This window comes from Phyllobates terribilis, unplaced genomic scaffold, assembly GCF_046119375.1.
Source record: "Phyllobates terribilis strain yellow unplaced genomic scaffold, ASM4611937v1 Scaffold_1__5_contigs__length_1240528914, whole genome shotgun sequence".
In the NCBI taxonomy this organism is placed as follows: domain Eukaryota; kingdom Metazoa; phylum Chordata; class Amphibia; order Anura; family Dendrobatidae; genus Phyllobates; species Phyllobates terribilis.
Window position 1 is genome coordinate 304452158 of NW_027362761.1, and position 144179 is coordinate 304596336.

Here is a 144179-nt window from a genome sequence, read left to right on the forward strand (position 1 = left end):
CAGGAGCCCATACATTCTGCTGCCTCCAATAATATATACCTGACAGGAGCCCATACACTTTGCTGCCTACAATAATATATACCTGACAGGAGCTAATAGATTCTGCTGCCTCCAATAATATATATCTGACAGGAGCCCATACATTCTGCTGCCTCCAATAATATATACCTGACAGGAGCCCATACATTCTCCTGCCTCCAATAATATATATCTGACAGGAGCCCATACATTCTGCTGCTTCCAATAATATATACCTGACAGGAGCCCATACATTCTGCTGCCTCCAATAATATATAGCTGACAGGAGCCTATAGATTCTCCTGCCTCCAATAATATATACCTGACAGGAGCCCATGGATTCTGCTGCCTCCAATAATATATACCTGACAGGAGCCCATAGATTCTGCTGCCACCAATAATATATAAATGACAGGAGCCCATAGATTCTGCTGTCTCCAATAATATATACCTGACAGGAGCCCATAGATTCTGCTGCCTCCAATAATATATACCTGACAGGAGCCCATAGATTCTGCTGCCTCCAATAATATATACCTGGAAGGAACCCATACATTCTGCTGCCTCCAATAATATATACCTGACAGGAGCCCATAGATTCTGCTGCCTCCAATAATATATACCTGACAGGAACCCATACATTCTCCTGCCTCCAATAATATATACCTGACAGGAGCCCATACATTCTGCTGCCTCCAATAATATATACCTGACAGGAGCCCATAGATTCTGCTGCCTCCAATAATATATACCTGACAGGAGCCCATACATTCTGCTGCCTCCAATAATATATACCTGACAGGAACCCATAGATTCTGCTGCCTCCAATAATATATACCTGACAGGAGCCCATACATTCTGCTGCCTCCAATAATATATACCTGACAGGAGCCCATAGATTCTGCTGCCTCCAATAATATATACCTGACAGGAGCCCATACATTCTGCTGCCTCCAATAATATATACCTGACAGGAGCCCATACATTCTCCTGCCTCCAATAATATATACCTGGAAGGAACCCATACATTCTGCTGCCACCAATAATATATACCTGACAGGAACCATAGATTCTGCTGCCTCCAATAATATATACCTGGAAGGAGCCCATAGATTCTGCTGCCACCAATAATATATACCTGACAGGAACCATAGATTCTGCTGCCTCCAATAATATATACCTGACAGGAGCTCATAGATTCTGCTGCCTCCAATAATATATACCTGACAGGAGCCCATACATTCTGCTGCCTCCAATAATATATACCTGACAGGAACCCATACATTCTGCTGCCACCAATAATATATACCTGACAGGAACCATAGATTCTGCTGCCTCCAATAATATATACCTGGAAGGAGCCCATAGATTCTGCTGCCACCAATAATATATACCTGACAGGAACCATAGATTCTGCTGCCTCCAATAATATATACCTGACAGGAACCCATACATTCTGCTGCCACCAATAATATATACCTGACAGGAACCATAGATTCTGCTGCCTCCAATAATATATACCTGGAAGGAGCCCATAGATTCTGCTGCCACCAATAATATATACCTGACAGGAGCCCATACATTCTGCTGCCTCCAATAATATATACCTGGAAGGAGCCCATAGATTCTGCTGCCACCAATAATATATACCTGACAGGAACCATAGATTCTGCTGCCTCCAATAATATATACCTGACAGGAGCCCATACATTCTGCTGCCTCCAATAATATATACCTGACAGGAGCCCATACATTCTGCTGCCTCCAATAATATATACCTGACAGGAGCCCATACATTCTGCTGCCTCCTATAATATATACCTGACAGGAGCCCATACATTCTCCTGCCTCCAATAATATATACCTGACAGGAACCCATACATTCTGCTGCCACCAATAATATATACCTGACAGGAACCATAGATTCTGCTGCCTCCAATAATATATACCTGGAAGGAGCCCATAGATTCTGCTGCCACCAATAATATATACCTGACAGGAGCCCATACATTCTGCTGCCTCCAATAATATATACCTGGAAGGAGCCCATAGATTCTGCTGCCACCAATAATATATACCTGACAGGAACCATAGATTCTGCTGCCTCCAATAATATATACCTGACAGGAGCTCATAGATTCTCCTGCCTCCAATAATATATACCTGACAGGAGTCCATACATTCTGCTGCCTCCAATAATATATACCTGACAGGAGCTCAGACATTCTCCTGCCTCCAATAATATATACCTGGAAGGAGCCCATAGATTCTGCTGCCACCAATAATATATACCTGACAGGAACCATAGATTCTGCTGCCTCCAATAATATATACCTGACAGGAGCCCATAGATTCTGCTGCCTCCAATAATATATACCTGGAAGGAGCCCATAGATTCTGCTGCCACCAATAATATATACCTGACAGGAACCATAGATTCTGCTGCCTCCAATAATATATACCTGACAGGAGCCCATAGATTCTGCTGCCTCCAATAATATATACCTGACAGGAGCCCATACATTCTGCTGCCTCCAATAATATATACCTGACAGGAACCCATACATTCTGCTGCCACCAATAATATATACCTGACAGGAACTATAGATTCTGCTGCCTCCAATAATATATACCTGTAAGGAGCCCATAGATTCTGCTGCCACCAATAATATATACCTGACAGGAGCCCATAGATTCTGCTGCCTCCAATAATATATACCTGACAGGAACCCATACATTCTCCTACCTCCAATAATATATACCTGACAGGAACCATAGATTCTGCTGCCTCCAATAATATATACCTGACAGGAACCCATACATTCTGCTGCCACCAATAATATATACCTGACAGGAACCATAGATTCTGCTGCCTCCAATAATATATACCTGGAAGGAGCCCATAGATTCTGCTGCCACCAATAATATATACCTGACAGGAGCCCATACATTCTGCTGCCTCCAATAATATATACCTGGAAGGAGCCCATAGATTCTGCTGCCACCAATAATATATACCTGACAGGAACCATAGATTCTGCTGCCTCCAATAATATATACCTGACCGAAGCCCATACATTCTGCTGCTTCCGATAATATATACCTGACAGGAGCCCATACATTCTGCTGCCTCCAATAATATATACCTGACAGGAACCCATACATTCTGCTGCCACCAATAATATATACCTGACAGGAACCATAGATTCTGCTGCCTCCAATAATATATACCTGGAAGGAGCCCATAGATTCTGCTGCCACCAATAATATATACCTGACAGGAGCCCATACATTCTGCTGCCTCCAATAATATATACCTGGAAGGAGCCCATAGATTCTGCTGCCACCAATAATATATACCTGACAGGAGCCCATACATTCTGCTGCCTCCAATAATATATACCTGGAAGGAGCCCATAGATTCTGCTGCCACCAATAATATATAACTGACAGGAGCCCATACATTCTGCTGCCTCCAATAATATATATCTGACAGGAGCCCATACATTCTCCTGCCTCCAATAATATATACCTGACAGGAGCCCATAGATTCTGCTGCCACCAATAATATATACCTGACAGGAACCATAGATTCTGCTGCCACCAATAATATATACCTGACAGGAACCATAGATTCTGCTGCCACCAATAATATATACCTGACAGGAACTATAGATTCTCCTGCCTCCAATAATATATACCTGACAGGAGCCCATAGATTCTGCTGCCACCAATAATATATACCTGGAAGGAGCCCATAGATTCTGCTGCCTCCAATAATATATACCTGACAGGAGCCCATAGATTCTCCTGCCTCCAATAATATATACCTGACAGGCGCCCATACATTCTCCTGCCTCCAATAATATATACCTGACAGGAGCCCATACATTCTCCTGCCTCCAATAATATATACCTGACAGGAGCCCATACATTCTCCTGCCTCCAATAATATACACCTGACAGGAGCCCATACATTCTCCTGCCTCCAATAATATACACCTTACAGGAGCCCATATATTCTGCTGCCTCCAATAATATATACCTGACAGGAGCCCATACATTCTGCTGCCTCCAATAATATATACCTGACAGGAGCCCATACATTCTGCTGCCTCCAATAATATATACCTGACAGGAGCCCATAGATTCTCCTGCCTCCAATAATATACACCTGACAGGAGCCCATACATTCTCCTGCCTCCAATAATATACACCTTACAGGAGCCCATATATTCTGCTGCCTCCAATAATATATACCTGACAGGAGCCCATACATTCTGCTGCCTCCAATAATATATACCTGACAGGAGCCCATAGATTCTGCTGAATCCAATAATATATACCTGACAGAAGCCCATACATTCTGCTGCCTCCAATAATATATACCTGACAGGAGCTCAGACATTCTCCTGCCTCCAATAATATATACCTGACAGGAGCCCATAGATTCTGCTGCCACCAATAATATATAAATGACAGGAGCCCATAGATTCTGCTGCCTCCAATAATATATACCTGACAGGAGCCCATAGATTCTGCTGCCTCCAATAATATATACCTGACAGGAGCCCATAGATTCTGCTGCCTCCAATAATATATACCTGGAAGGAACCCATACATTCTGCTGCCTCCAATAATATATACCTGACAGGAGCCCATAGATTCTGCTGCCTCCAATAATATATACCTGACAGGAACCCATACATTCTCCTGCCTCCAATAATATATACCTGACAGGAGCCCATACATTCTGCTGCCTCCAATAATATATACCTGACAGGAGCCCATAGATTCTGCTGCCTCCAATAATATATACCTGACAGGAGCCCATACATTCTGCTGCCTCCAATAATATATACCTGACAGGAACCCATAGATTCTGCTGCCTCCAATAATATATACCTGACAGGAGCCCATACATTCTGGTGCCTCCAATAATATATACCTGACAGGAGCCCATAGATTCTGCTGCCTCCAATAATATATACCTGACAGGAGCCCATACATTCTGCTGCCTCCAATAATATATACCTGACAGGAGCCCATACATTCTCCTGCCTCCAATAATATATACCTGGAAGGAACCCATACATTCTGCTGCCTCCAATAATATATACCTGACAGGATCCCATACATTCTGCTGCCACCAATAATATATACCTGACAGGAACCATAGATTCTGCTGCCTCCAATAATATATACCTGACAGGAGCCCATACATTCTGCTGCCTCCAATAATATATACCTGACAGGAACCCATACATTCTGCTGCCACCAATAATATATACCTGAAAGGAACCATAGATTCTGCTGCCTCCAATAATATATACCTGGAAGGAGCCCATAGATTCTGCTGCCACCAATAATATATACCTGACAGGAACCATAGATTCTGCTGCCTCCAATAATATATACCTGACAGGAACCCATACATTCTGCTGCCACCAATAATATATACCTGACAGGAACCATAGATTCTGCTGCCTCCAATAATATATACCTGGAAGGAGCCCATAGATTCTGCTGCCACCAATAATATATACCTGACAGGAGCCCATACATTCTGCTGCCTCCAATAATATATACCTGGAAGGAGCCCATAGATTCTGCTGCCACCAATAATATATACCTGACAGGAACCATAGATTCTGCTGCCTCCAATAATATATACCTGACAGGAGCTCATAGATTCTCCTGCCTCCAATAATATATACCTGACAGGAGTCCATACATTCTGCTGCCTCCAATAATATATACCTGACAGGAGCTCAGACATTCTCCTGCCTCCAATAATATATACCTGGAAGGAGCCCATAGATTCTGCTGCCACCAATAATATATACCTGACAGGAACCATAGATTCTGCTGCCTCCAATAATATATACCTGACAGGAGCCCATAGATTCTGCTGCCTCCAATAATATATACCTGGAAGGAGCCCATAGATTCTGCTGCCACCAATAATATATACCTGACAGGAACCATAGATTCTGCTGCCTCCAATAATATATACCTGACAGGAGCCCATAGATTCTGCTTCCTCCAATAATATATACCTGACAGGAGCCCATACATTCTGCTGCCTCCAATAATATATACCTGACAGGAACCCATACATTCTGCTGCCACCAATAATATATACCTGACAGGAACTATAGATTCTGCTGCCTCCAATAATATATACCTGGAAGGAGCCCATAGATTCTGCTGCCACCAATAATATATACCTGACAGGAACCATAGATTCTGCTGCCTCCAATAATATATACCTGACAGGAACCCATACATTCTGCTGCCACCAATAATATATACCTGACAGGAACCATAGATTCTGCTGCCTCCAATAATATATACCTGGAAGGAGCCCATAGATTCTGCTGCCACCAATAATATATACCTGACAGGAGCCCATAGATTCTGCTGCCACCGATAATATATACCTGACAGGAGCCCATACATTCTGCTGCCTCCAATAATATATACCTGACAGGAGCCCATACATTCTCCTACCTCCAATAATATATACCTGACAGGAGCCCATACATTCTCCTACCTCCAATAATATATACCTGGAAGGAGCCCATAGATTCTGCTGCCACCAATAATATATACCTGACAGGAACCATAGATTCTGCTGCCACCAATAATATATACCTGACAGGAACCATAGATTCTGCTGCATCCAATAATATATACCTGACAGGAGCCCATAGATTCTGCTGCCTCCAATAATATATACCTGACAGGAGCCCATACATTCTGCTGCCTCCAATAATATATACCTGACAGGAACCCATACATTCTGCTGCCACCAATAATATATACCTGACAGGAACCATAGATTCTGCTGCCTCCAATAATATATACCTGGAAGGAGCCCATAGATTCTGCTGCCACCAATAATATATACCTGACAGGAACCATAGATTCTGCTGCCTCCAATAATATATACCTGACAGGAACCCATACATTCTGCTGCCACCAATAATATATACGTGACAGGAACCCATACATTCTGCTGCCACCAATAATATATACCTGACAGGAACCATAGATTCTGCTGCCTCCAATAATATATACCTGACAGGAGCCCATAGATTCTGCTTCCTCCAATAATATATACCTGACAGGAGCCCATACATTCTGCTGCCTCCAATAATATATACCTGACAGGAACCCATACATTCTGCTGCCACCAATAATATATACCTGACAGGAACTATAGATTCTGCTGCCTCCAATAATATATACCTGGAAGGAGCCCATAGATTCTGCTGCCACCAATAATATATACCTGACAGGAACCATAGATTCTGCTGCCTCCAATAATATATACCTGACAGGAACCCATACATTCTGCTGCCACCAATAATATATACCTGACAGGAACCATAGATTCTGCTGCCTCCAATAATATATACCTGGAAGGAGCCCATAGATTCTGCTGCCACCAATAATATATACCTGACAGGAGCCCATAGATTCTGCTGCCACCGATAATATATACCTGACAGGAGCCCATACATTCTGCTGCCTCCAATAATATATACCTGACAGGAGCCCATACATTCTCCTACCTCCAATAATATATACCTGACAGGAGCCCATACATTCTCCTACCTCCAATAATATATACCTGGAAGGAGCCCATAGATTCTGCTGCCACCAATAATATATACCTGACAGGAACCATAGATTCTGCTGCCACCAATAATATATACCTGACAGGAACCATAGATTCTGCTGCATCCAATAATATATACCTGACAGGAGCCCATAGATTCTGCTGCCTCCAATAATATATACCTGACAGGAGCCCATACATTCTGCTGCCTCCAATAATATATACCTGACAGGAACCCATACATTCTGCTGCCACCAATAATATATACCTGACAGGAACCATAGATTCTGCTGCCTCCAATAATATATACCTGGAAGGAGCCCATAGATTCTGCTGCCACCAATAATATATACCTGACAGGAACCATAGATTCTGCTGCCTCCAATAATATATACCTGACAGGAACCCATACATTCTGCTGCCACCAATAATATATACGTGACAGGAACCCATACATTCTGCTGCCTCCAATAATATATACCTGACAGGAGCCCATACATTCTGCTGCCTCCAATAATATATACCTGACAGGAGCCCATACACTCTGCTGCCTACAATAATATATACCTGACAGGAGCCCATAGATTCTGCTGCCTCCAATAATATATATCTGACAGGAGCCCATACATTCTGCTGCCTCCAATAATATATACCTGACAGGAGCCCATACATTCTCCTGCCTCCAATAATATATACCTGACAGGAGCCCATACATTCTACTGCCTCCAATAATATATACCTGACAGGAGCCCATACATTCTCCTGCCTCCAATAATATATACCTGACAGGAGCCCATACATTCTGCTGCCTCCAATAATATATACCTGACAGGAGCCCATACATTCTGCTGCCTCCAATAATATATACCTGACAGGAGCCCATACATTCTGCTGCCTCCTATAATATATACCTGACAGGAGCCCATACATTCTCCTGCCTCCAATAATATATACCCGACAGGAGCCCATAGATTCTGCTGCCTCCAATAATATATACCTGACAGGAGCCCATACATTCTGCTGCCTCCAATAATATATACCTGACAGGAGCCCATACATTCTGCTGCCTCCAATAATATATACCTGACAGGAGCCCATACATTCTGCTGCCTCCAATAATATATACCTGACAGGAGCCCATACATTCTGCTGCCTCCTATAATATATACCTGACAGGAGCCCATACATTCTGCTGCCTCCTATAATATATACCTGACAGGAGCCCATACATTCTCCTGCCTCCAATAATATATACCTGACAGGAGCCCATACATTCTCCTGCCTCCAATAATATATACCTGACAGGAGCCCATAGATTCTCCTGCCTCCAATAATATATACCTGACAGGAGCCCATACATTCTCCTGCCTCCAATAATATATACCTGACAGGAGCCCATACATTCTCCTGCCTCCAATAATAAATACCTGACAGGAGCCCATACATTCTCCTGCCTCCAATAATATATACCTGACAGGAGCCCATACATTCTCCTGCCTCCAATAATATATACCTGACAGGAGCCCATACATTCTCCTGCCTCCAATAATATATACCTGACAGGAGCCCATACATTCTGCTGCCTCCAGTAATATATACCTGGTAGGAGCCCATACATTCTCCTGCCTCCAATAATATATACCTGACAGGAGCCCATACATTCTGCTGCCTCCAATAATATATACCTGACAGGAGCCCATACACTTTGCTGCCTACAATAATATATACCTGACAGGAGCCCATAGATTCTGCTGCCTCCAATAATATATATCTGACAGGAGCCCATACATTCTGCTGCCTCCAATAATATATACCTGACAGGAGCCCATACATTCTCCTGCCTCCAATAATATATATCTGACAGGAGCCCATACATTCTGCTGCCTCCAATAATATATACCTGACAGGAGCCCATACATTCTGCTGCCTCCAATAATATATACCTGACAGGAGCCCATAGATTCTCCTGCCTCCAATAATATATACCTGACAGGAGCCCATGGATTCTGCTGCCTCCAATAATATATACCTGACAGGAGCCCATAGATTCTGCTGCCACCAATAATATATACCTGACAGGAGCCCATAGATTCTGCTGCCTCCAATAATATATACCTGACAGGAGCCCATAGATTCTGCTGCCTCCAATAATATATACCTGACAGGAGCCCATAGATTCTGCTGCCACCAATAATATATACCTGACAGGAGCCCATACATTCTGCTGCCTCCAATAATATATACCTGACAGGAGCCCATACATTCTGCTGCCTCCAATAATATATACCTGACAGGAGCCCATAGATTCTGCTGCCTTTAATAATATATACCTGACAGGAGCCCATACATTCTGCTGCATCCAATAATATATACCTGACAGGAGCCCATACATTCTGCTGCCTCCAGTAATATATACCTGACAGGAGCCCATAGATTCTGCTGCCTCCAATAATATATACCTGACAGGAGCCCATAGATTCTGCTGCCTCCAATAATATATACCTGACAGGAGCCCATAGATTCTGCTGCCACCAATAATATATACCTGACAGGAGCCCATACATTCTGCTGCCTCCAATAATATATACCTGACAGGTGCCCATACATTCTGCTGCCTCCAATAATATATACCTGACAGGAACCCATACATTCTCCTGCCTCCAATAATATATACCTGGAAGGAACCCATACATTCTGCTGCCTCCAATAATATATACCTGACAGGAGCCCATAGATTCTGCTGCCTCCAATAATATATACCTGACAGGAACCCATACATTCTCCTGCCTCCAATAATATATACCTGACAGGAGCCCATACATTCTGCTGCCTCCAATAATATATACCTGACAGGAGCCCATAGATTCTGCTGCCTCCAATAATATATACCTGACAGGAGCCCATACATTCTGCTGCCTCCAATAATATATACCTGACAGGAACCCATAGATTCTGCTGCCTCCAATAATATATACCCTACAGGAGCCCATAGATTCTCCTGCCTCCAATAATATATACCTGACAGGAGGCCATAGATTCTCCTGCCTCCAATAATATATACCTGGAAGGAGCCCATAGATTCTGCTGCCTCCAATAATATATACCTGACAGGAGCCCATACATTCTCCTGCCTCCAATAATATATACCTGACAGGAGCCCATACATTCTGCTGCCTCCAATAATATATACCTGACAGGAGCCCATACATTCTCCTGCCTCCAATAATATATATCTGACAGGAGCCCATACATTCTACTGCCTCCAATAATATATACCTGACAGGAGCCCATACATTCTCCTGCCTCCAATAATATATACCTGACAGGAGCCCATACATTCTGCTGCCTCCAATAATATGTACCTGACAGGAGCCCATACATTCTGCTGCCTCCAATAATATATACCTGACAGGAGCCCATACATTCTGCTGCCTCCTATAATATATACCTGACAGGAGCCCATACATTCTCCTGCCTCCAATAATATATACCCGACAGGAGCCCATAGATTCTGCTGCCTCCAATAATATATACCTGACAGGAGCCCATACATTCTGCTGCCTCCAATAATATATACCTGACAGGAGCCCATACATTCTCCTGCCTCCAATAATATATACCTGACAGGAGCCCATACATTCTGCTGCCTCCAATAATATATACCTGACAGGAGCCCATACATTCTGCTGCCTCCTATAATATATACCTGACAGGAGCCCATACATTCTCCTGCCTCCAATAATATATACCTGACAGGAGCCCATACATTCTCCTGCCTCCAATAATATATACCTGACAGGAGCCCATAGATTCTCCTGCCTCCAATAATATATACCTGACAGGAGCCCATACATTCTCCTGCCTCCAATAATATATACCTGACAGGAGCCCATACATTCTCCTGCCTCCAATAATAAATACCTGACAGGAGCCCATACATTCTCCTGCCTCCAATAATATATACCTGACAGGAGCCCATACATTCTCCTGCCTCCAATAATATATACCTGACAGGAGCCCATACATTCTCCTGCCTCCAATAATATATACCTGACAGGAGCCCATACATTCTGCTGCCTCCAGTAATATATACCTGGTAGGAGCCCATACATTCTCCTGCCTCCAATAATATATACCTGACAGGAGCCCATACATTCTGCTGCCTCCAATAATATATACCTGACAGGAGCCCATACACTTTGCTGCCTACAATAATATATACCTGACAGGAGCTAATAGATTCTGCTGCCTCCAATAATATATATCTGACAGGAGCCCATACATTCTGCTGCCTCCAATAATATATACCTGACAGGAGCCCATACATTCTCCTGCCTCCAATAATATATATCTGACAGGAGCCCATACATTCTGCTGCCTCCAATAATATATACCTGACAGGAGCCCATACATTCTGCTGCCTCCAATAATATATACCTGACAGGAGCCCATAGATTCTCCTGCCTCCAATAATATATACCTGACAGGAGCCCATGGATTCTGCTGCCTCCAATAATATATACCTGACAGGAGCCCATAGATCCTGCTGCCACCAATAATATATAAATGACAGGAGCCCATAGATTCTGCTGTCTCCAATAATATATACCTGACAGGAGCCCATAGATTCTGCTGCCTCCAATAATATATACCTGACAGGAGCCCATAGATTCTGCTGCCTCCAATAATATATACCTGGAAGGAACCAATACATTCTGCTGCCTCCAATAATATATACCTGACAGGAGCCCATAGATTCTGCTGCCTCCAATAATATATACCTGACAGGAACCCATACATTCTCCTGCCTCCAATAATATATACCTGACAGGAGCCCATACATTCTGCTGCCTCCAATAATATATACCTGACAGGAGCCCATAGATTCTGCTGCCTCCAATAATATATACCTGACAGGAGCCCATACATTCTGCTGCCTCCAATAATATATACCTGACAGGAACCCATAGATTCTGCTGCCTCCAATAATATATACCTGACAGGAGCCCATACATTCTGCTGCCTCCAATAATATATACCTGACAGGAGCCCATAGATTCTGCTGCCTCCAATAATATATACCTGACAGGAGCCCATACATTCTGCTGCCTCCAATAATATATACCTGACAGGAGCCCATACATTCTCCTGCCTCCAATAATATATACCTGGAAGGAACCCATACATTCTGCTGCCACCAATAATATATACCTGACAGGAACCATAGATTCTGCTGCCTCCAATAATATATACCTGGAAGGAGCCCATAGATTCTGCTGCCACCAATAATATATACCTGACAGGAACCATAGATTCTGCTGCCTCCAATAATATATACCTGACAGGAGCCCATAGATTCTGCTGCCTCCAATAATATATACCTGACAGGAGCCCATACATTCTGCTGCCTCCAATAATATATACATGACAGGAACCATAGATTCTGCTGCCTCCAATAATATATACCTGACAGGAACCATAGATTCTGCTGCCTCCAATAATATATACCTGACAGGAACCCATACATTCTGCTGCCACCAATAATATATACCTGACAGGAACCATAGATTCTGCTGCCTCCAATAATATATACCTGGAAGGAGCCCATAGATTCTGCTGCCACCAATAATATATACCTGACAGGAGCCCATACATTCTGCTGCCTCCAATAATATATACCTGGAAGGAGCCCATAGATTCTGCTGCCACCAATAATATATACCTGACAGGAACCATAGATTCTGCTGCCTCCAATAATATATACCTGACAGGAGCTCATAGATTCTCCTGCCTCCAATAATATATACCTGACAGGAGTCCATACATTCTGCTGCCTCCAATAATATATACCTGACAGGAGCTCAGACATTCTCCTGCCTCCAATAATATATACCTGGAAGGAGCCCATAGATTCTGCTGCCACCAATAATATATACCTGACAGGAACCATAGATTCTGCTGCCTCCAATAATATATACCTGACAGGAGCCCATAGATTCTGCTGCCTCCAATAATATATACCTGGAAGGAGCCCATAGATTCTGCTGCCACCAATAATATATACCTGACAGGAACCATAGATTCTGCTGCCTCCAATAATATATACCTGACAGGAGCCCATAGATTCTGCTGCCTCCAATAATATATACCTGCCAGGAACCCATACATTCTGCTGCCACCAATAATATATACCTGACAGGAACTATAGATTCTGCTGCCTCCAATAATATATACCTGGAAGGAGCCCATAGATTCTGCTGCCACCAATAATATATACCTGACAGGAACCATAGATTCTGCTGCCTCCAATAATATATACCTGACAGGAACCCATACATTCTGCTGCCACCAATAATATATACCTGACAGGAACCATAGATTCTGCTGCCTCCAATAATATATACCTGGAAGGAGCCCATAGATTCTGCTGCCACCAATAATATATACCTGACAGGAGCCCATAGATTCTGCTGCCACCAATAATATATACCTGACAGGAGCCCATACATTCTGCTGCCTCCAATAATATATACCTGGAAGGAGCCCATAGATTCTGCTGCCACCAATAATATATACCTGACAGGAACCATAGATTCTGCTGCCTCCAATAATATATACCTGACCGAAGCCCATACATTCTGCTGCTTCCGATAATATATACCTGACAGGAGCCCATACATTCTGCTGCCTCCAATAATATATACCTGACAGGAACCCATACATTCTGCTGCCACCAATAATATATACCTGACAGGAACCATAGATTCTGCTGCCTCCAATAATATATACCTGGAAGGAGCCCATAGATTCTGCTGCCACCAATAATATATACCTGACAGGAGCCCATACATTCTGCTGCCTCCAATAATATATACCTGGAAGGAGCCCATAGATTCTGCTGCCACCAATAATATATACCTGACAGGAGCCCATACATTCTGCTGCCTCCAATAATATATACCTGACAGGAGCCCATAGATTCTGCTGCCACCAATAATATATACCTGACAGGAGCCCATACATTCTGCTGCCTCCAATAATATATACCTGGAAGGAGCCCATAGATTCTGCTGCCACCAATAATATATACCTGACAGGAACCATAGATTCTGCTGCCACCAATAATATATACCTGACAGGAACCATAGATTCTCCTGCCTCCAATAATATATACCTGACAGGAGCCCATACAGTCTGCTGCCTCCAATAATATATACCTGACAGGAGCCCATACATTCTCCTGCCTCCAATAATATATACCTGACAGGAGCCCATAGATTCTGCTGAATCCAATAATATATACCTGACAGAAGCCCATACATTCTCCTGCCTCCAATAATATATACCTGACAGGAGTCCATACATTCTGCTGCCTCCAATAATATATACCTGACAGGAGCCCATAGATTCTGCTGCCTCCAATAATATATACCTGACAGGAGCCCATAGATTCTGCTGCCTCCAATAATATATACCTGACAGGAGCCCATAGATTCTGCTGCCACCAATAATATATACCTGACAGGAGCCCATACATTCTGCTGCCTCCAATAATATATACCTGACAGGAGCCCATACATTCTGCTGCCTCCAATAATATATACCTGACAGGAGCCCATAGATTCTGCTGCCTTTAATAATATATACCTGACAGGAGCCCATACATTCTGCTGCATCCAATAATATATACCTGACAGGAGCCCATACATTCTGCTGCCTCCAATAATATATACCTGACAGGAGCCCATAGATTCTGCTGCCTCCAATAATATATACCTGACAGGAGCCCATAGATTCTGCTGCCTCCAATAATATATACCTGACAGGAGCCCATAGATTCTGCTGCCACCAATAATATATACCTGACAGGAGCCCATACATTCTGCTGCCTCCAATAATATATACCTGACAGGAGCCCATACATTCTGCTGCCTCCAATAATATATACCTGACAGGAACCCATACATTCTCCTGCCTCCAATAATATATACCTGGAAGGAACCCATACATTCTGCTGCCTCCAATAATATATACCTGACAGGAGCCCATAGATTCTGCTGCCTCCAATAATATATACCTGACAGGAACCCATACATTCTCCTGCCTCCAATAATATATACCTGACAGGAGCCCATACATTCTGCTGCCTCCAATAATATATACCTGACAGGAGCCCATAGATTCTGCTGCCTCCAATAATATATACCTGACAGGAGCCCATACATTCTGCTGCCTCCAATAATATATACCTGACAGGAACCCATAGATTCTGCTGCCTCCAATAATATATACCCTACAGGAGCCCATAGATTCTCCTGCCTCCAATAATATATACCTGACAGGAGGCCATAGATTCTCCTGCCTCCAATAATATATACCTGGAAGGAGCCCATAGATTCTGCTGCCTCCAATAATATATACCTGACAGGAGCCCAAACATTCTCCTGCCTCCAATAATATATACCTGACAGGAGCCCATACATTCTGCTGCCTCCAATAATATATACCTGACAGGAGCCCATACATTCTCCTGCCTCCAATAATATATATCTGACAGGAGCCCATACATTCTACTGCCTCCAATAATATATACCTGACAGGAGCCCATACATTCTCCTGCCTCCAATAATATATACCTGACAGGAGCCCATACATTCTGCTGCCTCCAATAATATATACCTGACAGGAGCCCATACATTCTGCTGCCTCCAATAATATATACCTGACAGGAGCCCATACATTCTGCTGCCTCCTATAATATATACCTGACAGGAGCCCATACATTCTCCTGCCTCCAATAATATATACCCGACAGGAGCCCATAGATTCTGCTGCCTCCAATAATATATACCTGACAGGAGCCCATACATTCTGCTGCCTCCAATAATATATACCTGACAGGAGCCCATACATTCTCCTGCCTCCAATAATATATACCTGACAGGAGCCCATACATTCTCCTGCCTCCAATAATATATACCTGACAGGAGCCCATACATTCTCCTGCCTCCAATAATATATACCTGACAGGAGCCCATACATTCTGCTGCCTCCAGTAATATATACCTGGTAGGAGCCCATACATTCTCCTGCCTCCAATAATATATACCTGACAGGAGCCCATACATTCTGCTGCCTCCAATAATATATACCTGACAGGAGCCCATACACTTTGCTGCCTACAATAATATATACCTGACAGGAGCTAATAGATTCTGCTGCCTCCAATAATATATATCTGACAGGAGCCCATACATTCTGCTGCCTCCAATAATATATACCTGACAGGAGCCCATACATTCTCCTGCCTCCAATAATATATATCTGACAGGAGCCCATACATTCTGCTGCTTCCAATAATATATACCTGACAGGAGCCCATACATTCTGCTGCCTCCAATAATATATAGCTGACAGGAGCCTATAGATTCTCCTGCCTCCAATAATATATACCTGACAGGAGCCCATGGATTCTGCTGCCTCCAATAATATATACCTGACAGGAGCCCATAGATTCTGCTGCCACCAATAATATATAAATGACAGGAGCCCATAGATTCTGCTGTCTCCAATAATATATACCTGACAGGAGCCCATAGATTCTGCTGCCTCCAATAATATATACCTGACAGGAGCCCATAGATTCTGCTGCCTCCAATAATATATACCTGGAAGGAACCCATACATTCTGCTGCCTCCAATAATATATACCTGACAGGAGCCCATAGATTCTGCTGCCTCCAATAATATATACCTGACAGGAACCCATACATTCTCCTGCCTCCAATAATATATACCTGACAGGAGCCCATACATTCTGCTGCCTCCAATAATATATACCTGACAGGAGCCCATAGATTCTGCTGCCTCCAATAATATATACCTGACAGGAGCCCATACATTCTGCTGCCTCCAATAATATATACCTGACAGGAACCCATAGATTCTGCTGCCTCCAATAATATATACCTGACAGGAGCCCATACATTCTGCTGCCTCCAATAATATATACCTGACAGGAGCCCATAGATTCTGCTGCCTCCAATAATACATACCTGACAGGAGCCCATACATTCTGCTGCCTCCAATAATATATACCTGACAGGAGCCCATACATTCTCCTGCCTCCAATAATATATACCTGGAAGGAACCCATACATTCTGCTGCCACCAATAATATATACCTGACAGGAACCATAGATTCTGCTGCCTCCAATAATATATACCTGGAAGGAGCCCATAGATTCTGCTGCCACCAATAATATATACCTGACAGGAACCATAGATTCTGCTGCCTCCAATAATATATACCTGACAGGAGCTCATAGATTCTGCTGCCTCCAATAATATATACCTGACAGGAGCCCATACATTCTGCTGCCTCCAATAATATATACCTGACAGGAACCCATACATTCTGCTGCCACCAATAATATATACCTGACAGGAACCATAGATTCTGCTGCCTCCAATAATATATACCTGGAAGGAGCCCATAGATTCTGCTGCCACCAATAATATATACCTGACAGGAACCATAGATTCTGCTGCCTCCAATAATATATACCTGACAGGAACCCATACATTCTGCTGCCACCAATAATATATACCTGACAGGAACCATAGATTCTGCTGCCTCCAATAATATATACCTGGAAGGAGCCCATAGATTCTGCTGCCACCAATAATATATACCTGACAGGAGCCCATACATTCTGCTGCCTCCAATAATATATACCTGGAAGGAGCCCATAGATTCTGCTGCCACCAATAATATATACCTGACAGGAACCATAGATTCTGCTGCCTCCAATAATATATACCTGACAGGAGCCCATACATTCTGCTGCCTCCAATAATATATACCTGACAGGAGCCCATACATTCTGCTGCCTCCAATAATATATACCTGACAGGAGCCCATACATTCTGCTGCCTCCTATAATATATACCTGACAGGAGCCCATACATTCTCCTGCCTCCAATAATATATACCTGACAGGAACCCATACATTCTGCTGCCACCAATAATATATACCTGACAGGAACCATAGATTCTGCTGCCTCCAATAATATATACCTGGAAGGAGCCCATAGATTCTGCTGCCACCAATAATATATACCTGACAGGAGCCCATACATTCTGCTGCCTCCAATAATATATACCTGGAAGGAGCCCATAGATTCTGCTGCCACCAATAATATATACCTGACAGGAACCATAGATTCTGCTGCCTCCAATAATATATACCTGACAGGAGCTCATAGATTCTCCTGCCTCCAATAATATATACCTGACAGGAGTCCATACATTCTGCTGCCTCCAATAATATATACCTGACAGGAGCTCAGACATTCTCCTGCCTCCAATAATATATACCTGGAAGGAGCCCATAGATTCTGCTGCCACCAATAATATATACCTGACAGGAACCATAGATTCTGCTGCCTCCAATAATATATACCTGACAGGAGCCCATAGATTCTGCTGCCTCCAATAATATATACCTGGAAGGAGCCCATAGATTCTGCTGCCACCAATAATATATACCTGACAGGAACCATAGATTCTGCTGCCTCCAATAATATATACCTGACAGGAGCCCATAGATTCTGCTGCCTCCAATAATATATACCTGACAGGAGCCCATACATTCTGCTGCCTCCAATAATATATACCTGACAGGAACCCATACATTCTGCTGCCACCAATAATATATACCTGACAGGAACTATAGATTCTGCTGCCTCCAATAATATATACCTGGAAGGAGCCCATAGATTCTGCTGCCACCAATAATATATACCTGACAGGAGCCCATAGATTCTGCTGCCTCCAATAATATATACCTGACAGGAACCATAGATTCTGCTGCCTCCAATAATATATACCTGACAGGAACCCATACATTCTGCTGCCACCAATAATATATACCTGACAGGAACCATAGATTCTGCTGCCTCCAATAATATATACCTGGAAGGAGCCCATAGATTCTGCTGCCACCAATAATATATACCTGACAGGAGCCCATACATTCTGCTGCCTCCAATAATATATACCTGGAAGGAGCCCATAGATTCTGCTGCCACCAATAATATATACCTGACAGGAACCATAGATTCTGCTGCCTCCAATAATATATACCTGACCGAAGCCCATACATTCTGCTGCTTCCGATAATATATACCTGACAGGAGCCCATACATTCTGCTGCCTCCAATAATATATACCTGACAGGAACCCATACATTCTGCTGCCACCAATAATATATACCTGACAGGAACCATAGATTCTGCTGCCTCCAATAATATATACCTGGAAGGAGCCCATAGATTCTGCTGCCACCAATAATATATACCTGACAGGAGCCCATACATTCTGCTGCCTCCAATAATATATACCTGGAAGGAGCCCATAGATTCTGCTGCCACCAATAATATATACCTGACAGGAGCCCATACATTCTGCTGCCTCCAATAATATATACCTGGAAGGAGCCCATAGATTCTGCTGCCACCAATAATATATAACTGACAGGAGCCCATACATTCTGCTGCCTCCAATAATATATATCTGACAGGAGCCCATACATTCTCCTGCCTCCAATAATATATACCTGACAGGAGCCCATAGATTCTGCTGCCACCAATAATATATACCTGACAGGAACCATAGATTCTGCTGCCACCAATAATATATACCTGACAGGAACCATAGATTCTGCTGCCACCAATAATATATACCTGACAGGAACTATAGATTCTCCTGCCTCCAATAATATATACCTGACAGGAGCCCATAGATTCTGCTGCCACCAATAATATATACCTGGAAGGAGCCCATAGATTCTGCTGCCTCCAATAATATATACCTGACAGGAGCCCATAGATTCTCCTGCCTCCAATAATATATACCTGACAGGCGCCCATACATTCTCCTGCCTCCAATAATATATACCTGACAGGAGCCCATACATTCTCCTGCCTCCAATAATATATACCTGACAGGAGCCCATACATTCTCCTGCCTCCAATAATATACACCTGACAGGAGCCCATACATTCTCCTGCCTCCAATAATATACACCTTACAGGAGCCCATATATTCTGCTGCCTCCAATAATATATACCTGACAGGAGCCCATACATTCTGCTGCCTCCAATAATATATACCTGACAGGAGCCCATACATTCTGCTGCCTCCAATAATATATACCTGACAGGAGCCCATAGATTCTCCTGCCTCCAATAATATACACCTGACAGGAGCCCATACATTCTCCTGCCTCCAATAATATACACCTTACAGGAGCCCATATATTCTGCTGCCTCCAATAATATATACCTGACAGGAGCCCATACATTCTGCTGCCTCCAATAATATATACCTGACAGGAGCCCATAGATTCTGCTGAATCCAATAATATATACCTGACAGAAGCCCATACATTCTGCTGCCTCCAATAATATATACCTGACAGGAGCTCAGACATTCTCCTGCCTCCAATAATATATACCTGACAGGAGCCCATAGATTCTAGTATCTTCACTAGTGAGCCAGCTAGAATGTATGGGCTGCAGTCAGGACCTGGAAGGAGCCTATACATTCTAGGCGCAACTCTGCTCCGATCTCCGGGAACAAGATTACGGCCTCCATCCCCTCACAGCCAATCACAGCGCTCCGGGGGCGGGCTCTACGGTGGGTCACGTGACTCCCGGAGTGTGGGCGGGGCTAATGGCCCTGCGATTATAACTACCTTGTAGTGTGTAGAAATGGAGCCAGAGGGGACGGCTGCCTACTGAAGAAATCTGACTGTGACTGCTGTCATGGCTGAAGCATCAGCTCCAAAGTATCAGCCAAACGGAAAATGGCGCCCCCATAACAGGAAGTCACCTCAGCGTCTCATGCAGTAACATAGTTTCCACAAAATACATAGATTTATCAAAGCTGCCCGAAAGAAAGTGTTTGATTCCCAGGGCAACCAATCACCACACTGCTTTCATTTTCTACATCACTCTGTTAAAATAAAAGCTGTGTTGTGATTGGCTACTATGGGAAACAGTCTTTTTAGACGGATTTGATAACTCTACCCCATTATAGCAACAAACGTGAGTGAAGAAAGCCGCCCGGATCCCGTTCATTGCTCGGCTCTTATTCCACATACAGTTAGGAGGCCCATTCGTTATTGCTTTTGCATCTTTTTTTCGTCAAGTTTTTCCTAATTTTGGGCTGTTATTTTATTTTGTGTGAAAGTCTTTGCACCTATTTTCTACTAGTTCGTCATTCTCCATTTTGTATATGTTGTTTTTTATACAGATGTTTTCAACAATTTATCAATTATGACTTTTTAAAAAGTTGCTAAGTTGCAATTGTGAAGTTCTTCCATCTGGATTAGCAGGTGAGGAGGCATTTACACTGCGAGCTAATTGTGAACCAGCATTGCTAAAAACCCTTGTTTCACGATTATCTCACCAATGCCAACAGGCTGCCTATTACCCGATGAAAGAGCAAAATGCTACATGTGAACATGGCCTCAGAGTTAGGGTATGTGCACACTGTCAGGAATGGTAGCGCTTTGAACACAGTATACTTGATGCTGCATTCAAAGCGCTGCACGCAGGTGAAGCCGCATGTGTTCATTGAAGGTGGGCTTCACCGCATCCTATACATTGCACTGGTAGAACTTCTCTTGCGGAGACCAGTGTCTGTGAAGACGCGCTGCATGTCCATCTCCGCGGGTGATCCTCAGGAGCACAGGAACGCATAGTGGGCATGGGATTTGTACAAATCCCATCCACTATGCTGTAACATCTGGTCGCTGCGGACTGCACGCAGCGCAAGTGTGCTGCGTCCAATCCGCAGCATTTACTGATCGTCTGCACATACCCTTAGGGTATGTGCACACGTTCAGGATTTGAAGCAGAAATTTCCTGAGCGTTTTTGCCTCTCCCTGGCAGAAAAAAAAACGCATGCGGATTTACATGCATTTTTGACACATTTTTACATGCTTTTTTGTACATCAATGAATTCTTTTTGGAGCTAAATAAAGTTGGTGGGACATTGCTTAAGCCCTTGGATTACCATAAGAACTGGGGTGAGTATATTGGTTCATTTAAATGATTAAATAATGGGTCTGTTGTATTTCAAATAAAGTATTTACAGAAGTTTCTTCAGGGGAAGCTGCGCGGAGACGCGGCAATACGTGTGGGGCATGGGGTTATAGTCCTTCATCCTTTCCACATGACTGGTATACTTTAGCACTAGCCACACTGACGGGGCACACCCGTCTACATCTCTTTCTGCTGGGTATTATATCCTGTATATGCGGATGTGTTTTATCTAGATATATGCAGATGGGTCGGATCAAGTGATATACTTACCTTACGCTGAATATAGGCTATAGATAATATTTATTTCAGACATTTATCCCTGTATATTGATAATAAGAGACCTTTTGCATTATTGGGATTTTATATAAGAATACCTTGTAAGACTATTGTGCCATTTTGCAGGAGCATTAAGGATTTGATATTACCCGTTTATTTATGTTAGACATTGGGCTCTTATATTGCACAAACCTTGATGATTAGGTGGCCAAAAAAATCACGTTGTGGCTATTGCTTTTTTGGTTCATCCTTCACAGTGTTATGGACTCTCTTCTGTAAATTCTATCTGTGTATTTTGATATGTTATATACGCATGTATTTATTGCATTATATACAGAGCATTGTCTATTTATTGCACTACCTGTTTTGGTGACCATCTATTCACTTGAGCAGTCATGAGGGCCAGACCCCTTTGTGTCTATATACTTTTTAAATGTTTTTAAATGTTTTGTCTATGAGGTTTCTGGAATAAAATTATACCTTTTATATAAAGAAGTGTGCTGCTCCGTGCATGTGGTTCTTTTCTCTTTGAGGCTGAGTTCACGTGATGCGTTTTTAATGCGTTTCCGCGGCGTTTTTGCACGTGCGGAAACGCATTAAAAACGCATGGTAGAAGGGCAGCAATGTTCCCCAATTGAAATCCGCATGTGCTGTGCCCATGATGCAGATTTTTCCGCAGCGCAAACCTGCGCTCAAAAATCCGCAGCATGTCAATTAATTTTGCGTAAACGCGGCGTTTTCGCCGCCATTGACTTGCATTAGAACGCACCAATTCCGCAAGACTGCATTTGTACTTGCGTTATTGGCGCGTTATAATATGCGGATGGTACCCGAGTGTGGAGAAGATGAGACTCTCCTCCACACCCAGGTACCATAAAAAAGCTGTAAAAAAAGAATAAAATAAAAAATAAATATATACTTACCTTCTGTTGGCCCGCGCACCGCTCCTGCTTGGTTCCCGGCGCTTTGCAGTGAGTTGAAGGACCTGCGCTGACGTCAGAGTCATGTGACGGGTCACGTGACGCTGACATCGGCAGGTCTTTCAATTCAATGTTGCCGGCAAGGGAGAACGGAGTGTAAAGCCGGACACAGGGGGCCATCAGAGGGTAAAGTATACATTTATTTTTTATTTTTACCATTCTCTCGGGTCACACTATATAAATCCATGCTGTTTGCATGGATTTATATAGTGTGACCCAGTTGTCACAAGCATTTTCCAAGTGATGCTAAAATCGCCTGGAAAGCGCTTGTCAATCCGCATTCGGAAACGCATGTGAATCCGCATGTATTCCGCAGGAAAAACGCATGTACAATCCGCATTCGTTTTTTCTGCCAGGGAGATGCAGAAATTTTCTGCTTCATTTCTGCATTGTGTGCACATACCCTTACTTGCATTCTTGGTTATACCACATGGGTTAGCACCTTCTTTAATATTATTGGACTCCATATTTGCTGTGCACTTCTGTATCCATATATATATTGAACAATACCTGTGGCCCAGGGAGGTGTGAAATTTAACAATGGCTGTGCTATTGAATGGCAGACCCCATAGTGTGAAAGTAAATAGTGTCATACAAATTCAATGAATTGCCAGTGTCTAAACTATTTCTGAACAATTCACCTCCCCCACTATGCCAAAACCAGAATGATTTTTTTTTCACAGAACTTTATGTACATGTGTAGCACCCCGAGGACTCGGCTGCTACAGGGGTATTGCACCTCGAACCAGAGGTGTGGTATTCCACTCCCGGGTAAGGATGGAGTGTGGGACTGAGCTCAGTAGCTGCATGCACTACACTCATCCCATTTCCGGGGGACAGAACAACGGTACTCCCACTAGGTAGATGTGCAGGTACGACAGCGTCTGTCCCTGGCTGGAGTGGGAGGGGGGGGAGGAACATCCCAGTAGTGTAGGGGCAGATAGGGTAGGGACTCTGGGCATAGAAGTAGGAGCCCATTGGGTGCTAGTCACCTGGGCTCGCACATAGAGGGAGTATATAAGGTGGGCACCATCTTAGGACAGGGGGGAGTCCAGGTCTGTTCAGAGAGAGAGCTGACAGGGAGCTGTGGCTCCGGCTGGGCCCAGCTCCAGGGCCAGGCCTGTAGTGGAGAGGAGGAGGAAGAAAGGCCCAGAGACGCAGGACAAGAGGGAACCCTGAGATCCCACAAGTGGACGGGTGAAGGGTTGGCAGAAAAGGGTACCGGATCCCAAGCTGGCAGAGGCAAGATATCCTTAACCAGGAACCGGAGGTCGTGGTCAAGCTTTGGCACGACCCTCACCACACTCACCAGGAAGGCATACCACGAATAGGGTCAGGAAAGCCAGAGAAGGTTTTACCACCAAGAGGCCCGAGGGAGCCGGACAAAGGTGGGTCCCTGGTGGGAACGGCCAGTAGGAAGGAAGAGAGGGGAGCTCAGGACCACGCTCTGGAACTGCCTGGGGGTTGGCCGAGTCCCACACCTGGTGGACGCAGCACGACTCGGGTGGTCACTCAAGGCCGGAGTGACCGGGGCGACACCTGTGAGTAAAAACTCTGAAACTGCATCACATGTCTCTGAGCTTTCTTGCTGCACCATCGCTACCACCATCATCTACACTTGCTGCCCTGAGGCCGTACCCCTCCCGTTGGGGGTTATACCATCTACGCTGCACAACCATATCACCGGCCTCAGCGGACTGTCCTGCAGCAGCGGCCCTAAAGCTGCATTCAACGGGTGGCGTAGTCGTACAACACCCTACTATTCAAGACACTGCCGCTCAGCTTGACTCCCTGGGCACGGACCGGGTCACCGCCACGAGACTACTACCCCCATCTGATCCGGATCCGGGTAAGCTCCCCCGTGCGCGCGATGCCGCGCGACGCAGTAGGCCCAGGGGCGCGTCACATGCATAAATAGAAAAAAAGGACAGTGAAAAACGCACAAAAAACGCAGCAAAAACTGCTGCCAGAGTTGGGTTTTGCTGCAGATTTGGACGCTGAAAAAAACCAACATGTGTCAACATAGCCTTACTGTATAGTTCCCCTTTAGAATACAGGTGTACAGAAATGCACTGGTATGTACAGATGTATCAGTACTATCTGCCTGTAATGTAGGAGAATACACTGCACATTCAAGTGGAGAAAATTCTCCTACATCTATCAGTGCAGGCTGTGCGTCATAGCTTTTGCTGCTGCTTCTAATTACGCAGGTTGCAGGTTCAATTCTCGGTGAGCTCAGATCTCAAGAAATGAGAGGGATTGTTTATTTAATTGAATGTAACTATATAAAGAGCAGAGATGCCAACACTGCCCCACAATGAGGAGCAATGAAGACATTGCACAGAATGAGTGGAAGTATTTGTATGATTGTCAGTCTCTGCAGCAAGCAGTTCTATAGTTGTATGTGATACCATTTTCGATACAGCCGTATTTTCTGTCCTGATTTACAATAGTAAGGCTGCGTGCCCACGTTGCGTATTACAAGCGTATATGCTGCGGAATTTCCGCAACGTAAACGCTTGTAAAACGCATGTATATCCGCACCCCATGGTCCCCAATGGCATTCCGCAATGTCAATGCCCATGCCGCTGATTTTTCCGCAGCGTATATGCTGCGGTCAAAAATCCGCAGCATGTTCATTAATTTTGCGGAAGCGCAGCGGAATCAATGTGCGGATGGTACCCAAGTCTGGATGAGAAAAAATAAAGTTTATTATACTTATCTTCTGATGTCTTCCCGCCGTCGCGCTGTTGTGTGAAGGACCCATCACATGACTCAATGACGTCACCGCAGGTCCTGCACACAACAGCGTGAGCCGCTCAAGACTCCGGACGGAGCAGAGAATGCATCGGAAAGTGAGTATAAACTTTATTTTTTTTATTTTTTACCATTCTGAGTCTTTGTTTTTAACTATTACTTGGTCACACTATATAAATCCATGCCGGTTGCATGGATTTATATAGTGTGAACAAGTTGTCAAGCACTTTTCCAAGTGATGCTTAAATCACTTGGAGAAGTGCTTGATAACCCGCATGCGGAGATGCATGCAAAGACGCCTCACAAACGCTTCTACCTGGCGGGAAAACCGCATGTAAAATCCGCATGCGATTTTCCCGCCAGGGAGAAGCGTAAAAAATATGCTTCAGTTCCGCAACGTGGGCACTTAGCCTTAAGTGGCATTATCAATATATTTACATTTCGTCTTAGTGTACAATTGCTATATTAGTATATATAACATCTGCACATAATACTAACTTATTTTCTATTGAACAGCCTTTAGGGGGGTAGACTGGTGACATGCCTTCTATCTGACTGCTAGGGGAACTTGGGTCATTAGAGAAAGACAACGATGAGCGGGGGTGCCATATTTTGTGTATCTTATGTAGGATGCTAACCTCCGTGGTTAGGTAGGGAATTTACTTAGAGATTTCTAGGGTTATCCTAGCATACATACAACCAACCCAGCCAACTCTCTTTAAACTGAGAGAAGAAGGAAATATCCCAAAATGTACATCAATTAATAATCTGTGCCTATTTGAAGCACACATTAAAACTGCTTAAGCTAATTAAAGTCAAATACATGTGTATACTTGAATCAGCACCAAATTTATTATTTTTATTTTTTCATTGAAGACACCAAAAATTACAAAACATGACGAAATACTTCCTCAGGGAGTGGAAGCAACGTGTGAAACGCGCGTTGGCGTGTGAGGTGGCAGGAGCAGCACTCAGCATGAACGCTGGTTGGTAATTTGACTTTACCTTTTTGGTCTTCAGATTCATTCTTTGTGCAACTTATTAATGGGTTACATTGGAACATGGTGGTCTATTGTGTGCTCATTGCGGATTTTTCATACTCTTTATTTGTATCCAGATACCTTATTGCATACTTGTGCACTGAACTATTTACCGGACACTAAGTATGTGGTTTCTTACATGCAGGTGTCCTTTACTATAAAAATGTTTACACCTTGCATTTATTTCTGCAATAGAACATAGACGCCTATGTTCTTTGTGTTCCTTATATAATGATATTAATATAAAACCTTTGCGCTTTTTTACAAATTATTGTTTATGAATTGAGAATCATATGCACTTGCACCTTATTTAAATCCAATTTTCTTGTTGGCTCCTTTTTAGTGATATGTGTTATTTTATTCTTGTCTTGTTAAATTTATGTATTTTATCATGTTTTGTCATTTTTAGTGTCTTCAATAAAAATATGGTGCTGATCCCATTATACACATGTATTTGACTTTAATTAGCTTAAGCAGTTTTTGTTAGGTGCAGCCCACTCTCTTCCCTATTGTGGTTTTATTTATACTCTATATAGATAAAAGTACTCCAGTGCTGCAAGGCAACAGTGCTAACCACTGAGCCGTGTCACCCAATATGCTTGTGTTACAGTTTAATTTCACCCCAGTGCTGCAAGGCTAGGGTGCTAACCACTGAGCCACTGTAATGCACACGTCCGGGCTGAGCGGCGTGTGCGTGTGATTGTAGTGATTCCACTGGACCGTGCCGGAGAGTGAATGCCTGGAGGGGCGTAACTAGGTATTCACCCGATCCGACCAGGGTCGCACGACGGCATACGACGCCAGTGCACCAAGGAGGAACCGAGCAGAGGGACCAGGTGCTACTCCAGGACAGACCCCGGACACGGCTGTTGACCCACACAGGGGAATACAGGAACAGACTGGTAGGCTGGCACACAGACTGGTGGGTATAGGCAGGCACGACTGGTATGCAGGCAGGCGGGTAAGCAGGCAGGGGGGTACAGGCAAGCACAGCTAGAGTGCAGACAGGGAAGCACTAGCAGGTAGGAACACTGGCGGGATAGGACCCAGTACACACTGGGACTCAGGAACAGAACCACAGATATGGCGGACAAACACAGCAGAGTGAGGCCGCCCAGAGAGGTGAGCGAGAACAGGGCAGGACAAGGCCGCCTGGAGCGGTGAGCAAGAGTAGAGCAGGAGAAGGCCGCCAGGAGCGGTGAACAAAGGGTCAGAGCTGAGCGAGACTGCCGGAGCAGTGAGCAAGAGTAAAGCAGGACGAGGCCGCCTGGAGCGGTGAGCAAGAGTGGAGCAAGACTGCCGGAGCAGTGAGCAAAAGGATAAGAGCGGAGCGAGACTGCCGGAGCAGCGAGCAAAAGGATAAGAGCGGAGCAAGGCTGCCGGAGCAGCGAGCAAAGGAGTCAGAGCAGGCTAGAACTGCCAGAGCGGTGAACAAAGGAGAAGGAGCAGGCTAGAACCGCCGGAGCGGTGAGCAAAGGAGAAGGAGCAGACTAGAACCGCCGGAGCGGTGAGCAAAGGAGTCAGAGCAGGGGGGACAGGGCTCTGTTCACACGGAACAGACAGGAAGAGAAAGGCAGAGCCAGATACCCACAGGATACTTGCAGTGAAGTAGCGAGTGGACCACAAACTCACAAACGGGAGTACAGAGACAACAAGCAGGAGTTAGGTACGAGTTCAGACTCTGCAGAAAAAGGAAGGGAACGGACAGAGGCAAAACAGGTAAAGGATAGGAAAGAGTTCAGACTGGAACTGAGTGTACGGAGGAGACCGACACTGCAGCGGGAGACAGGAGCGGGTCTGGGAATACGGCCCCCAGAGAGGCGGGACGAACAGGCAAGGAGCGTGTTCAGACAGGACAGACAAGATACAGGAACAGGTCTAGGTAATCGGCCCCTAGAAGGCGGGAGGAACAGGCTAGGAGCGTGTTCAGACAGGCCTGGAAATACAGCCTCCAGGATAGGCAGACAAGAGAACACAGACAGGACTCAGTTCAGACACGGGAACTGATACCGTAAGGCAGGAGATATAGACAGGACTCAGTTCAGACACGGGAACTGATACCGCAAGGCAGGAGACATAGACAGGACTCAGCTCAGACACGGGAACTGATACCGCAAGGCAGGAGACATAGACAGGACTCAGTTCAGACACGGGAACTGATACCGCAAGGCAGGAGACAAAGACAGGACTCAGTTCAGACACGGGAACTGATACCGCAAGGCAGGAGACATAGACAGGACTCAGTTCAGACGCGGGAACTGATACCGCAAGGCAGGAGACAAAGAACGGGACCTGGCACCTTCAGAGTGCAAGCACACACTGAATGAAACACTATGCTCAGGCAGGGATTGATTGCCGCAGCTGGGCTATATACCAGGTGACAGACAGCAATAGGCTGAGGACGCACAAGGGGTGTGACCCACAGCAGGTACAAAAAGCAGGAAGTGATCGGGCGCCGCCCTAAAGCAGCAGAAACAGACACAAACAGACAGCATGTAGGGAAGCCAGAGAGACATTCTGGACAGGAGATCAAGTGCGCGCTCTTGCACAGTGGGAGATGGACCACTATGCAAGGACGCCGCCAGGTATGTTACAGTACCCCCCCCCTTACGCCCCCTCTTCTTCAGGCCTGCCAGAATCTTCCGCAGGGAATTCAAGGGCCAATTCTTCACTTCGAATAGATCACTTCCACTGTCCACAGGAAAAACTGATCTCATCTGGTTAGCTAGGATGCTACCTCCTATCCAGCCATCCTCAGCAACAGACGAAACGGGTGGAGTACCAGGAACAGCACACAAGGAAGTCTCTCTCCACATATTTTCAGGTGGCACCCCAGAGGGTACAGGAGACAACTGGAAGTCCTCCACCGGGTTGGAGGGGAGCAGAGACTTGGGGGTAATCTCTGCTTCGAGGTACATCTTGTCAAACTCACAGGAAGAAATAGACGGGTTATCAGGTACAGGATGAGGAAAAGTCACTGTCTCTTTGTTATCAGGTGGTACCCCGGAGGATTCAGGAAACAACTGGAGGTCCTCCGCCGGGTCAGAAGAGTGCAGAGGCTCGGAGAAAACATCTGCTTCAGAGTACACTAGGTCGGACTCACTGGACGAAGCAGGCGAGGTATCGGGTACCGAGTATAGGAAAGTCTCTGTCCATTCACCACCAGGTGGCACCCCGAAGGGTTCTGGAGACAACTGGCGGTCCTCCGCCTGGTCAGAGGGGTGTAGAGACTCACGGGTAACCTCTGCTTCAGAGTACACTAGGTCGGACTCACTGGACGAAGCAAGCGAGGTATCAGGTACAGAGTATAGGAGAGTCTCTGTCCTTTCGCTACCAGGTAGCACCCCGAAGGGTTCTGGAGACAACTGGAGGTCCTCCGCCTGGTCGGAGGGGTGTAGAGACTCGGGAGTAACCTCTGCTTCGGAGTACACTAGGTTGGACTCACTGGACGAAGCGAGCGAGGTATCAGGTACAGAGTAGAGGAGAGTCTCTGTCCTTTCGCTACCAGGTAGCACCCCGAAGGGTTCAGGAGACAACTGGAGGTCCTCCGCCTGGTCGGAGGGGTGTAGAGACTGGGGGTAACTACCACTTTGGGGTACCCATTGTCAGGCTCACAGGACGAAGCGGACAAAGTATCGAGTACCGGGTGTAGAGAAGTCTCTCTCCATTTGTCATCGAGTGGTATCCCGGAGGATTCAGGAGGCAACAGGGGGTCCTCCACCAGGTAGTAGAGGTGCACAGACTCTGAGATAACAACAGCTTTGGAGCATCCTTGGACATGCACACCGGTTAAAGTGGGTGAAGCATCTGATGCCGGGTGCAGGAAGTTCTCCTGTGTGGAGTCTGGATGGGCAGAAGTCTCTTCGGGCAGGAGAACTGGTGCACTACCCACGCACATTACCCGTTGGGGCTTCTCCGGGATACAGGGAGATGAAGCTTCAGTAGGGACTTCAAGGTTGGGGTCAGGAGGTCTCAGGGAGGACAGACCCTGGCGTGACGGCTTGCCTCTACGTCTAGCACGTCTGGACTGCCTCTTGAGGTTGGGAGAAGTATTCCGGAAAGCGTAGTCACCCTGTGAGGATTCTGGGTGGGCAGTAGTCTCATTGGGCTGGAGGACTATTGCGCTACCCACACACATTACCCGTCAGGGCTGCTCCGGGATATTGGGAAGTGAAGCTTCAGCAGGGGCTTCAGGGTTAGGGTCCTCGAAGACCATACGAAAGGCCACCAGGAAGGCCTGCAGGTCAAGGACGACAGGATCCCATGCTTCCCATAGGGGGGTGACCCATTTCAAGGCATCACCCGCTAGGTAGTCAATCATAAAGGCCACTTTAGCCCAATCGGAAGGAAAATAGAGAGGGTAGGCCTTAAAGTGTAGCATGCATTGCTCCACAAATGCACGACACTGTCTTGGATCCCCATAGTAACGTGGCGGATCCGCAGGAACGAGAGCTGATAGATCCATCTGGACGGGTGCGTAATTCGCCTGGAACTCAGCTAAAGGGAAAAAAAATTTATTTATTTATTTTAATGCATGTATTCGCTGGAAAACTTCTCAGAGAGCGAAGGCCGTGGGGCTCAACGGGAACCATGGCCTGAGCATGCTGTAATGCACACGCCCGGGCTGAGCGGCGTGTGCGTGTGATTGTAGTGATTCCACTGGACCGTGCCGGAGAGTGAATGCCTGGAGGGGCGTAACTAGGTATTCACCCGATCCGACCAGGGTCGCACGACGGCATACGACGCCAGTGCACCAAGGAGGAACCGAGCAGAGGGACCAGGTGCTACTCCAGGACAGACCCCGGACACGGCTGTTGACCCACACAGGGGAATACAGGAACAGACTGGTAGGCTGGCACACAGACTGGTGGGTATAGGCAGGCACGACTGGTATGCAGGCAGGCGGGTAAGCAGGCAGGCGGGTACAGGCAAGCACAGCTAGAGTGCAGACAGGGAAGCACTAGCAGGTAGGAACACTGGCGGGATAGGACCCAGTACACACTGGGACTCAGGAACAGAACCACAGATATGGCGGACAAACACAGCAGAGTGAGGCCGCCCAGAGAGGTGAGCGAGAACAGGGCAGGACAAGGCCGCCTGGAGCGGTGAGCAAGAGTAGAGCAGGACAAGGCCGCCAGGAGCGGTGAACAAAGGGTCAGAGCTGAGCGAGACTGCCGGAGCAGTGAGCAAGAGTAAAGCAGGACGAGGCCGCCTGGAGCGGTGAGCAAGAGTGGAGCAAGACTGCCGGAGCAGTGAGCAAAAGGATAAGAGCGGAGCGAGACTGCCGGAGCAGCGAGCAAAAGGATAAGAGCGTAGCAAGGCTGCCGGAGCAGCGAGCAAAGGAGTCAGAGCAGGCTAGAACCGCCAGAGCGGTGAACAAAGGAGAAGGAGCAGGCTAGAACCGCCGGAGCGGTGAGCAAAGGAGAAGGAGCAGGCTAGAACCGCCGGAGCGGTGAGCAAAGGAGTCAGAGCAGGGGGGACAGGGCTCTGTTCACACGGAACAGACAGGAAGAGAAAGGCAGAGCCAGATACCCACAGGATACTTGCAGTGAAATAGCGAGTGGACCACAAACTCACAAACGGGAGTACAGAGACAACAAGCAGGAGTTAGGTACGAGTTCAGACTCTGCAGAAAAAGGAAGGGAACGGACATAGAGGCAAAACAGGTAAAGGATAGGAAAGAGTTCAGACTGGAACTGAGTGTACGGAGGAGACCGACACTGCAGCGGGAGACAGGAGCGGGTCTGGGAATACGGCCCCCAGAGAGGCGGGACAAACAGGCAAGGAGCGTGTTCAGACAGGACAGACAAGATACAGGAACAGGTCTAGGTAATCGGCCCCTAGAAGGCGGGAGGAACAGGCTAGGAGCGTGTTCAGACAGGCCTGGAAATACAGCCTCCAGGATAGGCAGACAAGAGAACACAGACAGGACTCAGTTCAGACACGGGAACTGATACCGTAAGGCAGGAGATATAGACAGGACTCAGTTCAGACACGGGAACTGATACCGCAAGGCAGGAGACATAGACAGGACTCAGCTCAGACACGGGAACTGATACCGCAAGGCAGGAGACATAGACAGGACTCAGTTCAGACACGGGAACTGATACCGCAAGGCAGGAGACAAAGACAGGACTCAGTTCAGACACGGGAACTGATACCGCAAGGCAGGAGACATAGACAGGACTCAGTTCAGACGCGGGAACTGATACCGCAAGGCAGGAGACAAAGAACGGGACCTGGCACCTTCAGAGTGCAAGCACACACTGAATGAAACACTATGCTCAGGCAGGGATTGATTGCCGCAGCTGGGCTATATACCAGGTGACAGACAGCAATAGGCTGAGGACGCACAAGGGGTGTGACCCACAGCAGGTACAAAAAGCAGGAAGTGATCGGGCGCCGCCCTAAAGCAGCAGAAACAGACACAAACAGACAGCATGTAGGGAAGCCAGAGAGACATTCTGGACAGGAGATCAAGTGCGCGCTCTTGCACAGTGGGAGATGGACCACTATGCAAGGACGCCGCCAGGTATGTTACAGCCACCATGTCACCCAATATGTTTGTGTTACAGTTTACTTTTTGCCAGCATTGTGAAATCATCCAAGTACAGAGAATTGTGACATCACTATACTGTAGAACACATACAAGTGTAGCACCCTGAGGATTCGGCTGCTACAGGGGTATTGCACCTCAACCCAGAGGTGTGATATTCCACTCCCGGGTAAGGATGGAGTGTGGAACTGAGCTCGGTAGGCTGCATGCACTACACACATCCCATTTCCGAGGAGCAGACCGACGGTACTCCCACTTAGAAATGTGCAGGTACGACCGAGTCTGTTCCTGGCTGGAGTGGGAGGGGGGTGGTACATCCCAAGTAGTGTAGGGGCAGATAGGGGGAGCAGCCTGGGTAAAGTTAGGAGCTCATTGGGTGCTGGTCACCTGAGCTCACACATAGAGGGTGTATATAAGGTGGGCACCAACTAAGAACAGGGTCAGATGCAGAGAGAAAGTCAGGAGCAGAGGAGAAGAAAGACCCAGAGTGAGAGAGGAGAAGAGAGAGACCCAGAGAGGGAAACAGCAGAAAAGGACTCCAAGATCCCAACTTAAATCCCCGGGTGAAGAGTCGGCATCAGGGTACCGGAACCCAAGCTGGTGGGGGTAAAAACATTCCCCAGCCAGAGACCGGAGACCGTGGGCAGCGTTTGCCACGGTCACCCACCACATCCACCCCGAAGGCACACCACATGAAGGGTCAGGGAACCCAAGGCCAAGGGTGTCCCAACAGAAGGCCCGAGGGAGCTGGACCTAGGTGGATCACTGGTGGGGACGGCCAGAGAACGGGACAGAAGGAGAGCTCAGGGCCACGCTCCGGACTTGTTTGGGGGTTGGCTGGATCCAGAACCTGGTGGACGCAGCACGGCTCGGGTGGTCACTCGAAGCTGGAGTGACCAGTACAACATCTGCAGTAAGTAAACACCCTTAACTGCACAACCCGACTCTGTCTTCACTGCCGTCTGCACTGCACCACCACAACCCCCATCCTCTGCACCTGTCCCCCCTGAGGCTATACCCCTCCCGTTGGGGGTTATCCCACCAAGCTGCGCACCCACCATCAGCCTCAGCGGACCCTGCTGCAGCGGCGGCCACAGTGACCGCATCACAACGGGTGGCGTAGTCGACACAAAAGAACTCTTAATAACATCTGTAGGACTGCCACATAACTCTGAGTTTGACGCCCTGGGCACGGGCCGGGTCGCAGCCGCTCGGAGACTACAACCCCCCATCTGATCCGGTGCCGGGTATTCCCCTCAAAAAGGAATATGTCCCAGGGGGCGCGTCAACTTTGGCGTAGTCGGCAGGATTACGTGCCCGCAACACCCGGGTACTGCGTGCCTGAAGAAAAGTGCAAGTTTACCTCAGAAAGAAGTCTCCCGCCGGTTCCGGAGGGTCCACGCCATCGGACCCCATCACAGGTCGTTTCCCGCCGATTGTCCGCCATTTCCAGCTTGTTCCCGCCATCTGCAGAGTTTCCCGCCACTGGGCGACGCTTCCCGCCAAATCCGAAGATTTCCCGCCTTGGAAGAGCAGCGGACGCCATTATGGGCGTGCCAAAGGAGGGCAAGAGGCCGCCTCCCATCGTGGGCCGGGACAGAAAATGGCGCCAAAAGTGGAAACCGCCCCCACCAACAGAGACTGTGATGCTGGAGGTGTCTGTCAGCGTGAAAGAACTACCCCTGGAGCTGACAGTCACCGAGTGGCCCCGGGACCGCCCTCGAAGTGGGAGGAGACGAAAGAAAAGAACGAAGATGGGTGCCGCCTGGAGCAGTCTGGAGCGAGCGCACCCGGAGGCAAGAAGCCTGGAGAAGAGTAGCAGAGAATCTCACCCGGAGATGGCGAGAGAGCAGAGCAGCACCGGCCCGCTGGCCAGGAGCCTGCTGGAAGAAGAGCAGAGCAGCACCGACCCGTTGGTCAGGAGCCTGCTAGACACCACGACCCCACTAGGCCTAGTGGAGGTCCTTGCACAGCTCCCCCAAGACCGGGAGTGTGCACAGACTGCCCTGGAGGGCCTCGCACGGAGGATGGCCCGGGTACAGCGCGAGATATTGGCGGAATGGAGCCGGGAGATGGCCCAGCAAGCTGAGACCAGTCAACGGAGCACGCTACCCTGGAAGAGGAAACAGACCGCCTCTGAGGATGGCGCGGGAGGACCAAAGGCCGGAGACGGCGCCGAGAAGGGAGCCGGACGCAAGGAGGCAGGTAAAGGGGACGCCTATACCCCAAGCCGGGAAACCGCCCACCTGCCCCAGCTCCCCGTCGCAGAGCCCGAAAGTCCCCCTGCTGTGCCCGTAGCCGCCATGTCACCGCTATGGACTAGGCCCCGACCGGAAGCCGCCGCAGCGACCCCTGTGACGTCACGCGCCTCGACCCGGAGCGTGACAAAGCAGGAAATACCACCAGCCTGGTCGCAAGGCCTAGTACCCCCGGGCACCGCATCACCAACAGCGCCCCCTACCTCCGCGGAGCCTCCGGCCTGGTCGCAAGGCCAGGTAGCCCAGGGTGCCGCCGTATTAACGGTGCCCTTCACCTTCCAGGTGCCCCAGGCCTGGCCGCAAGGCCTGGGCAATCCGGGCGCCACCACCACCGCGCCCGCGCCCGTAAAACCAAGGGTGCCACACCTGGGGGAGGACTTGTTCAGCCAGCTCACATGGCCGGACGGGCGGCCCTTCATCTGGCCCGAAGAATTCCATGAGCTGGAACGGCAGCAGAGACTAGGGCCCTTGTGTGAGCCCCTGATTCCGGCTCCGAAGGCCGTGGCACGGGTCTCGCCTCCTCTGGAAGAAGCCCAATTTGAGTGGGACCCCACCGGAGAAGACCTAATGGGGTTCACTCAGGAAACCAGGGCAGCTGCAGCGGAGCGTGCTGAGTGTTGCCGACAGCAGCTCGAAGAGTTTGCGAGGGAGCGGAGAGAGAGGCGGGTCCGGGAGCAACAGGCCCAAGTACGGAGCGCCGAGCAGAAGAGCCGGACCAGGAGGGACCCCCGTGCAGCGCATTGTCCCCGCACCATCGGGACAGTGGTCAAGTTCAACCAGCAGCATGGGTGGGGCTTCATCAGAGACAACAACACCCCCGGCGACGTCTTTGTCACGCGCAGAGATGTGGAGTCCCATCTGCCGGAGGGGCACAGAGGTCGTGACCTCTACATCGGAGACGAGGTCACCTTTACCCGGCACAAGTGTGCCAAAGGACCTTACGCCCTCCATGTGCATCGCCTGACGGAGGAGGAGTTGCGGTGCGAGGAAGAGGAGCAAGAGGACCCGGACGGGTCTGAAGCTGAGATCCCCAAAGAAAGAGCAGGAGGAAGACGCCGTTGAGTGCGGAAGAGCAGTAGATGTAAATAGTTACCCGACCGGGTACCAAAGAAACTGTTGCTACATATATATAGTCCCCGTTGGGACCAGCATGAGTGGACTGTTTACCCGTGTACCCTTAATCCCACAGGCTGAGGACTGTGAGCAGCCATTCCCTTCCCTTTACCTGGCCGAGGACTGAGAGCGGCCACTACCCTTGTATATAGTTGCGCGTCCTAAAGCGCCCCCTACCGGTTTTATAGAAAACCAGTTTTTCTAAGAGACTGTCGCACTTTTCCCGGACACACGTTGCACAGTGACCGGAGGAGGAGCCAGAGACGACGAGAATGTTATATGAAAAGTTTTATATATATATAATGTTTTATATGTTTTATATGTTTATGAAAAATTTTGTATGTTTTGGTGTTTTGTCTTACAGCCCGAGGACGTGCTGTGATTTACCAGGGGGGAATGTAGCACCCTGAGGATTCGGCTGCTACAGGGGTATTGCACCTCAACCCAGAGGTGTGATATTCCACTCCCGGGTAAGGATGGAGTGTGGAACTGAGCTCGGTAGGCTGCATGCACTACACACATCCCATTTCCGAGGAGCAGACCGACGGTACTCCCACTTAGAAATGTGCAGGTACGACCGAGTCTGTTCCTGGCTGGAGTGGGAGGGGGGTGGTACATCCCAAGTAGTGTAGGGGCAGATAGGGGGAGCAGCCTGGGTAAAGTTAGGAGCTCATTGGGTGCTGGTCACCTGAGCTCACACATAGAGGGTGTATATAAGGTGGGCACCAACTAAGAACAGGGTCAGATGCAGAGAGAAAGTCAGGAGCAGAGGAGAAGAAAGACCCAGAGTGAGAGAGGAGAAGAGAGAGACCCAGAGAGGGAAACAGCAGAAAAGGACTCCAAGATCCCAACTTAAATCCCCGGGTGAAGAGTCGGCATCAGGGTACCGGAACCCAAGCTGGTGGGGGTAAAAACATTCCCCAGCCAGAGACCGGAGACCGTGGGCAGCGTTTGCCACGGTCACCCACCACATCCACCCCGAAGGCACACCACATGAAGGGTCAGGGAACCCAAGGCCAAGGGTGTCCCAACAGAAGGCCCGAGGGAGCTGGACCTAGGTGGATCACTGGTGGGGACGGCCAGAGAACGGGACAGAAGGAGAGCTCAGGGCCACGCTCCGGACTTGTTTGGGGGTTGGCTGGATCCAGAACCTGGTGGACGCAGCACGGCTCGGGTGGTCACTCGAAGCTGGAGTGACCAGTACAACATCTGCAGTAAGTAAACACCCTTAACTGCACAACCCGACTCTGTCTTCACTGCCGTCTGCACTGCACCACCACAACCCCCATCCTCTGCACCTGTCCCCCCTGAGGCTATACCCCTCCCGTTGGGGGTTATCCCACCAAGCTGCGCACCCACCATCAGCCTCAGCGGACCCTGCTGCAGCGGCGGTCACAGTGACCGCATCACAACGGGTGGCGTAGTCGACACAAAAGAACTCTTAATAACATCTGTAGGACTGCCACATAACTCTGAGTTTGACGCCCTGGGCACGGGCCGGGTCGCAGCCGCTCGGAGACTACAACCCCCCATCTGATCCGGTGCCGGGTATTCCCCTCAAAAAGGAATATGTCCCAGGGGGCGCGTCACAAGCAGTAGGAAAATCAGCAATTACAATGCAGTGTGATAACATCTCAGCCCGGCCTCATCATGGATGACGCTGCTATACTGAAAAAGAAAGGATATACAGTTGGCTTGCGTTTAGGGGAAGGCCCATATGCCAAAGTTAGGGTAGCATTCTCTGAACACATGAAATGCTGTGTTGCTGTGAAGATTATTGATCGCACAAAGGCTCCACCAGATTTTTTGCGGAAGTTCCTTCCTCGTGAAATAGAGATCCTATCCGTCATGAACCATCATTATATCCTAAAGACATATGAAATCTTTGAGACTTCCACAGGTAAAGTCTACATTGTAATGGAGTTGGGTGCCAAAGGTGATTTGTTGGACTTCATTAAGAACAGAGGACCATTGCCAGAAGATGTGGCACGCAAACTGTTTCATCAACTTGCCACAGCTGTAAAGTATTGCCATGATTTAGATATTGTCCACAGGAATCTTAAGTGTGAGAATATTCTATTGGATGAAGAGTTCAACATTAAACTTTCAGACTTTGGCTTTGCTAGACGTATAGACGAGAACCATAAGTCGATCCTCAGTCAAAGATATTGTGGCTTAGCAGCTTATGCTGCTCCAGAGGTCTTGCAAGGAATACCATATGAGCCCAAGGTCAGTGATACCTGGAGCCTTGGTGTGATACTGTTTATAATGGTCTCGGGTTCAATGCCTTATGATGATTCCAACATAAAGAAGATGTTACGTGTACAGAAGGAACAGAACATAGATTTCCCAAGCTCTAAACGCTTTTCAAGTGAATGTAAAGACATCATTTACCGAATGCTTCAGCCAAATATAAGGCTACGTCTTACCATTGATGAAATATTGAACCATAAATGGCTCCAACCCATCTCAAAAGCTAAAGCATCAAGCAGCACCCCAGTATGTAAAAAGGATGTGAAGCCTGCGGACCAGACTGCTGTCTTCAAACAAGATTCCAAAAACCCAGATAAAGCTTCTGATGACTCTCTAACAATGCCAAACTTTTCTGTGGTGGCAAATGTCCAAGAAAGTCTTGTGCAAGAAGATGAAGATATGACAGCATCAGACACAAGCACATCAAATGCAGCAATGTAGGAACACTTCAGTTTGAATCCTATAGTGTTATCTGGTCAATGCCATGTAGCTTAATAAAAATTCAAACAAAAAATGTGTTTTCCTGAATGCTTAGTTTATTTGTTGTCGTTTTCCAAAGGGGAACAAACCAGATAGCAAGATATCACCTGTTCTTAGGATCAGATGATAAATTGCTGGGACCACCCTCGATCCAGAGATGGGCTCTATAGTGCCCACTCTGAATGCAGCGGTCACTCAGTTCAATGTCTATGGAACTGTATTTGGCTATCTCCCATAGACAATGAATACAAAAGGTGGTGCACATTCTCAACCACCGCTCCATTTAGGTGGGCACTACAGAGCCTCCTTTTCTGAAATGGTGACATCCATTCAGTGTAACAACAGCGATCAGAAGGTCATCACCAATCCGATCTTGGTACAAATCCTTTAATGGAAAGTTTAATTTGCCAATACAGCTTCCTAAAGCCACAATATCCATAATACCTGACCCTGGTTAGGAGAATTATATTTTAGTATGGGTAAAATGGAAACTGAAAAGAACAAAGGCAAACCCTAAAGTGTAGCGATGTCACATGATCAACCAAACAAAAAATCTCATTATTTACCAAAGCAGGACCACCTGGCTTAAAGATCCTATCCCAATATGTAATGGGTGTAATAATATTAGCAAACACTTCCAATTAGAAATTAAGTATAGAGTAGTTCTTCAGATTTGCTATATAGCTTAACCCATGTGCAGGCCATTGCAGTAGCTTAGGTAGCAATGATTCCGGCCACTCATATAGTGACAGTTTGCTATTAGTAGTCATAACCATGGATACCTAAGCTACTGCAATGCCCTGCACATGAGGTAAGTGAAATAGCTAATCAGATTAACTATACTACATTTCTAATTGGAGGTATTTCCTAATATTATTATTATTACACCAACTACATATTTGAACCCTTGAGATTGGAATACCCCTTTAAGGGTAAGTCCAAACAAGATGCTGCTACTGGTCTACGCACTATACAATTTACCACCATGACCGCATCGCTCCCTCAGCTATACAGACATGTTAGTGCAGCGTAGTTATGACGCGCCCCCTGGGACATATTCCTTTTTGAGGGGAATACCCGGCACCGGATCAGATGGGGGGGGGGTTTGTAGTCTCCGAGCGGCTGTGACCCGGTCCCGTGCCCAGGGCGTCAAGCTCAGTGTGATGTGGCAGTTCTACAGATGTTACTAAAGTTCTTTTGTGTCGACTACGCCACCCGTTGTGATGCGGTCACTGTGGCCGCCGCTGCAGCAGGGTCCGCTGAGGCTGATGGTGGGTGCGCAGCTTGGTGGGATAACCCCCAACGGGAGGGGTATAGCCTCAGAGGGGACAGGCGCAGAGGATGGGGGTTGTGGTGGTGTAGTGCAGACGGCAGTGAAGACAGAGTCGGGTTGTGCAGTTAAGGGTGTTTACTTACTGCAGATGTTGTACTGGTCACTCCAGCTGCTAGTGACCACCCGAGCCGTGCTGCGTCCACCAGGTCCTGAATCCAGCCAACCCCCAAACAAGTCCGGAGCGTGGCCCTGAGCTCTCCCTCTGTCCTTTCTTCAGCCGTCCCCACCAGTGATCCACCTAGGTCCAGCTCCCTCGGGCCTTCTGTTGGGACACCCTTGGCCCTGGGTTCCCTGACCCTTCATGTGGTGTGCCTTCGGGGTGGATTTGATGGGTGGCCGTGGCAGATGCTGCCCACGGCCTCCGGTCTCTGGCTGGGGATTGTTTTTACCCCCACCAGTTTGGGTTCCGGTACCCTTTTGCTGACTCCTCACCCGGTGCTCTAATTTGGGTTCTTGGGTCCCTTCAGTCTTCCCCCTCTGGGTCTTTCTCTGCTCCACTCTCTCTCTCTCCAGGGCTGCTGTTTCCTTCTCTCTGCCGATTTGTTCTCTGCATCAGACAGACTCCTCTCCAACTGACTTGTTCTCTACAGCTGACTTGTTCTCTGCATCTGACTTGTTCTCTGCATCTGACCCTGATTCTAGTTGGTGCCCACCTTATATATCCCTCTATGTGTGAGCTCAGGTGACCAGCACCCAATGAGCTCCTATCACTACCCAGACTGCTCCCCCTATCTGCCCCTACACTACATGGGATGTTCCACCCCCCTCCCACTCCAGCCAGGAACAGACTCGGTCGTACCTGCACATTTCTAAGTGGGAGTACCGTTGGTCTGTTCCTCGGAAATGGGATGTATGTAGTGCATGCAGCCTACCGAGCTCAGTCCCACACTCCATCCTTACCCGGGAGTGGAATATCACACCTCTGGGTTGAGGTGCAATACCCCTGTAGCAGCCGAATCCTCAGGGTGCTACATTCCCCCCTGGTAAATCACAGCACGTCCTCGGGCTGTAAGACAAAAACACCAAAACATACAAAATTTTCATATAAACATAATAAAACATATAAAACATTATATATATATAAAACTTTTCATATAACATTCTCGTCGTCTCTTGTTTCAGGTTCCTCCTCCGGACACTGTGCAACGTGTGTCCGGGAAAAGTGCGACAGTCTCTTAGAAAAACTGGTTTTCCTATAAAACCGGTAGGGGGCGCTTTAGGACGCGCAACTATATACAGGGGATATGGCCGCTCTCAGTCCTCGGCCAGGTAGAGGGAAGGGAATGGCTGCTCACAGTCCTCAGCCTGTAGGATGAAGGGGTTAACGGGTAAACAGTTCACTGGTCCCAACGGGGACTATTTTAGCAGCAACGGTTCACTGTGCCCCGACGGGCAACTATATACAGTCTCTACTCCCGTCCTCAACGACGGCTCCCTCCTGCTTTTTCTTGGTGATATGGTGTTGCTTCAGACCCGTCCGGGTCCTCTGGCTCCTCCTCCCCGTACCGCAACTCCTCCTCCGTCAAGCGGTGTACGTGGAGGGCGTAAGGTCCTTTGGCACACTTGTGCCGGGTGAAAGTGACCTCGTCTCCGACGTAGAGGTCACGGCCTTTGTGCCCCTCCGGCAGATGGGACTCCACGTCTCTGCGCGTGACAAAGACGTCGCCGGGGGTGTTGTTGTCTCGAATGAAGCCCCACCCGTGCTGCTGGTTAAACTTGATTACAGTCCCGGTGGTACGGGGACTGTGCGCTGCACGGGGGTCCCTCCTGGTCCGGCTCTTTTGCTCGGCGCTCCTTATTTGGGCCTGTTGTTCCCGGACCCGCCTCTCTCTCCGCTCCCTCGCGAACTCTTCGAGCTGCTGTCGGCAACACTCAGCGCGCTCTGCTGCAGCTGCCCTAGTTTTCTGAGTGAACCCCATTAGATCTTCTCCGGTGGGGTCCCACTCAAACTGTGCTTCCGCTAGCGGGGGCGAGATCCGTGCCACGGGCTTCGGAGCCGGAATCAGGGGTTCATCCAGGGGTCTTAGTTTCTGCTGCCGTTCCAGCTCATGGTATCCTTTGGGCCAGATGAAGGGCCGCCCGTCCGGCCATGTGAGCTGGCTGAACAAGTCCTTCCCCAGGTGTGGCACCCTTGGTTTTACGGGCGCGGGCGCGGTGGTGGTGGCGCCCGGGTTGCCCAGGCCTTGCGGCCAGGCCTGGGGCACCTGGAAGGTGAAGGGCACCGTTAGGACGGCGGCACCCTGGGCTACCTGGCCTTGCGGCCAGGCCGGAGGCTCCGCGGAGGTAGGGGGCGCTGTTGGTGATGCGGCGCCCGGGGGTACTAGGCCTTGCGACCAGGCTGGTGGTATTTCCTGCTTTGTCACGCTCCGGGTCGAGGCGCGTGACGTCACAGGGGTCGCTGCGGCGGCTTCCGGTCGGGGCCTAGTCCATAGCGGTGACATGGCGGCCACGGGCACAGCAGGGGGACTTTCGGGCTCTGCGACGGGGAACCGGGGCAGGTGGGCGGTCTCTCGGTATGGGGTATAAGCGTCCCCTTTACCTGCCTCCATGCGTTCGGCTCCCTTCTCTGCGCCGTCTCCGGCCTTGGGTCCTCCCGCGCCATCCTCAGAGGCGGTCTGCTTCCTCTTCCAGGGTAGCGTGCTCCGTTGACTGGTCTCAGCTTGCTGGGTCATCTCCCGGCTCCACTCCGCCAATATCTCGCGCTGTACCCGGGCCATCCTCCGTCCGAGGCCCTCCAGGGCAGTTTGTGCACACTCCCGGTCTCGGGGGAGCTGCGCTAAGATCTCCGCTAGACCTAGCGGGGTTGTGGACTCTAAGCAGGCTCCTGACCATCGGGTCGGTGCTGCTCTGCTCTTCTTCCGGCAGGCTCCTGGCCAGCGGGCCGGTGCTGCTCTGCCCTCCTTCCTCGGTCTCTAGCAGACTCCTGGCCAGCGGGCCGGTGCTGTTCTGCTTTCTCTCCATATCCGGGTAAGCTTCTCCGCTACTCCTCGTTAGACTTCTTGCCTCCGGGTGCGCTCGCTCCAGACTGCTCCAAGCGGCACCCATCTTTGTTCTTTTCTTTCGTCTCCTCCCACCTCGAGGGCGGTCCCGGGGCAACTCGGTGACTGTCAGCTCCAGGGGTAGTTCTTTCACGCTGACAGACACCTCCAGCATCACAGTCTCTGTTGGTGGGGGCGGTTTCCACTTTTGGCGCCATTTTCTGTCCCGACCCACGATGGGAGGTGGCCTCTTGCCCTCCTTTGGCACGCCCATAATGGCGTCCGCTGCTCTTCCAAGGCGGGAAATCTGCGGTTTTGGCGGGAAGCGTCGCCCAGTGGCGGGAAACTCTGCAGATGGCGGGAACAAGTTGGAAATGGCGGACAATCGGCGGGAAACGACTGGTGATGGAGTCCGATGGCGTGGACCCTCCGGAACCGGCGGGAGACTTCTTTCTGAGGTAAACTTGCACTTTTCTTCAGGCACGCAGTACCCGGGTGTTGCGGGCACGTAATCCTGCCGACTACGCCAAAGTTGACGCGCCCCCTGGGACATATTCCTTTTTGAGGGGAATACCCGGCACCGGATCAGATGGGGGGGGGTTTGTAGTCTCCGAGCGGCTGTGACCCGGTCCCGTGCCCAGGGCGTCAAGCTCAGTGTGATGTGGCAGTTCTACAGATGTTACTAAAGTTCTTTTGTGTCGACTACGCCACCCGTTGTGATGCGGTCACTGTGGCCGCCGCTGCAGCAGGGTCCGCTGAGGCTGATGGTGGGTGCGCAGCTTGGTGGGATAACCCCCAACGGGAGGGGTATAGCCTCAGAGGGGACAGGCGCAGAGGATGGGGGTTGTGGTGGTGTAGTGCAGACGGCAGTGAAGACAGAGTCGGGTTGTGCAGTTAAGGGTGTTTACTTACTGCAGATGTTGTACTGGTCACTCCAGCTGCTAGTGACCACCCGAGCCGTGCTGCGTCCACCAGGTCCTGGATCCAGCCAACCCCCAAACAAGTCCGGAGCGTGGCCCTGAGCTCTCCCTCTGTCCTTTCTTCAGCCGTCCCCACCAGTGATCCACCTAGGTCCAGCTCCCTCGGGCCTTCTGTTGGGACACCCTTGGCCCTGGGTTCCCTGACCCTTCATGTGGTGTGCCTTCGGGGTGGATTTGATGGGTGGCCGTGGCAGATGCTGCCCACGGCCTCCGGTCTCTGGCTGGGGATTGTTTTTACCCCCACCAGTTTGGGTTCCGGTACCCTTTTGCTGACTCCTCACCCGGTGCTCTAATTTGGGTTCTTGGGTCCCTTCAGTCTTCCCCCTCTGGGTCTTTCTCTGCTCCACTCTCTCTCTCTCCAGGGCTGCTGTTTCCTTCTCTCTGCCGATTTGTTCTCTGCATCAGACAGACTCCTCTCCAACTGACTTGTTCTCTACAGCTGACTTGTTCTCTGCATCTGACTTGTTCTCTGCATCTGACCCTGATTCTAGTTGGTGCCCACCTTATATATCCCTCTATGTGTGAGCTCAGGTGACCAGCACCCAATGAGCTCCTATCACTACCCAGACTGCTCCCCCTATCTGCCCCTACACTACATGGGATGTTCCACCCCCCTCCCACTCCAGCCAGGAACAGACTCGGTCGTACCTGCACATTTCTAAGTGGGAGTACCGTTGGTCTGTTCCTCGGAAATGGGATGTATGTAGTGCATGCAGCCTACCGAGCTCAGTCCCACACTCCATCCTTACCCGGGAGTGGAATATCACACCTCTGGGTTGAGGTGCAATACCCCTGTAGCAGCCGAATCCTCAGGGTGCTACAGTTATACATCATAGGGTGTCCACAACCCAAAATTACCATAGAAGCCTTTTCTGTGAGTTATGTAAAATTGCAAGGGATTAGGTTAAGTCAATGATTCTCTGTCAAGCTGGGAGTTTAAAGGGGTACAGTATTCCGCTTCAGATAACTTATCACCTCACCTGTGCTCTGAGAATGGGAAACCCACACTGATTTTACAATTATCAACTTTTCAGTGCACAGGAGCAAATGTATTTATTTTACTCATCTCTATAGCGCTATTAATTTCCACAGCGCTTCTCCCGAGTACTTTGTCCCAGATGAATACAAATTAGTATAAAAACCTATGTAGAGTCTGTAAAATGTCAAGAGTTTGGGTGTTAATCCTTCCCTGTCTATCTTTTAACCTGTGTATAATAGCATTCTCTCTCTGGGTTTGGCCATTTTGGCTAGGAAGCATCCAGTAGTTTCTCCCTCCTCATAAAACTGCTGTTTTAGTCTATGGCCCCACTGTCAGTATTCGGTCAATGTTATTTCTCAGGAGTGGGAGCCAAAACCTGGTGAGGAACAATCAGAGAAAAGGTATAATAGAAACAAATGAACCAATTCTGCATTTATCACCCACTCGTGGCCGATTACTGACCAAACACTGATAGTGGGGCCGTGGCCTTAAAAACATCCTTTTGTTGTCAGATTGCTCCATTTGAAATAATTTCAGTTGTTTTTGTGACTCTTTACAAACCATTCTATTCTCCAGATTATTTTCCTGGGTGAACAATGTTTCGGCTTCTCGGGCCTTACTTTCCAATTCAACACCTCTTTTCTGCAAATTATTTTTCACCAGTTTACTCTCTCTGATCAGTACCCAACTTAGAAAGGCCTTCACATCGTCCCAAACCACATTTTTGGGGACCAAACCAGAATTGACATCAAATAATTCCCCAAGTTTCTCCCTTAATAACTACTTACAGCTGTTTGATTAGCGTTTACTGGCTAGTTTACAGGGGGACCCCAGAAAAAAATTGACGTAGGGTCCCCCTATAAAATCTAACCAGCAAAGGCTAACCAGACATCTGTGGGCTGTTATTAATTGCCAGAAAGGGACCATGGATACTAGGCCCCTCCGAGGCTAATAACATCACCCCTCAGCTGCCCCTGAAATGGTACATCAATAAGATGCGCCAAATCTGGCGCTTAGCCTTTCTCTTCCCACTTGCCCTGGTGTGGTGGCAGTGGGGAATAGGGTTGGGGTTCATGTCAGCCTTGTATTGGCAGCTGACATGAAGCGACGTCTATTAGATGCCCCCATTACTAACCCCATAGTAAACGTTTAAAAATAAACACACGACATGTAAAAAATGCTTTATTTGAAATAAAAGTCCACACGGTTTAACTCATTTATTTAATCATAAAAAAACAGTTATACTCACATAACGCCTATTCCCTGAAGCCATTGTCCGCTGTAACAAAAAAAAAAATAAACAACAACCATATCCCTCACACCGGCAGTGTGTAGTGCTGAGCTGCCATTAAAGAGTTCACAGGAGTTCATCAATTGATGAACCTAGTGAACTCACGGCACAGGCGCTGCGTGAAAACTTTCTCACGCGGTAGAGCAGTAAGTGGGATCAATTGAGCCTGAGGGAGTTCATGTTCGGGGTCCGTGCCTAAACACTAGGTGTTCGGTACGGACCCTGAAAACCCAGAACTTTACTGTTCGGGTTTGCCTATCTCTATAGATTACAACAATGATACATTCAAAGTGCTGGATTTTACATCTAGCCACAACAAATCTACCGTCAGGGTCTTTAAATGAGTCAATATGCGTAAATGGGATACTTTTACATACAATTAGGCTAGCCCCCCTGGAGCAGTTAGAATGAAATGAATATAAGGTATACCCCCATCCAGGATCTGTGTATCTGATTGATAGTGTCGTTTGTTAGATGGGTCTCCTGACCCTATTATTGCGGGGTTGAATCTTTTAATATAATCAAGGAATGCAAATCTTTTGGAATTGTTGCTTAACCCATGAATATTCCAAGAAATAAAGTTAATCATAGTACTCATCTTTAAGAACACCGATCAAAGAAGATGATCATTGTGAGTTTACTGTTCTCCCGGCTCTGATAATTGAAATTTTTATGCAGGGGCATTCCAAACCCACCCTCCCATCTTCCAATTGTAAACCTATAACTCCCCCCCCCCCCCCTCTTTATGTTGTAAACCTGCCCTTACCAGTAAGGGATGGGGCTCAAGCCAAGCTTTAACCATTAGGTGCATGCACCTGGGAATGAAGAAACACCATATACCATTCTATTAGTGTCTTGGCGGGAAGACACGCCACACTAATGTAGAAGTTGAAGTAAGTGACACAGAGATTTGGACCATAAATTCCAGTCACAATAGTATAAATTTTGCATGGTAGAATTAAAGCGCATCGGTCAGCAGGATTGTGCTTACTAAACTACATACACTGTCAGGTGGGCGACATTACACTGAGTAAAATGATACCTTGGGTGATGAAATCTGTCCAGTGATTCTTTTACAGTCTTTACTTTCATTTCTGACATAATGATATGCATGTGCTCTGGTGCTCTCATTATGTATTCATGTATGCCTATCTGTGCCTTCTGACAGGTCACTGTGCTTTCAATGACCTGCCTACTATTTTAAATACTGACTGTTTAATTTGTGTGTCATATTGACATTTACATTCCCCCAAAATGGCCGCGGCGGCCAGTGCATGCCCAGTAGCATCTCTCGGCAACCGAGAAATGCTAATGTGCAAGCGCGAGCAGCGGGAGCCATATTGTTGCAGGCAAATTTCTTTTTCCTCTACCAAATTGGCGCCCGCTCGTGCGCAGTAGCATCTCTCGGCAAACTCAGTACTCAGTATAACGGCGCCCACCTGACAGTGTATGTGGTTTACTAAGCACAATCCTGCTGACAGGTGCGCTTTAAGTGAGGCCCCAGTCCTGCAACGCCTAGACCGGCTGTAGATAACTGGTAGTGAGAAGGATATTTCAGCGTCAGAGAGCATTAGAGCTGTCTCAAGCCCGTCTGGCTCCTCTCACCAGATTTGTTGTTCATGACTGTCCAGCCATCTAAGTGCATTAGAAGTGAAAGAATGTGGTAATGCTAAGGGCAACCACCCTGAGCTTGGCTAGGTAAATCGTCAAGCATTGCAGGCCCAGCATCCTCTTACTCCTCTTTCTGTTTAGAAACTGAGACCATTTGCACTGGCTCTCCACTGAAAAGTCTGGAAAAAAGACTTTCTGTCCCCCGAACATAATGTCCTGCTCTTGCTTTCTTTAATATGATGTCTCAGTTCTTGTAGTGCAGGATTTTGATCAAAATAGGCCTGGGGGGTCCTCCACCCACAGGGCCCGGTCTTGTGGTGACCTAGTGAGCTCTCTCCTCTGCCTTTTCAGGGACCCCCACCAGTCTAATATAATTGTGTCTCTGATGGTTTTCCAAGTCATCAGCCTTGGCAATCAACAGTGCGACTGCATGTGTGTGAATCAGTATATCTCTGCGGACTGGCGGGAGAGCATCTTCCAGCTGAATTAAGAGTAAATTTGCATTTATTAGCTGCATTGAGGACATATTATTACAATATGTCCAAAAAAGGAAATGCTAGACACTTCAATTAATCATAGAAAACAATATATTGGCGACAGTGAAATGAAAAAATGACTGTACTAATAAGAAGAGATTCCAGCTCAGCTCATTAAAATTGTATAATCTTTATTGATAATATAAAAACAGAAATATAAAAAACAGGGCAAAGACCCCTACAGATCATCACTAGTACTATACTTTCCTTACTTATGGAATTTATTGATTCATTTTGGTTCTTACTAGTTCATATTTGATCTGTTCTGTGGTGACCCATGCTTTATGTGTTCAGTTCAGCATAGTTTGTCCCATATATCAGCCCAGCAAGATTATACTATTACCTGCCATTATGTGACTTTAGGGATACACTGGTTTTCTACATATTGATTTATTTTTTGGTGCAGACTGTTTACATTTCTCTAGTCTGTTCTAGTCTTAGCATTTTTTAATTGACCATATTGTGGGATCTATATTGGAAACAATCATGTTTATTCTATTTTTTATCATGTAGGTATTGTAGTCTTTTTTTTCTTCCCTTCTTTCTTGAGGTCTTTGGCCTGTTTTTTTACATTTCTGTTTTCATATTATCAATAAAGATTATACAATTTTAATGAACTGAGCTGGAATCTCTTCTTATTGGTAGTCATTTTTTCATTTCACGGTCACCAATATATTATGTTCTATTGAGGACATCTTGCAGGGAAGGCGGGGTCCTCTGGGAAATCTCTTCAAGGATACAACTTTTCCCTTTAGATGCTGCCGTAGATTCATTATGCCCATTATTGCTCCTAGTTCAGTGGACTCAGACTCCTCATCCTCCTAATGCCATAAATCGGTACTCCCCTCACCAGGTGTTCCCCGCATCCCCTGTGTAGCAGACACTGACCTCTTGAGCAGGGGACTGGAGAATGCAAGCCTATGGGCAAACTGCTCCAGCCGCACAGCCACATCTCCAGTCACATCTCTCTGCCTCTGCCCGCCGGCAGCTGGTGAGTCTATCGCTGGCCCACTCCTCTGCCTCAAAATTGTCCTTTCAGGATAAGTGCCACGGGAGCACAGGGAAGGCACTTCTCACCACATACATCCCTTGACCACGCCCCCTTTAGTCCTTTATTTTAATGAGTCAAAAGTAGAGCAATTTGAACTTTTAGGTTGAAAAAAAACAAAACTTTTCACTATATGTTAGTCCTTTTAGAGGACTTGAACCTACAATCATTTGTACTATGTACAGTAATGACACAGTACTGCTGTATATAGGAAACATTACAGTCTCCTATGAACACTATCATCATGGGCGACTTCAACATCCCCATTGACACTTACCACTCATCTGTCTCTAAGCTTCTATCCCTCACTTCCTCAGTGGTCTTCCACGGCCACACACTGGACCTCATCTTTACCTGCCTCTGTTCCCTATCTAACCTCTCTAACTCACCTGTCCCTCTTTCTGACCACAACCTACTTACATTCTTTTCCCTCTCCTCTCCAAATCCACAAACCCCACTCCACAAACTTGCACACGCTCGCAGAAATCTCAAACACCTTGACCTACACTCATTCTCTGAACCTCTCCTCTCTCTTGCAGACATAAGTTCCTTACATGATGCAGACGTTGCTGCTGCTTTATATAACACCACAACAGCTGCAGCTCTCGATTCGGTCACCCCTCTCATACATACCAAAGCTTGCACAACCAATAGGCAACCCTGGCATACCAATCTGACTAAAGAACCTATCGCCCCATATCACTCCTCCCCTAGGCCTCAAAACTACTGAAACAACATGTCCACCTTGAACTGTTCTCCCACATCTCCTCCTGCTCCCTCTTTGACCGCTTACAATCAGGCTTCCGACAGCACCACTCCACCGAAACTGCCCAGACTAAAGTCACCAACGACCTACTAACCGCCAAATCCAAGCGCCACTACTCTGTCCTCCTTCTCCTGGACCTGTCATTTGCCTTCGACACAGTGGACCATTCCCTTCTACTACAGACTCTCTCTTCTCTTGGCATCACAGACTTGGCCTTATCTTGGATCGCTTCATACCTAACAGACCGAACATTCAGCGTCTCCAACTCGCCCACCACCTCCTCTCATCTTGCTCCCTATCTGTCGGTGTCCCCCAAGGTTCAGTTCTAGGGCCCTTGCTCTTCTCCATCTACATCTTCGGCTTGAGACAGCTCATAGAGTCTCACGGTTTTCAGTATCACCTCTATGCTGATGACACACAGATCTACCTCTCTGGACCGGATACCCACTCCTTACTAACCAGAATCCCACAACGTCTGTCCGTTATTTCATCCTTCTCTCTGCTAGATTTCTAAAACTTAACATTGCTAAAACTGAATTAATCAACTTTTCGCTGTCTCACTCAGCACCCCCCCGAATCTGACCTATCCATCAAAGTTAATGATTGCCCACTTTCCCCAGTAACACAAGCTCGCTGCCTCAGTGTAACCGGGTACTCTGATCTCTCCTCCAAACCACATATCCAAGCCCTTTCCACTTCCTGCCGACGCCAACTCAGAAATATCTCCCGAATCCGCACATTCATCAGCAAAAACTCTGTAAAACACTAGTGAATGCCCTCATCTCTCGCCTCAACTACTGCAACCTCCTGCTCTGTGGCCTTTATTCTAACACTCTCGCACCCCTCCAATCCATCCTAAACTCTGCTGCCCGACTAATCCACCTGTCCCCCCGCTACTCCCCGGCCTCCCCCCTGTCAATCCCTTCTCTGGCTCCACATTACCCAGAGACTCAAGCTCAGGACCCTAACCTTGGCACAGAAAGCCGTCCACAACCCGTCTCCTCCATAGATCTATGACCTAATCTCCCGGTACTTACCTGCGCGCAACCTCCGATCCTCACAAGATCTCCTTCTCTACTCCCCTTATCTCCTCTTCCTACAATAGTGTACAAGATTTCTCCCGTGCATCCCCCCTACTCTGGAACTCTCTACCCCTGAAACCTTCAAAAGGAACCTGAAGACCCACCCACCAACCTTCCGACAAGCCTAAAACCTGCAGTAACCACCGCTGCACGACCAGCTGTACCCTAACCTACTGTATCCTCACCGATCCCTTGTAGATTGTGAGCCCTCGCAGGCAGGGTCCTCTCTCCTCCTATACCAGTCGCTGACTCATTTTGTTCAAGATTATTGTAAATGTTTTTGCTACGTATACCCCTTTTTCACATGTAAAGTGCCATGGAATAAATGACGCTACAATAATAATAAATAATAACCCCAACCAGAAGATGTTCACAGTTGCACCGTCATGACAGGTACAGGGGTCTTCTGCAGATCACTGGCTATCATGGAGACTCATGGCTGTCATGGGCACATAGAATGACACTCCTCCTGCCAGTGTACTCTAAATGCCGCTGTCAGGCATTTAACTGGTTAACAGCCGCAGATTTAGCTCTGCTCCACTCGCAGCCGTTAGAGGCAAATGATGCACTAGTATCACAGCCATCATCTGCCAGGAAGGATGCAGGCTCAGGCCTCGAGCCCGCATCATAGTCAGGAAGCTGGCCTATGGCATAACTATATATCCTCAGTTGGTAATAAGTGGTTAAACCACGGAAAACTCAACTTTTTGGAGCTGTAACAGAGTTTATGATGTACTTTAGTGGGTTTGTCTTAAAAGGTACAGTGACATATTGCTACAATATGGCTGTGGCATCAAGCAGAATAAAACTAATAAAGTGTTCTCGAATTGAAGAAATAAAGTATTATATAATTTGCCAACAAATAATATGATGGAAAAAAATGAATTCTTAGTTAGACTCTGGTCACATTGTGCTTAAAGGAAGGCTGTCACTGGATTTATGCTTCCCAGTATGAGTAGCATTATGTACGGACAAAGTCCCTTAGTACAGCAGTGTGATACTTACTGGGCTTCTTGCTGTAGCTTTGCTATAAATCACTATTTTATCTGCTGCAGTTCTGCTAGTGCTCTCAGCAATGAGCTCTGTTTTGCCCTCTACCAGCTGTTGATTGACAGCTTTCTGCCTACACTTTGCAAAGGTAGAAAACTGCCAATCAATTGTGGGAGGTAGAGATAGCCAGAACTCATTAACATCAAGGCCTATACAGTGTTGCTCATTGTCATTGGCACCCATGAAGTTTAAGTACATAATGTGGAATATCTCCTGAAAAAAATGCATCAAGTGAAAACGTTTTTTTCTATAGGGCACTCGTGTTAAATACAAAAGAGCAAATGAGAAACAATAATTTAAAACAAAAAACAATGGGAGGGAAAAATAGAAATACCTAAAGCTTGCTGTGTCACTGGTATTGGCACCCTTTACATTAATTTAGTATGGAAACACATTTTGACTCTCCTGTGGTAAATCACAAAAGAGATTCACTTGTGATTGTCAGTGTCCATGTGACATGAATTAGCCAATGAATGATGACTTCCGTGTTTTAAAAAGCCACATGGAAGGCCCTGTTCCTTTGTCACAATGGTAAACACAAAGGAGCTGTCTGAGGACATCAGAAATGCTATTATTAGCAAACACAAGACTTCCAAAGGGTATAAGGTAATCTCCAAAGACCTTGGTATCCCAGTTTCAATAGTGCGCAATGTTAAGAAGTTTGACAAGCATGGAACCGTCAACAACTTCCCTGGACGTGGGGGAAAGAGGAAAATTAACAAGAGATTTCTTTGAAGGTTGGTGCAAATGGTGGAAAAAAAAACACCACATTAAACATCCAAAGATCTGAAGGCCAACCTAAGACAGTCTGAGGTCATGGTTTCAACAAGTACCATATGACACACACGAAACCAAGCAGAGCTTTATGGGCAAAGGCCAAGGAGGAAACCATTGCTGAAGAAAAGACATAAAAAAGGAACAACTGATCTTTGCCAAAGAGTACCTTGACAAACCACAATCCTTCTGGGAAAATGTTCTATGGACAGATGAAACAAAAAGACGTAGTTACTTACCGGTAACGGGATTTCTCAGAGCCCATGACGGCACCACGGAGAGAGGGGATCCGCCCTTCAAGGACAGGAAACCTACAGATAAAAAGGGCGGTACCTCTCTCCCGCATCAGTTGTTTACAGAGCACAGAGAGGACCCCCAGGTTAGTAACACAAATTTTAACATTCTTAAGACGTTTACCAGACACACCTTGTGACTAAATATAGGTAATAATTAAATGTGCACCCCCTTGTGTGAAGGGAGGGAATGTATGGGTGCCGTCATGGGCTCTGAGAAATCCCGTTACCGGTAAGTAACTACGTCTTTCTCCTTCCCCCATCACGGCACCACGGAGAGAGTTGCAGAGAAGTGTCGTTTAGGGAGGGACCACTGCTTCCAGAACCCTTCTACCAAAGGTAAGGTCCGAAGAAGAGGTTAGATCCAGCCGGTAGTGCTTAAAGAATGTAGAAGGGGAAGACCAGGTTGCAGCTCTACATATCTGTTCAATTGAAGCACCGGCTTTCTCCGCCCAGGAGCTTGCCACTGCACTAGTCGAGTGAGCCTTTAAATCCTCCGGGGCGTTCTCCCCGCTAGATGAGTATGCCAGGGAGATCGCGTCCCTTATCCACCTTGACAGTGTGCTCTTTTGTGGCCTCTAAGTACTGGATAATGCACCTTCTGACATCTAAGGTGTGAAGGTTTTCTTCCCCCCTGTTTTTGGGATTCGAGCCAAAGGAAGGGAGGGTGACCTCCTGTGATCTATGGAAGTGTGATCCCACCTTAGGAAGGTATGCTGGGTCAGTCCTAAGTGTCACCCTGTCCTCTAGAATTAGCGTAAAGGGGGGCCCTGCTGATAAGGCTTGTATGTCGCTAACTCTACGTGCCGATGTGAGGGCTACTAAGAGAGACGTCTTAAGAGATAGAACTTTTAGAGATGCATCCGCTAAAGGTTCAAAGGGATGTTTGGTTAGGGCTGAAAGAACTAAATTTAGGTCCCAAGGAGGAGTATTAAGGGAGGGGATGGGCCTAGACCTGTGTGATGCCTTGATGAGCCTAGAAATCCATCTATTTCTGACCAGGTCGCAGTTGTATAGGGCTCCTAGTGCTGCCACCTGAACCTTTAGAGTGCTTGTGGCCAGACCCCTCTCCAACCCCTTTTGCAGGAACTCTAAGATGGAAGCAATAGGGGCCTCCCCTAGTACCTTCGACCCCACAAATGAGAGACATTTTTTCCAGGTTTTAGTGTTAAGTCTGGTGGTTACGGGTTTCCTACTCTGTAGTAGAGTGGAGATTAAATTCGGGGAAAACGCTCTATCCCTTAATAGCTCCCTCTCAAAATCCAGTGTAGATTTGCTACCTGAGGGTGGAGGACCGGTCCCTGGAAAAGGAGATCCGGAAACTTCCGAAGAACCCAGGGTCCGGAGGTGGACATTATCCTCAGCGAGGAAAACCAGAGCCTCTTCGGCCAGAAGGGGGCTATCAGAATTATGTTTGCCTTGTCTTCCCTGACTTTCCTCAGAACCGCCGGAATCAGAGCGATCGGAGGAAAGGCATAGACTAGCTGGTGGTTCCATGGGATTGAGAAGGCATCTAATGCCGCTGGGTTCCCCTTGGGGTTGATGGAGCAGAATATGTCCACTTGTTTGTTCTGACAGTTGGCAAATAGGTCTATGGAAGGGTTCCCCCAAAATTCCGTGAGTTGGTTGAACATCAACTGATTCAGCTCCCATTCGCCCTGTCTCAGCTGAGTCCTGCTCAGGAAGTCTGCTGTGATATTTTCTGTTCCTTTTATGTGAAGTGCAGACAGGGACTCCAAATCGTTCTCTGCTACCTGGAGGATGGATTTTGACACCTGTAGCAGAGAATGGGACCGGGTCCCCCCCTGGTGGTTTAAATATGCCACTACTACCCTGTTGTCTGAAAAAAACCCTTACATGGTGTCCCCATAGGGTGTTTAGGAATTTTGAGACAGCGAATTTTACTGCCAGAAGTTCTTTCATGTTGGAAGATACCCCTTACAAATCCTCTGACCAGACCCCCTGAGCTATTTGGTCGTTTAGGTGAGCCCCCCACCCCCTGGGGCTTGCATCTGTAGTTAGGACCTGCGACGCTGAGATTGTCCATGGAACGCCTCTGGTTAAATTGTCCACCTCCGTCCACCATGTTAGGGAAAGCAAGGTTTTTGATGACAAAATTAGCCGACCTTCTAAGCGCCCTTTTAGTGACTTTTCTGTCCCCAAGATTTCCCATTGCAAGTCTCTGGTGTGCAACTGAGCCCAACGGACCCCCGGGATACAAGCAGTCATAGAACCTAGAAGGGACATTGCTCCCCGCAGAATCAGAGGGATGGTCTTTCACATGAGATATCCGGGCTATCATGTTCTGGATTTTCCCTGCCGGGAGACGGCATTCCTGATTCCTTGAATCTAATCAGATACCTAGATATTCTTGCACTTGATCCGGCTCCAACCTGGACTTTTTTAGGTTCAGAAGCCATCCTAAATTCGTTAAGGAACCCATGACCCTTGCTAGATGGTCTTTGCAATGGTTGAACGAGTTGCCCATTATTAGCAGATTGTCCAGGTATGGGGTGATGAGGATGTTTTGCTCCCTCAGATGGGCCATTATCTCTTTTGTGAAAACTATTTTTGTGAAAACCTTTGGGGCTATCGCTAGACCGAAGGGGAGGGCCGTATACTGGTAGTGTTTTGACTACTCCTTTTAGCGATATTGCTACTCTCAGGAATTTCTGGTAGTCTCGGTGTATGGGGACGTGATAATAGGCATCCTTGAGATCCAGGACAGCCATAAAACAGTCTGGGAACAATAATTTCACTAACAATTTTATTGACTCCATCTTGAAGGTTTGCACTTTTAGAAATTTGTTCAATTTTTTCAGGTTTACAATTGTCCTTAATGTCCCATCTGTTTTTTTCCTGAGGAACAGAGGGGAGTAGAATCCTTCGCCTTCCTCCTGTGCAGGGACTTCCTGAAGGACTGCTTTCTCTATTAGGCCTAGAATTTCCTGTTCTAGTGCTAGTTGTTCTACCCCTGATGACCTCATGGGGGTTATGACGAAGTTCAGACGGGGAATGGAGTGGAACTGGAATTTTAGTCCTGTTTTAATCAGGTCTAAAATCCAAGGGCTGTTCGATATTTTTTCCCAGGCTGGGAGGAAAGGAAGAAGTCTCGCCCCCACCTGGGGCTGACTCTCATTGGGCGGGCTTCCTGTTATCGGTGGGGGCCTGTTAAACATAAACCCTTTGGCCTTTTTCTTTCTATCCTCCCACCTATCCTGATCTTTGGGGGGTTTCCTGCGCATAAATTTCCTGCTCCGAAAGGACTTCCTGTACGAAGTATCGGAGAGGACCGGGAAGCGTTTGTTATCCCCAGCTTTGTCAAGGATATCATCCAAAGTAGATCTGAATAGGAATTCCACCTCGCAAGGAATGGAACACAGTCTAGATTTGGTTTGGAGGTCACCTGGCCAGCATTTAAGCCAGAGGGCCCGTCTGGCTGCGTTAGAGAAGTTCGCAGCCCTGGCTACCAGTCTGACGGAATCGGCTGATGCGTCAGCCAAAAAAGCTGCTGCGCCCTTCATTACTGGGATGGAGCCTAGTATGTTATCCCTTGACGTTTTGTTTCTAAGTTGCACCTCTAGCTGATCTAGCCAGACCATTAAAGATCTGGCCATACATGTGGCTGCCACTGCGGGTTTTAACCCTCCTCCTGCTGCCTCCCAAGCTCCTTTCAGGAAGGAGTCCGCTTTTTTGTCCATTGGGTCTTTTAGCACCCCCATTTCTTCAAATGACAGGGAAAATTTTTTTGAGGCTTAAGCTATTGCAACGTCCAACTTTGGCGCCTTCCCCCAGAAGGAGCACACTGAGTCCTCAAAGGGGTATTTTCTCTTAGGGGACAACAAACCCTTCCTTTCCGTTTTTTTCCATTCTCTCTTAATCAGGGAGTGGACTTTATGATTGAGAGGAAAAGATCTTCTTTTCTTCTGTTCCAGGCCACTAAACATCATATCCTGGACTGATTTCTTAGGGCGAGGATCTACCAACCCCATAGTGGACCTGACTGCCTTAATCAAATTATCCGTACCCTCTATAGGGAAACAGCTACGACTCCCACCCTCAGAAGATGACGAGGACGAAGATAAGCCGGATGAATCTGAGTCTACCACCTCCCCGTCCGAACTGCTAGATCCTGATACAGGGGATAGATTCCTGTTTTTTTCTCGTTTCTTTCCCCCCTTCTGCAGGGACTTGAAGGTATCCTCGACCTGGGATTTAATCAGGGATCTGAGCTCTGAGGCGAACTTAGGGGTCTCCTCACAAATTATTTGTTCAATGCACGAGTTGCATAGTCTTTTTTGCCATGTGGTGGGCAGATCCTCTGCGCAAAGTGCACAGGTCCTGAGTTTGGACTTTCCCGTACTCTTCCTTCCCTGAAGAGAGAAGAAAGGAGAGGGGGTGTCCCGAGTTACACGTGAGCTTTCACGAAGATCACTTACCGACCCGCTGTAAGAGGGAATACCGGATTTGAAGAGGAACCCGTTCCAGTAGCTGGGTCTTTCCTTGAGGTTGACGCCATGCTGGAGTCCTTGCCGCATTGCGAAGACCTGCCAGACCACCCACTTCCACCGCTGTGTTGGTGTGAAGGGTCACTGGGGGGTACTTTCGTGCGCTTCCAATGTTGCTTATGTGATAGTGAGTGGGGGTGCAGGGACTGCACCTCCTGTAGCTCCTGCTCACTCATAGCTGAAGGGTGCCAGAGTGTGCCAGGAAGCACTTCCCTGGTGCATTCCCGGCAATTTAACCCCTGTAGGGCTCCGCTCCCCCACCTGGCCGGCTGTGCACCTCCAGCATGGGGAAGGCCCCCCCCCCTTCCAGGGGAGTCCATAATGCCCACCCCCCCCAAAGCTTCTTTCTGCTGGGCAAACCGTCCTTCGGTTCCAGCGCGCGCATTCAAGCGCGCCGCTCCCAGAGAGCATCACGGCGTGCATCACTTCCGGTGTGGGCGCGCACCCAGACCGCCGACACCCAGTGGTGCATTGTGGCTCGCGTCAGAGGGGAGGCGTCCAGAGTGCCTTGACACGCCGACTCCTCAGACATCAGGGAGGCATTCGGCGCGCGCGCTCCGCAATGGTCCCTGGAAGCCCAGGCATGCACCCGACCTGGGCCCCGGAAGCCCAGGCATACTCACCGACCTTGGCCCCGACACCACTGGAGAACGCGGCGGCTCAAATCTTCTCCTGCACTGCATCTCCCTGCCACCCTAGAGGCCCACTGACCCCAGCGGTGGCGCTACAGGACACCGCACCAGCCGAGGCAGGGAACCCCCACTGCCTGAACCCGTCTGGCCGGGCCTGTTAAGTCCTTATTGTTCTTCTTTTCTTTTTCCTTTTTCTTTTCTTCCTTCTTCTCCTGTAGGTTCCCGTCAAGGACAGGAAACCAACTGATGCGGGAGAGAGGTACCGCCCATTTTATCTGTAGGTTTCCTGTCCTTGAAGGGCAGATCCCCTCTCTCCATGGTGCCGTCATGGGGGAAGGAGAAATATAGCTTTTTTGGCAATGCAAAGCAACAGTTTGTTTATAGACGGAGTAATGAAGCTTATAAGGAAAAGAACACCTTACAAACAATTAAGCATGGTGGAGGATCCATAATGCTGTGCGGTTGCTTTGCTGCATCTGGTACTGGAGGCTTTGACAGAATCACAGGAACCATGAAATCAGAGAATTATCAAGAGATTAGAGCAAAATGTTCTATCCAGAGTAAGAAAACTTTGTTTAGAGTCGAAGATCATGGGTCCACCAGCAAGACAATGACCCAAACCACACATCCAAAAGTACACAGGAGTGGTTGAAAGAGAAAAAAATGGACTGTTTTAAAATGGCCAGCAATGAGTCCTGACCTCAATCCCATTGAAAATCTTTTGGATGAGCTGAAATCTGCCATTGAGAAAAAAAAATCCTGCAAACATTCAAGAGCTTGAAAATTCCAGCTGAGAAGTGCAAGAAGCTTATTTATGGCTATGAGAAACGTTAAGGGGCTCTCAGAAATGCCAAACAGGGTTCAACCAAGTATTATTAGGGGTGCCTTTATTGCTGCACATGCTGTTTATTCTGTATCTTCTTTGAAATTGCAACATGGAAGCTGAAAAACAGTGTTTTATTGTTGTATTACTTTGGACCACTAATTAAAAAATCCTGAAGATATAATTTTGGTACATTTCCATTTATTTCTGAAGATATTGTATAGTCTATGAAAAAAAATGAAGGGGTGCCAATAATGGTGAGCAGCACTGTATAACAGGAGCACATCACCAACAGGACTAGGAAAGCAGCAGGAGGTAAAACTACAGAAAGAAACCCAATAAATGACCCAGTGTTCAAATCAGGCTTTCTGCCCCTACTCATTACTTTTAAAAGGGGCGTCCAGCATTATATTTTTCTTAGGAATGGGCTATTATAAAATATCAAATGGAGGCATACTCGCCTGCTGTTACCCCAATGACCGCAGCTGCCTGCACTAGATACAAGTGTTGAAATAGTGTGTCATCAGAGAAACATCTGATCACATACTGTTCCAGTGACCTGACTGCTACAGCCAAACACACACTTCAGTGGTCTTGTTACATCTGGAAGTCGCAGTGTTCGGTTCCTGAGCCCACGTTGGGTCCATGGGTGTGACAGGACGCGAGTACACCTCTTTGTCGGCTTATGCCTAAGGCCACGTTCCCACTATGAGCTTTTGATGTTGCCAAATTTATGCTACAATTATCTAAATTAGGAGACTTGTGTTTTTTGAGTCCGTTTTTTTCTACATGCATTTTTAACGTGTTTTTGATGCTGCGCTTATTATAGACCTTATATCTCTTTTGGCTGCTTCGTTTTTGATACTTCCTGGTATTTGGCTTTGACAAAACGTTATTGATATAGTCATCTGCGGATCACATGCATCTTTGATGCGTTTCCTTAGCGGAAACACCCTAAAAAGGCACGTCCATCTTTTTTCCTGTGTATTTTCCGCATATAAATCAAGTTTATGGGCAAAATCTGCACATAAAACTCAGCGTACCAACAAGAGAAATTGCCATGTTACGGATTTGAAACATACTCAGCGTAAACGGACCTGCGGTGCAAGAAAAAAAAGCACAAAGGACATGAGATTTCTATAAATCTCATCCACCTTGCTGGAACTATAAGACGCTGAGTTTTTTGACACAGCAAAAATATGCAGCATCAAAAACTCATCATGGGCACACATAGCAAGAAAAAAAAGAAGTAAGCCAGACAACTTCTTTAAGCCCTACCTTTGGTCCATACATCACCAAAGCCCCCAGCAGATAAATACTTTTCTTGTATGTGGTTCTATTCATGTGAAAGGCTAATTAAGTGCCCGTTTGGCATATACTCAGATGGTGTATGTCAGTATACTTTTAGTTTTACTGTACATAAAAGCACAGCCTACTACACTTTTCTATGCAGAAGCACATCACACATGTGACAGCTTTAACATATCTTTCTGGTCAATAAGAATGAATAAGTGGTGAGGGGAAAACATTTATGTTCACAGAATATAAAATTTCCATAATGCAAGAATGTATACTGCACAAACATTAAGTCTTTGAGCAATTAAGTAATTCAAAAATAGTTCATTTACACAACCAGTTGCTATTAAATTAGCAATTCCATCATCTCTCTCTATAAAGAGAGTAATTTTTATAGTCTGTTGGCACAATGTTCCAGATCCACTGTTTGGCCCAGACAGGTAAGACGGCACCCAACTGTGTGCAAATTTCCCTCCCAACACTCAAAAAAAGTCTGATGCTTTTCTTTGTTTGGGTAAGTGTAGTAAGTTATCGGTAATGGAGGTGGGATCAGGTACAGTCGGAGTTTGTGAAGCAGCCCCCGGAGTGGGGGTAACAGTAGGTATTAAGCGCGAGCCTCCTGGGGTCTTACAGACAAGGGAGCTGCTGTGAGCAGGAGATGGGGTATAGCTGGCCCTTAGAGCTTTATCGGTGTATTTGCTTGACGTTCTATTCACCAAACGCTGAAGAGCGGGGGACATGGATGGACTGAGGCCCTTAAGTGTCAAGCTGTGGACAAACAAACATTAGAAATTAATGACAGAAAAAGGACAATCAAAATCTGAACTTAATTTGTAAGCACAAAAATCAGTCACCTTAAACAAATTCTAATAGCAGGCTGTACTTACCTGGCCAGGTTCTCAGTCACCCTTCTTAAAGCTTCTTTGCCCTATTTTTGGCAGCAGCTTCTTTTGCCATTTTCATACCTAGTTGTTCTCTTCGACCAGGCTCCAGGATCTGTAACACAATGTCAACACCATCAACTCTATACACTTATCGGGTTACTCCTAATAGAAGAAGTAATCACTTGTTGATCAGTGGCGGCTAGTGGTGAGCGATACCTTCAGATATCGGGAAATATCGGATCGGATTGGATCGGACCGATACCCAAAAAGTATCGGATATCGCCGATTCCGATACCGGAAACCAATGCAAGTCAATGGGACAGAAATATCGGAATAAAAATAAACCCTTTCTTTCCTTGTAGGTTAATTCTACATGAAGGAAAACAACTAAGAATAATGTAGAATGTATTGGGGGAGGTGGGCATAGAGTTTTAGCCCAATCAAATGGAATAGCAGGAATTAATATTTTTTTTAAGACGTTCGGAGTTACGGAAATATTGACTATGTTAAGCTTTTTTATATTTCGTCAGATATTTATGTTTCACTACTTCCATGCTCTTCACCTTCTTTTTTACTTCTCCCACACTTTCTCCTTCATCATCAGCATCTTCTTCATCAACTTCTTCTTCACCTTCTACATCTTCTTCTTCACCTTCTTCCTATTCTTCTTCTTCATCATACTCTTATTTGTGACAGGCATTCCTGTAGTTGTTATCTATAAAAGTTTGAACATTACACCTTTCGTTCTGCCCGTCACAAAAGATTTACAACAGGATTTGTCCGCGTTCAGTTTGGCCTGCAGCAGCAGGTCTTTTCCAGGGGCACCACGAGGAGGAACGGACTCACCCCCATACACTGCTTAGTCATCTTCTGCTTATAATTTAGATAATATCTTTTGCTCTGATTTTTAGTCTTATGCTTAATGTTCTTCTGCTTTTTGTTCTGTCTTGTTCTTCTGCATCTTGGTGGTTGTCTTCTTGTTCTTTGTCCTCTTGGTCAACTTCTTCAGGGTGGTCTTCAGGGTCCTCGTCTTCTTCAGGGTCCTCGTCAGGGAGATCCAGAGTGATTACCAAGAACCGTTTCAAAAAGCTTGAACTTGGAAATGTAGCAGAAGGTACAAGAAGGCTGAGGAACTGCCGAGAACCAGCTGATGGTACTGGAACCCGGATGGGTAGCAGAAGGTACAAGAGCCAATGGAACTACCGAGGACCAGCTGACGGTACTGGAACTCTGTTACTAAGCAGGAGGTACCTGTGCCAGAAAGCACTACCAAGGACCATCAGACGTTGGTGGAACTTGGATACCGCGGAGGCACCTAAGCCAAAGGCACTGCCGAGTACCAGCTGACGGTACTGGAACCCGGATGGGTAGCAGAAGGTACAAGAGCCAATGGAACTACCGAGAACCAGCTGACGGTACTGGAACCCGGATGGGTAGCAGAAGGTACCCATGAAAAAAAAAGTTGCAAGGCCGCGAGCCGGCCTGAGTTACCGAAACCCACAGTCCTACAGGGGGTGCTTGTCCTATTGGCACTATGGAACCAGCCTTCATTGCCAGATCCCGCAGCCCACATAGGAGTCACCTAAACTGCAGGCACCATAGAGTCGGCTAACCCGACCGCAACACGACAGGACAACGCATTGGAGGCAAAGGGACGTTGACACTACCCGGAAACAGCTGGCGTGCTGGAACCAGGCTGGGCAGGAGGGAGTACCCGTGCCAAAGACACTGCCGGGAACCAGCTGACGGTACTGGAACTCGGATGGGTAGTAGAAGGTACAAGAGCAAATGGAACTACCGAGGACCAGCTGACTGTACTGGAACCCGGATGGGTAACAGAAAGTACAAGAGCCAATGGAACTACCGAGGACCAGCTGACGGTACTGGAACTCGGTTACTAAGCAGGAGGTACCTGTGCCAGAAAGCACTACCAAGGACCAGCAGACGTTGGTGGAACTTGGATACCGCGAAGGAGGCACCTAAGCCAAAGGCACTGCCGAGAACCAGCTGACGGTACTGGAACCCGGATGGGTAGCAGAAGGTACCCATGAAAAAAAAAGTTGCAAGGCCGCGAGCCGGCCTGAGTTACCGAAACCCACAGTCCTACAGGGGGTGCTTGTCCTATTGGCACTATGGAACCAGCCTTCATTGCCAGATCCCGCAGCCCACATAGGAGTCACCTAAACTGCAGGCACCATAGAGTCGGCTAACCCGACCGCAACACGACAGGACAACGCATTGGAGGCAAAGTGACGTTGACACAGCTGACGTGCTGGAACCAGGCTGGGCAGGAGGGAGTACCCGTGCCAAAGACACTGTTGGGAAACAGCTGGCGGTGCTGGAACCCAGGGTAAATACTAAAAACAGAGTGGCGCCAGAGGCGTAATTGGAGCAACTTTAAAATCAGTCGTAGTGTGAATGTGGACAGAGCAGGAGAATTTGCCGGACACACAGCAGGGGAACAGCTGACGTTACTGAACCCCAATAACACTGGAGCAAGCGTTGACTGTGCAGACGGCACTTCTGAGCAGCAACTAGCGGTATTGGAGCCCAGGGTAAATACTAAAAACAGAGGAACCAGAGGTGTAATTGGAGCAAGTTTTAAATCATTAGTACAGTGGATGTGGACAAAGCAGGAGAATTTGCCGGACACACAGCAGGGGAACAGCTGACGTTAGTGAACCCCAATAACACTGGAGCAAGCGTTGACTGTGCAGACGGCACTTCTGAGCAGCAACTAGCGGTATTGGAGCCCAGGGTAAATACTAAAAACAGAGGAACCAGAGGTGTAATTGGAGCAAGTTTTAAATCAGTAGTACAGTGGATGTGGACAAAGCAGGAGAATTTGCCGGACACACTGCTGGGGATCAGCTGACGTTACTGAACCCCAATAACACTGGAGCAAGCATCGACTGTGCAGACGGCACTTCTGAGCAGCAACTGGCAGTGTTGGAGCTCGGGGATTACAGTTCAGGTGGTAGAAACATGAACACAACAGGAGACCTGGATACTGTTGCCAACCAATTATTTATTCTGGAAGAGGACTGGCAAATTCATGCGAGATCCAGGCCTTGTTCATTTTGAGAAAAGTAAGCCGGTCAACGTTATCAGAGGATAGTCGCATGCGACGGTCTGTTAGTACACCACCTGCGGCACTAAAGACGCGTTCCGATAATACACTAGCAGCAGGGCAAGCTAGCACCTCCAATGCATACTGGCTAAGCTCTGGCCATGTATCCAGCTTACAGACCAAAAACTTGAAGGGAGAAGAGCCGTCTGGGAGTACCCTGAGAGGGCAAGACATGTAGTCTGTCACCATCTGACAGAAACGTTGCCTCCTGCTGACTGGAGCCGTCTGTGATGGTGTAGATATTTGTGGCGACGGGGACAAAAAACTTTGCCACATTTGGGCCATACTGGTCTTGCCTTGTGCTGAGGCGCTGCTTCTGCTCCCTCTTTGTGCAGAGCTTCCTCCACTGCCTCGACGCACTGAGCTGCTTTGTAAAGCACTAGCAGCACTGCTCTCGGTTGGAATGGAGAACATGATGGAATGCACCAGTGCGTCTTGGTACTCCTGCATTTTACGCTCCCGGCTCAACGGTGTTATGAGGCTTTGTAAGTTGTCCCGGTAGCGAGGATCTAGGAGGGTGGACACCCAATAATCAGCCGTGTTGAGAATGTGGGCGATGCGGCGGTCGTTTCTCAGGCACTGCTGCATGAAATCAACCATGTGCTGCAGACTGCCAACTGGCCAAGAAACGCTGTCCCCTGCTTGAGGCGTGATCTCTGTCTGCTCTGCATCACCCCACCCTCGCTCTAGATACTGACTACTAGAGCATTGTGTACCTCCTTCCTCTGGACAGATGTCTTCCCCCTCCATTGACTCCTCCTCATCCTCCTCACAAAGTGTCCCCTGCCTAGGCCTTTGTGAGGAACCAAGATGCGCAGACTGTAGAGAAGCAGATGGCATTTGTGACTCCTCATCCTCCACCTCTTCCAAAACCTCCTCCCTTAGTGCTTGCAGTGTTTTTTCAAGCAGGCAGATAAGGGGGATAGTCATGCTGACTAGTGCATCACCTGCACTCGCCATCCGCGTGGAATAATCGAAGGCACGCAAAACGTGGCAAATGTCCTTCAAAGAGGCCCACTCAGTGGTGGTGAAGTGTGAACGGCGCACTGCGACTTGTTTGCGCCTGCTGCAGCTGGTACTCCATTACAGCTGCCTGCTGCTCACACAACCTCTCCAACATATGTAACGTTGAATTCCACCTGGTGGGTAGGTCACATATGATGAGATGTTCCAGAAGACCTAATCGGCGCTGCAGAGCTGCAATGCGCGATCTTGCGTTGCTGGAACGCCGCAAGTGAGCGCACTCTATGCGGACCTTGTGAAGCAGTGCATCAAGATCCGGATAGTCCCTTAAAAAACTCTGCACGACCAAGTTGAGCACATGTGCCAGACATGGGATGTGAGTGAGGTTGCCTAGGCCCAGAGCAGCCACCAGATTTTGGCCATTGTCACACACTACCATGCCTGGCTGGAGATTCGCTGGCACAAACCACACGTCGCTCTGCTGCTTGATGGCATTCCAGAGCTCCTGCGCTGTGTGGCTTCGATTCCCCAAAGAAATTAGTTTTAATACGACCTGTTGACTTTTGGCCACGGCTGTGCTCATATCGGTCATCATAACAGGTAACCGTTCACGGGTCGATGTGGAGGTAGACCGTGACGGCTCCTGCAGCGCTGATTCAGAGGAACTGGAGTATGAGGAGGAGTCAATGTGTACAGACTGGATTCCTGCAATCCCTGGAGTTGGCAGAACATGTACAGCGCCACTCTCAAGATCTGTACCCGGCTCCACAACATTTACCCAATGGGCAGTGAGGGAAAGGTATCGTCCCTGTCCATGCTTACTGGTCCACTCATCGGTGGTCAGGTGGACCTTGCTACTGACGGCGTTTTGTAGCGCATGTTTAATTTTTCCCTCCACATGCTGTTGCAGGGCAGGGACAGCTTGCCTGCTGAAATAAAAGCGGCTGGGCACGTTGTATTGTGGGACTGCCAATGCCATAAAGTTACGGAAGGTGTCAGTCTCCACCAGCCTGAATGATAGCATTTCAAGGGCCAGTAGTTTAGCAATGCCAGCATTCAGAGCCTGTGCTCGGGGGTGGTTTGCCGAGTATGGGCACCTTTTCTCCCATGCCTGTGCTAACGATGGCTGTAGACTGGCCTGGGAGTGTCAGGATGACAGGGAAAGTGGTGCTGTGGGTGGAACTACACTGTGTCTCTGTACAACAGTGCCAGAGATTCTTCCATGGCGATCCTGTGAGGAAGCCGAACCAGCTGTGTGTGAGCTGGAGGAAGAGGCTACAACAAGAGCTGAAGAGGTGGTAGGTGGCGCTGTAGGTTGGCCTAGGTCTTCAGTGTGTTTTTGTAACTCCACCACGTGCTTGGTCCGCACATGTTTCCACATATTTGTGGTATTGAGGTTGCTGACACTTTTCCCTCTTTTCACCTTCTGATTACACAGCTTGCATTTGACAAAGCAAATGTCATCTGCAACTGTGTCAAAAAAGGACCAGGCACTGCAAGTCTTGGGAGCGCCCGCTTTGGATTTTGGAAGAGCCATGCTCCTAATGGGTGCCGAAGTGGAGGCTACAGGCAACCAAGTCTGCCCCCTCCCCCTCCCTCCTTTTTGGGCCGTTCGGGGAATCTCTTCCTCAGAGCTGCTCCCACCACCTTCCTGTCCCTCACGTCATGATGGGTCAAGGACCTCATCATCTACACCACCCTCTTCAAACAACTGCTTCTCCTGGGTAGTCTCGACAGCACAGTACGCACCAGAAAGTGGCACCTGAGTCTCATCATCAGATGCGTACTGAGGTGTGCTGCGGACCATAGGCACTGGCCCACCCGCCTCTTCAGATTCAGAGAGACAAAACGGTTGCGCATCACTGCATACTACCTCTTCTTCAAATTCTCGAATTCTGCTTGGCTGGCCCCCTCTTTCCAAGCCAAGAGATTCAGAGAACAGAAGTAGAGATGGCTCCTGTCCAGGGCTCTGACTGCCTGGGCAATTTGGCAGGTGGTGAAGAGACAGATGGGTGCGCTTCAGTGCTCAGGACCTGATAGGATCTGGAACTAATTGAAGTCGATGCGTTAGCTGCCATCCATCCGACAACGGCTTCAATTTGGTCCTCCCGCAGCAGTGGGGTACGGCTAGCTCCTACAAAGCTGCGGATAAAGGACTGTTCCCTGGTAAAACTGGGGGATGCTGAGTCACTGGTGCCCGCAGCAGGCACAGAATCCCCACGTCCTCTCCCTGCAGAAACTCCACGACCACGACCACATGCCTTACTCCCTGCCTTCTTCATCTTGGTAGACTGATAAAGATAGGCAGAAAAGTACTAAGGGCTTAGTGTGCTTATTCTTGAACAGCTGCTAACAGGTATAAGAAACACTAATTTTATAAAGTGTGGACTAGACTTTAATATGAGCTAAGGTGGCCTACACAACTGTAAAGTGGAGTGTTTGGTGAACTTTATTTAGGCTTTTTTTGTCACAAAAAGACACTGGATGTGCCCAAAGATGTAATACCGATAGTATCACAAACTTTTTGTAGCTATTACAATGTAGGAAGGTAACCTACAATGCAATAGATGAGGCTACAAAAAACAGGCCAATACTAATCTGGCTGGGGCTGCAGGGCACAATGCTGCAGAAAGGCTCCTCTATCTACTCCTATATAGTGTGTTTGGAACCAATGTAGCTGAATACGGATGGAACCACCACACTAATAGGAGAAATCAGGAAAAATGTTCAATTAGCAAAAAAGGACAATGTATGAGGCAGTGACGCACGCTGAGCGCACTACAACCAGACGTGGCTGAAGCACACACTACAGCGTGAGCTGCACTCACACACACAGACCTTGCAGACAGCGGTGAACAGTGCAGATGCAGAGCACTGTGCACTAGCGCTGCAAGACAAAAAAAAATTCTCTATCTACTCCTATATAGTGTGTTTGGAACCAATTTAGCTGAATACGGATGGAACCACCACACTAATAGGAGATATCAGGAAAAATTATGAATTAGCAAAAAAGGACAATGTATGAGGCAGTGACACACACTGAGTGCACTACAACCAGACGTGGCTGAAGCACTCTACAGGGTGACCTGCACTCACACACAGAGACCTTGCAGACAGCGGTGAACAGCACAGACAACTGTGCACTAGCGCTGCAAGGCACAGCGATTTATAAAGTAGCTTGGGTAAAGCAGAATAGACCAAATAGGTAGCTAAATCTGTCCCTCAGAACAACAGCGTCCTATCCCTAACTGAAATCACAGCAGAGTGAGCTCAAAATGGCGGCGGCAGCTTTTATAGTGCATCATGACATCATTTCAGCAGCCAATCACAGCCATGCCATTAGTTAACATGCCTACATGCCTAACAGGATGTGCCCACACTTCTTAGGATCCTCATTGGCTGAATAAAATGAAACTGGCTCATTGCATTATGGGAACTTCCGATTCCGGTATACGATATTGTAAAAGTAACGGAATTCTGATACTGCGAATATCGGCCGATACCCGATATTTCAGTATCGGAATGCTCAACACTAGTGGCGGCCCAACTAATGGGAACTCTGACTAATGTCCAGTATGACTGGAGCTGGAGTGCAGATGCATGCCAACTGGTCATAAACAAGAGGACATCCTCCATGTCTACAGGAAACAAGGTTTACATCATCATAGGCATTTTTTACTGTAAAAGCAGTGAGACAATGTAACTCTCTGACCACCCCATGTTATGATGGCTAATTTACTGAACAAGTTCAAAGGGGCCTTTCTAGAAAAATATGCCACTACAGTGGAATAACACAGTAGGATTATAAAGTAAACTTGTTGGACATGACCTTTTTCTATCAACTATGACAAGATATGTATATAAGACTTGTGTCCCATCAGAACATTCACTTTCCAGCAAATGTAACAGAAATGGATGTAAACTGTCATATTGCAACAGTATCCACAACACATTTTAAAGAAGACCTGTCACCAGTTAAATAAAAAAAGGTGAAAAATGGACAGTTTTTGCTTTTTACTCCTTCTGCTCCTGAGTATTCTGTTTTCTAGTTTTGCCATAAGATTAGAGAGATGTGGGCCTTTCATTTTTTATGGTCTTTACAAGGGTGGGGTTTACAGAATTCTCGGCTGGGGAGCCTGTCTTTAGACTGTTCTGTGTTATTACCCTATGAGCAATACCCGCTTAATAAACCATAAAAAGTAGCAGCAAATATTTCTCTGGAACTGTATGAGGGAGTGAAATAAACAAAAAAATGGAATACTAATGGGAACAGCAGAAATAAAATATGAGCAAAACTGTCCATATTTGACTTGGTGACAGGTCCTCATAAAAAATTTGTGAATAAATGAAAATTGCTGTTAAAATTTAATGAGTGCCATAAAGGGACCCCTCTTTGTGATATCCCAGTTCTAACTGCAGATTACTAGCATTTTCAGCACCTAAGCATGAAATGTTCAGCCATTTAAAGGGATTGCCCAGACTTGAGATGAAAGTCTGCAGTCACTCTTGGGCGCATCACACACACTGCCAGGATTCTCCGGTGTTGACGCCAAGAGCTGGCAATATGACATGACCAATAGTATGAGATCTGATACTTCAGACCACATTCCTCTGACTAGATGTGTGCAGCGCACTCAATTCACTTGTACTGACTAAGGCTGAGTACAACTAGTCGGCACGTGACTGCAAGCTCTTGCTGGCAACAGTGAAGAATCCTGACAGTGTGGGGTGCGCATGACATAAGGATTCAAAAATGTGCAGACTTTCATCAGAATACCAGACAACAGTATTTAAAAAAGTTACAGGGATGTGCCATTCATCTGCTTGCAGCTAGTAGAAACAAACAAATGCAAAATGGCCATAGCCAGTTTGTTCTGCTGCCTGCATTCCCTCCACGCCCTGTAATATACTAATATATAAGTATTACAGGTTCTCCTCCTGCTTTTATTAGTGTAGCTTTCCTAACAGACTGCACAGAGCTCTTATCCACACAATGGCTGCTGGTGGAGGAACATGTGACCAGACCTCCTCCAAATGAAAATGTACCAAAAAAAAAAATTAAAATATAATATATATATATATATATATATATATATATATATATATATATATATATATATATATATATATATATATATATATATATATATATATATATATATATATATATATATACATATATATATACACACATACACACACACACACACACACTGCTCAAAAAAATAAAGGGAACATTCAAATAACACATCCTAGATCTGAATGAAATATTCTCATTGAATACTTTGTTCTGTACAAAGTTGAACGTGCTGACACCAAAATCACACAAAAATCATCAATGGAAATCAAATAGATTAACCAATGGAGGCCTGGATTTGGAGTTACCCCCAAAATTAAAGTGGAAAAACACACAACAGGCTGATCCAACTTTGATGTAATGTCCTTAAAACAAGTCAAAATGAGGCTCAGTATTGTGTGTGGCCTCCACGTGCCTGTATGACCTCCCTACAACACTTGGTCATGCTCCTGATGAGGTTGCGGATGGTCTCCTGTGGGATCTCCTCCCAGACCTGGACTAAAGCATCCGCCAACTCCTGGACAGTCTGTGGTGCAACGTGACGTTGGTGGATGGAGCGAGACATGATGTCCCAGATGTGCTCAATCTGATTCAGGTCTGGGGAACAGGCGGGCCATTCCATAGCTTCAATGCCTTCATCTTGCAGGAACTGCTGACACACTCCAGCCACATGAGGTCTGGCATTGTCCAAGATTAGGAGGAACCCAGGGCCAACCGCACCAGCATATGGTCTCACAAGGGGTCTGAGGATCTCATCTCGGTACCTAATGGCAGTCAGGCTACCTCTGGCGAGCACATGGAGGGCTGTGCAGCCCTCCAAAGAAATGCCACCCCACACCATTACTGAGCCACTGCCAAACCGGTCATGCTGAAAGATGTTGCAGGCAGCAGATCGATCTCCACGGCGTCTCCAGACTCTGTCACGTCTCACACGTGCTTCGTGTGAACCTGCTTTCATCTGTGAAGAGCACAGGGGGCCAGTGGCGACTTTGCCAATCCTGGTGTTCTGTGGCAAATGCCAAGCGTCCTGCACAGTGTTGGGCTGTGAGCACAACCCCCATCTGTGGACATCGGGCCCTCATACCACCCTCATGGAGTCGGTTTCTAACCGTTTGTGCAGACACATGCACATTTGTGGCCTGCTGGAGGTCATTTTGCAGGTCTCTGGCAGTGATCCTCCTGTTCCTCCTTGCACAAAGTAGGAGGTAACGGTCCTGCTGCTGGGTTGTTGCCCTCCTATGGCTCCCTCCACATCTCCTGGTATCTGCTCCATGCTCTGGACACTGTGCTGACAGACACAGCTACCCTTCTTGCCACAGCTCGCACCGATGAGCCATCCTGGATGAACTGCATTACCTGAGCAACTTCTGTGGGTTGTACTGTAGACACCGCCTCATGCTACTGTACATCTAGGGGTGAGAGCAATGGCAAAATGAAAAAGTGACCAAAACAACAGCCAAAAAGGATGAGAACAGAGAAATGGTCTCCTTTATAGGGAGTGTCTTGCTAATTGCCTATCATTTCTACCAGTTGTCTGTTCCATTTGCACAACAGCAGGAGAAATTGATTCATAATCAATGATGCTTCATAACTGGACAGGTAGATTCCACAGTAGTGTTATTGACTTGGAGTTACATTGTGTTGTTTAAGTGTTCCCTTTATTTTTTTGAGCAGTGTGTGTGTGTGTGTGTGTGTGTGTGTGTGTGTGTTATATATATATATATATATATATATATATATATATATATATATATATATATATATATATATATATATATATATATATATATATATATATATATCACACACACACACACACACACACACACACACACACACACACACACACACACACACAGTACAGACCAAAAGTTTGGACACACCTTCTCATTTAAAGATTTTTTTTGTATTTTCATGACTTTGAAAATTGCAGTCACACTGAAGGCATCAAAACTATGAATTAACATATGTGGAATTATATACTTTACAAAAAAGTGTGAAACAAATGAAAATATGTCTTATATTCTTTGTTCTTCAAAGAAGCTACCTTTTGCTTTGCTTTGATGACTGCTTTGCACACTCTTGGCATTCTCTTGATGAGCTTCAAGAGGTAGTCACCGGAAATTGTTTTCACTTCACAGGTGTGCCCTGTCAGGTTTAATAAGTGGGATTTCTTGCCTTATAAATGGGGTTGGGACCATCAGTTGTGTTGTGCAGAAGTCTGGTGGATACACAGCTGATAGTCCTACTGAATAGACTGTTAGAATTTGTATTATGGCAAGAAAAAAGCAGCTAAGTAAAGAAAAACGAGTGGCCATCCTTACTTTAAGAAATGAAGGTCAGTCAGTCTGAAAAATTGGGCACACTTTGAAAGTGTCCCCAAGTGCAGGTGCAAAAACCATCAAGCGCTACAAAGAAACTGGCTCACATGAGGACTGCCCCAGGAAAGGAAGACCAAGAGTCACCTCTGCTTCTGAGGATAAGTTTATCGGAGTCACCAGCCTCAGAAATCACAGGTTAACAGCAGCTTAGATTAGAGACCAGGTCAATGCTACACAGAGTTCTAGCAGCAGACGCATCTCTACAACAACTGTTAAGAGGAGACTTTGTGCAGCAGGCCTTCATGGTAAAATAGCTGCTAGGAAACCACTGCTAAGGACAGGCAACAAGCAGAAGAGACTTGTTTGGGCTAAAGAACACAAGGAACGGGCATTAGACCAGTGGAAATCTGTGCTTTGGTCTGATGAGTCCAAATTTGAGATCTTTGGTTCCAACCACCGTGTCTTTGTGCGACGCAGAAAAGGTGAACGGATGGACTCTACATGCCTGGTTCCCACCGTGAAGCATGAAGGAGGAGGTGTGATGTTGTGGGGGTGCTTTGCTGGTGACACTGTTGGGGATGAATTCAAAATTGAAGGCATACTGAACCAGCATGGCTACCAGAGCATCTTGCAGCGGCATGCTATTCCATCCAGTTTGCGTTTAGTTGGACCATCATTTATTTTTCAACAGGACAATGACCCCAAACACACCTCCAGGCTGTGTAAGGGCTATTTGACCAAGAGAGAGAGTGATGGGGTGCTACGCCAGATGACCTGGCCTCCAGTCACCAGACCTGAACCCAATCGAGATGGTTTGGGGTGAGCTGGACAGCAGAGTGAAGGCAAAAGGGCCAACAAGTGCGAAGCATCTCTGGGAACTCCTTCAAGATTGTTGGAAGACCATTTCCAGTGACTACCTCTTGAAGCTCATCAAGAGAATGCCAAGAGTGTGCAAAGCAGTCATCAAAGCAAAAGGTGGCTACTTTGAAGAACCTAGAATATAAGACATATTTTCAGTTGTTTCACACTTTTTTGTTAAGTATATAATTCCACATGTGTTAATTCATAGTTTTGATGCCTTCAGTGTGAATGTACAATTTTCATAGTCATGAAAATACAGAAAAATCCTTAAATGAGAAGGTGGGTCCAAACTTTTGGTCTGTACTGTACGTCCAAGGGGGGGATGTGACAGATTCCCTTTAAGTAATTTTCTCAGGTACTGTACCAGTAACAGATACATTGCTATTATGGTTGTTGGAGGGGATAAATTCCCTACAACACAGTATAGCCCATTTAAAATGCATTTTGAGGGTGACAGACTTCCTTTAACATCACAAAAATAATCATAGACCGCATTGACACTTAAACCCCCTACACACATTAGATTAGCAGTCGGACTAACGATTCCTTAGCCAGACAGTAATCTCTCAACTCCTTGATACACAGGAGTACTTGGCTTTCTAAATTCTGTATGTTTTCTGGCAATTATTACTTTCCAGAAATAAAAAATGCCACCAGAAATCAGACATGCTGGATACTTCTTACCCCCTCCCACTCATTAAACATCACTTATCGATGGAGAATAGATACACAGACTGTCAACGGGTTTGGATGAGTTTAATCTAATGTTGATGGTGGGCTTAACCAAAAACAATATATCAAGCTCTAGGTGACTGCCCAGCCATACCAGTTATCAGCATTGTTCCTGCGGGTTGCTCTTCCTCAGATTAGGAGCACCACCTTGGCCCTTGGCTTGGATTCTGTGAAAATAACAAAATGTGCCACACTCATTTGCTGTATCCCCCATGAATCCAGTGCATGCAGCTCCGTGGTCTGCACAGGCATAGTAAGAGATCACTTGACTGTTCACCAGTCTGGTGAATTCCATAGACCGTCATAAATAAAAAAACATCAGTTGAGCGATGTTCACATCATCTAATTGCTGCACCCAAAGATAGGTCACAGCAGTCCTGTGAAAGGACAACTGTGAAACCATCACTTCTGATGCCGGCACACACCAAAGAAATGTGCTGGACCCATGGGGATGACAGCAGACAAGTATGGCCCATTTGGTTATCATCAAAGAATCTAAGCCAGGATATTGGGGCAAGGTTGTAGTGCGCATAGACTATCCCTTTAACAAAATGGCTTCTCTGTTGCCACTTCCGCATCAGAAGGGGAGCAGCGGTGATGACGCTGTTACAGCAGATGCCTGCTTCATTTTCTGAGGACAAGCATATATGCATGATAGCTGCTGGACGGGCATGAGTGCTCGAAACAGAAGTGAGTGGAACTGGAGAACCCCTTTAAAAAGCCCTTGGTTTCCAGTTAAAAAAGGACTCCCATAAAAGTTTTTATCCTCTTAATATATTGCAGTCATCATATTATATAGCACTGTGTACTTAGTTACAATTGCTCATTTTGTCTTTCAACCCAGTAACTTCTTCTCTTTTCCCTGGTCTATAAAGGAACAGGACTTCTCTTGTCCCTGCATTTAGAATTCCCCTCCAACTCCTGACCCAGCTGCTCCGCTCCTCCTCCTGCAGTAGACTTTTACAGTTATTCATGACTTATGCAGAGAAAACTGACCTCCTATTTCTACATAGAGCTTTGAAGGATTCAACTAGTCAGTTTTAAATCACTTGATGTCATAGACCTAATGGAAAACAGAAGAAATAACTGGGTAGAAAGGCAAAATTAGCAATAGTAAATACAAAGCGCTATTGTATATAATATGATGATTGCAATATATTAAGATAAAAATTTTGATGAGAATGCTTCTTTAATGAGGCTCAATAGACAACCCAATTCCAAGCCTGTACCGAAGATGGAGTGGAGACTTTTCACTCCAACAATTGGCTCCTTCTGGGTTTACAAACACTAAAGGCAGACAGTTTCCCTTACAACATATCTATGTATACATACATAAACTAAGATGTTGACGTTTCAACCAATGATCAGATGTTTTTCGATGGTTGCTTTACAACTCTCTTACCAACAGGGAACTCAGACATTACTATAAGGAAAAGGAACCTGTATGCCTTGTTTTAGTATACTACTTTGCAGCATCTAAGAACCTAGACTACAAAGAAATGTACTTATACAGTAGATCTCTTGATAAGGAAGTCTAATTGTTTACTGACCAGTGATATGACATAGTATAATCCTGCGTCACGTACACAACTATTCAGTGGGTGGAAATGTCTTTCCATACAAAACAAACCCTTAAGCTATGTGCCCACGTTGCATTTATGAAGCAGAAAATTTCTGCTTCATTTCTGCAAGTCCTCTCCCGGAAAAACGCATGCGGAATTCCGCACGCGTTTATCGCGCATTTTTCGCGCGTTTATCACGCGTTTTCCACATGCGGAATTGCCTTGCGTTTTTTATGCATTGGACAAAGGCAATTCTGCTTGCTGAAACGCAAAATTAATTGACATGCTGCGGATTTTTGAACGCAGCATAAACGCTGCGGAAAAATCCGCAGTATGTGCATAGAACTTGCGGAATCCCATTGGGGACCATGGGGTGCGTGTTACCAAGCGTTTTACAAGCGTTTCCGCTGCGGAAATTCCGCATCAAAAACGCTTGAAAAACGCTACGTGGGCACACAGCCTTAGGGTATGTGCCCACGATGCAGAAAATTTCTGCATGTAAAAACGCTTGCGGATTTTACAAGCGTTTTTGTAGCGTTTTTACATGGGGATTTGACTTGCATTTTTCAAATACATTGGGACCTCAAATCCGCATGCGGAAACACACAAATAATGGACATGCTGCGGATTTTTCCGCAAGGAAAATCCGCTGCGGAAAAATTCCGCAGCATGGGCACAGAACATGCAGATTTTCATTGGGGATCATGGGGCACGGATTACTAAGCGTTTTGCAAGCATTTACGCTGCGGAAAAATCCACATCAAAAACGCTTGAAAAACGCATAGTGGGCACACAGCCTCACTGCCATTTACAATCATTTTTACGATCAGTGGATCAAAGCACATCATAAGACTCCTAAAAATGTTCCACAACCAATGGCCCAAGAGCCACATGTGACTACCGTGTCCTAGTGGCATAATCATAGCACAACTCGGGTCAAAGCCATATCATTGGCAGTTACAGAGTATCCGTCACCATAATATGCTGGCCTATATAATGAGGTTGTGCTACAATCACAACTTATCATCCTGACTGATGACGAAAACCATGGTCCATGGATGGAAGAGTGTTTAGCATGTGCTTTGTCTCTCCATTCAAAGTCTATGGGGATGATGGAGAAAGCGGAGTGCTGTGTGACGGCATTGTGCATGCTCGTACACCTCCTAATTCACTGATATGTACTGTAGGATTGCCAGAAAATCAGTAACTAATCCCTCATCCTGTGGCTATGTGATGAATTGGGATTGTTGCACAACTCCTTTATGTCCAGCATATGATAGCGACAAGACAGCAAAAATAAAACCTGGCTTTAAACATTTACCACCACCCCTCCCCCACAAGCATTATTGTGGACCCCTCTGCATTTAGTCTAAGACACATCCATACAGTCCGAACTGAGGTCTAAGATGGCAGACATACAAGAAACAGAGGCATGTTCACACTAGCAAAAAAGAAGCAAGACAAAAATATATCTCATACCCTACCATAATTATATATAAATGTAAAGCAAAGTTGCATAATAAATATAGGGTACTTAGTGAACTATTTTTGATCAAAAAAAGTATACAAGCCGTCCCACCAGCGGCAAGGTGACCCTAAATTGGGACGGTACCTATACTGCCTATATTAAAAACCTTACTGTATATCAAAGTTGAAGTAATGCATATAAAAGGGTAGACAAATAGGACCGGGTCCCAACTCCAGACCACCTAGGCCCGTGGTAAGCTACATATATACCAATCAGCTCAACAAAGGGCATGCCACACCCTTAAATTGCACAGAATGCAAACAAGTCAAAAAACCAGACAATGTGAACTGAGGTCTAAGATGGCAGACATACAAGAAACAGAGGCATGTTCACACTAGCAAAAAAGAAGCAAGACAAAAATATATCTCATACCCTACCATAATTATATATAAATGTAAAGCAAAGTTGCATAATAAATATAGGGTACTTAGTGAACTATTTTTGATCAAAAAAAGTATACAAGCCGTCCCACCAGCGGCAAGGTGACCCTAAATTGGGACGGTACCTATACTGCCTATATTAAAAACCTTACTGTATATCAAAGTTGAAGTAATGCATATAAAAGGGTAGACAAATAGGACCGGGTCCCAACTCCAGACCACCTAGGCCCGTGGTAAGCTACATATATACCAATCAGCTCAACAAAGGGCATGCCACACCCTTAAATTGCACAGAATGCAAACAAGTCAAAAAACCAGACAATGTGAACTGAGGTCTAAGATGGCAGACATACAAGAAACAGAGGCATGTTCACACTAGCAAAAAAGAAGCAAGACAAAAATATATCTCATACCCTACCATAATTATATATAAATGTAAAGCAAAGTTGCATAATAAATATAGGGTACTTAGTGAACTATTGTTGATCAAAAAAAGTATACAAGCCGTCCCACCAGCGGCAAGGTGACCCTAAATTGGGACGGTACCTATACTGCCTATATTAAAAACCTTACTGTATATCAAAGTTGAAGTAATGCATATAAAAGGGTGGTCTGGAGTTGGGACCCGGTCCTATTTGTCTACCCTTTTATATGCATTACTTCAACTTTGATATACAGTAAGGTTTTTAATATAGGCAGTATAGGTACCGTCCCAATTTAGGGTCACCTTGCCGCTGGTGGGACGGCTTGTATACTTTTTTTGATCAAAAATAGTTCACTAAGTACCCTATATTTATTATGCAACTTTGCTTTACATTTATATATAATTATGGTAGGGTATGAGATATATTTTTGTCTTGCTTCTTTTTTGCTAGTGTGAACATGCCTCTGTTTCTTGTATGTCTGCCATCTTAGACCTCAGTTCACATTGTCTGGTTTTTTGACTTGTTTGCATTCTGTGCAATTTAAGGGTGTGGCATGCCCTTTGTTGAGCTGATTGGTATATATGTAGCTTACCACGGGCCTAGGTGGTCTGGAGTTGGGACCCGGTCCTATTTGTCTACCCTTTTATATGCATTACTTCAACTTTGATATACAGTAAGGTTTTTAATATAGGCAGTATAGGTACCGTCCCAATTTAGGGTCACCTTGCCGCTGGTGGGACGGCTTGTATACTTTTTTTGATCAAAAATAGTTCACTAAGTACCCTATATTTATTATGCAACTTTGCTTTACATTTATATATAATTATGGTAGGGTATGAGATATATTTTTGTCTTGCTTCTTTTTTGCTAGTGTGAACATGCCTCTGTTTCTTGTATGTCTGCCATCTTAGACCTCAGTTCACATTGTCTGGTTTTTTGACTTGTTTGCATTCTGTGCAATTTAAGGGTGTGGCATGCCCTTTGTTGAGCTGATTGGTATATATGTAGCTTACCACGGGCCCTGGTGGTCTGGAGTTGGGACCCGGTCCTATTTGTCTACCCTTTTATATGCATTACTTCAACTTTGATATACAGTAAGGTTTTTAATATAGGCAGTATAGGTACCGTCCCAATTTAGGGTCACCTTGCCGCTGGTGGGACGGCTTGTATACTTTTTTTGATCAAAAATAGTTCACTAAGTACCCTATATTTATTATGCAACTTTGCTTTACATTTATATATAATTATGGTAGGGTATGAGATATATTTTTGTCTTGCTTCTTTTTTGCTAGTGTGAACATGCCTCTGTTTCTTGTATGTCTGCCATCTTAGACCTCAGTTCACATTGTCTGGTTTTTTGACTTGTTTGCATTCTGTGCAATTTAAGGGTGTGGCATGCCCTTTGTTGAGCTGATTGGTATATATGTAGCTTACCACGGGCCTAGGTGGTCTGGAGTTGGGACCCGGTCCTATTTGTCTACCCTTTTATATGCATTACTTCAACTTTGATATACAGTAAGGTTTTTAATATAGGCAGTATAGGTACCGTCCCAATTTAGGGTCACCTTGCCGCTGGTGGGACGGCTTGTATACTTTTTTTGATCAAAAATAGTTCACTAAGTACCCTATATTTATTATGCAACTTTGCTTTACATTTATATATAATTATGGTAGGGTATGAGATATATTTTTGTCTTGCTTCTTTTTTGCTAGTGTGAACATGCCTCTGTTTCTTGTATGTCTGCCATCTTAGACCTCAGTTCACATTGTCTGGTTTTTTGACTTGTTTGCATTCTGTGCAATTTAAGGGTGTGGCATGCCCTTTGTTGAGCTGATTGGTATATATGTAGCTTACCACGGGCCTAGGTGGTCTGGAGTTGGGACCCGGTCCTATTTGTCTACCCTTTTATATGCATTACTTCAACTTTGATATACAGTAAGGTTTTTAATATAGGCAGTATAGGTACCGTCCCAATTTAGGGTCACCTTGCCGCTGGTGGGACGGCTTGTATACTTTTTTTGATCAAAAATAGTTCACTAAGTACCCTATATTTATTATGCAACTTTGCTTTACATTTATATATAATTATGGTAGGGTATGAGATATATTTTTGTCTTGCTTCTTTTATCCATACAGTCCGGCAGAATGTGGCACTGCCAGAGAAAACTCCTCCGACAGCTCAGCAATATTAGGAACCCCCAAAAGGAAACTACCGTTCTGGAGATAACGCAGGTCCCAGCATCAATAACGAACTCTTTAGAAGGGGGTTTTCTCATTTTCATTCTTCAGGAGCGCACCTCTCCCCAGACTCCCGGTTTCCTGCACGTTTGGACCAGTAGCGGTGTTAATCTGCTGGCCTGAATTCCAACTATATGAGCCAGTGCTACAGCATCGGAGGACCACATTGGCACTCTGGGATGAGAGCTTGCCAACCCTGCACCTGTTTGGCCACCACTGATTGACTGCAGAGATGACTGGTAACCCAGGCAATGAACCTTAAGGCTATGTGCCCATGATGCAGAAATGCTCAGGATTTTTTCCTGAGCGTTTCTGCATCTCCCTGGCAGAAAAAAACGCATGCGGATTGTACAGTACAGACCAAAAGTTTGGACACACCTTCTCGTTTAAAGATTGTTCTGTATTTTCATGACTATGAAAATTGTACATTCACACTGAAGGCCTCAAAACTATGAATTAACACATGTGGAATTATATACTGAACAAAAAAGTGTGAAACAACTGAAAATAGGTCTTATATTCTAGGTTCTTCAAAGTAGCCACCTTTTGCTTTGATGACTGCTTTGCACACTCTTGGCATTCTCTTGATGAGCTTCAAGACGTAGTCACCGGAAATGGTCTTCCAACAATCTTGAAGGAGTTCCCAGAGATGCTTAGCACTTGTTGGCCCTTTTGCCTTCACTCTGCGGTCCAGCTCACCCCAAACCATCTCGATTGGGTTCAGGTCTGGTGACTGTGGGGGTCATCTGGCGTAGCACCCCATCACTTTCCCTCTTGGTCAAATAGCCCTTACACAGCCTGGAGGTGTGTTTGGGGTCACTGTCCTGTTGAAAAATAAATGATGGTCCAACTAAACGCAAACCGGATGGAATAGCATGGCGCTGCAAGGTGCTGTGGTAGCCATGCTGGTTCAGTATGCCTTCAATTTTGAATAAATCCCCTACAGTGTCACCAGCAAAGCACCCCCACACCATCACACCTCCTCCTCCATGCTTCACGGTGGAAACCAGGCATGTAGAGTCCATCCGTTCACCTTTTATGCATCGCACAAAGACATGGTGGTTGGAACCAAAGACCTCAAATTTGGACTCATCAGACCAAAGCACAGATTTCCACTGGTCTAATGTCCATTCCTTGTGTTCTTTAGCCCAAACAAGTCTCTTCTGCTTGTTGCCTGTCCTTAGCAGTGGTTTCCTAGCAGCTATTTTACCATGAAGGCCTGCTGCACAAAGTCTCCTCTTAACAGTTGTTGTAGAGATGCGTCTGCTGCTAGAACTCTGTGTAGCATTGACCTGGTCTCTAATCTGAGCTGCTGTTAACCTGTGATTTCTGAGGCTGGTCACTCAGATAAACTTATCCTCAGAAGCAGAGGTGACTCTTGGTCTTCCTTGCCTGGGGCGGTCCTCATGTAAGCCAGTTTCTTTGTAGCGCTTGATGGTTTTTGCAACTGCACTTGGGGACATTTTCAAAGTTTGCCAAATTTTTTGGACTGACTGACCTTCATTTCTTACCTTCATGCCAAGAGTGTGCAAAGCAGTCATCAAAGCAAAAGGTGGCTACTTTGAAGAACCTAGAATATAAGACATAATTTCAGTTGTTTCACACTTTTTTGTTAAGTATATAATTCCACATGTGTTAATTCATAATTTTGATGCCTTCAATGTGAATGTACAATTTTCAAAGTCATGAAAATACATAAAAATCTTTAAATGAGAAGGTGTGTCCAAACTTTTGGTCTGTACCGTACATGCGTTTTTCCTGCAAGGGACATGCGGAAGTGAAGCGTTCTTCACATGCATTTCCGCATGCGGGTTGTCAAGCGCTTTCCAAGCGATTTTAGCATCTCTTGGAAAGTGCTTGTCAACTTGGTCACACTATATAAATCCATGGAAACGGCATGGATTTATATATACTGTGACCGAAAGAATGGTAAAAAATAAAAAAATAAATATATACTTAGCCTCAGATGGTCCCCTGTGTCTTGTTTCACTCCGTTCTTCCTTGCCGGCAGCAGCACACTGAAGGACCTGCCGACGTCAGCATCGCCTGACCCGTCACATGACTATGACGTCAGCGCAGGTCCTTCAGTCCATCGCGAACTGCCGGCAAGTGAAGAGAAGGACACCGGGGTCCGCCAGAAGGTAAGTATATATTTATTCTTTATTTTATTTTTTTTTACAGTTTTCTATGGTACCCAGGTCCGGAGGAGAGTCTCCTCTCCTCTAGACCCGGGTACCATCCGCACATTAGAACGCATGGAATGCGCATCTACATATACAGTGATGCGTAATCCATGCGATCTAATGCAAGTCAATGGCGGCGAAAATGCAGCGCTTCCGCAAAATAATTGCTAGTGCTGCAATGATAATCCGCAGCAGAAATTTCCGCAGCATGTGCATAGCACATGCGGATTATCATTGGGGAACATGGCAGGCCTTCTACCATGCGTTTAAGCGTTTCTGCAGCTTTTTTGCCGCTGCGGAAATGCTTAAAAAAAAGCATCGTGGGCACACAGCCCAAGACTATAAAGTAAGGCTATGCTCACACGTTGCGTATTTTTCCCGCAGGAAAAACCTGCTCTTGGCAGTAAAGAAGCAGCTTAAAAAAAAGCAGGTTTTGCTGAAGTTTTTGTCAGGTATATTTGTCTCTTGTGCATGCTGTAAGGCAACGCTAGTCATCATAATATTCACGAGCCAAGTGGCACACATGCCCACTTGCTCCAGGTTACAGCCTACGGCAAGGTAATAAATTATCAATGTCCATAACACAGTCCATGTAACAAAGTGTATTACCTTTGCCGGGTTTAGTTGCTGCAGTCCATTTAATCTGCCACCACTGTGGCTTTGCGGCTTCCCAGGTAGGGGTCTCCAGCCGTCGTTCCCTCAAAGGCCACTGACATCCACACAGGATCCAGGCTTTGCCTTTCAGGACTCCTCACCAAGCCGGCTCTCCCTCAAAGGCCACTGACATCCACACAGGATTCAGGCTCGACCTTTCAGGTACCAGGCTTCACTCCAAAGCCGCTGCCTTCCAAGGCCACTAGCGTCCGCACAGGATCCAGTCTTTGCCTTTCAGGCTGCCAGGCTTCACTCGGCCTCACTAGGCCTCTCACAAACGGTGTCCCACACACACGGAGCACAGGCCTCATGCCTGTCTCAAATTACCAGGGTTTATATATCCTGTGCACACACACACAAACTGACAGGACCTTGCTGATGTCACAGTCATGTGATCAGTCAGCTGTGTGTATAGGTCCTGTGCTGTCCCAGTCATGTGTACAGACCTTTACTGTGCATACAGGACTTGTGTGATGTCACAGTCATGTGACCAGTCAGTTAAAGGGGAAGGTACATGGTCAGGTAAAACACATCCTGGACCATTTACAGTAATGCTAGCAAGCTGCTGCATTACAATGCTAATAAAGTTTAGTGCATAAAAAATAAAAAAAATATTTAATAAACTTCAAGTTTTTACACCAAAAACGCAGCAAAACCTGATACCTGCGTTTTTGCACTATTTAGTGCTTTCTATGGGTGAAAAACGCTGCACTAAGTGCCATGCTGAAGACTGCAAAAACGCAGCAGTTTTCCAAATCAGTCAAGAAAAAAAAGTGAGACTTTGCTGGTACTGTAAAACGCAATTGAAAATGGGCATAAAAAAACACAGGAAAAACCGTTGCAAAAGTGCAACATGTGAACATATCAAGAACGGAGCGAGTATTAGGCTATATTCACACATGTTGTGGTTTTTGGAGTTTTTTGATGGCAAAATAGAATGGGGTTCTTTTTTTTTCACAGAACTTTATGGACATGCAGAGACAGAAGGACAGTGAAAAAAATGCTGAAAAAATTGCACCAAAAAACACAGTAAAACCTGCGTTTTTAACGCAGCTGATTTCCTGCCAGAGATTAGTTTTTGCTGCAAATTTGTGATGCTGAAAAACCCAACATGTGTGAACATGGCCTTAGGCTAAAAGCAAGGATTTTTAATGACAAGCAAATTGCAACCTTTTACCAATTAAGCATAACTCTTTACACCCCACTGGTCATATGCTGTACACCATCCACATGAACGATCCAGCCAATCACTGGCCTCAGCAGTCACATGACGTACCCAGCCAGTGATCGGCAGCAGCGGTATAGTGATGGAGGATTAGGAAGGTGGGCCATTATATTATGGGGGTTATATCATCACCTGCTCTAATCCTGGACAACCCTATAACATGGGGCAGCCACATGCAGGTGTATAGAGCGGTGCCCACTATGCCCAGTCACCTGTGGCAGCACCTTGTGATAGGGGTACGGGGATGCCTGCCGCTGCCCGCAGGGGGTTCCGCCATGAGGCGGCTCAGCTGTGCCCGGTCTGCACCAGTGACCTTCCAGTGACAGAGGCCGCCGGTGCCTGCTGCAGACCGGAGCTCGGTGTGAGGCCGAGCACACGCCCTCGCTGCCATCCCTCAGCCCCGGCCTCGTCCAGTACCTCTGGCCGGTCACACAGCGCCGTGCACGGCCGCGCCCCCGCCGAGGACTCACCTGGCCGCAGCGGCTCGGTCAGGGTCAGCACAAGCAGAAAGAGGACGAGGAAAGGTAAATGCTAGAATGTATGGGCTCCTTCCAGGTATGACTTCATTTCCGGGGGGGGGCGTGTCCTGACGGTGCATTATGGACGTGTTCTAGTTTAGCACAGGACGCCATAGTCTCTTGCAGAGAATGACAGCAGTCAATGAAGCTGCAGGAGGAGGTCAGTGCTGCGGGCTCTGTGGAGATTCAGCGGGCTTGTGGTGACGTTGGGAGCATGCTGCGTGCTCTGGGTTGTCCGTGGGGGCTCTGGGGGGATGCTGCGGGTTTGTTCGGGCTCTGTGGGGGCATGCTGCGGGCTGGTGGTGGCTCTGGGGGTATTCTAGTGGGATGCTGGGGGCTCTGAGGGGATGCTGGTGGTGAATCTGGGGGGATGCTGGGGGCAGCTGGTGGCTCTGGGGGCTGGTGGTGGCTCTGGGGGGATGCTGAGGGCTGGTGGTGGCTCTGGTGGGATGGTGGTGGCTCTGGAGGGATTCTGCAGGTTTGTGGGGACGCTGGGGGCATGCTGCGTGCTCTGGGTGGTCTGTGGGGGCATGCTGCGAGCTGGTGGTGGATTCTGTGGGCTTGTGGAAACGCTGGGGGCATGCTGCGTGCTGTGGGGGCTCTGGGGGGATGCTGCGGGTTTGTGGGGGCATGCTGCGAGCACTTTGGGGGCATTCTGCGGGCTGGTGGTGGCTCTGGGGGGCTGCTGGTGCGGGCATGCTGGTGGGGGCTCTTGGGGGGGTGATGGTGCACGCCTGTGGGGTCTCTGGGGGGGGGATCATGGTGCACGATGGGAATAATGTTTGTAGGGGGCCGTCTGCTGGTGTGGTGCCCGAGGGTTCGACCGCCACAGGGATGCTGCACCTCTTTAACCTTCGTCAGGCTGCATAATTTTACAACGTTAACAGGCTGCAGAGGTACAATTGTACCTTCATATATACCTCCACTGTGGGAAGACTTTCTCCTTTACTTGGTTTCAGAAACTAAAGTTCATTCAGCTACAAATGTTATGCTGATATCTATTGACCAGTGTTGTTATTGCTCACTTATGTTGCTGTCAATTAAGTTGATTCAAACTGGGAGTGGCTTCTACTTCTCTTCCTGCCTCCCTCCTCTCAGTAGCCATTTTGCTGTTCATCTCATTGCTGTGAGCACACACAGTTCTAGGCTTCTGAAGTCTTCAATTTCTTGGATACGAAGGTAGGAAAGTCTCACAGCATCTAACAGCCAGTTATACCTTCATTCGCCTTATGTGGGGACAGAACACTCAGAAATTGTCTTTGAACCTGGACTTGGCTTACATATATTTTGTATGAAACTTATCACTATAGGTATGATTTTTATACGAAAAATGGATAATAATTAGTATCTACATATTGTTTTACGATGTTTTACTTATATTCAGCACAAAATAAAGATGGTGGCTCTGTTACAATTTTCCTATTGGTCGAAAAAACAGTCAAAGATGGAATGAAAATTCTGAAACCGTATACGGTTTACATAATATATAAATGACATTTATAAATAATTATCACTAGAAATAAATTTACTTTTTTATCTGCACTTTAGAATAGAGTTTCATTCTACTTGCCACGTGTTACTGAACTAAATTACGAAGCCAAAATTCATCTACCAAGTCATCATGAGTGATAGTGATGCTGGATCTAGTTTCCGCCATAATCCAAGAAAACGTGTTTGCAGGTTAGTATCATTTTGTGAAAAGCCAATAATGTAGTATTGTGTAGTATTTCGGAAAATTATTTATTTTTCATTTTTTCATATTTACAGATTTACGTCTGACGAAATAATGCGAATGCTAGAAGAATCTGATTCTGAGCATGAGGAAGAACCATATGTTGCATCTGATGATGAAAACTATGTACCACAAGTGGATGTTACTGAAGAAGATTCAGACATTGAACAAGAAATGGTCAGAGCAGGAAAAAGAATACGACTCAGACGAAAGTGTTGAGGATGAGTCTGTGCCTCAAAGTGCAGGCGACATTTGGACTGCTAAGGATAAAACTCAATGGTGTAGTGATCCACTGCCAAATGCACAAACAAAATCTCGTAATGTCCTATGACAAAGAGGTGGCCCTGCAGCAATCAGCAACCTGTATACAGCAAAAGAGCTATTCAAGTCAATCATGACTCCCGAGATGTGTGACATCATATTACGAGAAACAAATCGAAAGGCCAAGAGAGTTTGTGATGCTTACAACAACGAACTGGTACAACGTTTTCCTGATTCTTCTGAACGGCCACCACAAAAAACATTCAAGCAATTTACTGAAACTGAACTCCATGCATTTTTGGGCATACTGATTGCTGCTGGTATGCACAGAGACAACAAAGAGAATCTGGAGGAAATGTGGAATGTTGCTGTTCTGCCTCTTATACGTGCAGCCATGTCTCGTGACCGCTTCAAGATGATACTCAGATTTATCAGATTTGACAACGAAAATACATGTGCAGAACGTGTGCAAACAGATAAAGCTGCACCAATACGGGACATCTGGACAATACTGAACAGAAATCTGGAGAGAGCCTACAAGCCATATAATTGTATCACCGTCGACGAGCAATTATTTCCATTTAGAGGCCAAACTAAATTTACCCAGTATATACCTTCAAAACCAGCTAAATATGGCATAAAGATTTTCTGGGCTTGTGACTCGTCAAACGCCTACCCATTACAAGGTAAGCTCTACACTGGGAAACCAACTGATGACCCTCGACAAGTAAACATTGGTGAACGAACAGTATTGGACCTAGTGAGCTCGCATAAAGGCTCTGGAAGAAATGTCACCACCGATAACTTCTTTACAACCATGGAACTAGCTAAGGTATTGAACTCCTGGAACATGACACTAGTTGGTACAGTGAGAAAAAACAAAAGGTTCCTACCTAGCAACATGCAGCCTGCCAAAGAAAGGCCTGTAAACTCGACAAATTTTGCCTACAATCATGATGCAACAGTCTGTTCATATGTACCAAAGAAGAACAAATCAGTCGTGCTTCTATCATCTATGCACATGACGGGAGAAGTTGAAGAGACACTAGCAGCCAAGCCAGAGATAATAAAATACTACAACAAAACAAAAGGCGGAGTTGATGTTAGGGATAAAATGTTGGGAGAGTACACTGTGAAACGACGAACATTACGTTGGCCTCTGGCATTTTTCAACAATATGATTGACGTCACTGGGTTAGCATCCTACATCATCTACAGAGAACACAATCCAAGCTTCAGGACAAAGGATCAACGAAGAAAGTTCCTGAAAAATCTCGCAAATCAGCTGTGTATGCCAGCAATTGAAGTTTGTAGTACAAACCGAATGATGATGAGAAACCATTTTCTTCGAGGCGCAGTAGAAATGGTGCTTGGACGATGCATTCTGGTAGCATCGCAAGCAGCAGCTGGTCCTCAAATACCTCATGGTAGTTGTGGACCCTCCCCTATTGTTTGTAGTTGCTATGTCTGCCGAGACCTGAGGCGAAAACAACGTAAGACTAGAAAGTCTTGTGTGGTTTGTGTGAAACCCATTTGCGATGAACACTCGGTAGCAAAGACAACATGCATTACTTGCGAAGAAAATCAATAAAAAAAGTTTTACATTTTCTTTTATAATGTAAATGAACAGTTTTTTTACTTGTTTATAATAATAAAATAACATAATCATTAAAAAAAATATTATTCTTTTTTCCTTGCATTATCTTCATTCAAAATATATGAGGGTACATTTGTACCTATGCAGCTTGTTATGGATGCAAAAATATCTCGACCCCTTATCACAGAAGGGGGTGGAGATATTTTATTGAAATTTGGCCAATATATTCTGGACCAAAACTGCAGAGATGTCACGAAATTTCAGCCCTCTACGGCTTTTCAAAAAAAAGTTATTGCAATTTTAAAACGGAATAGTTACAATTGTACCTACTCAGCCGGACGAAGGTTAATGGAGTGTAGTGTTCCTCCTTTGAGGTAAGAACAAGTGTGATGGTCAGGACCCAACCTCCACATCCAACACCACACTTCTCCCACCAGAGGGGGCTAGTATGCACTACTGTGCTGCCCCTACTGGGAATTGGGAGACTGGGGAACCAAGAGATAGGGGAACCAATTAGTGGGTGAGGGTGGAGGATTCACATTTTAGTGACACTTTAAATTTTATATTTAATTCACAGCCATCTTGGCTCTTGGTCTTTTGATCGTGAACTCCCTCCCTGAACGTGGATCCTGTGTGGACCTGCAGCGGATGGAGACACGGCCCTCGTACCCTGGCCTTGGGTCGAGGGGCAGGTTGGAGTTAACATATGTCTCAACCCGGTCAAGGACCATGACCAAGAAGGCCCGGAGCTTAGGAGTGTAGCTCCACCGCAAATGGATCCCAGGGGGGATGCAGACGGAGCGGTATACGCCACCTGTCCTCGCTATTCTGATCTAGTCAGAGGGATTCCGGCTGCAAGAGGGGTACCGGCCCCCGACACCTGACTTTGCTACTCTACGTCCTAGTCAGTGAAGCCCGGCAGGCCCTGAGGATCCCACTGGGTAACGGAAGGAGCGGAGCTGCGACCCGTACCCTTTTTCTGAGCGAAGTCCAGAGGGAGACCCGGCCTATCTACACACACACACACACAGACAGGAAAGGACCCGGTCTGAAGACTAGGAACACTCTGGTGCGGGGTCCTGATTGAGCACTTGAATTACTCGGAGGTTGTCGGACCCCCGTCTCTGGTGACCGCAGAACTCCGCGAGGAGCAGGGAGAAGCCTTGCAGCTGCACTCTCCACCGTGAGTAAAAAACCCTGGAAGTTAACCCCTATGGCCTCCGGACTCTATATTCTGCACTACACCGCACTACGCAGCACCAGACCTCCTACACTACAACCCTCTCCATCCTGCCACAACATCCCGCCTTGGAGGACTGATGCAGCGCTGGTGGCCTTCACCAGGTACCACAGGTGGCGTAGTCGATGACAACCACTCAATCCTGATAGCCCTTACATCCTTTTTAATGTGACGACCCTGGGCACGGGATGGGTCCGGGCCATGGCTGCACCCCATCGACAACATAGGACCCGGCTCCGAGTCCCCCATCTCCCAGGGTAGGGCTTGTGAGCGTCACACACTGGGCTTTGGAGTAAGGGTTTATGCTTGGGGAGGCGGCTAGTGTGGGTTTATGCTTGGGGGAGGGTTCTGGTGGGATTTGGGGGGTTATGCTTTGGGGCGATTAATCCTGGGGACCATCTGTGGGGGGTTAATGCTGGGGGTGATTTGGGGTGGTGGGGTTAATGCTTCTTTGGGGGACACAAAAAAACATGGGTGTATGCTGCTGACACTATGGAAAAAAAAATTCTCTCTTCCCCAGAAGGGTGCATCATCAACTGGAATGAAGCTAATCCATTTTAGCTTGGTGTCAGTAGGCGGCAGACAAGGGTCTGGACCCAGGCCCATCTCTACCTTAGGGTGCTTTCACATTGCGTTCTGTCTCCCTGTCGGGGCATACTTCTGAAATCCCCGGCAAAACGAGGTTTGGACGTATGCGCTGACGGTGACTATAGACTGCAATGGTGATGGCAAAGCGAACGTGTGCTTTCCAGAGTGTATGCCCACAGGAGGCGGACACTCAGACATAGGCTACTGTGTCTGAGAGTCCGTCTCCTGTAGGGGTACACTGTCGAAAAAAGTGCACGTTCGCTCTGCCGTCACCATTGCAGTCTATGGCCCCCGTCGGTGCATATGTCAGACCCCGTTTCCTAGGGATTTCGGACGTATACTCCGACGGGACACAGAACGCAATGTGTATATAGCCTTAGATTTGTGGTTTGATTTTTTATTTTTTTTTTATTTTTATTAATGATTCCCCTTTTTCTTTCAGATACGGTTTGTGAAGGCGACAGTGGAATTGTTTCACTACTGTATCCTCTGTGGTCTACAAGGCAGGACCCTAACACAACAAGAGTGTTTGGGATTCCCCAGCAGATGGTCCTTGGCACTAATCCCCTGCCCGCTCGCCCCCCAGATCCAGAAGGTGCAGGGAGGGAAGACTGATTCGTTACCTGCCAGCTGCCTGAAGGTCTTTGTCCAGGTTATCTCATGCCCAGCTTCATCATCGGTCTGCGAAGAAGGATTCCGGTTCTTCAGTACAGATATATCCTACCAGGCAGTGAGGGTGCTCGAATCGCCACCTCCACGTTTTCCAGAGGCTCCTGCGGCCCCCTCTCAAAAAATCCAGACTTCAGTCTATACTTTCCCCGGTGCCCGAGCCACACCCCTAGCAGCCTAAACAATCACTCACGCCAGCTCTCCAGCGCTTTCTGCCCTCCACCTATCAGGGAACACTTTGCATTCTGGTGCGCAAGAACCCTGCACGTGTTTTTCCTGACGCTACCTTTCTCCAGCAGCCGCCTATTCAGCCCTGGCAGCTGGCAACATCACCATCCACATGGCCTCATAGCTGAAATCATGGAACGTGGATTCAGTTTCCAAAAAGTCCACCAGCATCACCTTCCAGGGCTCCCGCCTTTTCGAAAAGCTAGACAAGATTATCTCTAATGCCATGGGGGTAAGAATATTTTGCTTCCGCAACAGAGGGCCAAATGCCCTCCTCCCAAGAGACGCCCAGTGCAGTTTTGGTCCTTTCGGAAATTTTCAGTGTAGAACAGCAACCAAAAGGACAACTCTCCGACCCGCCAGGAAAAGAAGAGACCTTCCTTTAGGCTAGCCACCTCCTGGAATCAACGAATCCACTAGCGCCGGTCTGCCAGGCCCAGATCTAGCAGATTCTCGTCGGTATGACGCGGTGTTCCCACCTGGGATGTTTCTAGGGGTGGGAAGCAGTCTCCTTTTTGGTTCTGGGATGAGTGGCTCTCAGTAGTCAACAACGCTTGGGTCTGAGACATTGTCGCCTACAACCGCAAAATAGAATTTTCCACGTTGCCTTGTTTTCAAGACCAATTTCCCCAAAGACCCCCTTCCCTTATTCCCGGGTTTTTCAAGGCTATTGATTTGCTACCCAAAGCAGGCATCATGATCTCATTTCCAGGACGCTGAGACATCAGACACCGGAGGCAGGCCGAGGGGTCGAGGCAAAGCCAAAGACTTACCCACAATCCTCCCATAAATGCACTTTTATAAAATTAGAATTATTTCTATACATAATGTTAGTTATTTATACAATATTTCTACAATTAAAAGGCTGAGATTTCTGCGGTAATGGTTATTTGTTTCTTTTAAACTTGTTCTGAATGTAAATAAAACATTTCTCTGATTAAGCTTCCACATTGTATTTTACTCATAGGGCAGGAAAAGCCCTTGATGCATCTGTGTAAACCATGTAAAAGGTACTATAAAAACATGGCTTAGACAGGTAACCCACTTTTGAAACAATGAAGTTCACTTGTACAAGCTGCATAGATGAAAACCTGCTTAAAGGGAACCGGTCGCCTGGTTTTCCCTATATAAAGTATGACCACCACCTGTATGGCCTTTATATACACTATTCTAGAATGCTGTATACAAGTCCCCAAAAAAAAACCTTATATTAGACTCACCTACAGCCCAGTCCCGTCCAATGGGTTTCTCTAGTGTTAATCTGGCGCTTCCTCCTGCGATTGCCGTCCTCCTTTCTTCAAGTGGATGATGTTTCCTACATCATCCAGACAGTGTCTTACATCGCGCTCCTGCGCTGACGCACTTCTCTCTGCCCTTTCCCCGCACAGAGCAGAGAAGTGTGCCTGCGCAGGAGCGTGATGGCAGATGCTGTGTGGCTGATGTTGGACGTGTAATCCACATGAAGCAGAGAAGGAGGACAGTGTTGGATGAAGACCAGCGACATCCATAGGACTGGACGTTACTAGATTGTGCCTACCGTGCCTCAGACCACCGTGAGGACGGTACTAGATGGTGCCGGCCGTGCCCCAGGCCACACGGGAGGACAGTACTAGATGGTGCCGGCCGTGCCCCAGGCCACATGCTGCAGGAAGGCAGTTATCTATCATATAACGGGAGATGCTTGTCTCTGAAGCCTCTATAAACTGCGCAAGTGCGACACGCCTGCGCAGTCTGGCTCCAGAGAGAAGAAGACATGAAGCCGTTACAGGTAAGAGGAGTGTATGTCGCCGGAGATCACGGTATGCGTAGACACTGAACATATACCGCTATATCCGGTGCCATACTTACCTGATCGGGAGGAGAACTGCCGCGGTGCCTCTCTTTGCCGGAGACCGGGGCAGGAGTGAGGCGTCGGAATTGGTGCATGCGCATAGCGCTATCCGGCGCCATTTTACTGAAGACACATTTGCAGTGCGTCTTCAGCAAAATGGTGCCGGACAGCGTGGTATGGGCACACGCGTACTCCGGCAGAACAGAACACAGCAGCGCTGGAGCACAGGGAAGAAAGGCGAGTATAAGTGTTTATTTTTTGGTATGTGTGCAATGTGATAGGGATGAGGGGTGCCACGCATATCAGGATTGCGGGGTGAGGGACCCCACGCATACCAGGATTGCGGGGTGAGGGACCCCACGCATACCAGGATTGCGGGGTGAGGGACCCCACGCATACCAGGATAGGATGGTAGGGCAGCACATACCAGCATGGGAGACCATATACCAATAAAGATGCTCGCCACCCAGGCGTAGAACGGATTCCATAGCTAGTTTGAACTAGAGCTGAGCGGATTAATTCATGAGACGCTGGACAGGAGGATACGAATCTCTTACCTATAGTGTTGCATGAGCGTGCTCGGTTTATCCTTTCACCGAGCATGCTCGGGTGCTGCCTGAGTATTTACGGCGTGCTCGGGATCTATGCTCGAGCCATTCGGGCTGTTTGACAGCTGTGACACCTGCAGGGATTGCCTAACAAACATACAATCCCTGCATGTGTCACAGCTGTCTAACAGCCGCGACAAATGCAGCCGCGGTGGCTCGAGCATAGATGCCGAAAATACTCGAGCAGCACCCGAGCGTGCTCTGTGAAAGGGTTAACCGAGCACGCTCATGCAACACTACTAACCTTACCTCATCCGGCGTGACTTGATTAGCCAGGGCTGGCATGATGTCATCTGTGCGTCGTGCTTCTTTCAGTTGGGATCTATGGATTTATTTTCTGTCCATTCAACTGTTTCATCTTTATGTAGCTTCACTATTTGACATCTGGCTTTTTTGTGTCTGCAAGGCCGTGTTCACATGTTGAATAAATACTGTATTTTTTTGTTTTCTGTAGATGTCCACACCAAACTACACAATAACAATCATCTCTGATTATTGCATACTTGCTGCATTTTTTTTATGCCTTTTCCCCCTTATTTGATGTTTTTTGGTGCAGATGTGAAGCCGCATTGTTCATTTTTTTTTATAATACAGAATAGCTTTGATTCTGCACTTAAAGTAACTGCAGTCTTTTTACAAGCGTTTTCTCTCTTTTTAGGCTCCACATAGAAACCTCTAGACGTAAAAAAAAAAAAAAACATAACCGTACAGATCAGCAGCGTCTTTAGACCACAGAGCGGTTTTCATGAAATTGCATCCACTTTTCTTGGCCATTTAAATGCTGCAAAATGACTGTTCCAAAAAAAGCAGCTGAAAAAAAAAAACACAGCATTTTTGCTACAACTGAACACGGCCTAAATGTCCAAGCACAGTGGATGTGATTTAATGAAATCTACGCCTGCAGTGCAGCTAAAGACGCTGCTGAACTATGCGCAATACATACATACATACATACATACATACATACGCCTTTGTGGAGCCTGTAAAAAGGTGAAAAAAAACACATTTTTATGCTCAAAAATCAAAATTTTTCTGTGGTATTAAAAATGTAGATTCACAGCTTCACCAAAACACCTTTTAAGGGGGAAAACTCAAAAGAAACGCAAACACACAATAATAAGATTTTTATTTTGTTGTATGGTGCGGACACCTGCATAAAAAAACGCAGTCTTTATGTTGTGTGAAGATGGTTTTAGTGTTACATTTTATTTAATTTTCATGGCTTTACTAGAGACTAGCACACCTTTTCATTTTGTGGGGTTGAAATTCAGCTGTCATACAAAGCGGAGTGCAGAGCACAAAAACATATATATTTTTTAATTTGCTAATGTGATAGCGCAAGCTATAGTAGCCCACCTTATCAGTTTTTGGGGGTGAAATTCAGTTGTATGCACAGTAAAAAAAATATATATTTTTTTCAGTTGCTAGCCAGAGTCCACCTAGTCGTTTTGTGGTGGTAAAATTCAGCTGTATGCAGAGTTAAAAAAAAGATTTTTTTTTTGCTGTGACTAAAGTGATACAGCAGGCTAGATCTGAGTTTGAAATATCTTGAAGCATATATTCCATGTTATACAGGCCTCATCCACGGTAAAAAAATACTTTCTTCTGTTCTTAACATTATACAGCAGAACACATCTCAGTTTGAAATAGTTTAGAGCATATCTGCTATGTTATAGAGGCCTCATCTACACTAAAATACTTTCTTCTGTTACTAACGTCATACACTGGGGGACATCTCAGGGTGACAAGGGAGGGTGGTTCACTGCGATCGAGGGGGGTTGGTGATACCAGACAAATTGTTAGTGAAGGTGCAAGAGGCGAGGAACAAATGGAAGAGGAAGAGGTGATGAGGGGGAGCAACAGTCTGAACATGAAGAGGATAATCAGCCCCTCTCTGTTCGTGTTTGGTGGGAGGGGACAGAGGAAACAAGCTTCAAAATTACCCAGCCACCAACACAGCATGAGTTTGAACCTCATGGAAGAGCCCAACATATGAATGCCTTCTTGCTGCACTATCTGCAACATGATCCCCATATAGTTATGATTCTAAATAGTGCTGATGACTGGCTTGCAATTCTGTTAGATCCATGTTATAAGAGTAAATTTTGCCACATGCTTCCCGCCCTGGAAAGGGGCCCGCGAATGCTGGAGTATCGAAACACGTTTTTACACAATCTTAGGAAAGGTTTTTCCCAAGATAGCATTGAGGCGCACACAGTGCATTGCAGCTCTACATTTCCAACCTCGGGCGTGTCAATTTGTCAACGCAAAATATTAGTAGCAGCAGTAATGTAAGTGGCAGAAGCAACTTCTTTGAATCCTTTCACACATATTTTAGACTAGCTCGTGCACCAGCATAACAGAGTACAAGTCTGACACATGAACGACTGGAGAGGATGGTGCACTCCTGATTGAGTCTCCATCTGCTGGGTTGGTTGTAGTGGAAGAGGTGTCTGTCCCCATTATACTACTTCTAATCTACTGAAATAGATGCCACTTCGGTGGTGTTAGGCCCTAATTTTTTAATGTGAACAATCCTGGTTGGGTCTCCACCTGCTGGGTTGCCTGTAGTGGAAGAGGTTTTGGTCTCTATTATAATAGTTATACTTTAGTGAAATTAATTTTTGGTGCAGATATTGATCTCCACACAGGGGTACACAAACATGTTAAACTCAAAATTGATTTTCAATAAACAACCATCAGCCACCCCATAAAACGCATCTGCTGCTTGCTCCTCCTCTTTTGTTACCGTGCCAAGTATTGCCAAGCAGATCTCCGACCGCAGAATCTCCGATTCTTTACCCGCTCCAGTCAGGCTGAGTGAGAGCCCATCTCCTGTAATGGAAGTGGACATGCCTGCTGTTTTTGACCAATCTCAGAACGAGCACACCACAACCTTATCCATCGTAACATCTCCGTCTGCATCTCACTCATGGTCCAGCTGTTTGTCCGGTTCACCATACTCCGCCCTCTCTCAGCACTGCAGCCAGCAAAAGATTGTTTCCTCCTACACATGACAAAGCTAACAGATTGAACGCCACCATTTCCAAACTGTTGGCCGCGGAAATGGTGATGTCAGGCCCTAATTGTTTGAAATGTGAACACTCCTGGTTGGGTCTTCATCTGCTGGATTGTCTGTAGTGGAAGAGTTGTCGGTCCCCATTATACTAGTTCTATACCTAGTGAAATTAATTCTTTGGTACAGATATTGTCACAGGAGTACACATGATCTAATCTAAATCTGTGTTGTCTCTAAAACTTTGAGGACTCCACCAAGATGGTGAGTGGCGATGACGCCATAATTAGTGTTACCATCCCGCTTCTCTGTTTACTGAAACGCTCGCAGCTCACAAAGACAAGGCCTTGCAGGCAGAGCAGGGTACTATACAGGGTGATGCTACACAGCCCAGCCTCATCTTATCTCAAGGAGGAGGAGGAGGGAGAACATGAACAGTCATCCTCTTAGTGAGGTCAGGGAAGTCTTGGTTTTCTTGAAAGTCTGAATACCACTCTTTCAGTCTGTGGGAAAGCTGTACGAGTTTCACTTAATGATGAGCTTCAGTGGCTTTGCTTATGCACGTTATTTGTGAAAACGCATTGTAGATCAGCCCATTGCCCAACTCTGTAGTCATGAAATTCAAGGCGCAAAGAAACATCTTTGTATGTTGAAGCACCACCAAGAAGTGTGAGCTGATGTTGGGCGGGCTGTTATTGCTTATGGAAGAAGCTGCATTAAAGGACTTTCCTGGGAGAAATGACAGCCGGCATAGATTCAGTTTCCCTCTATGCCAGTCCTTTCACCGAGCTAAAGAATATGGCTGTGGTGAAATACAGCTGTCACCAAGAAGCAATGTCAGACTGAAGAACATTGGGCCCACCAGAGTATTTGATTCTGAGGGCCCACCTTTCTCCCCTGCTCAAGAGCCCCATAGCAGTTGTAAGGTTTGCATTATGAACTCTCCTGAAGGAGAAGCCAGGGCCCACCGGGGGAGTCTCCATTTCTCTGGTGGGCCCATGCAACCCTGCCGAGAAGCATCCCTGGCCAAGGTTCCCGGACACTCTATGGCTACTTTTTTACTGTGGACTGGCTCCAGCAATCTATAAGATTTAAATCTATGAGATCCATTCACTGGCTCCCAATTGCCCAGCTTATCCAGTTCAAACTACTAACACTGACCTACAAAGCCATCCATAACCTTTTTCCTCCGTACATCTCTGAATTAATCTCCCCCTATATTCCCTTTCGTAATCTTCGGTCTAACATGCTGGAGAAACTTGCACCTACTGCCACTCAGTGTCTTCAGCTCCTTTGCGAGAAACTAATGTTTGGGCAGCCATTTTACCAAATAAAATTCCTGACATGTGGAAATTGTGGATGGCTTCGTTTCTGGTACTGGGTGCTAATACCAAACCGTGGCGTGTCATTCACTGGATATTCCTGATTGATTGGAGACAAGCTCATTCCCACAGAAAAGTACCAGCATCAAGCTAAGGAGATAGTGGCCTCTGTCATCATGAAGGAGTATGCTCGTTGTCTAGGGGACTGATCACTGCTGCTGTCTACCTGGTGAACTTTGTGTTGAAGCTTGCAAGGATTAAGAGGTTACATTGGCGAGACTGGTTTTTATACTAAAGATCCTACTGTTTTTATAGTTTTAAATGAGCACACACAGACCGTGGTTTCTGCAGCAGCGCATCCAGGCCGGGATAGTGGCAGAGAAATTGCTGTACCATCAGGTAGAGGATGCAAGACATGCAAGGCACATGTGTGAGGTTGCCCCAGCGTAGGGCAGCCACCAGGTTTGCACAGTTATTGCACACGTCCTTCTCTTGCTCCAGGTTCAGTGGAGATAGCCATTGCTCAAACTCGGCCTGGAGAGCTGTCCACAACTCTTCAGCTGTATGACTGCAATCTCCAAGGCATATTAATTTTAACCGGTGAGCCATAGCTGCGCAGTAGGGACGTGGGGGGATTCTTTCTGCACTGTTGGAACATGTGTCTTATTAAGGCAGAAGTTGAGGGCGCAGGTGGAGGCCCTAGAGGAGGCAGAGGCATCGGACAACGCGTTAGATATAGAGGTTTGTCCAACAAGCCGTGAGGATTCCAACACTCGCTGTCTAGTGGTCCAGTTTTCCATCCCCTCGTGTGTAGTAGTTTAGTTCTCCAAACCTAGCTGTTTAGTAGTTTAGTTTTCCAACCCCTGTTGTATATTAGTTTAGTTCTCCATGTTCTGGTGTGTATTTGTTTTGTTCTCCAACCCATCCATGCCCACCTCCAGGGGTTAACGTCTGATGACGAGGGTTTGGATTCTGTTCGGACCCTACTTCTTCCGGGTCCGGATCAACTGAAAAAAATTTTGGGCATTGCTACACATGCTTTCCCCATTTCTTGAGTCTGTGAAGCTTTGTATGACACCTCTGATTCCCCGGAATAGAATGTGTGCACAGCTCTGCAGACTCTCCCATTTGTAGTTCCCCACAGTCAGTTGGGAAGTTGGAGAGTTGTGACGCGAGGGAAAACAAGGGTAATTGGGGTGCCACCTCTGAGGACTGTACTGTGTGTGATGTTAAGGTGGAGGAAGAGGAGCAGAGGCCACTTGATGCCACGCTTGTCATCCACTGGAGCACATATTCTTTCTGGTCCTCATCTACAAAGCGTACCGCTGTCTCTGCATCACCGATTGGCCATAGCTTGGATCTCTTCATAACTAACCGACCCGACATTCATTGTCTACCGCTCACACACCACCTCCTCATCTCGCCCCCTATGTGTCAATGATTCAGTTCTAGGACCCCTGCTCTTCTCCATCTACGCCTTCGGCCTGGGACAGCTCCTACAGTCTCAAGGCTTTCAGTATCACCTCTATGTTGATGACACACAGCTCTAACTCTCTGGACCTGATATCACCTCCTTACTAACCAGAATCCCACAATGTGAGTCCGCTATTTCAGCTTTCTTCTCTGCTAGATTGATAAAACTTTACATGGATAGAACCAAATTCATCATCTTTCCACCATCTCATTCCCCAACTGACCTATCCATGAAAGTCAATGGCTGCCCACTCTGATCTGTCCTTGAAAAGTCAGATCCAAGCCCTTTCCACTTGCTGCCGACTACAACTCCAAAATATCTCCGGTTTCCACACATTCCTCAACCATGAATCTACAAAAGCACCAGTGCATGTCCTCATCCTCTTCCGCCTCGATTACATGCAAGCTCCTACTCTGTGGCCTCCCTTCTACCACTCTCGCACCCCTCCAATCTATCCTAAACTGTGTTGGCCAGCTAATCCACATGTTATCCCGCTATTCCCTGGCTTCTCCCCATTCTCTGTCAATCCCTGCGCTGGCTCCCCGTTGCCCAGAGACTCCAGTTGAAAAGCCTAAGTTTGGCATACCAAGCCATCGAAAACCTGTCTCCTCCATACATATGTGACCTAGTCTCCCTGCACGCAACCTCCCATCCTAACAACATCATCTCTACTTCCCTCTTATCTCTTCTTGCCACAATCCCAGACAAGATTTTTTCCCGTGCATCTCCCCTACGGTGTAACTCTGTACCCCAACACATCAGACTCTCGCGTACCCAGGAAACCTTGAAAAGGAAGCTGAAGACCCACTTCTGACAAGCGTACAATCTACGGTAACCCTCGCTCCAGCATACCGCTACACGACTAGCTGTACCCTGACATACTGTATCCTCACCCATCCCTTGTAGATTGTTTGTGCGCCCTCGCGGGCAGGGTCCTCTCTCCTCTTGTACCAGTCAGTGACTCCTTTTCACATGTAAAGCGCCACGGAATAAATGTCGCTGTAATAATAATAATTATAGTACTTGTACTCTGGGTCAATTGATTGCACTTTCCTGGTGTCTACCCCTAATTTGATGTGTTTTGGCAGCTTTTGGACCAGTTTGAAGGTGTTGTGTATGTGTTTGTTGTTGTCCCCCATTGAATCTTATAACGTTCGTCAATGTTCGGCGAATTTTGCAAATTCGACAATTCTAATCTGACCCAAACATTGAAACATTCGCTCATCTCTGCTCACTAACATATCGCGAACAGGAACCCATACATTCTGATCAGAGGCGTAAGTAAAGTCTGATGGGCCTGGTGCAAGATAGAGAGAGATAGATAGATATAGATATAGATATAGATATATATATATATATATATATATATATATATATATATATATATATGACTTCCATCCTGGTATATACCCCCCATTCTGGTGCTGTTCTTTACTGTATAGAAAAAAAAAAGTAAAGCATTACACTCCTACACTCCCCAGGGGTGAACACAGAAGTCATAGTGCCCCATAGCCCCCCCTACAGTATTATGCTCCTACTTATAGTATAATGCACTCCCCATACTCCTCCATACACTATAACCCACAGTGCTCCATACAGTATAATGCACAGCCCATAGTCCTCCCTATTGTATAATGTACTCCCCATACTCCTTCATATAGTATAATGCACCCTCAATAATCCACCATACAGTATAATGCACACCCTATAGTCATGCATGTAGTATAATGCACAGTCTATAGTCCTATATATAGAATAATGCACAGCCCATTCTGAAATATGTGTGCCATCCTGGTATATGGCCCTCATCCTGCTATATATACCCCATCCTGGTATATGGCCCTTATCCTGGGCCTCATCCACGTATATGTCCCCCATCCTGATATATGGCCCCGCTGTTGCTCAATACACAGAAAAAAACAAACGCTCCTACTCACCTTCCTAGCACTCACCATGCTGTGCGGCGTCCACATCTGAAGCTGGCAGCTGATTTTGGTTGATTTTGACAGGAGCGCATAACGTCACCGCCATGCGCCCCCGGCCGCCTCTGATTGGCCAGCAGCATGTATTGTGGAGCACGAATCTGGCAAGTTTTTGCGCTGCAATACACTTCAGCTGAATGTGTGCCCAAGGACACACATTCAGCTGAAATAGGAGCTGGCGCCGGCGAGCCCCTTATCCACCGGATACATTACGCCCCTGATTCTGATGTTCTATTGTATACCTGGCAGGAGCCAATATATTGTGATGACTTCACTATTATATACCACCAGGAGCCCTTACATTATAGTGTCTTTTACAGTGAAACGGCTAGAATGTATGGGCAGCAGTCAAGAACTGGAAGGAGTCCATACATTGTAGGCTACATTCTGCTAGCTTCACTAACATATACCTGGAAAATGATCATAGATTCTGCTGGCTTCAATAATATATACCTAGCAGGAGCCCATACATTCTCCTGCCTCCAATAATATATACCTGACAGGAGCCCATACATTCTCCTGCCTCCAATAATATATACCTGACAGGAGCCCATAGATTCTCCTTCCTCCAATAATATATACCTGACAGGAGCCCACACAATCTCCTGCCTCCAATAATATATACCTGACAGGAGCCCATACATTCTCCTGCCTCCAATAATATATACCTGACAGGAGCCCATACATTCTCCTACCTCCAATAATATATACCTGACAGGAGCCCACACATTCTGCAGCCTCCAATAATATATACCTGACAGGAGCCCATACATTCTCCTGCCTCCAATAATATATACCTGACAGGAGCCCATACATTCTCCTGCCTCCAATAATATATACCTGACAGGAGCCCATACATTCTGCTGCCTCCAATAATATATACCTGACAGGAGCCCATACATTCTGCTGCCTCCAATAATATATACCTGACAGGAGCCCATAGATTCTGCTGCCACCAATAATATATACCTGACAGGAGCCCATACATTCTGCTGCCTCCAATAATATATACCTGACAGGAGCCCATAGATTTTGCTGGCTCCAATAATATATACCTGACAGGAGCCCATACAGTCTGCTGCCTCCTATAATATATACCTGACAGGAGCCCATACATTCTGCTGCCTCCAATAATACATACCTGACAGGAGCCCATATATTCTCCTGCCTCCAATAATATATACCTGACAGGAGCCCATACATTCCGCTGCCTCCAATAATATATACCTGACAGGAGCCCATAGATTCTGCTGCCACCAATAATATATACCTGACAGGAGCCCATAGATTCTGCTGCCTCGAATAATATATACCTGGAAGGAGCCCATACATTCTCCTGCCTCCAATAATATATACCTGACAGGAGCCCATACATTCTGCTGACTCCAATAATATATACCTGACAGGAGCCCATACATTCTCCTACCTCCAATAATATATACCTGACAGGAGCCCATAGATTCTCCTGCCTCCAATAATATATACCTGACAGGAGCCCATAGATTCTGCTGCCTCTAATAATATATACCTGACAGGAGCCCATAGATTCTCCTGCCTCCAATAATATATACCTGACAGGAGCCCATAGATTCTGCTGCCTCCAATAATATATACCTAACAGGAGCCCATACATTCTGCTGCCTCCAATAATATATACCTAATATATACCTGACAGGAGCCCATACATTCTGCTGCCTCCAATAATATATACCTGACAGGAGCCCATAGATTCTGCTGCCTCTAATAATATATACCTGACAGGAGCCCATAGATTCTGCTGCCTCCAATAATATATACCTGACAGGAGCCCATAGATTCTGCTGCCTCCAATAATATATACCTGACAGGAGCCCATAGATTCTGCTGCCTCCAATAATATATACCTAACAGGAGCCCATACATTCTGCTGCCTCCAATAATATATACCTAATATATACCTGACAGGAGCCCATAGATTCTGCTGCCTCCAATAATATATACCTGACAGGAGCCCATAGATTCTGCTGCCACCAATAATATATACCTGACAGGAGCCCATAGATTCTGCTGCCTCGAATAATATATACCTGGAAGGAGCCCATACATTCTCCTGCCTCCAATAATATATACCTGACAGGAGCCCATACATTCTGCTGACTCCAATAATATATACCTGACAGGAGCCCATACATTCTCCTACCTCCAATAATATATACCTGACAGGAGCCCATAGATTCTCCTGCCTCCAATAATATATACCTGACAGGAGCCCATAGATTCTGCTGCCTCTAATAATATATACCTGACAGGAGCCCATAGATTCTCCTGCCTCCAATAATATATACCTGACAGGAGCCCATAGATTCTGCTGCCTCCAATAATATATACCTAACAGGAGCCCATACATTCTGCTGCCTCCAATAATATATACCTAATATATACCTGACAGGAGCCCATACATTCTGCTGCCTCCAATAATATATACCTGACAGGAGCCCATAGATTCTGCTGCCTCTAATAATATATACCTGACAGGAGCCCATAGATTCTGCTGCCTCCAATAATATATACCTGACAGGAGCCCATAGATTCTGCTGCCTCCAATAATATATACCTGACAGGAGCCCATAGATTCTGCTGCCTCCAATAATATATACCTAACAGGAGCCCATACATTCTGCTGCCTCCAATAATATATACCTAATATATACCTGACAGGAGCCCATAGATTCTGCTGCCTCCAATAATATATACCTGACAGGAGCCCATAGATTCTGCTGCCTCGAATAATATATACCTGACAGGAGCCCATAGATTCTGCTGCCTCCAATAATATATACCTGACAGGAGCCCACACATTCTGCTGCCTCCAATAATATATACCTGACAGGAGCCCATACATTCTGCTGCCTCCAATAATATATACCTGACAGGAGCCCATACATTCTGCTGCCTCCAATAATATATACCTGACAGGAGCCCATACATTCTGCTGCCTCCAATAATATATACCTGACAGGAGCCCATACATTCTGCTGCCTCCAATAATATATACCTGACAGGAGCCCATACATTCTGCTGCCTCCAATAATATATACCTGACAGGAGCCCATACATTCTGCTGCCTCCAATAATATATACCTGACAGGAGCCCATACATTCTGCTGCCTCCAATAATATATACCTGACAGGAGCCCATACATTCTGCTGCCTCCAATAATATATACCTGACAGGAGCCCATACATTCTGCTGCCTCCAATAATATATACCTGACAGGAGCCCATAGATTCTGCTGCCTCCAATAATATATACCTGACAGGAGCCCATAGATTCTGCTGCCTCCAATAATATATACCTAACAGGAGCCCATACATTCTGCTGCCTCCAATAATATATACCTAATATATACCTGACAGGAGCCCATAGATTCTGCTGCCTCCAATAATATATACCTGACAGGAGCCCATAGATTCTGCTGCCTCCAATAATATATACCTGACAGGAGCCCACACATTCTGCTGCCTCCAATAATATATACCTGACAGGAGCCCACACATTCTGCTGCCTCCAATAATATATACCTGACAGGAGCCCACACATTCTGCTGCCTCCAATAATATATACCTGACAGGAGCCCATACATTCTGCTGCCTCCAATAATATATACCTGACAGGAGCCCATACATTCTGCTGCCTCCAATAATATATACCTGACAGGAGCCCATACATTCTGCTGCCTCCAATAATATATACCTGACAGGAGCCCATACATTCTGCTGCCTCCAATAATATATACCTGACAGGAGCCCATACATTCTGCTGCCTCCAATAATATATACCTGACAGGAGCCCATACATTCTGCTGCCTCCAATAATATATACCTGACAGGAGCCCATACATTCTGCTGCCTCCAATAATATATACCTGACAGGAGCCCATACATTCTGCTGCCTCCAATAATATATACCTGACAGGAGCCCATACATTCTGCTGCCTCCAATAATATATACCTGACAGGAGCCCATACATTCTGCTGCCTCCAATAATATATACCTGACAGGAGCCCATACATTCTCCTACCTCCAATAATATATACCTGACAGGAGCCCATACATTCTACTGCCTCCAATAATATATACCTGACAGAAGCCCATGGATTCTGCTGCCTCCAATAATATATACCTGACAGGAGCCCATACATTCTCCTGCCTCCAATAATATATACCTGACAGGAGCCCATACATTCTGCTGCCTCCAATAATATATATCTGACAGGAGCCCACACATTCTGCTGCCTCCAATAATATATACCTGACAGGAGTCCATACATTCTCCTGCCTCCAATAATATATACCTGACAGGAGTCCATACATTCTCCTGCCTCCAATAATATATAGCTGACAGGAGCCCATACATTCTCCTACCTCCAATAATATATACCTAACAGGAGCCCATACATTCTCCCGCCTCCAATAATATATACCTGACAGGAGCCCATACATTCTGCTGCCTCCAATAATATATACCTGACAGGAGCCCATACATTCTGCTGCCTCCAATAATATATACCTGGTAGGAGCCCACACATTCTCCTGCCTCCAATAATATATACCCTACAGGAGCCCATACATTCTGCTGCCTCCAATAATATATACCTGACAGGAGCCCATACATTCTGCTGCCTCCAATAATATATACCTGGTAGGAGCCCACACATTCTCCTGCCTCCAATAATATATACCTGGTAGGAGCCCATACATTCTCCTACCTCCAATAATATATACCTGACAGGAGCCCATACATTCTACTGCCTCCAATAATATATACCTGACAGGAGCCCATACATTCTGCTGCCTCCAATAATATATACCTGACAGGAGCCCATACATTCTGCTGCCTCCAATAATATATACCTGGTAGGAGCCCATACATTCTCCTACCTCCAATAATATATACCTGACAGGAGCCCATGGATTCTGCTGCCTCCAATAATATATACCTGACAGGAGCCCATGGATTCTGCTGCCTCCAATAATATATACCTGACAGGAGCCCACACATTCTGCTGCCTCCAATAATATATACTTGACAGGAGTCCATACATTCTCCTGCCTCCAATAATATATACCTGACAGGAGCCCATGGATTCTGCTGCCTCCAATAATATATACCTGACAGGAGCCCATAAATTCTCCTGCCTCCAATAATATATACTTGACAGGAGCCCATACATTCTGCTGCCTCCAATAATATATATCTGACAGGAGCCCACACATTCTGCTGCCTCCAATAATATATACCTGACAGGAGCCCATACATTCTGCTGCCTCCAATAATATATACCTGACAGGAGCCCATACATTCTCCTGCCTCCAATAATATATACCTGACAGGAGTCCATACATTCTGCTGCCTCCAATAATATATACCTGGAAGGAGCCCATAGATTCTGCTGCCTCCAATAATATATAGCTGACAGGAGCCCATACATTCTCCTGCCTCCAATAATATATATCTGACAGGAGCCCATACATTCTCCTGCCTCCAATAATATATACCTGACAGGAGCCCATGGATTCTGCTGCCTCCAATAATATATACCTGACAGAAGCCCATACATTCTGCTGCCTCCAATAATATATACCTGACAGGAGCCCATACATTCTGCTGCCTCCAATAATATATATCTGACAGGAGCCCATAGATCCTAGTGTCTTCACTAGTGAGCCAGCTAGAATATATGGGCTGCAGTCAGGACCTGGAACGAGCCCATACATTCTAGGCTCAACCGTGACTATATACTATACCGGAAGTCCCTCTCATCTGTGCAAAGCACTGTGGGAAGTTCTAGCGCTCCTAGTGGCTGGCGGCAGGCACTGGGTGAGTGTGAAGTGGGGAACATGGCGCGCTGTGCTGTACTGTACTGATACTTACGTCTGGCGTTCTCAGACACCGCGGCTCTGCAGGCCGGCTGTGTATAGCGGTTACTAGAGTGCAGCCGCTTATATAACTTCCGGAATCACGAAGGTCCATTTCTCTGTGGTGTCGCACATAGTCAGTGCTGCGCATGCGTGGCTTCCATGTTCCCTCACCCTCCAGAACTGATAAGCCGAAGAATTTCCCCATATTATTTTTTTATTTATTTATTAATACCTCCTATTATTATTTTTATTATTACTGATATTATTGTTTTTACTAGTATTATTATTGCTACTATTATATTTTTTATAATTATTTTATTACTATTATTTTTATTAATATTACAACTGCTACTATTATTGTTACTATCAATTTTTTTATAAAGACTTTTGGCCAGCCAGTTTTCTTTTATTTTTGCTTCTAGGAGCCATAACTTTTTTTTTTCTTATAATTTTCATATCTGTATGAGGACTCGTTTTTTTTGTTTCAGGACGAGTTGTAGTCTTTAATGACCCCATTCATTTTGCCTTAAAATGGGGAAAAAAGTTCCAACTGAGATGAAATAGTGCAATGACATTATGGATTCATCAAAACTTTTACAGCAAAATTCTGGTGTAAAAAGCTTCAAAAAGTCACAACATTTTTGCTCGCCACGAGACTGCACCAAAATGTTGTGACTTTTGTCATTTTCACACCAGTTTTGCCCAACCCTGACAAAGTAGGCGGAGCTATGGAGTGACGGGTCATAGCGACCCCCGCGCATCTAATTTATTCTGCCACAAATCTTACTCCACTCTTTATTTGCACTCCAGCATTCCCCCTCATGAAGACCAGCGGGTTTCATCGGGGTCCATGTGAGTGCAATATGGATATATGTGTTGTGAGTACTACAAGTGCTTCTCACTAAATTAGATGATCAAAAAGTTAATTTATTTCAGTTCTTCAACATAAAAAGTGAAACTCATATATTATATAGAGTCATTACAAACAGAGTGATCTATTTCAATTGTTTATTTCTGTTAATGTTGATGATTATGACTTACAGCCAATGAAAACACAAAAGTCATTATCTCAGTAAATTAGAATAATTAACAAAAAACACCTGCAAAGGCTTCCTAAGCATTTAGAAAGGTCCCTTAGTCTGTTTCAGTAGGCTCCACAATCATGGGAAAGACTGCTAACTTGACAGTTGTCCAGAAGGCTGTTATTGACACACCCCACAAGGAGGGTAAGCCATGAAAGGTCATTGCTAAAGAAGCTGGCTGTTCACACAGTGCTGTATCCAAGCATATTAATGGAAAGTTGAGTGGAAGGAAAAAGTGTGGTAGAAAACGGTTCACAAGCAACCGGGATAACCGCAGCCTTGAAACTATTGTTAAGAAAAGGCCATTCAAACATTTGGAGGAGATTCACAAGGAGTGGACTGCTGCTGAAGTCATTGCTTCAAGAGCCACCACACACAGACGTATCCAGGACATGGGTTACAAGTGTCGCATTCCTTGTGTCAAGCCACTCATGACCAATGGACAACGCCAGAAGCGTCTTACCTGTGCCAAGGAGAAAAAGACCTGGACTGTTGCTCAGTGGTCCAAGGTGTTGTTTTCAGATGAAAGTAAGTTTTGCATTTCATTTGGAAATCAAGGTCCCAGAGTCTGGAGGAAGAGTGGAGAGGCCACAATCCAAGCTGCTTGAGGTCTAGTGTGAAGTTTCCACAATCAGTGATGGTTTGGGGAGCCATGTCATCTGCTGGTGTAGGTCCACTGTGTTTTATCAAGACCAAAGTCAGCGCAGCCGTCTACCAGGAAATTTTAGAGCACTTCATGCTTCCTTCTGCCGACCTTCTTTTTGGAGATGGAAATTTCATTCTCCAGCAGGACTTGGCACCTGTCCACACTGCCAAAAGTACCAATACCTGGTTTAAAAACAACAGTATCATGTGCTTGATTGGCCGCAAACTCGCCTGACCTTTACCCCATAGAGAATCTATGGGGTATTGTCAAGAGGAGGATGAGAGACACCAGACCCAACAATGCAGACGAGCTGAAGGCTGCTATCAAAGCAACCTGGGCTTCCATAACACCTCAGCAGTGCCACAGGCTGATCGCCTCCATGCCACGCCGCATTGATGCAGTAAATGATGCAAAGGGAGCCTCCACAAAGTATTGAGTGCATTTATTGAACATACATTTCAGTAGGCCAACATTTCGGATTTTAAAAACATTTTTCAAGCTGTTATAAAATATTTTAATTTACTGAGATAATGACTTGTGTTTTCATTGGCTGTAAGCCATAATCAACATTAACAGAAATAAACACTTGAAATAGATCACTCTGTAATAACTCTATATAATATGAGTTTCACCTTTTCTATCGAAGAACTGAAATAAATTAACTTTTTGATGATATTCTAATTTAGTGAGAAGCACTTGTATTTGTCATTATGTGGGCACTTTATGACACTGTCTTACTAACTGGCTACTTTATATACTATTTATGCACTAATCCAGTACTGTATGACTCTACAGCAATACATTCATATCTAAATGAATACTGTGGAGCTTAAAATCTAAACTTTTCCAGCCATCTTTCACTACACAGAAACTAGGATTCTAGCTGCCCACATGCTTTAATGGATGCTCTTCTTTCCTTGCAGATATACAGGGTCTGGATTTATAGAAGATACTTAATGATGTGGCTCTGTGTTTCAAAATGTTGCCCTGTACATCGAATACAAAACCTAAGTTTGATCAGACACAGCTCCCATTTTAATGTGTCAGAATATGTGCCAACCTGCCCACCGACAGATCCAAATGCTGTTCAGAATCTCCAGGATTTTATACTTCGTTCCCAGCGACTGTTTGTCATGACAGGTGCTGGGATCTCTACAGAGTCAGGAATCCCAGATTATCGCTCACAGGGTGTAGGTCTATATGCCCGGACTGATCGGAGACCCATACGGCATTCAGACTTTGTTGGGAGTCAGGCAGCACGCAAACGGTACTGGGCTCGGAACTTTACTGCGTGGCCACAATTTTCTTCACGTCAACCCAATTTGGCACACAGAGCCCTGGCTAACTGGGAGAATACTGGGAAGCTGCACTGGTTAGTGACACAAAATGTAGATGCCCTACATACTAAGGCCGGACAGCGTCGCATGACTGAGTTGCATGGCTGTACTCATAGGTAGGTGTTTGTGTTTCTTCATTTTGCACTTATTTGGCCATATTCACATCACCGTATTTTTCCGACCATAAGACGCACTTTTTTCCCCCAAAATTTGGAAGGAAAATGAGGGGTGCGTCTTATGGTCCGAATGGTACTTTACCGGTGGTGGTGGAGTGGGGATTGCAGGGTTCTCCGGCGGCGGCAGAGGTGAGATGCGGCTGGAGCCGGGGCCTGTATCTGTGCTGGTGTCGGGTGGTGAAGCTGAGGAGCCGGGGCTTGTGCCGGGCTGTCAGTGGCGTCCGGCGGTGAGGCAGAGGAGCCGGGGCCTCTGCCGGGCTGTAAGCGGTGTCCGGCGGTGCGGCAGAGCAGCGTGTGCGGCTTCTGGTGGCCACGGCCATCTTCCCAAGGTCATAATCCACGGGAAAATGGCCGCCGGCGCATGCGCGGACCCGGAGCTCCGGCGGCCATTTTCCTGTAGATCACAACCTCCGGCCGCTGGAAACCGCACACGCTGCTCTGCTGCATCGCCGGAAACCACTCACAGCCCGGCAGAGGCCCCGGCTCCTCTGCTTCACCGCCGGACGCCGCTCACAGGTCCAGGCCCCTGTTCCCAGGCCAGTCCACAGGCCAGTCCAGTCCACAGGCCCCAGGCCAGTCCACAGGCCCCAGGGCAGGCCAGTCCACAGGCCCCAACCAGACACCGGCATCTCACCTCTTCTGTTGCTGCCGGGTTCCTGAGGCAGGGAACGGAGGGACCTGCGATCCTGCTCCACCACCCCCCAGGTAAGATACCTAATCAGACTATAAGACGGACCCTATCTTATAAAAAATATTTTTTTTCCTATTTTCCACCCCAAAATTTGGGGTGCGTCTTATGGTCCGTTGCGTCTTATAGTCTGAAAAATACGGTATATCCCTCATGTTTTCCCTTTTATGCACATCCTGTTTCTGGTGTCACTTATACTATACTCTTTAAGGAAATATCAATTCTCACTGTGAATTCCCTGTACAGGGTGATTTGCCTCTGCTGTCACACAGTCATCAAGAGATCTGATCTTCAAGAAAAGCTTATAGCTTTGAATCCATCTTGGAATGAGCACGCATATGGAGTGGCACCAGATGGCGACGTGTTCCTAACAGATGAGCAAGTATCATACTTCCGTGTGCCATCTTGTGATAAATGTGGAGGTGCGCTAAAACCACACGTGACTCTTTTTGGCGACGTCGTAAACCGAGAACTGGTGGACTCTCTGTTTGAGTGTTTAGGTGAAGCGGATGCAATGCTCATTGTTGGATCATCACTTGAGGTGAGCATCTGTTTGCCCTATGACAAACATAGTTTGTTAGTGGTGATATTTTTTGGGGGTTTTAGTTGTTAATGTCGCCATTGGAGCTTTTATTCGAGTATCAGGGCAAATTGACTCTCACCGAAAAGAAAAGAATATTTCACTACGTCCTTTAGGTGATACTAGCAAGGTCGTTTTCTTTTCTCTGAGAGACACATCTCCTGGTCACTGGAGGACGCAAAAGAGAGTATACAGACAGGAGAGCACGGGATTGGAGCAGATTTTTTCTTTCAGGTAAAACATTGTTTAAATATGGGCAGTGAAATGTTTTACCTCATAAAAAGAATCAGCCGTAATCCCCATGCTGCCCTGTCTGTATACTCTTTTGCTTCCTCCGCTGCCCAGGAGCTGTGGTATGATCAGACCATGTTCCTGTACGGTCAGACACAGCCATTACACAGTACACAGCAGGGGCACATTTATAAGATTATCTCAGCACAGGAAAAAAAATTTTAATACATCCAGTTGGAACTTATTTTTATTCCAAGATCTATTGATTAAAATGTACTTTGTTTGCGGGAAAACTCATTTAAGAAGAGTGAGTCCCCTGAAAGCTTAATCAGACACAACAGTTTTTGGTTTGAGACCCTATGACCAGTGCATGTGTGGAGGCAAAGTGTTACTATGATAAACCAAGAAGAAAATATGCTGGATACAGATGATCATAAAGCATGCACATAACGTTTATTAAATGCCATTATAAATGTATAGAAGAATGCCAAAATACACAGACACATGAGAAAAATGGTGGGTGAAATAGATAATATAAGACAGAGGAATCAAAGAAAAAAGTAAGGACAGCAATGTCAAAAATTATGGTAATGCCTCACAGGGTGTAAATGTGAAGAATAAAGGTCACTGTGGACAAAAAAGATCACCCGTGGTAAGACACGGATTCCATAAGTGCGTAAGAAAGCATTAGGGCAGTGCATAGGCGGATTATAATGAGGGCAATCCGGGCTAGCGCCCGGGGCCTCGGGCCTCCAGGGGGCCTGGGGCTCCGGGGTGCCTATGGCCAGATTGCCCTCATTATATGTGCGGCACCGCGGCACATACTGGCAGACAGTGGCGGGGGAGCCCCCGGACCGCTCCTCCAGCAGCGGCACACGGACGCTGCTTCTTCTCCGGCCGGGCCAGCACTGCAGCAGTTAACTTCCCTGTGCTGGCCCGGCCGCGTCACTGCTAGGAGACACGGCCCTGTGCGTGGCCGTGTCTCCTAGCTGTGACGTCACGCAGTGCGCGCCCGGCCTGCAGTGCTGCACCGGAGAGGACTAGAGCCGAGCCGGGGGATGGTGAGTCTGTGTGTGAGTGTGTGTGTGAGAGAGTGTGTGTGTGAGAGAGTGTGTATGTGAGAGAGTGTGTATGTGTGAGAGTGAGTGTGTGATTGTGTGTGTGCAGGCAGATATCATTGTGTGATGTCTGTTTATACGTATTTTTGTGTTTCAAATGTGTTTATGTGTGTATGCATATGTCTGTATACGTTTGTGTGTGCGTGACTGCGTGCGACCTCCCGCTGTCTCTGGGGGGGCGCCGTGCGGCCTCCCGCTGTGTATAGATGGCGCTGTGCGGCCTCCTGCTGTGTATAGATGGCGCTGTGCGCCTCCTGCTGTGTATAGATGGCTACATGCGGCCTCCCGCTGTGTATAGATGGCGCCGTGTGGCCTCCCGCTGTGTATAGATGGCGCCGTGTGGCCTCCCGCTGTGTATAGATGGCGCCGTGCGGCCTCCTGCTGTGTATAGATGGCGCCGTGTGGCTTCCTGCTGTGTATAGGTGGCGCCGTACGGCCTCCTGCTGTGTATAGATGGCGCCGGGCGGCCTCCTGCTGTGCATAGATGGCGCCGTGCGGCCTCCTGCTGTGTATAGATGGCTCCGTGCGGCCTCCTGCTGTGTATAGATGGCGCCGTGCGGCCTCCCGCTGTGTATAGATGGCGCCTTGCGTCCTCCCGCTGTGTATAGATGGCGCCGTGCGGCCTCCTGGTGTGCATAGATGGCTACGTGCGGCCTCCCGCTGTATATAGATGGCTACGTGCGGCCTCCCGCTGTATATAGATGGCTACGTGCGGCCTCCCGCTGTATATAGATGGCTACGTGCGGCCTCCCGCTGTGTATAGATGGCTACGTGAGGCCTCCCGCTGTGTATAGATGGCTAAGTGCGGCCTCCCGCTGTGTATAGATGGCTACGTGTGGCCTCCCGCCGTGTTTAGATGGCTACGTGCGGCCTCCCGCCGTGTTTAGATGGCTACGTGTGCTCAATATTGAGTCATACAATTAATGTAAGGCTATGTGCCCACGATGCAGAAATGCTCCGGATTTTTTTGGAGCGTTTCTGCATCTCCCTGGCAGAAAAAACGCATGCGGGTTTTACATGCGTTTTTCCTGCCAGGGACATTCGGATGTGAAGCGTTCTTCACATGCAATTCCGCATGCGGGTTATCAAGCTTTTTTCCAAGCGATTTTAGCATCATTTGGAAAGTGCTTGACAACTTGGTCACACTATATAAATCCATGCAACCGGCATGGATTTATATAGTGTGACCGTAATAGAATGGTAAAAAATAAATATATACTTACTTCTGATGGCCTGCCAACGTCAGCGGTCGCGTGACCCGTCACATGACTAAATGACGTCACGGCAGGTCCTTTTCAGACCATCGTGAGCTGCCAGCAAGCCAGGACGCATCGGATAAAGACACCGGGGGCCATCAGAAGGTAAGTATAATATTTATTTTTTATTTTATTTTTTTTTTTTACAGGTACTATGGTACCCGGGTCCGGAGGAGAGTCTCCTCTTCTCCAAACCCGGGTACCATCTGCACATTGAAACGCATGGAATCCGCATGTACAGATGCAGTGATGCGGATTACATGCGTTCCAATGCAAGTCAATGGTGGCGAAAACGCCGAGCTTCCGCAAAATAATTGGTAATGCTGCGGATTTTTCCGCAATGATAATCCGCAGCGGAAATTTCTGCAGCATGTGCACAGCACATGCGGATTATCATTGGGGAACATGGCAGACCTTCTACCAAGCGTTTTTTAAGCGTTTCTGCGGCGGAATTGCTTAAAAAACGCATAGTGGGCACACAGCCTAAAAAAAATTATTATAATTAATATTGTGCCAAATTTCACATGAACTATCACATGATGTATCACAGGGGATCATGTGACATGTGATACATCAGGGGTGGGTGGGTGTGTGTGTGGTGTGGGGGGGGGGGGGGGGCGCCTTCTAAACTGCCCGGGGCCCTTGCTACTCTTAATCCACCCCTGGGGTAGTGTCTCATAGATTGTCCACCCAACGTGCGTTTCACAATTGTGGCTGTATATGATCAAATGCTTCCACAAGATTTTATTTTATCTTCTACTGGATTCATATGGAATCTGACAGGTAATCCCAACAGTGCAGTAAGGCTCCAGATGTATAGAGCTTTAATAGTGTTGCCAACTTTCAGGAAAGTGAGCCTCAAACTGTGTAAAATACTTAAAATAACAACCTCAGCAGGTACTGACTCTCCCTACATCCAGTATCGGCGCCCCAACTCTGCTCCAGTCCCAGTGTTTTGGCTGCAACATGACATCACATCAAAAGCGCACATCTCCCCTGTAGCTATTCACTGAGCTCAGCGGCACATACTGTCAACCTCTGCACAGCCACTGAGCTCAGTGACTGGCTAGAGCAGTGACGCATGCTGTTGATGTGACGCCATTGCTGCTGCTAAAGCACTGGAGCTGTGGGTTAGCATCTGCTGAGTTTGTTATTTTAAGTATTTTGCTCAATTTGGGGCCAACTTTCCTGCAAGTGGACAAATGAGACCTTATTTGCACATCTTGAACATTATGCTGAGTTAATGTCAAATATTTTATGACAAAAAGCTTCTTCATATAAAAACGAGAAAATAAGTAGAAATTTTATAAAAGTGGGTACTGCATCGTTGCAAATAGCACTAGACGTATGTCCCTTTAATGACTAGCAGGTGAAAAATGTCATGTTAATCAGGGCTATATCTATATATTGCAGTTGCCTAAATGAAGTAACTACAACCCATTCTACTTTGTCTGCTGCAGTTTCCTGCTAACATTCTTTTTCCTTAGCAAAGAGCAGTAACTAATGGCTTGTAGTGTACGCTAAAATGGGGCGTGACCTACACTTTATACACGCTTTTTTATATGAGGTTTCTGCACAATGACACAGAGTGCATCCACCTTCTGGCATGTTTAGGCCTTAGCATGCAGGTATTCCTTTTACAGGCTGTTAATTGATAACTAATTATGCCTACAGCTCTTGTGATGAAATGTGAATATCAGCTAACAGACAACAGACTGAATATATCCTCTTCTGGTTCCCATGAACATTTTGTAAATTGTGACTTTCTGCCTTCAAAAATAAGGGTCTTCAAATCTGAACCCCCAAAAAAACAGCGATAAATTATTTAAATATCATTGAGCTGAGACATAATGTATTAACTCTCGTATCTAATTTTTGCATTTTTTCAGGTTTATTCTGGATACCGGTTTGCAATAAAAGCCAAAGAAAAGAGCATTCCTATTGCTATACTTAATATTGGAGACACTAGAGCGGATCGCCTGGCCTTGCTTAAAGTTAACGCTCGTTGCGGAGCTGTTTTACCAAGGATAATGACAATAGATCCACAGCAGCAAGAAATTGAGGGTTGAATGGTGTTAAGAGATCTTAGTGCATTTCCAATTTTTATCATCATGTTGTTAAGTTCAAAATGTAAACAAGTTGTCCCATAATTAAAACCCATCATGTATCTTCAGGAAAGATTAATATTTGATTGCTTGGGGTTCCCAGTGCTGGAACCACTAGAAATGAGTAGAATGGGGATCTTGTGTCCCTTATTTGAATTTATGGGACTGATTGAGAGAAAATTGAAAGCACTCATGTATCTTTAGGATTTTCATAGATAATGAATGGATCAGCTTTGCACATGGGCTACTGCTTCTCTATTTTTAACAAGGGACATAAGAACCCCTTTCTCTTGAACAGTGAGGATTCTAGCTGTGGATCATAGTGATTTATATAATCCCTTTAAGATGGTTTACGAACTACCTGCAGCTACCTGTAGAGGAGGATTTCCATGATTTTAGAAAATCTGCCCTAGGGAATGATATACCTTAACACTCCAATATTGTCACTCTTGGTGCCCGGTAGTACAAGAATTAATGATTTCCCATCATTCTTCTGAACTCTACAGCAAATCACTAGAATCAGAAGTCACAAGTCAAACATGCAAACACCACTTCTCAGACCACCATAGTTACAGCTGCGCAATTGAGGGATAAGTAATGCTTATTTCTTTACCATTCTCTATTCCAGGCCACATTTTCTGAAAATCATGGATGATCCCTTTAAGAGCTAATGGGTCACTGTGTCAATGTTGAGTCCAATGTACACTGTGTGCAGAATTATCAGGCAATTTGTATTTTGAAGATTAATTTTATTATTGAACAACTACAGTTCTTTCGGTCAATCCAAAAGGTTAATAAACCTGAATAAGGGTCTGTGCACACGTTGCAGTTTTGTTGCATATTTTTTCTGCGCATATTTATTACAAAACCTGAAGTATTTCCTAGTACCAGCAAAGTGAATGAGAATCCTGAAGTCTCATGCACACGTTGCTTATTTTTTCCTTGCAAATTTGAAGCAGATTTTACTTTGCATCATGTCAATTCTTTGAGTTTTTTATCCTGCAGATTTCACCCATACTAATGAATGGGGAAAAATCTGGAACAACACATGTCAAAAATGCTGCAAAAACATACCTTTTTAAGCAGCATTTTTCCTGCCAAGAGATGCAGAAATTTCTGCTGCAAATAATTAACATGTGCACATACCCTAAGGAAGTGAACATGAGGTTTTGTCTTTCGTAGGAGAATATCTAAGTGTGCATAATTATTGGGCAACTATTAGTGTGCAGAATTATTATGCAACAAAAAGATAAAAATTTAAATTTTCCATCTAAGTTTATTTTCATCTGTTAAAATGAGAATAATAACCAAACAACTCAAAATGTACGGACATAAATTTCTAATATTTACATAAAAAATATCAATATCCACCCTTCTCTTCAATAGTAATCCATTGAGTCTGCCAATTTCTTAATCTAATAAGATTTACAAAATAGCACATACAAAATCATTTCATATAAATCACAATAAGGGGAAATAAGGTGCGTAGTGCCAGGTGTCAGGGAGTCCCACGGAGGATGCAACAGCCGGGCTATATATAGATGAGTTACTACATACATGAGTTAGGGGTGGGTATGAGGACATACATCCGAAGTGCTATACAGATAGTGACAGATTAGATGAAAAATGCAAACAGTCCCATACGCAGCCCAGCCCATCCCACACAAATCGGAACAGCCTCATATATGGAACTCACCAGCTTCAGTGCCCGCACGATTAGCACATCAATGGGACCCCCGCACCACTGGTATAGATGAGAATAGCGCGCCTCGACGCGCATTTCGCAAGACTCTCAAGAGGCGCGCTATTCTCATCTATACCAGTGGTGCGGGGGTCCCATTGATGTGCTAATCGTGCGGGCAGTTTCATCCCAAAAATTTTTTTTCTTACTTTTTTTTATACAGCAGCTATTAAGGCTATGTGCCCACGTTGCATTTATGAAGCAGAAAATTTCTGCTGCATAAATGCAAGTCCTCTCCCGGAAAAACGCATGCGGAATTCCGCACGCGTTTATCGCGCATTTTTCGCGCGTTTATCACGCGTTTCCACATGCGGAATTGCCTTGCGTTTTTTATGCATTGGACAAAGGCAATTCCGCTTGCGGAAACGCAAAATTAAATGACATGCTGCGGATTTTTGAAAGCGGCATAAACGCTGCTGAAAAATCCGCAGCATGTGCATAGAACTTGCGGAATCCCATTGGGGGCCATGGGGTGCGGATATACATGCGTTTTTCAAGCGTTTACGCTGCGGAAATTCCGCAGCATATACGCTTGAAAAATGCTACGTGGGCACACAGCCTAAAAATGTACAAGTCTAAATACAATTTCCTATGTAAAAAAATTAGTGTATTCGTAAAAAAAAAAGATTGCTAAATGGAGGTTTGTATGGTGGAGGTTTTTTCTTTTGCCCACTCAGACATCAATAGGCGAGTTTCATCTGACACATGGAAGACATTAGGGCATGCGGCTCATCTGCACTGCCCCATTGAATAACGTTGGTCATAGTACTGTCCATGTGCTGTCAGCTTTTTCACGGACAGAACTCAGACTGAAAATACTGTTGTGTGAATTTGGCCTAAAAATATTCCCTAAGAATTGTGCACACATTGTATAAATATAATGTAGTAAGCTGTCAAGGGCAAATGATCAAAGGTATGAATGTATTGAAGAATGTTGTAATGCAAAGAAGCAAGTGAGGGCATTTAGCATCGATCATAAAATTCAGAATTTACAATTACTGAATTATCAAACTACCTCTATAGCTACATGCCCCACTTGTGGCTTGTACATTGCATTACTTGCAGGATGTTTGTGAACTGTGATATGATGAAATGTGATTGATATGTTATTGTGAAACAGTTAAATGTAATGAGTGAAATAATTAAATGCAATAAAGGTTGTTCTGCAATGGCTATGTATTTTGTTTCTAAATTCATGTACAGTATGTTTTCACTGACCCCCAGTACAAAACCATACTGCATACATTACTTACTATTGTTCTATTGAAGAAACCCACTTATGCACTGGAAGGATATAGGGAGGGGAATTCATCCAGAATGCTGTTTCTCATGCATGCTTGTCTTGAATCAAAAGTCAGCCGGAGTAAGGTGCTCCAAATTAGGAGACGTACACCTAAGTTTAATACATCTTTAGGCTATCTGTAAGCCAAAAAAATACATCTTCACCAGTCATGAGCTGGGGTATATTTTTTATGCAATGTATGTAAGTTCCTGGCAGTCATTATAGTAAAATTGTTGCATTGTGGGTTTTTTTGTTTTTTTTTTAGAAAAGTGACTTGAATGGCGCAAAAGGGTAAAAAGTAAATATTTTTTTGTGCAAATGCCTCTTTCACCAGATTTTGCGACTTTCGGTCACCCTAGAGATGTACAGGGATGATGACTTTCCTCCTGAGATTCTATGTAGATTTTGCTCAAGTGGAAATTACAGCCTATTTTTCAATGTAAAACATTAACCCCTTTATGTTAAATTGATAATGCACAACCCCATGATGTCCCCAATTATGGCAAAATCAGGCCATTACAATTCTGTTTCCGACTACTATTTGTGTTCACTTAGGCTCTATTCACATTTTCATTGTTATTTTTGTATTTCTGTTCCATTGTAGAAACAGAAATGTGAAAATAACTAAATTATTAGACCCCATGCATGTTGGATAGCAGCGGCTATTTTATCTGGTATTTCTGGCAGAATCTGCAATGGAGGTATGTAGATATTTTCCAGAGCTTAAGAAGTTTGTATTAGTAAACGAGTTAGTAGTACGATTTGTTTTAAAGGTTATGACATGTTTGTATGTACTTTTCAAAGCAATACAGATTTGCAGTTGTATTTTAAACACTTTCTTTATTTGACTTCGGCAGCTTGCATATATTACACCACAATGCAAGCTGCTTGATAACATCCTGTGCTCATACCGTCAAATGATTTCCTGTCAGGTTATGCTGCCGTCCCCCTTTCAGCGTTCCTGAATGCTAATCTAAGGTGCAATTTAATAAATTAAACCTCTCTTCTGGAAATAGGTGGATACCCCTGTGATATACTAAAATGTCTAAGGTGGGAACAGAATTTTAAACAAAAAGTACATTAAAGCATGTCATTACAATATATGTATGTATACCTATATAATTAATCCAAGTTTTCTCTGGGCTCCACGGCGGATGCAAGTGGTCATTCAGTTGTCAATAAATTAAATAAGTATTATAATTTATTTTTAGAGCACCATTGATTCCATGGTGCTGTACATGAGAAGGGGTTAAATAAAAAATACAAATATAAATTACGGTGAACAAACTAACAATGACAGACTGGTACAGAAAGGAAAGGGCCCTGCCCTTGCAGGCTTGCATTCTACAAGATAATGGGGAAGGAGACAGTAGGTCGGGGGGTTTGCGGCAGCACCGGTGGTGGTGAGGTGGCTTTGCAGACTGCAAGCTTTCTTGGAGAGAGGGGTTTTCAAGTTCCGTCTGAAGGTTCAGCATGTGTTGCAGCACAGAGTTCCAGTGGATGGCGGATACTCGGGTGAAGTCTTGGAGACGATTGGTTGAGGAACGTACAGTACAGACCAAAAGTTTGGACACACCTTCTCATTTAAAGTTTTTTCTGCATTTTCATGATTATGAAAATTGTACATTCACACTGATCATCAAGAGAATGCCAAGAGTGTGCAAAGCAGTCATCAAAGCAAAAGGTGGCTACTTTGAAGAACCTAGAATATAAGACATATTTTCAGTTGTTTCACACTTTTTTGTTAAGTATATAATTCCACATGTGTTAATTCATAGTTTTGATGCCTTCAGTGTGAATGTACAATTTTCATAGTCATGAAAATAAAGAAAAATCTTTAAATGAGAAGGTGTGTCCAAACTTTTGGTCTGTACTGTATGTGGAAGAGAGAAGGAGGTCTTGGGAGGTTCGGAGGTTGTGTGTTGGAAGTTATCGGGAGATTAGTTCGGAGATGTACAGAGGAGACAGATTATGGACGGCTTTGTAGGTCAGTGTTAGCAATTTGAACTAGATACGTTCGAGAATTGGGAGCCAATGAAGGGATTTTCAGAGGGGAGAAGCAGAGGAGTAGCTTGGGGAGAAGTGGGGTAGTCGGGCAGCAGAGTTGAGGACGGACTGGAGAGGTGCGAGAGTGTTAGTAGGGAGGCTACAGAGCAGAATATTGCAGTGGTCGAGGCGGGAGATGATGAGGGCAAGAAGTATTTTTCTATAAAGAAATATTTTACTATCCAAATACAATTGCAAATATTAAGGGCATTTTTTTATTTATCCAAGTGCATACACAATCTGACAAAATACATCAATTTAACCACAAATAAGCCTTGCGATTTCATCCAGCATATAAATTGGCCTTACATAATTATGAAAAACCTAGATAGACCACTGAAATACAAAGCATTATAAAATGATAGCTCGTGTCTCTCACATCAGACACAATGTAAGCCGCTCACAATGTCAGGCTACTTAGCTCTTCTCACCACTGGAATAAGTTACCTCTGCTGCCATGCTGGCGGTTTCCAGAAATTAGTGTGCAGTGGCTGTTGTAGAGTGAAAATTGCAAATTTGCCATTTAAGTGCCCAATACCTAGTGCCCAGCTTGTGCTTCTGGAGCCTTGCACCCATTAAATTGTTAAATGAGTTGTCCAGGACTCCTATTGAGATAGGTCATCAATTGTTATTGGTGGCAGTCTGACACTTACAACGATCTGCTGAAAACAGCTTTGCAGCGGGCATAACTAAACGATGTACAGGCTAAATACTGAAGTCCTGAACATTGCTTTGTGAACGCTGCTGAGTACTACAGTACATTCACTTCAATGAAAGTTAAAGCGCAGTGGTCATTTGCTTCCACTAAGCAACATACATCACTTAGTTCCAGCCGCTGCCGAAGCAGTTTTCACCAATCAGTGAGTATGCCGGGCGGCAGACCCCAATAGTCTTATGTTGATGAACTATTCAGGGGATAGGTTATCACTGATTTAGACCAGGAGAACTTTTTAAGAGCATTCTCCCCTCTGCAGCGATGCCACACATTTCAATATTAGCTGTAGTTTGGGCACCCTGCAGCGCTCAGGAAGGGGGCTGTTTGGGAACGTGGATTTTAATGGATTGTATTTTAGGAGTTATGTTGCTTTCCCGGCACCTTTGAGCTTCTAATAAAGTGGAAAATCTCTTGTTTCTCCATTGATAGATGATAGATGTAAGTAGGGAATTGTTTTTGCGGGATTAGTTGAAGTTTTTATTGGTGTCATTAGGAGTACATAGCATTTTTCAATCACTTTTTATTCTGAGTTTTTGGAAACGGAATGAACAAATAAACAGCACTTTAAGAATTGTCTTTAATTTTTTTTTTTATGCTGTTTTATGTTGTTCACTGTGCGGCAAAAGTGATAAGATGACTTTATTCTTTGGCTCGGTATGGGTCGATTTTGGACTAAATGTTTTTGATCACTTTTTTTCCGATATCTTGTTCAGAAGTAGAGCCAGAGTGAAGAAAAAACAGCAATTCATTAATAGGCTGTGTGCCCACAATGCGGTTTTTAAGCGTTTCCGCAGCGGCAAAAACGCTGCAGAAATGCTTAAAAACGCTTGGTAGAAGGCCTGCCATGTTCCCCAATGATAATCCGCATGTGCTGTGCACATGCTGCGGAAATTTCCGCTGCGGATTATCATTGCGGAAAAAAACGCAGCACTACCAATTATTTTGCGGAAGTGCTGCGTTTTCGCCGCCATTGACTTGCATTAGAACGCATGTATTCCGCTTCACTAGATAAGCACATGCGGAATACATGCGTTCAATGTGCGGATGGCACCCGGGTCTGGTGAAGAGGAGACTCTCCTCCGGACCCGGGTACCATAGAAACTGTAAAAAAAAAAAAACGAATAAAATAAAAAATAAATATGATATTTACCTTCTGACGGCCTGCGGTGCGCTCCTCCTCCCTTGCTGGCTGATAGCGATGGACTGGAGGATCTGCGCTGATGTCATAGTCATGTGACGGGTCACGCGACGCTGACGTCGGCAGGTCCTTCAGTGTACTGCGATCTGCCAGCAGTCAGCACCGAGCGAAGCAAGACTCCGGGGGCCATCAAAGGGTAAGTATAGATTTATTTTTTACCATTCTTTCGGTCACACTATATAAATCCATGCCGGTTGCATGGATTTATATACACTGTGTTCCAAATTATTATGCAAATAATATTTTCTCAGATTTTCCCAAATTACCTATATGAATTGCAGTCATTGTAATTTTCCAGTCAAATAACTATTAGAGCACATAACACATCTGCATCTCTGGCTGCTATGGGCATAAAAGGGGACAAACTTATGGTGTGGCACCCATGCTCCCCTGACCTCAACCCCATTGAGAACCTCTGGAGCATCATCAAAAGGAGTGTCTATGATGGCGGGAGGCAGTTCACATCTAAGCAACAGCTCTGGGAGGGTATTCTGTCCTCATGCAAAACAATTAAAGCAGAAACCATCCAAAACCTGACAAATTCAATGGACGAGAGAGTTCAGAAGCTTTCGAACAAGGGGTCCTATGTGCAAATGTAACATCACCTAGAATAAAGTTTTGAGTTGAAAACTGTTTGATTTCAGTTTGTAATAACCTGCTAATGCTTATAATTTCAAAAATGACCATTTTTTTGTTCTTTATTAAAATGAAAAGGTTGAAAACTCTGCTGTGCATAATAATTTGGAACATGCATTTTGAGTGCAGTTTGAGTTTTTTATTTTTTTAAAAATATACTGTTATCATAGGCAGTTTGTACAAAAACCTTTCAATTGTTCTCTAATAGTTATTTGACTGGAAAATTACAATGACTGCAATTCATATAGGTAATTTGGGAAAATCTGAGAAAATATTATTTGCATAATAATTTGGAACACAGTGTACTTACCTTCTGGCGGACCCCGGTGTCCTTCTCTTCACTTGCCGGCAGTTCGCGATGGACTGAAGGACCTGCGCTGACGTCAGTCATGTGACGGGTCAGGCGATGCTGACGTCGGCAGGTCCTTCAGTGTGCCGCTGCCGGCAAGGGAGAACGGAGTGAAACAAGACACAGGGGGCCATCAGAGGGTAAGTATATATATATTTTTTTATTTTTTACCATTCTTTCGGTCACAGTATATATAAATCCATGCAGTTTCCATGGATTTATATAGTGTGACCAAGTTGACAAGCACCTTCCAAGTGATGCTAAAATCGCTTGGAAAGTACTTGACAACCCGCATGCGGAAATGCAAGTGAAGAACGCTTCACATCCGCATGTCCCTGGCAGGAAAACACATGTACAATCCACATGTACAATCCACATGCGTTTTTTCTGCCAGGGAGATGCAGAAACGCTCAGGAAAAATCCGGAGCATTTCTGCATCGTGGGCAGATAGCCATAGTCTACTTTTTTTTTCTATAAAGCCATTGATTATGTAGTAAAAGTGATAATGAAATGTTATTACTCTGGTTAGTACAATCAGTTATACCACATACGTTTTTTTGTTTGCTTATTTTGTACATTACAAATTATTTTTCACAAATATTTTTTTTTCTTTTTATATTAATAATTGTATCACTTAATATTGAGCAGAATTAAGTATGCTGACATCCCCCTATATACTGTATATACCCAAACACAGACCCCGTATATATAGAGTATGAGCCCTCACACAGTTCCCCTATATACAGTATGAGCCCCCACACAGCCACAATATAGTTTAAGCCCCCATATAGCCCCTATATACAGTGCTTTCACACACTCTACATACAGTGTAAGCCCCCACATAAACCCTACATACAGTATAATATATATGTATTGTAATGCAGCGGCTTGCTTGGCATTACTGTAATGATCCAGGATGTGTTTTGGGCGGACCATGTACCTTCCCCCTCAGGTGACTGGTTACATGACTGTGACATAGTGCAGGTCCTGTGCACACAGAATGTCTGATCACATGACTGTGACATCAGCACAGGTCCTGTGGGTGTGTACTACAGGATATAAAAACCCTGATAGACTTGACACAGGGGGGTGTGTGTGTAAGGCGTGAGGCCTGTTCCCGTGTGGGACACCGTTATAGAGTGAGGCCTAGTGAGGCCTGGTGATGCCTGGCGTAGCCTGAAAGGTCGAGGCTGGATCTTGTGTAGATGCCAGTGGCCTTGGAGGGAAAACCAGCTTGGAAGGCAAGAGTCCTGGAAGGCGAAGGCTGGATGTTGTAGGTGAGAAAACATACCAGTAGCCTTGGACGGGACGATGGCTAGAGACCCCCATCTGGGAAGCCGCAAAGCCACAGTGGTGGCAAACCAAATGGACTGAAGCAGCTGTAACCCGTCAAAGGTAAAGACACTGCTTATTGTGGACATTTATGTTAGTACCTTGCTGAAGGCTGTACCTGGAGCCAAGTGGGCGTAGCTGCCACTAGGAAGGCTCGTGGACATTATATGTGTGATATGCGGTTTATGATAAAATAATAAACTGCTGCATTGTGCAATACTGGCAGGACATAGCATGTGTGCTTTAGTTAACCCGGTGCAGCGAGTGTCCTCCAGTATGATGACTAGCGCTGCCTTACATGTGGTTCGAGAATGTGGGCAATTGCAGCCCGGTTGCTAGGGGCAGCTGCAGCTGCAGCCCGGTTGCTAGGGGCAACCGCAGCCCGGTTGCTAGGGGCAATGGCAGCTTTGTTGCTAGAGGTAACGGCATTGAACGACGAGTGTGGATGCAAGCATCTTGCTGTGGCTCGGCGGGGTCACGAAGATTAAAGCATCTGGCTGCAACTCGGTGAGGTTGCGAAGATTGTCGTCGCACTCAAACCCGGTTTTGCTGCGGCTCGGCGGGGTCACAAAGATTAAAGTGTGACACCCCAGGGGTCTGGTTGCCACAGTGATAGAGATATTACGTCTGAGAGCAGGTGGGAGGTCCTTTGGTCAGGGATCCTGTGCATGCCACACCTCCTGCCCAGTCTTGGGAGGGGAAGGACTTCCCCTATATAAACCCGGGGCTGAGGCAGGGTTTGTGAGAAAGAAGACAGAACAAGAGTAGAGAAGAGAAGCAGCATAGCAAGAAACATCAGGAGCTCTGTGGGGAGCAGTGTTACAACGAGTCAGGGGCTGGCAGCTGCAGAGCTCGCCCTGACTGAGAAGATTTCTAACCGGACCCGGAGTCCGAGGCTGTGGGGACTAACTCCTACCCAGCAGCAGAAACCGTCCGGCAGAGGATTTCAGGTCCTCTGGCCCAGAAGCCCGAAGGCACAGTCACACGCGTGGGACCAGCACCGCCATCGTGGAGCGGAAGCCATTAGAAGGCCCCGAGTCACCGGCCATACGGGTGAGCACCACACGGTACACTCAGGGACGTGGGCTACTTATTCCCGCCTCTAGCAAGGTAGCCAGAAGAGTACAGTTAGTTGGGAAGGCCTACAACTCCGCCTGGCCAGGGGAAATCCCATCTGCTCAAGGACTGACCAGGCCCCTATCACTAGCAAGTACTCCGGGAGGGTCTTTCTTTGTCACCAGTAAAGACCCTGAACTACACCGCACCGTCTCTGAGTGGTTCCTGCTACCCCCATCATCCACGTCGGCTGCCCTGAGGCCATACCCCTCCCGTTGGGGGTTATACCATCCACGCTGCACCATCCTTCCACCGGCCTCAGCGGTCTGCCCTGCAGCGGCAGCTCCATAGCTGCATTCAACGGGTGGCGTAGTCACCAACCATCTACTGCTAGTACATCGCCGCTCAGTTTGACTCCCTGGGCACGGACCGGGTCGCCGCCACGAGACTACAACCCTCAAGAGATCCGGCTCCGGGTAAGCTCCCGCGTGCGCATCGCAGCGCGACACAGGCCCAGGGGCGCGTCAACTTTGGCGTAGTCGGCAGGATCTCGTGCCCGCAGCCACCGGGTACTGCGTGCCTGAAAAGCAAAGACTGTTCAAACTTACCAGTGGTGAAGATTCCCGCCATCCGCGAGGTTTCCCGCCATCCGGCGCCATCTTCTACCTTCTTCCCGCCATCCGCGAAGTTTTCCCGCCATCTGGCGCCATCTTCGACCTTCTTCCCGCCATCCGTGGAGTTTTCCCGCCATTGGACGCCATCTTGAGGACGCCGCGCGGGAAGAAGAGGGGCGTGGACTCCGAAAGCGCGCGAGAACTGAAGCCCCGCCTCACGTCCGGACGTTGCGTAAGGTCCTGGAAGGAGCCCAGCAGACGCCGACGTCACCGGAGCGCGACGGAAGGTCCTCAACCCTGACGATCCACTGCGGAGCCGTGGCCTACGGAACAGGATCATCGCAAGGTAGGCCACGGTCCACTAGGGGGGAGGAAGATGTCGGATACGGAGGAGAGCTTCACTGCCTCAACCCCCGCCAGCGCCACCGCTGCTGCAGTTATGCCCTTCACCATGCCCTATATCCCGGGAGCAGCTTGGCTACCCCAGTACTCAGGGGAGTCACATACCCTGCATGACTTTAGAGAAAAGCTGGATAGCCTCTTCCAGGTGTACCCCCTCACAGAAGAGCAAAAAGTGAGCATCCTGGTGGCCCAACTAACTGGGGCAGCCAAAAGGGAAGTAAAATCCTGGCCACCTGGGAGGAAGACTGTCGCAGGGATACTAACCCGGCTGAAGGACACCTTTGATACCCGCACCTCAGCCGAGATTAAGCTTAGATTCTACGGGTGCAAGCAGCGAGCGCATGAGAGTATAAGGGACTATGCACTAAACCTACAAGAGGCCCTGAGGGCCATAAAGCAGACCGACCCTGATGGGGTGGGAAACGAGGACAGGCTGTTGACTGAACAATTTATAGAGGGTTTATATTGCAATGCCCACCGAACCCAGTTGCGGGCAATGGCCTTACAGGATCCCCATCTAGACTTTGCACAGTTCAAGGACAGAGCCATCCGGGTGCTCCGAGAACCGGCACCGGGTGGCGTTGTGACCCACAGGCGCCCAGCTATCACTTACCACCAGGAGGCGGCGCCCTTGTCGGCAGGGCCTGTGGGAGCTGATGCGCAGGCTTTGGACAATGACCCGGCTCCAGACCTACGCCATCAGGTCCAAGAGCTAGCTAAGAGCGTTGCTGCGCTAACCCGAACTGTGCAGTCTTTACAGGTTTCCACCCCAGGGAAGATCCAGCTGGCATCCGGACCGGAGGACATCCCGTGGCGTCGACCAAGGAGGACCCCACCGGCCAGAGGAAGACCCAGTGACCGATACAGCGAGGACGGACGACCCATCTGCCGCCGCTGCAATCAACCCGGACATATGGAAAGGTACTGTTCTTTAAACGGGCACAACCTGGGGTAGAGGGCCAACCCCCAGGAAAAAGATCACCAGGCCCATCGAACTGGCGCGACAGATATGTGGGAGGACGTCCAGTCTTGCCTGTGGTACTGGATGGCATTCCCATGAGTGCCCTACTGGACACCGGGTCACAGGTCACCACCATCCCGTACGTGCTCTTTAAGCAGTACTGGAATGACTCGGATATTACCCGCTACCCTGACGACGACTTGAGTATCATCGCCAGCAATGGCCAGCCCGTGCCACAGATCGGATTTAAAGAGGTGACCATCAAAATCGGTAGAGTCGAACTGGCAGCACAGGGACTGATCATTGTAGACATTGACAAACATGAGAGCCACCCAAAAATAACTCTAGGAACTAATGTAATTGAAAATTGTCTTGCGGAGGTGATTTTCCTTCTACAGCAGGTTGCCAAGAACGCCAGCTCCGGCGAGCAGCGAGTGCTCCAGAAAGAGATCCGGGCACTGATGCGACGGCAACAGGTGGAACTCTCCGGCGGTGAGATTGGTAACGTAAGAATGTGTGACCCTTTCCCTATTGCCATGCCCCCAAAAAGTGAAATGATGATTTGGTGCCGGGCAGCTATTGGTCTGAGAGGTAGAGATTACCAGGCAATGGTAGAACCAGTTTACTCAGACAGTAGGCCCACCATTTTGACAGCACGGGGGGTGGTCAATGTACGCCATGGGAGGGTGCCCGTTCGCATAATCAATATCGGGGAGAGGGAAGTGTACCTGCCCCGGTATGCCACGCTAGCAAAATTATATACCATCAACCAAAACTCTATACAGTCTGTGGAACCCTTGCCTCCATCTCACCCGGAGGAAGGTAACGGCTCTAAGAAAGTAATGGAGGATTGGTGTCAGCAACTACACTTGGGAACTGACTCCACTCCCTCCCACCAGAAACAGGGAGTCTACCGGGTGGTTCAAGAGTATGAGAGAGTGTTTAGTAAACACCCGTTAGACTTCGGGCGAGTCAAGGGGGTAGAACACCGCATCCCCACGGGAGATCATCCTCCCATAAAAGAGAGGTATCGACCCGTACCCCCTGTACATTACCAACACGCCAAGGGGATGCTTAGAGACATGAAGGAGGCTGGGGTAATCCGGGATAGTTGTAGCCCCTGGGCAGCCCCGCTAGTTTTAGTCAAAAAGAAAGACAACACCATGAGGATGTGTGTAGATTACCGGAAAATCAACCGTATCACACACAAGGATGCGTACCCCTTACCAAGGATAGAGGAGTCATTGGCTGCTTTAAGGTCTGCTAACTTCTTCTCTACCTTGGATCTCACTAGCGGGTACTGGCAGGTTCCTGTAGCAGAGGCGGACCGGGAGAAGACCGCATTCACCACCCCGATGGGACTTAGCGAGTTCACCTGCATGCCGTTCGGACTCTGCAACGCCCCAGGAACCTTCCAACGATTAATGGAGTGCTGTCTGGGCCACAGAAACTTCGAGACGGTCCTGTTGTACCTGGACGATGTCATCGTATACTCCAAAACTTATGAGGACCACCTGAAACACCTGGCGGAGGTGTTCGAAGCTCTGGCGAGTTACGGCCTAAAGGTGAAACCCTCCAAGTGTCACCTCCTGAAACCAAAGGTGCAGTACCTGGGACACGTGGTGAGCGCTGATGGAGTGGCTCCCGACCCCGATAAGATCACCGCAATTAAGGGATGGCCAAGCCCCTCCAGCGTAAAAGAAGTGCGGCAGTTCCTCGGGTTGGTAGGCTACTACCGAAGGTTTATTCCCGGTTTCACCAAAAAGGCAGCGCCTATGCAGGACCTCCTGATAGGCCAGTCCCGGAAGGCCAAGAACCAGAAGCCGCCCTTCAAATGGGAAGAGCTAGAAGAAGAGTCCTTCCGCCAGCTGAAGATGGCCCTCACGGGGGATGAAATCTTGGCGTACCCGGATTATAGCCAGCCCTTCATCCTCTACACCGACGCCAGTAACATCGGGCTAGGAGCCGTACTGTCCCAGATCCAGCAGGGGAAAGAACGAGTAATCGCCTACGCCAGCCGAAAACTGCGACCCACCGAAAGGAACCCCGAGAATTATAGCTCATTTAAGCTAGAGTTCCTGGCCGTGGTATGGGCAGTCACTGAGCGCTTTAAGCATTACCTTGCTTCTTCCCGGTTCACCGTGTACACGGATAACAACCCGTTGACACACCTGGACACGGCAAGACTCGGTGCCCTAGAGCAGAGGTGGATGGCCCGTCTGTCCAACTACGAGTTCATAATCAAATACCGGGCAGGGCGCTCCAATACTAACGCGGACGCCCTGTCCAGGATGCCCAACCTGCCGGACGAAGGAGAAGATCCGGAGGGACTGGAGGAAATTGAACTCCCTGCGTTCCACCGTCATGGGACTATCCAGTATTCCCACCGGGTAAGGAGTAAGCAGGCTGCTACGTTGAACCCCTTACCTCACTACAACTGGGCGGAAACGCAAGACAGCGACCCTGCCGTCCGACTGGTGAAGGAGATGCTGACTCGGCCGGAGGCTCGCCTTGAACCAGACGCTCCGGAGGAAGCCAAACAACTATGGGCAGAGAAGAGTCGACTGTTCCTTTACAAAGGGAAGTTGTGCCGCAGAATGGTTAACTCCAGGACGCATGAATTACTCTGGCAAGTAGTGGTGCCACGAAGAGACGCAGCCATGGTGATGGAGGCATACCACGACGGAGCTGGACACTTCGGGTGGAAGAAGCTGGAGTTCCTGCTGCGCAAGCGATTCCACTGGGTAGGCATGAGGGGAACCATTGAGAAGTGGTGCAGAGACTGTGGCCCGTGCAACCTGAGAAGGAAGGACCGCGCCAGCCAGAAGACTCCCCTGCAGTCCATCGTCACCCGGCAACCGTTGGAACTGGTAGCCTTGGATCATGTAAAACTGACCCCAAGCAGAAGTGGCTACGTCTACGCGTTAACCATCGTGGATCATTACTCCCGGTTTCTGGTTGTCGTCCCCGTCAAGGACTTAACGGCTCAAACAGCAGCTAGAGCCTTCCAGCAGCACTTTTGCCGTCCACACGGGTACCCGGACCAAGTGCTGACGGACCAGGGACCTGCCTTTGAAGCGGAGGTCTTCCAGGAATTCTGCAATCTGTATGGCTGCCGGAAGATAAGGACGACACCCTACCATCCGCAGACTAATGGACTTTGTGAAAAAATGAACCAGGTGGTGATGGATCTTCTAAAAACGTTGCCCCTGGAAGAACGCAGTCTGTGGCCTGAAAAGTTGCCCGATCTGGTGGACCTATACAACCACATCCCGGTAGGTTCCACCAACTGTACCCCGGCTTACCTAATGAGGGCAAGACCTGGTAAGTTACCTGTTGACCTGGAAATGGGAGTCCTGACACCCGAGGACACTTCACCAGAAACAGACTGGGACACAGAGAGGCAGCAGCAGTACCGGAGAGTACAGGAGAGCGTGGAGCGAAGTCTCTGTCAGGCTAGGGAAAGACAAGAGAAAACTTACAACCAGTATGCTCCCGCTGTTCCCCTGGTACCCGGAGAGCAGGTCTTGAAGAGGAAGAGACGGCTCCACAAGTTGGACGACCAGTGGGAGAAGGACCTGTACACCGTACTGCCCTCAAGCCACGAAAACCCGAAGGTCTGTACCATCAGTAAAGACGGAGGGGAAACCACAGCCATTGTATCCCGGGACCACCTGAAGAAGTGTCCCGAACAACTGAGGAACCCTGAAGAGGAACAAGAAGACCATCGACCCGTAGAGGAAAGGGAAGATATGGTTAGTACCGTGCTCGGGGACTTCCCTCGGTCTTGGACTCAAGTCAATGGTGCAGTTGTGGTACCCGTACTCACCTTTCTCCAACCATCATCCCAAGAACCTACGGAGCAACCGGTAGAGCTGGAAGAACAGCCGGTCCAGGAGGCAGAAGACTCTACACAAGCAGACCCGGAAAATCAACCCTCTGCTTATAGTGAGCCTGCCATACCCCTAGTGAGCCAGAGGGCCCATAGACAGCTGCCCAGTTTACCCTTGACAGCTCCTACACCCTGTAGTTCAGGGCCAGACAGTCAGCTCCGTAGGTCCACTAGGGCCACTAGAGGCCAGCTACCCGCACGTTGGAGGATCTAAATGTTTAAGCTATCTTATATGTTTACTTGTTTATAGTTGCTTGTGTATAATTTTGTGTTTCTAGTTCTTTTTAGGAGTCCTTGGTGGATTTACCGGGAATCCTTGTACATAGTTGGAGCGTAACCCAGGATGGACTAAAGACTGTTAAGGACTCGGGGCAGGACAGGCCCCTACCTGGTTACGTCTCCCTGTTTTGGTGAAATGGACACCTTGCTTTTCAAAACTGCACCCGGTTGCGGACACGCCGTAACCATCTTATGTGTTTTTCTTATTGTATTGTTATTGTTATACCTTGTTATGTTTTTCTAAAAAAAAAAAAAATATGTTTAGTCCCGGAGTACTAAATTTCACTAGGGGGGAATGTGACACCCCAGGGGTCTGGTTGCCACAGTGATAGAGATATTACGTCTGAGAGCAGGTGGGAGGTCCTTTGGTCAGGGATCCTGTGCATGCCACACCTCCTGCCCAGTCTTGGGAGGGGAAGGACTTCCCCTATATAAACCCGGGGCTGAGGCAGGGTTAGTGAGAAAGAAGACAGAACAAGAGTAGAGAAGAGAAGCAGCATAGCAAGAAACATCAGGAGCTCTGTGGGGAGCAGTGTTACAACGAGTCAGGGGCTGGCAGCTGCAGAGCTCGCCCTGACTGAGAAGATTTCTAACCGGACCCGGAGTCCGAGGCTGTGGGGACTAACTCCTACCCAGCAGCAGAAACCGTCCGGCAGAGGATTTCAGGTCCTCTGGCCCAGAAGCCCGAAGGCACGGTCACACGCGTGGGACCAGCACCGCCATCGTGGAGCGGAAGCCATTAGAAGGCCCCGAGTCACCGGCCATACGGGTGAGCACCACACGGTACACTCAGGGACGTGGGCTACTTATTCCCGCCTCTAGCAAGGTAGCCAGAAGAGTACAGTTAGTTGGGAAGGCCTACAACTCCGCCTGGCCAGGGGAAATCCCATCTGCTCAAGGACTGACCAGGCCCCTATCACTAGCAAGTACTCCGGGAGGGTCTTTCTTTGTCACCAGTAAAGACCCTGAACTACACCGCACCGTCTCTGAGTGGTTCCTGCTACCCCCATCATCCACGTTGGCTGCCCTGAGGCCATACCCCTCCCGTTGGGGGTTATACCATCCACGCTGCACCATCCTTCCACCGGCCTCAGCGGTCTGCCCTGCAGCGGCAGCTCCATAGCTGCATTCAACGGGTGGCGTAGTCACCAACCATCTACTGCTAGTACATCGCCGCTCAGTTTGACTCCCTGGGCACGGACCGGGTCGCCGCCACGAGACTACAACCCTCAAGAGATCCGGCTCCGGGTAAGCTCCCGCGTGCGCATCGCAGCGCGACACAGGCCCAGGGGCGCGTCAAAAGCATCTTGCGGTAACTCGGCAGGGGTTATGAAAATTGTCGTCGCACTCAAACCTGGTTTGCTGTGGCTCAGCGGGGCCACGGAAATTTTTCCGGGGAGAGCGGTGTGTGTGAATAGTGTACCGCGATGGCCATGACTGGTGCAGTATCTCCAGACGGAATGGAGAAGTGGTTAGATGAGCGGCTGCAAACGGTCTACAGGAAAATGGACTGTCCTGAAGAAATGCAGGAGCTGATAAAGATGACTGTGAAGGGAGCAGCAGATGAGTCTGAAGCTGTTGAGCGATTGAAATGCCTGATGGAGTCACAGCAGCAGGCATTTGAGAAACAGCAACAGGCATTTGAGAAACAGCGACTGGACTCGCAGCAGGTATTTGAGCAACGTCTGCGGGACATGGTGCAGGAGCGGTGGGCACCGTATAGAATGGCAGCAGTAGACCATTCCGTGAACTCTCCGGGGGCGCCATTGTTGTCCCAGAGTGCCCGGGGAGGTGGTAAGAGCTGTTGTGAACTGAGTCCTAAGACTATTGTTGATTTTTTGTGTAAAAATTCCCCTACCGGTGTGGTTGTTCAAAAGGGGGCGGAGTCTCAAAAGGGGGTGGATTTTTACAAGAGTGTAGAGTATGGAAAACCAAAATTTGTTACTGGTTGTGGGTTGGTACCGCCTAAAAATGACGATTTGACCGTTGATAACGGGGTAGCTCCAGTAGAAGGAGTTGACGTCAAAGTGGGAGATGACCTGTTAGTCCACAAATCCATGGGGAGTGACACAGACCCCGTAGCTGACGGTGACACTATGAAAGTAGAAAGAGAGGTCAGTCAGGAGGGGCTAGACGAGGGGAGAGAGTCCCCCTCTCGTCGTCGACGGCGTAAGGGCCACAAAAAAGTTGCTCCTGTAGATTTTGCTGAAAGGGCAAATAAAGAAAATGCAAGGCTGTGTGCCTTTATTTCGAGTTTGGATCCTCTTTTAGAAGAAGAGGATGTGATGTTGCCAGTAGCAACCTCCGGTACAGTACTGAGTCAGAAGGATCTGACAGCCCTGAAAGAGGAGGCAACCAGTCCTGACCAAGAGCTGGAGCCTATCAGGCAGCAGTGTCAGAGTGACGTGCAGCAACTAAAGAAAAACCTGGGGAACGTGTCCTCAGACCAGCTGAACCTGGAGTCTGAACAGCAGAAAATATACCAGGTTGTGAGGAACTGGCAGCGAGACTTGGAGGGAAGCGATGAGGAGGTTAACCAATGGAAGGGAGCGTTCTACGAAATAGAGGAGGACCGCCGCAAAATCAAGGAGGAGGTTTTTCAATTGGAGATTGACAAAGCAGAGTGTGAAGATGAGTTGTGCGAGGTGAAAGGTCGCTTCTCTCTGGTACAGTTAGAGCTGTCTGCCCTCAAGGAGGTGCTGCAGGATGAAGTTTCTGGGCGTGAACAAAACCTAGAACGACTGTGCGAACAGTTCAACCGGGAGCTGTGGGAATCCAAGAAGGAATATGGTGAACACAGTGGGGAACTGCAACAAATTAAGAGAGACTATGAGAATCTCCTCAGGGTGAAAGAAAAACTAGAGGATGATAAGGCGGATGCAGAGCACATGCGCCAAGTGGTTGAGACCACTCTGCAGGACACCCGTGATGAAAATGGTAATCTCCGCAGAAAGACCCTAGGTCTGGAAGCTCAGGTGAAGGAGCTGCAGACGTTCTGTGATAATCTCCAGAGGGCAGAGACGTGCCTTAAGGAAAGAATCAGCAAGATGGAAGCTGAGCGGAAACAGATGGAGGAGTCTTTCGGAGAAGCCACAGACCAGGGCCAGGAGTTGGCCACTGGAGATGGGAGGTATAAAACAGATACCTCCTTGAATAATACGAGCTCGGATGATTCGGTGGATGTAGGAGCCGAGATCAAGGAGTCGCTACAAGCCCATATGATGCAAGAGAAGCTTGAGAGACTGGCTGTTGAGAGCCGAGTGGGCGCATTGGAGACAGAGAGGTCTGAGAGAACTCTACTGTTAAAGGAGCAGCTGAAGCAGGAAGAGCTTCAGAGATGGGCTGTTGAGAGGCGAGTAGCTGAGCTAGAGGAAGAAGTTTTCAAGCTCAAAAGTCGCCTGGCAAAGTATCACTCAGTGAACGAGGCCTCCTTGGAGAAGGAAAAGGAAAAAAAAGTTGCATTCACTCCCTTATACCATGAGAAGGTGGACCTGAGGAGAGCTAAGAGAGTGTTAACAGAGGATAAATATGAGATGGAAGTGGTCAAGACGAAAATTCTTGAAGTTGTAGCTGTGAGTCGGCTCAGGGGAAGCATACAGGGTGAAGAAGCTGAGAGTCAGTTGTCCCTGCAACCTGAGCCGGATGACTGTTTTGAACCCAGTAGTGAGACAGAGGCGACTCGGTACAAGTGTCTCATAGATGTACCCGAGGATTTGAGGAAAGAATGCACCAGTGAGTCCATGCATGAAGCGTTTAAGAAGGCCGTGGGAGCCTGTAAGGTGTACTCGACCTCAGAAGCTAAACAGCTGGTGGTCCTGTCCACAACCGAAGTCACCGTGAAGAGGGTGGCGATCCTAAGTGACATGCACTGGCGATGTATTCGCACGAAGCGGTTTCTCCGGTTGAAGACAGAACAAGCCGTTAGACAACTGGAGCTTGTGAGAAAAGCTCACAGTCTGCGGGAAGAGGTCATCCGGGTGCCTCATGTTCTGGTGAGAAAGCTCATTGGGAGGAATGGCTGAGCCATGCAGATGATGGTAAAGAAGTCTGGTGTGGTGAAAGTAAGCAGTCCACGTGATCGTCAGGACTGGATACCAGATGAAGACGGCATGGTGTCATTCTCCGCTGTAGGAACGGAAGAAAGTCTTGCATATGTGCGCATGCTGATGGAGTACCGAGTGACCTACCTGCGGGAGGTAGAACAGTTGAATCTCGCTAGACTGCGAGTGGATAGACAGCATCATCTGAGCAGCAGAAGATGGCAGCCGTCTAGAAATTGTGAGACCAGACAGAGAAAGGGCCCCCTAAGTAACAGAACAGCTACAGCTGAAGTTGGGGACCTTTCAAGATGTCCTGAGAGTAGTGGGCGTGGGTTTAGAGGTAGTGACTGAGACCTCCAGTAACTCCGGTTTGAGTGGCCCATACAAACGACCCAATAGAGGACGGGACAGTACGGAGTCGAACCGGACCTTAGATGCCAGGGCATGTGAGTCACACTGCTGTATTGACCGCTGGGAGCGGGGGAGGTCTGACCAGGTTATGACTTACCGCTGGGAGCGGGGGAAGTCTGACAAGGGTACGACTGACCGCTGGGAGCGGGGGAGGTCTGACAACGTTACGACTGACCGCTGGGAGCGGGGAAGGTCTGACAAAGTTACAACCCGGAAATGTGACTTGATGAAGTCAGTGACAATGACAGATGGTAGGTCCCTAAGGAATGGGCTAATGTCGTTGACTAATGTTCCAGGCGCTGAACAGCGCAATTGTCAAGTACATGGTCTCGGTGTGAACTGTGGGTTGTGAGGTAATTGTGTATACTATGTGTTCAACCCCACAAGTTTGAACAGAGGGGGGAGATATGTAATGCAGCGGCTTGCTTGGCATTACTGTAATGATCCAGTATGTGTTTTGGGCTGACCATGTACCTTCCCCCTCAGGTGACTGGTCACATGACTGTGACATAGTGCAGGTCCTGTGCACACAGAATGTCTGATCACATGACTGTAACATCAGCACAGGTCCTGTGGGTGTGTACTACAGGATATATAAACCCTGATAGACTTGACACAGGGGTGTGTGTGTGTAAGGCGTGAGGCCTGTTCCCGTGTGGGACACCGTTATAGAGTGAGGCCTAGTGAGGCCTGGTGATGCCTGGCGTAGCCTGAAAGGTCGAGGCTGGATTTTGTGTAGATGCCAGTGGCCTTGGAGGGAAAACCGGCTTGGAAGGCAAGAGTCCTGAAAGGCGAAGGCTGGATGTTGTAGGTGAGAAAACATACCAGTAGCCTTGGACGGGACGACGGCTAGAGACCCCCATCTGGGAAGCCGCAAAGCCACAGTGGTGGCAAACCAAATGGACTGAAGCAGCTGTAACCCGTCAAAGGTAAAGACACTGCTTATTGTGGACATTTATGTTAGTACCTTGCTGAAGGCTGTACCTGGAGCCAAGTGGGCGTAGCTGCCACTAGGAAGGCTCGTGGACATTATATGTGTGATATGCGGTTTATGATAAAATAATAAACTGCTGCATTGTGCAATACCGTCAGGACATGGCATGTGTGCTTTGCTTTAGTTAACCCGGTGCAGCGAGTGTCCCCCAGTATGATGACTAGCGCTGCCTTACAGTATATATTAGTATGAGCACCAACATAGCCCCCTGTATACAGGCACACATCCCATACACATATGGAAAAAAAAAACATACCTTCCCCCGGTGCTCTGCTCCAGTTTCCGGTGCACTGAGTCTTCGCACAGCAGACGCGATGTAGTGACATCATGTCTGCTGTCCCAGTCCCACATGATTGGTGGAAGAAGGAGCCGGAAGCCTTGTCCTACACTACTGCACTTACCTACAGCTGTCTGCAACAAGAGGATGCCGATTGCTGTGATATCCGGGTGTGGGTGCCAGTGAACTGAAAGCAGGTGAGGGCATGGTGCAGCCTGTGGGCCACTGCTTTCAGCGCTTCAGCTGTCTCGGTCCATGGGCAGGACTGGAACAGCCAGAGAGCCAGATATGGCCTTCATGCCACTATTTGCCCAGGTCTGCTCTAAAGAATGAACATTTTCATTTCTATGTAAAAATGACTTCCTGTCCAAGAGTGGTTTAACCACTTGAGATATCCAAAGACGCAAAGAGGTTAAAAGAAGTGACCTAACCTTCAGGCAGGTTTCTGACATGAAGACTCTCCATACTTACAGTACAAGTCAATGGGAAGGCGTATTGCAGCGTTATTGTTTTTTTTTAAAAAAAGTAATGTTAGCAGTTTCTTCATTGTTGAATAGAGTTAACAAAAAAATCCAAAAAACACCAGTACAAAAGACGCCTCCAAAACACTGAAATAACGCTAAAAAAGCCGCCAGTGGTCAAAAACATCAAAAAAGCACTCCGGAAACAACTGAAAAACACTAAAAAAAGAGGCTTCAGGTTTGCAAAACACCACAGAAAATGAGAGTTTCCTGAAGTGCCTTCCACTTAAAAATTGGACACTTTTGGCTCCCTGAAAAAGACACTGTGTGCACATGCCCTAATACACACATCCAGTGATCTGGAGTCGTCTCCGTGTTTCATAGTTGTAATCTGTTCTCAATTATAAAACGTGAAGATAAACAGGTGAATAAATGTGTTCATGCTTACAGGGCAGGACTCGGGTGTATGTGAATCCTGTATTTTACTGTACCAGCAAAGTGAATGAGGTTTCTGAAATCTGACACACGCTCCTTATTTTCCTTGCCGATTTAACCCTTTCACACCAGAACCTGTTTTCGCCTTCTTGACCAGGCCAATTTTTTTTTTAATTCTGGCCAGTGTCACTTTATGTGGTAATAACTCTGGAATTCTTCAACGGATCCCACTGATTCCGAGATTGTTTTTTTCGTAACATATTGTATTTCATTATAGTGGTAAAATTTGTTCGTTATGACTTACGTTTATTTATGAAAATATAAGTAATTTGGTGAAAATGTTGGAAATTTCGCAAATTTTCAAACTTTTAATTTTTATGCCCTTTAAGGCTGCGTGCCCTCTGTGTTTTTCAAGCATTTTTGCCTCGGAATTTCTGCAGTGAAAAAGCTTAAACGCTTGGTAATACGTGCCCCATGGTCCCCAATGATAATCCGCATGTGCTGTGGAAATTTCCGCTGCGGATTATCATTATCCGCAGCATGTCCATTATTTTTGCGGAAACGCGGCGTAATGGCCGCCATTGACTTGCATTGAATCGCTTAATATCCGCATGACTACATGTGCACATGCGGATATTAAGCAATTCAATGTGCGGATGGTACCCGGGTCTGGAGAAGAGGAGACCGCTGACGTCGGCGGTCGCGTGACCTGTCACATGACTAAATGACGTCATGGAAGGTCCTTTTACACCACCGTGAGCCACCGGAGAGCCAGGACGCACCGTACAGGAGACCGGGGGCCATCAGAAGGTGACTAGGTTTTTTTTTTATTTTTTACCATTTTTATTCTCTTTTTAACTATTAACTTGGTCACACTATATAAATCCATGCCGGCTGCATGGATTTATATAGTGTGACCAAGTTGTCAAGCACTTTTCCAAGTGATGCTAAAATCGCTTGATAACCCGCATGCAAAAACACTTGACAAACGCTTCTACCTGGCAGGAAAAACGCATGTAAAACTCAAACTATTTTATAGAAAAAATAATTGTTCTTGCATTGCTGTGTTCTGAGAACTATAACTTTTTTTATTTTTTCGATTTAACGTTTTGATCGCGTTTTATTCCACTTTTTGTTCGGTAACGTTCTTTCTGATGGAGTCGTTTACTGTTCTCGTCTTTTTAATTTTTTCCAGACCACCATAACAAATTATTTCAGCCAGGACTCTTCAGCAGAGATTACAACAAAGAAACATTTGACTTCTCACATTTCCAGCACCGTCCCCATCTATCACCAACATGTTCAAACTCCTCATCCTGCCTGCTCTTCCGACGTGGAACAGTGACCCCAATACTTCAAAAATTGTCATGACTATGATAACCCCTCCACCAATTAAAGCTACAAAGACTATGTGCAAGATAGAAGGGGTCTATAAAAATAATAGTGTAGCACCCTGAGGATTCGGATGCTACAGGGGTATTACACCTCAAGCCAGAGGTGTGGTATTCCACTCCCGGGTAAGGATGGAGTGTGGAACTGAGCTCAGTAGGCTGCATGCACTACACACATCCCATTTCCGGGGGACAGACCAATGGTACTCCCACTAGAGAAATGTGCAGGTACGACAGTGTCTGTCCCTGGCTGGAGTGGGAGGGGGGTGGAACATCCCAGTAGTGTAGGGGCAGATAGGGGGAGCAGTCTGGGTAAAGCTAGGAGCTCATTGGGTGCTGGTCACCTGAGCTCACACATAGAGGGAGTATATAAGGTGGGAACCATCTTAGATCAGGGTCAGTCAGTCTGTCAGAGTTGAGTCAGAGAAGCAGAGCAGCTCAGCCAGCTCCAAGGCCAAGAGAGAGAGAGAGGAGAAAGAAGGACCCAGAGGGGGAGAAGAGAGAACTCCAAGAACCCAAGATTAGATCAGAGGGTGAAGAGTTGGCACAAGGGTACCGGATCCCAAGCTGGTGGAGGGCACTAATCCTTAGCCAGAGACCGGAGGTCGTGGGCAGGATCTGCCACGACCACCCACTAAATCCACCCGGAAGGCAAACCAAGAATAGGGTCAGGGAACCCAGAGACAAGGGTTTACCAACAAGAGGCCCGAGGGAGCCGGACTTAGGTGGATCCCTGGTGGGGAAGGCCAGAGAGAAGGACAAGTCAGAAAGGGAGCTCAGGATCACGCTCCAGAATTACTTGGGAGTTGGCCGAGTCCAGGACCTGGTGGACGCAGCACGGCTCGGGCGGTCACTCAAGGCCGG

General features: G+C 46.7%; 2 protein-coding genes and 1 long non-coding RNA gene across 4 annotated transcripts; 2 read left to right on the forward strand and 1 right to left on the reverse strand.

Annotated features, from left to right (window-relative positions):
• Positions 1–39389: 39389 nt before the first annotated feature.
• LOC141261162 (testis-specific serine/threonine-protein kinase 1-like) lies at positions 39390–40433 on the forward strand. Its single transcript, XM_073676197.1, has one exon. It carries the CDS (start codon positions 39390–39392, stop codon positions 40431–40433), a length of 1044 nt encoding a protein of 347 aa, XP_073532298.1.
• A 22237-nt stretch (positions 40434–62670) lies between these two features.
• On the reverse strand, positions 62671–109743 carry LOC141258429 (uncharacterized). Of its 2 annotated transcripts, none has more exons than XR_012318323.1 (3): positions 109598–109743; positions 63340–63448; positions 62671–63220 (listed from the first exon to the last, which is right to left on the reverse strand). It is a non-coding gene; the product is annotated as an uncharacterized lncRNA (long non-coding RNA). The 2 variants fall into 2 exon arrangements; XR_012318324.1 differs by lacking the exon at positions 109598–109743 and adding an exon at positions 63900–64182.
• On the forward strand, positions 109491–121214 carry SIRT4 (sirtuin 4). Its single transcript, XM_073673424.1, has 4 exons — positions 109491–109543; positions 112236–112765; positions 113760–114054; positions 118588–121214. Exons 2-4 carry the CDS (start codon positions 112269–112271, stop codon positions 118765–118767), a joined length of 972 nt encoding a protein of 323 aa, XP_073529525.1. The 5' UTR covers positions 109491–109543; positions 112236–112268; the 3' UTR covers positions 118768–121214.
• Positions 121215–144179: the final 22965 nt, after the last annotated feature.

Excerpts from the sequence above, each read along its gene's own strand:
- LOC141261162 (XM_073676197.1), top strand. The coding sequence starts at position 39,390 with ATGGATGACGCTGCTATACTGAAAAAGAAAGGATATACAGTTGGCTTG.
- SIRT4 (XM_073673424.1), top strand. The coding sequence starts at position 112,269 with ATGATGTGGCTCTGTGTTTCAAAATGTTGCCCTGTACATCGAATACAA. Across the intron at positions 112,766-113,759 it reads TTGCATGGCTGTACTCATAG|GGTGATTTGCCTCTGCTGTC; the intron begins GTAGGTGTTTGT and ends TTCCCTGTACAG. Across the intron at positions 114,055-118,587 it reads TTGTTGGATCATCACTTGAG|GTTTATTCTGGATACCGGTT; the intron begins GTGAGCATCTGT and ends GCATTTTTTCAG.